The following is a 144,179-nucleotide window of genomic DNA, read 5'->3' on the forward strand; positions in this document are numbered from 1 at the left end:
ACTTTGCCTTTATTTTACTTTGCATCTTTATCACAAAAATACCAAAAATATTATCCTATCATATCTATCAGATCTCACTCTCGTAAGTGACCGTGTAGGGATTGACAACCCCTTATCGCGTTGGTTGCGAGGATTTATTTGTTTTGTGTAGGTACGAGGGACTCGCGCGTAGCCTCCTACTGGATTGATACCTTGGTTCTCAAAAACTGAGGGAAATACTTACGCTACTTTGCTGCATCACCCTTTCCTCTTCAAGGGAAAACCAACGCAGTGCTCAAGAGGTAGCAAGAAGGATTTCTGGCGCCGTTGCCGGGGAGGTTTACGCAAAAGTCAACATACCAAGTACCCATCACAAACCCTTATCTCCCGCATTACATTATTTGCCATTTGCCTCTCGTTTTCCTCTCCCTCACTTCACCCTTGCCGTTTTATTCGCCCTTTTTCCGTTCGTCTTTTCGTTTGCCTTGATGTCTTTCTTGGCTCGTTTGCTCGCTTGGTTGAAATAGTTGAGTATTTATTCCTAAACAGAGAAGCTAAGATCTATGGATCCTCATCCGCTTGCTAATCTTTTTAAGAGATCCAATTATGATGAACCAATTGCTAGTGAGTTTTGTGCACTAGATTATCTTTATGAAGTTTTGCTTGAAATTTGTGAATCTGAAAATTGTGATGAAGAAATTTATGAAGAGATTCACGATAGCTCCTTGAATAAAAAGCATGATTGCAATAATTTTATTATAAATTCTCTTGATGTCAATTGTGCTAATATTATGCAAAACCCTAAGCTTGGGGACGCTAGTTTTTCTATGTCTACTACTTGTTGCAATGATCATGATTGGGGTGATAGTTCTTCTTATAATCTTGAAAATTTATTTAAGCCCCATGATGAATATGAGATTGATAATAATGTTGCAATAATATTGAAAGTGGGTTTGGAAGAGTGTCGACTTTAGAGCCCACATATTTGGAAATTGCTCAATCTTATGATATTTTTGATAAAAGTGGGTTTGGAGAGGTCATGACTTTAGTTAATGTTAATCCCACTATTTTGGAAGAGTGTCAACTTTGCATGCATGTGGATCATGTTGAGAATATTGTATGTGATAGTTATATTATTGAATTTGATAATGATCCTACATGTAATTATTATGAGAGAGGAAAATATTCTTATAGAAATTTTCATGTTACTAAATTACCTCTCGTTATGTTGAGATTGCTATTGTTCCTTTCTGCTTCCTTGCATATGCTAGTTTTTGCTTGCTATGATAATTTGTTTTTCTATAAGATGCCTATGCATAGGAAGTATGTTAGACTTAGATGTGTTTGTCACGTATTTCATGATGCTCTCTTCGCGCTTCAATTCTTGTCTTTTATGCGAGCATCATTAAAATTATCAATGCCTAGCTAACAGGCTTTAAAGAAAAGCGCTTGTTGGGAGACAACCCAATATATTTCCTTTCTGTCGTTGAATAAATGTTTGATCTAGCCTCTGGTTAGATGTGTTTTTATGTTTTAATTAGTGTTTGTGCCAAGTTAAACCTATAGGATCTTCTTGGATGATAGTTATTTGATCTTGCTGTAATTTCCAGAAACTTTCTGTTCACGAAAATAATTGTTAAAAATCACCAGAACGTGATAAAATATTGATTCAAATTGCTGCTGATCAATAAACAAAATTTCTAGTTCGTCCTATTTTGGATGATTTTTTGGAGTTCCATAAGTTTGCGTTAGTTACAGATTACTACAGACTGTTCTGTTTTTGACAGATTCTGTTTTTGTGTGTTGTTTGCTTATTTTGATGAATCTATGGCTAGTAAAATAGTTTATAAACCATAGAGAAGTTGGAATACAGTAGGTTTAACACCAATATAAATAAGAATGAGTTCATTACAGTACCTTGAAGTGGTCTTTTGTTTTCTTTCGCTAACGGAGCTCACGAGATTTTCTGCTAAGTTTTGGGTGAAAGATTTGATGGATTATGGAACAAGGAGTGGCAAGAGCCTAAGCTTGGGGATGCCCATGGCACCCCCAAGATAATCTAAGGACACCAAAAAGCCAAAGCTTGGGGATGCCGCGGAAGGCATCCCCTCTTTCGTCTACTTCCATCGGTAACTTTACTTGGAGCTATATTTTTATTCACCACATGATATGTGTTTTGCTTGGAGCGTCTTGTATGATTTGAGTTTTTTCTTTTTAGTTTACCACAATCATCCTTGCTGTACACACCTTTTGAGAGAGACACACATGCGGAAATTATTAGAATACTCTATGTGCTTCACTTATATCTTTTGAGTTATATAGTTTTTGCTCTAGTACTTCACTTATATCTTTTAGAGCACGGTGTTGGATTTGTTTTATAGAAACTATTGATCTCTCATGTGTAACACCCACGATGCGGCTATATCTCCCACATGTCGAGGCACGACTTAGAGGCATAACCGCATTGTGGGTGTTACAAGTTGGTAATCAGAGCCATCCCCGACTTAGGAGCCCCCTGCTTGATCGAATCGCTGGCGTTGTTGAGTCTAGAACAAAAATGTTTTGAGTCTTAGGATTATATATATCGGAGAGTAGGATTCTTTTTACTCCTCAGTCCCTTCGTCGCTCTGGTGAGGTCTCCTGACGTAGAAGTTTTGACTCTTCTCTCCTCAAATTTCACTAAAAAAAATTTAGGATCACGCGGGTATCTTGGAATCGTTCCGATGGTTTTGTGACGAGAACATTGTTCTTGGTGCCTCCTGACATTTAGGGGTTGTGGCAGTGTCCCGGGGAGTTGAGCTCCGAGGTGTTGTCGTCACAATTTTAGCGTTGCAGTTCTGGAATACCTGAGTTTCGCCGACATCGAAATCTCTTTTATGCAGTTGTTGGTGAGATCACCTCGACGCCACCCAGTACTGGGGCGGGAGTTCGGGAGTATTGCCATAACTCGTATAACGGATGCTTTTCGAAGGTTGAGGTAAACTATTTCCGAAGGTTTCTTGGTTATGTGTTAACGGATGGATACAGCTGGATCTAGGGATTGCTAGTTTGGGTGATATATTTTGTGTCCCTTGTATCCCCAACACCTGATTGCATTACCAGAAAGTTTCGGGAGTTTATAAGTGGGAATTCAAGTAGCACCTAGGATATCTTTCCGACAGATGCATGATATGAGATTGGGGTTCGACGTCTAGTGGTCCGCCTTTCCACGGTTGGTTTTACAATGGTCTCGTAGTGTCTTAAAGAGTCCTTGGCTATGCCGACTCGGGGACGCTTCGTATGTCATGTGCACAGCCTTGTACATGATGGTGCTGTACGATCGAGCCCGTGTGGGCCCCACCACGAAAACTTCGGACGAAATCTCTATCATATGTTTGTTCCGGCTTATTCTGCAAGCCAAATCCTTTGTTTTGTTTTAAGTTGTGGTATTCGAGTTCTTCGAAGTCAAATGTTGAATCCATACCTTCCCTAAACGGTGTTCTCATATTTCTATGTGAATATTAATCCTTCTTGATCATCGAGATTGCCATCTTAATTCTATTTCCAACCGGTGTGTTTCTCTTCAAGATGATCCCATCATTCTCCCCATCCGAAAGATCAACTCTAAGTTTTCTCAACGGTGTTCGTTTCATCCGACCCAAGTTGCCTTTGTTTTTCCCGCCCTCCCACCCTTTTTCTTCAAGGAATCAGATGTCTTAACCAAGTATCCATTTTATTCATGTGAAGTCCCTTCATTCTTTTCAATCAATGTTTTTACCCGGTGGTTCTCATGAAGATGTCCTTCAAGTTTATCATTCTTTATTCTTTTCTTCTCCGGTGGACTCAAGTCAAGCTTTTAGTGTTGATCGTATTCTTTTCCTCGTTTCAAATGTTTTTCTCGTACCGGTGCACCTCTTAATCTTCCACTTCTCGCTATTCAATTGTTTCGGAGTGCTGAAGATATCTCTGAAGATTCATGTTTCCACTCTGCATCAATTCTAACTATTTTGAGGTTGTTATCTCATTCAAGCCATTTAATTCAACCGGCGCAATCTTTCTTTTAAATCGTTCAACCGGTGCTATCTCCTTTTCAAGTAATCATTCAACGGTGTATCTTTTGAGTGGGCCCTAACCCACAGGTCTTTTTCCAGGATTTTACCTGACTCTTCTAATTCTTTCCGGAGTTATTCTCAAATTCTTTGCAAGTTTGATGTAAGAATGAATTATCATCAGTCATATGTCTTTCTCCCAGATCTTTCAAATTCTTTTCATTGTTGATTCAACCTTTCTATTCTTCATGGTTCCGGAGTGCCTCATAAATTCATGGTGGTGTTTCTCGTCATCATTCTCAACATGTGAAGACCGAAGAAGAATTTCTCCTAAATCTTGGTCCGTTCTCTTGAAAATTCATAGTTCTAGCTTATGCCATCCTCTCATAATTGTTTTTGATTAAGAGAATTCTTTTCACCCATCCGGAGCATTTCATGAGTTGTTTTCACTTCTTGATCATCCAAAGGCCATCATTTCAGAAGATTTCTTCGTTCTCAGCTTTCAGCTCTCGTTCTCGAATTCTTCTGGTGCATCGTTCAAATATCCTCTAATCAGTTCACGATCTCTTCGTTCTCGTGTATCTAAATTCTGTGAAGTATCTTCATTCATTTTCTAATTCTTTCCGTTGAATTGTGCCTTTGCTACTTTCATTTCCAATTCTTACGGTGGTTCGTTCAAGATTTCTCTTCCCCCGTTACCATATCAATTCATTCGTTGTTTCCAAATCCTACCGGTGTTTCAATGAAGACCTTCACTAGTTTGCGCAATATCTATCTTAATCCTTTCTACGAGAATAAGTAGTATGCAAGATCCGTTGCTTGTCATCAATCTAAATTGGTGAAGGATACGCGTAATGTAATTCTTATTCTTGTTTTCCCCAAGTGATTAATTCCTTCTTCCGGAGTTCGTTCATGATATCAAATTTTCGGCTCCAAGTTGTTCATCTTTTCTTTCTGGAGCTCCAAGTTATTTCAATTATATCATTTCAAAGCTCCATCTAAATCATTGCAAGGCTTCTCCCGGAGTTCTTTTCAATTTTACCTTTCGTTTGATCATTCTTTTATTACCGGAGTTCTTCATGGAGGCTATACATGGTGGTTCATCAAGGATTTAATTCATTCTCGAAGTGTTCTTCAAGATTCTTGTTGGAGCTCAAGCATTCTTGCATTCCGAAGTGCAATTCTTTCTACCTTATCTTTTGAGGTGGTGTTATGTCATTCTTGATAATTTCCCTTCGCGTTTCATGATTCACAAGTTTTCAAGGGTGACATATTTAAATTCCATCATGTTCTGTTTCGTTCAAGAGATCTTTTCAACCAATCAATCTTTTTGTTGGAGTTATATTGGGTTATAATTCACCTAAAGCCTTCCCTAAGGAATGTAGCTATTTGTGGTGGTTATCAATGATCCAAATTTTCTCCTTCTCGTCTCGGTGTAGAAGTTTTCATCTCCTTGTTGATATCAATCCAATCATTTGTTTCCGTTAGTGGCGGGTTGTCACCTCATAATTTTGAGAAGTTTTCCATAAGCCCACTACAAGCTTGTTCTTTTCGTTGTTGGTTTTCCAACAACTCCGTTCTAACCATCTTGGAAGGATGCTTCCCAAATTCAATTGTGGTGGAAGTTATCATTTTATTCTCCGTTATCTTATTCCGACGATCTATCTTCTATTCGTTCGTCCCAAAGGCATTGTGATGTTGCTCTCTTCGACCAATCATCTTGTTTTGTCAAGATCATGTAATTTTTCCTTTCTTATCCGTTTAGCCGGAGTGTCGTGTTTTCATTCGAGTTTTCTCATCTTATCAAGTTTTGTCTCCTTCCTCAACCGGAGTGCTGTCTGAAATCTTTCTTACCCCTTGTGCCATTCTTTCATTAGTTCCGGAGAAAATGTGTTGTTAATTTCATCGAGTATCCTCTCATCTTGTCAAGATCATGTTCAATTCCTTCCATTTATAGTCGGAGTGTTGTCCAAATTATCTCACTCTTATTCCTTCTCTATCTTGTTTTAACCGGAGTGTTGTCGTAATTGATCTTTGTCGTTCCTTATACATCTCGTTTCAACCAGAGTGCTTGCATGTACTTTTTGTCCATCGTAACCATTTTTGTTTGCTTTTCAACCTACAAGGTTCTCGTAATGTTCCTTGTTCCTCTTTGCAAACAGAGTGTTTGCAATCTTGTTTGTCTCCGTTGTACTCTTTCTTTCAAGTTGTCCAACCTCTCAAGGTTCGTGGTTTCACTCATTTGTCAAAGAAGCAACTTGTTCTACCTCTTCTCTTCCTCTTCCGTTTTTCTCCGGTGCCATCCTAGATCTCGGGACGAGATCCTCTCGTAGTGGTGGAGTGTTGTAACGCCCCGAGACCGACGCTCCAGACGCCTTCCATATATTTCGTGTTCGGCGTGTGTTTTATTTGTGTCTTGCATTCATCATCGCATCTTTTGCATTGCATCGGCACTTTGTTACCGTCATGTTTTAAAACTTGCATTCGCTCATCGTTGACGTTTCTCCCTTTGCCTTCATCACCTTCCCTCGGATCACCTTGCCTGCGTTGACCGTTTCAGACCTATCGAATTTTTTGCTTTCCTCTTGCCCTTTCCATCTAAACCATCATCAGTGCAACACCCCTCTCTAGCTTCTTCCGTTCAATTCTCACCCATTTATTCAAGTGGCATTATTTCTGTCCCGTGTAATGTTCTTTATTTTACTATAAATTCTCAACCATGCCTTCAAGCTCTCTGCCGATTTTCAGCTCCTTTCAACTTGATTTGGTTGGGTTAAAAAATGGTTCAAGTTTGAATTTAATTCAAACTTGGATTATTTTTCTACCTCTAAAAATTGCCAAGTCAATTTATTCTAATCCTGCATAATTCCAGAAGTCCAAAAATATTGTTACTTCTTTCAAATTCATCCCCTAAACCCCTGGCCATTTTCCTCTTCTATTCTGTGGATTGCTTATTTGCAGAAAGAATTTAAAGCAGGAATAGGCTGTACCTGGGCGCTGCACTTGGGCCTCCTCCTTCCTAGAGCCCAGCCAGCGCCAGCGTGCCCCTTCTCTCCCTCTCGCTGGTAAATCCTACGTGGATCACCTAGGCGACCCCACCTGGCGGTCTCTCTCTTCCTCACCTTTCTCCTTCCTCTCGTTTCCTCCTCTCCTCACGGTAAAAAACCCCCAGGCCGAGGGCACATGGCCACGAGGGCAGCCCCGACCACGCACCTCCCCCTATAAAACCAGAGCCCCGTGCCCTAGGGTTTCCCTCTTCCCCTCTCGCCGCCGCCACCTCTTTCCCTTCCTCTGTTTCTCCTTCTTCCTCAAGAGACAGGGATCAGAGAGCACCACCGAGAGCTTTGCCTTTGCCTGCGTGGACGGAGGCCACCACGGTCGTCTCCGGCATGTCCATCTTCTTCCTCGACGTCGACTACATCCATTCAGACTTCTTCCCCGCCCTAGGTCGCCTCCACTACGTCGCCGTCGCCTTCGTCTTCCTCTGCGTTACGGACCCGAAGCCCCGCCAATCAACGCATCCTCGCCCTCGCTGCACCACATCTCCGGCATCCGCATCTTGTCCTACGGGACCTAGGTGAGCCGCCGTTCCCCCCAGCTCCTCTCCGGATCGATTCTGTCGTTGTGGTTGCCGATCCCGTCGCGTCAGAGGCCATGTCCGGCATGGACGATCATGGCAGCGAGCCCAAGCTCGTGTTCTAGCCCCTGCTCGCTTCACCTATTGCATGCATCCTCACACGCACTCCATCTTGCTGCACACGCTCACGCACTCAGCCGCAGCCCCTCTGTTTCGCCTCGCCGCACCCGGCTTCGCCCCTGCATCGCCGCGCTTCGCCGTGGCCTGAGACGAGCTTCTTCTCGAGGCTAACGCTGTGGACTCCTCCCACAGCCCTCCGCACGCACGCGCACCTCCTTAGCCTATTCCGCACGCCCGCCGCTGCCTCTCAAGCCCCACCGTCGCCACGGCTGCCCTCGCCGGCGCCGTCATCGCAGCCGTCGTCTTCTCTGTCTAAACAGAGAAGCTCGACCCTGGGTAATCTCTTAAGGGGCCGCGCCCTTTCCTATCAACTGTAGCTGCGGCAGCGCAGTGGTTCGCACCACGCTCCTGCATCCAGGAGGTCTGGGGTTCGAATCCCAGGATCCCCTATTTTCTGCACTGCTTCCTTTTATTTATTTTTTGCTCACACACACTCAGCCGCTTCGGGCCAGTTCTGCTGCTGGGCTTCCACAGTGCGTAGCATTCGGCCCGCATCCTTTTTTTTATGTTCACTGCGATTTGTCTAATTCCTCTGCATGCATATTTACAGAAAAATGCCATCATATTAAAGTGTTAATAAGTAATTATCCATGCATCCAAATTAAACATGTCATATATGTAAAATGTCTAGAATCGCATCTAGTTTCATAATATGCTGCTTGCATCCATGTTAAAAATGTTTAAAATGCTGTTTGTTTAAATTTGCATAAATGCCATGTTAAAATGATTTAATTCATAACTAAATAACCGTAGCTCGGATTGTAATAAACTTTATATGTAAATGGGGTAGAAAAATGCATAGATTAACATGGTGCACTCTATTTTGCTGTTTAACAATATTAAAATTGCGTTTATGGCAGAACAGTACCAAATCTAAAATATGGACATGAGGATTTTCCGGAATTATTGTTTGTTGTTCCGGCCTCATTTAAATTGCCTAAAATAGGTAGTTTCCTTATGCTTCACCTCTTGCCATGGTTAACAACATTTAACATTGTTGGGTTCATAAACGAGAGAGAACTAAATAATTGATGTGGTGTTTCGTCAATATGCAACTCGTTGCATATTGAGCCCCACTTAATTTGTAGTGGGGTTTGTTGCATTTTCCCATGCCATACCTCATTTAAACCGGACATGCATCATACTTGATTGTGCATCATGCCATGTTTATGATTGTGTGTTTACCGTGTTGTTTGCTTCTTTCCGGGTTGCTTCTCTCGTTAGCTTCGGTTTCTTTCCGGAGTTGTGAGGATTCGTTCGACTACGTCCGTTTGTCTTCTTCATGGACTCATTCTTCTTCCTTGCGGGATCTCAAGCAAGATGACCGTACCCTCGAAATCACTTCTATCTTTGCTTGCTAGTTGTTCGCTCTATTGCTATGCCGCGTTACCTACCACTTGCTATACCATGCCTCCCAAATTGCCATGAAACCACCTCTAACCTTTGTCACCCTTCCTAGCAAACCGTTGTTTTGCTATGTTACCGCTTTTGCTCAGCCCCTCTTATAGCGTTGCTAGTTGCAGGTGAAGATGAAGATTGCTCCATGTTGGATTATGTTTATGTTGGGATATCACAATATCTTTTATTTAATTAATGCATCTATATACTTGGTAAAGGGTGGAAGGCTCGGCCTTATGCCTGGTGTTTTGTTCCACTCTTGCCGCCCTAGTTTCCGTCATACCGGTGTTATGTTCCTTGATTTTGCGTTCCTTACGCGGTTGGGTGATTTATGGGACCCCCTTGACAGTTCGCTTTGAATAAAACTCCTCCAGCAAGGCCCAACCTTGGTTTTACCATTTGCCTACCTAAGCCTTTTTCCCTTGGGTTCTGCAGACTCAAGGGTCATCTTATTTTAACCCCCCCCCGGGCCAGTGCTCCTTCGAGTGTTGGTCCGAACTGAGTAGACTGCGGGGCCCCCTCGTGGAAACTCGAGGGCTGGTTTTACTCATAGGATGTCTCATCCGGTGTTGCCCTGAGAACGAGATATGTGCAGCTCCTATCGGGATTTGTCGGCACATCGGGCGGCTTTGCTGGTCTTGTTTTACCATTGTCGAAATGTCTTGTAACCGGGATTCCGAGACTGATCGGGTCTTCCCGGGAGAAGGAATATCCTTCGTTGACCGTGAGAGCTTATAATGGGCTAAGTTGGGACACCCCTGCAGGGTATAAACTTTCGAGAGCCGTGCCCGCAGTTATGTGGCAGATGGGAATTTGTTAATATCCGGTTGTAGAGAACTTGACACTTGACCTTAATTAAAACGCATCAACCGCGTGTGTAGCCGTGATGGTCTCTTCTCGGCGGAGTCCGGGAAGTGAACACGGTTTCTGGGTTATGTTTGACGTAAGTAGGAGTTCAGGATCACTTCTTGATCATTGCTAGCTTCACGACCGTTCCGTTGCTTCTCTTCTTGCTCTTATTTGCGTATGTTAGCCACCATATATGCTTAGTGCTTGCTGCAGCTCCACCTCATTACACCATCCTTTCCTATTAGCTTAAATAGTCTTGATCTCGCGGGTGTGAGATTGCTGAGTCCTCGTGACTCACAGATACTTCCAAAACAGTTGCAGGTGCCGATGAGACCAGTGCAGGTGACGCTACTGAGCTCAAGTGGGAGCTCGATGAAGATCTTGTTCGTTGTGTTGTTCTTTTCTGGTTGATCAGTAGTGGAGCCCAGTTGGGACGATTAGGGATCTAGCAGTTGGGTTGTCTTCTTTTCTTTTGGTTCCGTAGTCGGACCTATGTGTGTATCTTGAATGATGTATGAATTTATTTATGTATTGTGTGAAGTGGCGATTGTAAGCCAACTCTTTATCCCAGTCTTGTTCATTACATGGGATTGTGTGAAGATGACCCTTCTTGCGACAAAACCACAATGCGGTTATGCCTCTAAGTCGTGCCTCGACACGTGGGAGATATAGCCGCATCGTGGGTGTTACATCATGCTTCACTTAGATTATTTTGAGATTCTTAATTAGCATGGTAATTTGCTTAAATAATCCTAATATGCTAGGTATTCAAGATTAGTAAAAACTTTCTTATGAGTGTGTTGAATACTAAGAGAAGTTTGATGCTTGATGATTGTTTTGAGACATGAAGGTAGTGATATTAAAGTCGTGCTAGTTGAGTAGTTGTAAATTTGAGAAATACTTATGTTGAAGTTTGCAAGTCCCGTAGCATGCACGTATGGTAAACGTTATGTAACAAATTTGAAACATGAGGTGTTCTTTGATTGTCTTCCTTATGAGTGGCGGTCGGGGACTAGCGATGGTCTTTTCCTACCAATCTATCCCCCTAGGAGCATGCGCGTAGTGCTTGGTTTTTGATGACTTGTAGATTTTTGCAAAAAGTATGTGAGTTCTTTATGACTAATGTTGAGTCCATGGATTATACGCACTCTCACCTTTCCACCATTGCTAGCCTCTTCGGTACCGTGCATTGCCCTTTCTCACATTGAGAGTTGGTGCAAACTTCGCCGGTGCATCCAAACCCCGTGATATGATACACTCTTTCACACATAAACCTCCTTATATCTTCCTCAAAACAGCCACCATACCTACCTATTATGGCATTTCCATAGCCATTCCGAGATATATTGCCATGCAAATTTCCACCATCCAGTTTATCATGACACGTTCATCATTGTCATATTGCTTCGCATAATCATGTAGTTGACATAGTATTCGTGGCAAAGCCACCGTTCATAATTCTTTTATACATGTCACTCTTGGTTCATTGCATATCCCGGTACACCACCGGATGCATTCATATAGAGTCATACTTTGTTCTAGTATCGAGTTGTAATCATTGAGTTGTAAATAAATAGAAGTGTGATGATCATCATTTTCTAGAGCATTGTCCCAAGTGAGGAATAAAAAAAAGAGAGAAAGGCCAAAAAAAGGGAGAAGGCCCAAAAAATGAGATAAAAAGAGAGAAGGGACAATGTTACTATCCTTTACCACACTTGTGCTTCAAAGTAGCACCATAATCTTCATGATAGAGAGTCTCTTGTTTTGTCACATTGATATACTAGTGGGAATTTTTCATTATAGAACTTGGCTTGTATATTCCAACAAAGGGCCTCCTCAAGTGCCCTAGGTCTTCGTGAGAAAGCAAGTTGGATGCACACCCACTTAGTTTCTTTTGTTGAGCTTTTATATATTTATAGCTCTAGTGCATCCATTGCATGGCAATCCCTACTCCTTGCATTAACATCAATCGATGGGCATCTCCATAGCTCATTGATTAGCCTCGTTGATGTGAGACTTTCTCCTTTTTTGTCTTCTCCACATAACCCCCATCATCATATTCTATTCCACCCATAGTGCTATGTCCATGGCTCGCGCTCATGTATTGCGTGAGGGTTTATAAGTTTGAGATTACTAAAGTATGAAACAATTGCTTGGCTTGTCATCGGGGTTGTGGATGATGAGAGCATTCTTGTGTGACGAAGATGGAGCATGAATAAACTATATGATTTTGTAGGGATGAACTTTCTTTGGCCATGTTATTTTGAGAGGACATAATTGCTTAGTTAGTATGCTTGAAGTATTATTATTTTTATGTCAATATGAACTTTTATCTTGAATCTTTCAGATCTGAATATTCATACCACAATTAAGAAGAATTACATTGAAATTATGCCAAGTAGCACTCCGCATCAAAAATTCTGTTTTTATCATTTACCTACTCGAGGACGAGCAGGAATTAAGCTTGGGGATGCTTGATACGTCTCCAACGTATCTATAATTTTTGATTGCTCCATGCTATATTATCTTCTGTTTTGGACATTATTGGGCTTTATTATCCACTTTTATATTATTTTTGGGACTAACCTATTAACCGGAGGCCCAACCCAGAATTGCTGTTTTTTGCCTATTTCAGAGTTTCACAGAAAAAGAATATCAAACGGAATGAAACCTTCGGGAACGTGATTTTCGGAACGAACATGATCCAGGAGACTTGGACCCTACGTCAAGAAACAAAAGAGGAAGCCACGAGGTAGGGGGGCGCACCTACCCCCCCAGTGCACACCCTCCACCCTCGTGGGCCCCCTGTTGCTCCACCGACGTACTTCTTCCTCCTATATATACCTACGTACCCCCAAACGATCAGATACGGAGCCAAAAACCTAATTCCACCGCTGCAACCTTCTGTACCCACGAGATCCCATCTTGGGGCCTGTTCCGGACCTCCGCCGGAGGGGGCATCCATCACGGAGGGCTTCTACATCAACACCATAGCCTCTCCAATGAAGTGTGAGTAGTTTACTTCAGACCTTCGGGTCCATAGTTAGTAGCTAGATGGCTTTCTCTCTCTTTTTGGATCTCAATACAATGTTCTCCCCCTCTCTCCTGGAGATCTATTCGATGTAATCTTCTTTTGCGGTGTGTTTGTTGAGACCGATGAATTGTGGGTTTATGAAGTTTATCTATGAACAATATTTGAATCTTCTCTGAATTCTTTTATGTATGATTGGTTATCTTTGCAAGTTTCTTCGAATTATCAGTTTGGTTTGGCCTACTAGATTGATCTTTCTTGCAAAGGGAGAAGTGCTTAGCTTTGGGTTCAATCTTGCGGTGTCCTTTCCCAGTGACAGTAGGGGCAGCAAGGCACGTGTAGTATTGTTGCCATCGAGGATAACAAGATGGGGTTTTTATCATATTGCATGAATTTATCCCTCTACATCATGTCATCTTGCTTAAGGCGTTACTCTGTTCTTATGAACTTAATACTCTAGATGCATGCTGGATAGCGGTCGATGTGTGGAGTAATAGTAGTAGATGCAGGCAGGAGTCGGTCTACTTGTCTCGGACGTGATGCCTATATACATGATCATACCTAGATATTCTCATAACTATGCTCAATTCTATCAATTGCTCAATAGTAATTTGTTCACCCACCGTAAAATACTTATGCTCTTGAGAGAAGCCACTAGTGAAACCTATGGCCCCCGAGTCTATCTTCATCATATTAATCTTCCAACACTTAGTTATTTCCATTGCTTTTTTACTTTGCCTTTATTTTACTTTGCATCTTTATCACAAAAATACCAAAAATATTATCCTATCATATCTATCAGATCTCACTCTCGTAAGTGACCGTGTAGGGATTGACAACCCCTTATCGCATTGGTTGCGAGGATTATTTGTTTTGTGTAGGTACGAGGGACTCGCGCGTAGCCTCCTACTGGATTGATACCTTGGTTCTAAAAAACTAAGGGAAATACTTACACTACTTTGCTGCATCACCCTTTCCTCTTCAAGGGAAAACCAACGCAGTGCTCAAGAGGTAGCACTTGTGCATCGCGAGTTACTAGGAACATCTAGTATCAAGAAGAAGCGGTCAACTATGTCTTCTGTGGGATGAATACCGTGCAAGCAGACACGTAAGATTTGCACGAATAAGGGAAGATGAGTACCATTTCCGGTTGCCAGTGTTGTGTGCTCCATATGTCACGGCGATTTTCTTGTTTTTGTCGGGGAACCGATGTTTTGGAGGAGGGTGCAGCCTTGGACGAACCCATGGCCAAATTGTTTATTATTTTGCCGTGGCCGTATGTCGGTGGAGGGGAAGAAGATCTGAGGCGGCGAAGGACGGGGTAGTAGGAACAACTCCGATGCTGTGGACAGTGGCGAAGTTGGAGCGGCAGCGGTGAGGCACAGGACGGCGTGGTTGAACTGGCTCGGGTACATGTCGGCGTTCTGGGAACAGGGGTCCCCAGACTTGCCTGCGTGCGGCCCATGGTGTGGCTCTGCGCGTGGCCCCATACGACCCATCTTCATCAACAAGGCGTTCAAGACCCTCGCGAGGGGCCAAGCCTCGTGAGGCGGACGACACAAGACCTCCTCAGGAGCGGCCTCACCAGGTTGGCTCGCGAGGAGCGGAGAGATCAAGGCAGGGCAAACCTCGTGAGGTTCTCGTGACGTGAGCCATGACGATCAAGATCAGGTGGGCGCCAGGCGGGCGCCAGCGCGCAGTGTCCTTGTTTCCTCTTTGGTGCTAAGGAAGCAAGCGCAAGCGTGGAGTACCGAGGCATCAAGTAAAGGTTTCCATATCGGTGCAACGAGACCAAGACCAGCCGGACGGCAAGACGGGGGTCACCATGGAGCCCGAAGCGGCGTCACCACCAGAGCCTTTGGCAGGCGAAGACCGCTTTTGTCAGGATAGGCTGTACTAGTTGTCCCCTTTCAAAGTGGCCGTTGTTGGCTCCCTTCCTGCTCAATATTTGGGGAGAGGACCAGGGCCTATATAAGTAGGACTAGCCACCACCGTAGGGGGCAGCTGGACCTGATCCAGAGTAAACCTCACCCACACACAGAGCGCAAGAACACCTCAACCTCAGGAGGCTGTTCTTCCCCTTGTACTGTTCATCATCAACCCAAGAGGCAATCCACCACCACCACACTGGAGTAGGGTATTACACCACAACGGTGGCCCGAACCAGTATAAACCTTGTGTCTCTTGTGTTGTGAGTTCGTTGAGTTCGTCCGCGAGATCTTAGCAACCTAGGGCGTGGATCGGTAGGGAAGGAACTTCGCGCGCACCCCAGAGTTTGAACCTCAAGGGTTTTGCCGGAACCTGTGATCCGACATTTGGCGCGCCAGGTATAGGTGCGCGAACCTTCCCTTCCGACGCTCCGCGTCACGTCGCTTCATCGTCTCCATGGCGGACGCACGCCGCGCCCATGCCGAGCGCCGGGCTGTCCTGGCCACCCGCGTTGCTCAGACGACTCCTGTCGGCGGGCCACCCCGTCGCTCTCCGCCACCACCGCGCTCCACCCTCAGGGCGGGCGTCTCGCTCCCGGCTCCAGCGGCAGTCACTGATGATGTCAGGACCCCGATTCTAAGTCACACCGATCTAGCCTGTAACACCTCATATCACTTTGCGGCCTCACGCACGGTATTCCCACGGGTGTCGCCTTACCATGGCCCGGGACCGTTTGCGCCTTTTGGCCCACGTATATGATAGTGTCGCTAGCATCCATATGATAGAGAACCCGGGCCGACATGGCTAGTCGTGAACCCAAAGCGGCACTAACTTACGGGGACAGGCATACATGAATCAACATCGAGCATGTCGGTCAGCAACGTGTGAATCCGGGCTGTAGCACTGGGCTAACAGGACTCCGGGAACCCGGGCTATAGCAGGCTAGGCAGGACTCCGGATGTCACCGCGTGACATTTCCCCGAAGGGACAGAGACAGGAACGAAGTGAATCACATGCCGGCCAGTCAAGTGTTTCGGAGCAGTAGTGCTGGGCTAGCAGGACTCCGGTGAACCGGGCTGTAGCGGACTACTATGGCTCATGGAAGCACAAGACTACATTTCCCCATAAGAGAGGCTACCAAGGATAAACAACTAGATTGTCGGATCCCACACATACCAAGCATTTCAATCATACACACAATATGCTTGCTATGTGCAAATACAACATGGCATCACAACTAGACTCTACGACTCAGAGTATTTATTCATTAGGCTCCGAAGAGCCAAATATTACAAACATGGGTCTCTCGACCCAGCATTCAGAGCATACAAGTCAAACACATGCGGAAGCTTAACATGTCTGAGTACAGACAACTATAAATGAAAAAGGTTGAGAAGCCTGACTATCTACTAGATCCTGCCGAGGGCACAAGATCGTAGCTGAGGTAACAAGCTAAACGTCGAAGTCCACGCGGAACTACTAGCGAGACTGAAGTCTCTCTGCAAAAACATAAATTAAGCAAACGTGAGTACAAATCTACCCAGCAAGACTTACATCAGAACTAGCTACATATGCATCGGTATCAACAAAGGGGGTGGTGGAGTTTAACTGCAGCAAGCCAGCTTTGACTCGGTGGCTATCCTAGCTATGACTGCAAGTAACTCTTTTGAGGTGGCGCACACGAGTCCACATATTCACCATATCAATACTCCACTATGGATCCGCTCCCGTCTCCCTACGAGAACGCCATGCATAGCACTCATGCTTATCTTGCGCATTTTAGAGCATCCACTTTCACTTGTCTATGAACTGTTATAGGCAACCCAGAAGTCCTTTTCTGCGGACACGGCTATTCGAATAGATCATATTAACCCTGCAGGGTTTACTTCGTCACACACGCTCTCACCACTTACCGCCGTTTACACGATATGTACTCGGCAACCTTCAAGCGGAAGCCCAACGTGGGTGTCGGCCACAGCCTACCTAAACACTCAAGTCTCTAGTCCAGGTTTATCGCCTATTCAGGTTCCATCCGCAGGGAGTCCGGCCGAGGTTTCCACATACGGCCCCGAACGATGTGTACAGGGTTCCGCGACACCAAACGGGCGCCCGGCATACCCGGCCACGTGCCTACCGCATCACAGCCCACCCCTCGGTCAGCGCTGCGCACGGCCTCCAGCATACTACAAACACCAGAAACTACTTGCAACTCCTGGACAGAGGACAAGGGTGATTAAGAAGCCGAGAGGGTCCATTGGTTTCGGGCCCAATGCGTGGTAGTAACTGTTTAATGGATCATAAACACAGAACTCAGTTCCTGAGGACGGCTTCAATGAGACAACCCACCATGTACTCCTACATGGCCTCTCACCGCTACCTTTACCAAATCATGTTCACACACTTAGCTCACACACAGTAGGACATGTTCATCACTGCTCCAATTCATCCCCGATGAATCAGACCCGACTCGACTCTAAGCAGTAGCAGGCATGACAACAAGCATGAATGAGTAGGCACATCAGGGCTCAAACAACTCCTACTCATGCTAGTGGGTTTCATCTATTTACTGTGGCAATGACAGGTCATGCAGAGGATAAGGGGTTCAACTACCGCAGCAAGTAACAGATGAATCATTGTTGTCCTAATGCAGTAAAAGAGAGCAGGAGCGAGAGAGTGGGATTGTATCGGAATGAACAAGGGGGTTTGCTTGCCTGGCACTTCCGAAGATCATATAGCTCTTCATCAGTGTCATCGAACTCATCGTCGGAACCACGTCTATCGAGAGGGGACAACCACCGGCAAACAAGGAAGAACACAATCAATGCAATGCAACAATTATGATGCATGCTAAGACATGGCAATATGAATGTGTTTTGGCTAATGCAACTACAAACAGATGGGTTTGGGTCATTTTGAACCAAAGGTTCAATCCCAAACTCAAATTATGAATTTAAATAGTGCCTTATCATGTTTTGAACTAAACAGCAAGGTTAAGTTGTTTATACATGCATGAAACCAATACAGATGGATAGATTGGATTTTTCTGATCATTTTTCATATATAAATCTTTTCAATCTGAGTTATAGATGATTTTCTATGATTTTTAGAAGTTTGCTACATTTTCTGGAATTTCCTATATAAAAAATAAATCCAGAAATGAGTTATTGCGTCAGCACTGCGTCACTGTGACGTCAGCTGGTCAACAGCGGCTGGTCCGGGTCAAACCTGACCAGTGGGGTCCACTGGTCAATGAGACAGACACTAATCCCGCGTTGATTCCGGCTTTGACCCGCTGCGGGGCCCGCTGTCAGTGACTCTAGGGGGGTTAGTTAGGCGCTAATGACGGTGCCACATCACCAACCACCGGAGTTGGACGCCGGCGACCAAACCTGACGGCGGAGGATCGCCGGAGTTGCTCGGGACGGCGCTACAGGCGGTGATTTGCGGCGCGGTTTGGAGCTACGGCGAGCTGGCATTCGCGCGCATCTGCTAGGGCAGACGGGAGGGGCTGGGACGGACCGAGCTCGTCGGAAGCGAGCTCGCGGCGGCGGCCGGAGCTCGGGCACCGACGGGTTAGGCGCTACAGCGTGTTTCGAGGAGAACTGGTGGGGTCTGCGGCTTCCTGAGGAAGCGCTGAGCACGCCTACGTGCTCTGGTGCGACGTGCGGGTGTTGCAACCGCGGCGGCAACATGGCCTTCGGCGGGGAGCGCTCGGCTCTGGTGGTTGATGCGGCTAGGGGGAGAATCAAGCAACGAGGCAAGGGGGAAACGGTGCAACGGCTCACCGCGGTTCTTCTGGTGCTGCTGGCGAGGCAGGGGAGGCACGGGGTTCGGCGAAACGACGGTGGGGATCACCGGCGCCCGAGGTCGAGATCGGCGGCGTTGGAGATGCAGCAGAGCTTCTGGCGCCGCGTGACTCAATGGAGAGGACGACGACGTCGTGGCGGAGCTCGTGGTTACATCGGAGAGGCGCGGGGAAGGCTGTAGGTGCGGCAACGGCGAGCGGTGGCGATGAGCTCTGCTCGGTTGTTGCGGGAGAGAGACAGGGGAGGGGATGAGCATGGGGGGAGGAGTGAGAGGGGCCCGGGGTGGCGCGTGGCGTCGTCCAGAGGGGTCGGGGAGGCCAACCAAGCAGGAGGTGGCCAAGCGCGTGGGCGCGCGCGGCGGCCACACGCCCTCGTGCCCACTAGCACGAGGAGGAAGACGACAGGCGGGAAGTTGGGCTGGGCCGGCCAGGTGGGCTGCGATAGGTGAGGCCAGGTAGGTCTCCTTTCTCTCTCTTTTTTTTATTTGTTTCTGTTTTCTAATATTATGTAGTCTTTAGGGCTTTATTAAAAATACTTAGACACTTCCAAAAATCGTGAAACTACTCATGATCACTGTCGGGAATATATCCTACAGTAAACATTTTAGTTTATGATTATTTGAGCATTTAAAATATTTAATAGCATTTAAATGCCCAAATGCAAATAGAGTATGATTTAATCCAGAGCCCAAATATGTCATGGAAAAATGTGCATCACCTCTGGTTACTGTTTCCAGCATTTTCCAAGAATGATGAACATTTTTGAAAGCCATTTGGATTTACTGGAAATATTTTGGTTGAACCTAGTGAATTCCTTTAATGCTAGGGTTTAGGCAATCCCCATTTCAAGTTTCTTTCAAAGTTTAAACATGATGCACACATGAAGTTAGCCTAGTGCAATGTCAGAAGCTAGGGATGTGACAACTCACCCCCACTAAACAAGAATCTCGTCCCGAGATTCAAGTCGTGAGGTAAGAAGACAGAGGGACACAAGCTAACACAATCTTCACGATCCAGATGTCTTTCTTGAGGATGTTGATTCATTGCATCCCCTTGATCTCAACGTCTTGCTTTGAGAACTACATCCAACATGACAACGAGTAGAAAGGGAGAATTTTTAGAAGAATCAATCTTCCTGAGGTTCGAGCAACTTAGGATCATCTTAATGATCACAAGATCAACTCACGGAATGGGACATAGAAACATCTCTGGAGCTGAGAGGCAAAAGATGCATCAGGAGGGACGGAAGAAACAATTTGACGAGGGTTTCAAAGTAGCGAGGAAAATTGCCATGATTCGATAACGGGGCACCTTGGGGAAGGTGACTCGTAGAATTATTACCTTAAGTGGCAAAAAGAATTACTTTTGATATAGAGATCATTGAGACTCTTTATACCAGCCTAAGGCAATCACAAACGATCGTGTGAACGAATTCGAAAGAATAGCATACTCAGACTAGAATGGATGATATGAACTACCTTGTTGAAGACAACGCAAGGGATGATTTGCTTATCACCGGAAATGAATGGGACTCATGGTAAGTCCACCTTTGAAGATGGACCTGGACAGCAACTGCTGAGAAGGGCAGCCCATGGAAAATTGGCACGATGGGGTGCAAGCTGGGAACAAAATGCAACCGTTGGGAATGTTCCAACCATCATATCTGCCTGAGATTCAGATCCGATTGGTGATAGGATACTTCAGACCCAGCATGTCTGAAAAGAAAGTTTGCAACACAATTCGACGAGATGGCGTTGCGAGATTCTCGAGGAATGAACTAAGATAGCAAGCTCCAAAACATGAGCTGGTTCTGCTACAACATGTGAACACGCTGTCCCAGACAAGCATGACCACATAGTAGTCTTAGAATAAAACACTACCGAGTTCTGATTAGGAACCATCATTGCGGAGAGCGAAGTCATGCGCATGTACCTTTGGGTCCTTAAGGAATAGCACTTAAGAACTTCTTTTCCTTGAACAAATCAATCAGTGGCTTGGTGTGCTAGGGATTCATATAGAATGAAGGTTGCAAGTCTCCAGACCAAAGAATACTTCGCACGTATGCATGACTGACTTGGGATGATTCCAGAGGAAGAGAAACAAACTTTCTCAAGTTCACGGCGGCAACTTGCATCATATGCACGTGAACTAGAGGAAGTCACTTCTTCCATCAAAACATAAACTTCATGAGCTAACACGAGGAAGATGCTTTCAAAAGTTTCCAACGCTAACTTAGATGTTCAACCAAATCATGGAGGAGATAAGGATGTTGTCGATGGGCTCAACAACAAACCATCTAGGCTTCCATATAGATGGAATTCTACAATTAAGTGAACACGGTGATAGCATTGGTCAGACCAAAAGATGTAATGGTGTATGCTCGAGGAATCAACCACAAGTAAGACAACATTACGAACATCGTTGGTTCTGATTTGATTTGATGATAGCCCATACTCAAATCAAAGTTTGGTTAAGATGATAGGTCCATTAATTGATCACGAGGACCAATTGATGAAGAAATCATCTTTCTACAACACACAACACAAGATATCCCTTTGGAAATGAACTAAGTTAGACAAGTTTTTATCTTCCAACTCTCCAAGTTGTTGTTTAGCTTGACCAACTAGCTCAGGGGTATCCAACACAGATTCTTGGAGAATGGGTGGTTTGGAGGAAAACCAACATGATCACGAACTCAACATAGCGGTCAGGTGACAACCTGGTAATACATCTGAGAAGATATTCGGAACATCACGAACCACCGATATGTTACTAAGCTCGAGAACGATCTTGCTTTTCAGAGCAAGACGATATGACCAAATAAGCAAGGACTGACACTATCCTAACTCATTGATCGAAAAGTGCACCGGGAATAAGGACTAGGTAGCACGATCAACCTTAGGATGTGATTCAGTAACCAACACGCTAAGGATGAAATTATTGTCCTTTAACTACCAAGCAACAGAGTTGCTAGGAGTATAGATTTCACACATCATAGTTCACCTGTCGGCATTCCGGTTGTGACAACACGGAACCGAGGAATGAGCAATGATGGCGAGAAGTATCACTGCGTTAAGAATTCGTGAGAGATGGTGCAATTGTCATGACAATTCTGACATAAAGGGGGTAATACTCTGAGGTAGAACAGAACAAAAGCTGGATTGGCATTTTGATCTGCGGAATACAACTACTTTGACCAATCCAAGAAATGGATAAGGTACTGGAGTTTGTTTCTCCTAGTCATTCCGGAATAGAATGGCTTGACGGACCACAAGAATAATTGGCATTGATAACACGAATGCACAACTAGTCCTGACTATCAATTGATAGATGAAGGTCGGAATACGACTGAAGAGGGACAACTCAAAGGAACATATAACTTTCTGAGTTGTGGATGCATAGATTAGTATGTGGAACCAAGTTCAACAAGTTTCTTCTAGATAACCCATGCAGAAAGGTAGAACTGGCAGAGTCACAATATGAATGGAGTACTCCTCAAGAGCGCCCTGGTTGTGATCTTTTGGTTAAAAGAACTTCTGCCATAATGGTTCATGGTATTTGGAAGAACGATATACCACGGACCTCGAAGACTATCACAAAGGTTACTAATATCCTAAAGGAACGAGCAAACACTAACTACATGAATTAAGTAGAGTGAATCTTGGGTTCAAGAACCCAGAAATAGAATGCCTACTAACTAAATGGCATCACGGGATGCTTTCGAGAATAATGGCCAGAATCCGCACACTGGGAATGCAAAGCATTGCTAGATTACGAAGTGGTTCTCTAAGACGACTGGGGTCATAATAATAGCTCCAACATATATGACGAGGTAACGGAGTACCTCAACACACTGGTTAGTGTGATTAATCTGGCCCAAGGAACATCGGGAACGGAAAGAAGGGATTTGCAAATGCATCAGACTATTTAGAGACCCGGGATGACTCGGACAGCATAACGGCTGTAAATGCTCAAAAAGATTTAAGACATCCTGCAAAATGGTGGCGTAACCACTCGATCATCACAATATCAAGAATTTGAGGCCAGCTATGGATACACGGAAGTAGTAGGAACTGAAAGGAAGCTTAAATCCAACAGTCCTATGAGTCTACGGATTAGTAACACGTGATCCTGATAGATAGACGAGAAGCCTAGTTCTTAATTCCCGTAGAAGAGAAGAGGATGACTCAGATCAGAAGGGCATAAGGTAAAGAAGTAAAAAGAGGCTTACGTTCCCTCCCACAATCAATTCCCTTATATAACTAAAGCATTTCTAGACTCAACTTCGACCAGTTTGGCTTCGTAAACCTACAGGCAGTCAGGCTCTGATACCAACGCTGTCAGGACCCCGATTCTAAGTCACACCGATCTAGCCTGTAACACCTCATATCACTTTGCGGCCTCACGCACGGTATTCCCACGGGTGTCGCCTTACCATGGCCCGGGACCGTTTGCGCCTTTTGGCCCACGTATATGATAGTGTTGCTAGCATCCATATGATAGAGAACCCGGGCCGACATGGCTAGTCGTGAACCCAAAGCGGCACTAACTTACGGGGACAGGCATACATGAATCAACATCGAGCATGTCGGTCAGCAACGTGTGAATCCGGGCTGTAGCAGGCTAGGCAGGACTCCGGATGTCACCGCGTGACATTTCCCCGAAGGGACAGACACATGAACGAAGTGAATCACATGCCGGCCAGTCAAGTGTTTCGGAGCAGTAGTGCTGGGCTAGCAGGACTCCGGTGAACCGGGCTATAGCGGACTACTATGGCTCATGGAAGCACAAGACTACATTTCCCCATAAGAGAGGCTACCAAGGATAAACAACTAGATTGTCGGATCCGACACATACCAAGCATTTCAATCATACACACAATATGCTCGCTATGTGCAAATACAACATGGCATCACAACTAGACTCTATGACTCAGAGTATTTATTCATTAGGCTCCGAAGAGCCAGATATTACAAACATGGGTCTCTCGACCCAGCATTCAGAGCATACAAGTCAAACACATGCGGAAGCTTAACATGTCTGAGTACAGACAACTATAAATGAAAAAGGCTGAGAAGCCTGACTATCTACTAGATCCTGCCGAGGGCACAAGATCGTAGCTGAGGTAACAAGCTAAACGTCGAAGTCCATGCGGAACTACTAGCGAGACTGAAGTCTCTCTGCAAAAACATAAATTAAGCAAATGTGAGTACAAATGTACCCAGCAAGACTTACATGAGAACTAGCTACATATGCATCGGTATCAACAAAGGGGGTGGTGGAGTTTAACTGCAGCAAACCAGCTTTGACTCGGTGGCTATCCTAGCTACGACTGCAAGTAACTCTTTTGAGGTGGCGCACACGAGTCCACATATTCACCATATCAGTACTCCATTATGGATCCGCTCCCGTCTCCCTACGAGAACGCCATCCATGCACTCACGCTTATCTTGCGCATTTTAGAGTATCCACTTTCACTTGTCTATGAACTGTTATAGGCAACCCAGAAGTCCTTTTCCACGGACACGGCTATTCGAATAGATCATATTAACCCTGCAGGGGTGTACTTCGTCACACACGCTCTCACCACTTAACGCCGTTTACATGACATGTACTCGGCAACCTTCAAGCGGAAGCCCAACGTGGGTGTCGGCCACAGCCTACCTAAACACTCAAGTCTCTAGTCCAGGTTTATCGCCTATTCAGGTTCCATCCGCAGGGAGTCCGGCCGAGGTTTCCACATACGGCCCGAACGATGTGTACAGGGTTCCGCGACACCAAACGGGCGCCCGGCATACCCGGCCACGTGCCTACCGCATGACAGCCCACCCCTCGGGTCAGCACTGCGCACGGCCTCCAGCATACTACAAACACCAGAAACTACTTGCAACTCCTGGACAGAGGACAAGGGTGATTAAGAAGCCGAGAGGGTCCATTGGTTTCGGGCCCAATGCGTGGTAGTAACTGTTTCATGGATCACAAACACAGAACTCAGTTCCTGAGGACGGCTTCAATGAGACAACCCACCATGTACTCCTACATGGCCTCTCACCGCTACCTTTACCAAATCGTGTTCACACACTTAGCTCACACACAGTAGGACATGTTCATCACTGCTCCAATTCATCCCCGATGAATCAGACCCGACTCAACTCTAAGCAGTAGCAGGCATGACAACAAGCATGAATGAGTAGGCACATCAGGGCTCAAACAACTCCTACTCATGCTAGTGGGTTTCATCTATTTACTGTGGCAATGACAGGTCATGCAGAGGATAAGGGGTTCAACTACCGCAGCAAGTAACAGATGAATCGTTGTTGTCCTAATGCAGTAAAAGAGAGCAGGAGCGAGAGAGTGGGATTGTATCGGAATGAACAAGGGGGTTTGCTTGCCTGGCACTTCCGAAGATCATATAGCTCTTCATCAGTGTCATCGAACTCATCGTCGGAACCACGTCTATCGAGAGGGGACAACCACCGGCAAACAAGGAAGAACACAATCAATGCAATGCAACAATTATGATGCATGCTAAGACATGGCAATATGAATGTGTTTTGGCTAATGCAACTACAGACAGATGGGTTTGGGTCATTTTGAACCAAAGGTTCAATCCCAAACTCAAATTATGAATTTAAATAGTGCCTTATCATTTTTTGAACTAAACAGCAAGGTTAAGTTGTTTAGATATGCATCAAAACCAGTACAGATGGATAGATTGGGTTTTTCTGATCATTTTTCATATATAAATCTTTTCAATCTGAGTTATAGATGATTTTATATGATTTTTAGAAGTTTGCTACATTTTCTGGAATTTCCTATATAAAAAATAAATCCAGAAATGAGTTATTGCGTCAGCACTGCGTCACTGTGACGTCAGCTGGTCAACAGCGGCTGGTCCGGGTCAAACCTGACCAGTGGGGTCCACTGGTCAGTGAGACAGACACTAATCCCGCGTTGACTCCGGCTTTGACCCGCTGCGGGGCCCGCTGTCAGTGACTCTAGGGGGGTTAGTTAGGCGCTAATGACGGTGCCACGTCACCAGCCACCGGAGTTGGACGCCGGCGACCACACCTGACGGCGGAGGATCGCCGGAGTTGCTCGGGACGGCGCTACAGGCGGTGATTTGCGGCGCGGTTTGGAGCTACGGCGAGCTGGCATTCGCGCGCATCTGCTAGGGCAGACGGGAGGGGCTGGGACGGACCGAGCTCGTCGGAAGCGAGCTCGCGGCGGCGGCCGGAGCTCGGGCACCGACGGGTTAGGCGCTACAGCGTGTTTCGAGGCGAACTGGTGGGGTCTGCGGCTTCCTGAGGAAGCGCTGAGCACGCCTACGTGCTCTGGTGCGACGTGCGGGTGTTGCAACCGCGGCGGCGACGTGGCCGGCGGTGGGGAGCGCTCGGCTCTGGTGGTTGATGCGGCTAGTTGGCGAATCAAGCAACGAGGCAAGGGGAAACGGTGCAACGGCTCACCGCGGTTCTTCTGGTGCTGCTGGCGAGGCAGGGGAGGCACGGGGTCCGGCGAAACGATGGTGGGGATCACCGGCGCCCGAGGTCGAGATCGGCGGCGTTGGAGATGCAGCAGAGCTTCTGGCGCCACGTGACTCGATGGAGAGGACGACGACGTCGTGGCGGAGCTCGTGGTTACGTCGGAGAGGCGCGGGGAAGGCTGTGGGTGCGGCAACGGCGAGCGGTGGCGACGAGCTCTGCTCGGTTGTCGCGGGAGAGAGACAGGGGAGGGGATGAGCATGGGGGGAGGAGTGAGAGGGGCCCGGGGTGGCGCGTGGCGTCGTCCAGAGGGATCGGGGAGGCCAAGCGCGTGGGCGCGCGCGGCGGCCACACGCCCTCGTGCCCACTGGCACGAGGAGGAAGACGACATGCGGGAAGTTGGGCTGGGCCGGCCAGGTGGGCTGGCCAGCTGGGCTGCGACAGGTGAGGCCAGGTAGGTCTCCTTTCTCTCTCTTTTTTTTATTTGTTTATGTTTTCTAATATTCTGTAGTCTTTAGGGCTTTATTAAAAATACTTAGACACTTCCAAAAATCATGAAACTACTCATGATCACTGTTGGGAATATATCCTACAGTAAACATTTTAGTTTATGATTATTTGAGCATTTAAAATATTTAATAGCATTTAAATGCCCAAATGCAAATAGAGTATGATTTAATCCAGAGCCCAAATATGTCATGGAAAAATGTGCATCACCTCTGGTTACTGTTTCCAGCATTTTCCAAGAATGATGAACATTTTTGAAAGCCATTTGGATTTACTGGAAATATTTTGGTTGAACCTAGTGAATTCCTTTAATGCTAGGGTTTAGGCAATCCCCATTTCAAGTTTCTTCCAAAGTTTAAACATGATGCACACATGAAGTTAGCCTAGTGCAATGTCAGAAGCTAGGGATGTGACAGATGACGGGGCCAGGGGGCTCCGAGCCCTGGCCCCCGCCTTGCGGCGGGTACAGTGGCTGCCCAAGTTCAAGCCGGAGATGCCGCCGCGCTATGACGGCGCGGCGGACCCATCGGCTTTCCTAGGGGCGACGACAAGGTCATGGCCAACTGGCTTCCCATGGCCCTCACTGGCGCGCCGCACGCATGGCTGCTCAACCTCCCCGGATCCACAGTGGCATCTTCACTGCGTGCTACGCGGCACCGGTGCACCACGCGGTCGCGGCCCTACTAGGTGCTCTCAAGCACCGCCTTCAGATCGCCACATCAAGCCGTTCCTCCGCCAAATTGGTGCCGCTTCCAAGCGCTCGGGGGCTCCGCCGGGCTGGGCCGCGCCCGAGGCTGACCTCACCTTCGATTTGGAAGACCACTCCGTCACCACCGCCGGCTCGGGTATGCTCCCGATGCTATGCATGCCCACTATTTGCAACATGGCCATTACCAAGACCCTCATCGACGGCGGCGCCGGCCTCAACGTGCTCTCCCTGGAGGCCTTCAGCCTTCTTCACGTACCACTCGAGCGGCTCAGCCTCGGCAAGCCTTTCTCAGGAGTTGGCGGCGGTGTCGCCCACTCCCTAGGGAAGATTCACCTCCCTGTCACCTTCGGCACGCGCGACAACTACCGCACCGAGCTGGTCGACTTCGACATCGCCCGCATCGGCCTCCCGTACAACGCCATCCTTGGGTACCCAGCTCTGGCCCAGTTCATGGCTGCGACCCATCCGGCCTACAACCTCATGAAGATGCCTGGAAGCAAAGGCGTCCTCATCGTCAAGGGGGCACCAAGGAGGCCTTAACGGTGCTTAAGCTCGCCCTCAAGACCGCCGCGGCGGCGCAGCCCGCCAGTGCGGGCACCCCCGAGGCCAAGGGAGCCGCACCAACCAAGAAGAAGCAACTGTTCACCAAAGACAAGGCGGAAACCAAGCAAGTACCGGTCGGTGAGGACGGGTCCTCAGGAGCCACCTTTACCATAGGCGCCGGCCTCGACCCAAGCCAGGAGGAAGCATTGGTGAAGTTCTTGCGCGCAAACAAGGAGATATTCGCATGGGAACCCAAGCAGCTGGTGGGGGTCCTGAGAGAGGTGATTCAGCATCACTTAAGGGTGTGCCCCAACATGCGCCCCGTGAAGCTGCGGGCGATACGGCAGTCCACGGAGAAGCGGGCCTTCATCGTCCAAGAAACCCGCAAGTTAGAGGCGCTGGGTGCCATTCGCGAGGTTCGGTACCCTGAATGGCTGGCAAACCCCGTCGTTGTGCCGAAGAAGGGCAGGAAGGAGCGAATGTGCGTCGACTTCACCAACCTCAACAAGGCCTGCCCCCAAGATCCGTTCCCGCTTCCACGCATCGACCAGATCGTCGACTCCACCGCAGAGTGCGACCTACTGTGCTTCCTGGATGCGTTTTCAGGGTGTCACCAAATCAACATGGCGGTAGAAGATGTAGAGAAGACAGCCTTGCTGACCCCGTGTGGGGTGTACTGCTACACCTGCATGCCCTTCGGACTGCGCAACGCGGGCGTGACCTTTCAGCGGTTGATGCACATCGCCTTAGGGTGGCAGCTCGGGAGAAATACGGAGGCCTACGTCGACGACATTGTGGTGAAGTCTCGGGAGGCAAGAACCTTGATCCAAGATCTGGAGGAGACCTTCGCGAGCCTGCGCCAGGTGAACTTGCGACTTAACCCAGAGAAGTGTGTGTTTGGTGTCCCTTCCGACAAGCTGCTGGGATTCCTCGTGTCCCATAGAGCGATCAAGGCGAACCCGGAGAAGATCAAGGCCATTGAGGACATGAGCCTGTTGGGGAACATAGCAATAATTCAAAATTTTCCTACGTGTCACCAAGATCAATCTAGGAGATGCTAGCAACGAGAGAGAGGGAGTGCATCTTCATACCCTTGAAGATCGCTAAGCGGAAGCGTTACAAGAACACGGTTGATGGAGTCGTACTCGCGGCGATTCAAATCGCGGAAGATCCGATCTAGCGCCGAACGGACGTCGCCTCCGTGTTCAACACACGTACAGCCTGGGGACGTCTCCTCCTTCTTGATCCAGCAAGGGGAGAGGAGAAGTTGAGGGAGAACTCCAGCAGCACGACAACATGGTGGCAATGGAGCTCGTGGTTCTCCGGCAGAGCTTCGCTAAGCACTACGGAGGAGGAGGAGTTGGAGGAGGAGAGGGTTGCGCCAAGGGAAGCGTGTCGCTGCCCTCCCACCCCCTCACTATATATAGGGGGAAGGGGAGAGGGGGCCGGCCCCTCTAGATGGATCTAGAGGAGGAGGCGGCGGCCAGGGGAAACCCTAGATGGGTTTGGGCGCCCCACCCCCTAGGAAACTTGCCCCCCAAGCCGGGAGGGGCGGCTGCCCTAGGGGTGGCGCCCCCACCTCTCCTGGTTACGTGAGAGGGGTTGGGAGGGGCGCACAGCCCCTTAGTGGGTTGGTTTGCCCCGTCCCCTTGGCCCATAAGGCCCCCCAACACTTGACGGGGCCTCCGAAACCCCTTTCGGACATGCTGGCCATAGCCTGGTACCCCCGGAACAATTCCGGACTCCAATACCCTTAGTCCAATATACCGATCTTCACCTTCGGACCATTCCGGAGCTCCTCGTCATGTCCGAGATCTCATCCGGGACTCCAAACAACCTTCGGTAACCACATACTATTTCCCATAACAACTCTAGCGTCACCGAACCTTAAGTGTGTAGACCCTACGGGTTCGGGAACCATGCAGACATGACCGAGACACCTCTCCGGCCAATAACCAATAGCGGGATCTGGATACCCATATTGGCTCCCACATGTTCCACGATGATCTCATCGGATGAACCACGATGTCAGGGATTCAATCAATCCCGTATACAATTCCCGTTGTCTATCGGTATGTTACTTGCCCGAGATTCGATCATCGGTATCCCAATACCTCGTTCAATCTCGTTACCGGCAAGTCTCTTTACTCGTTCCGTAACGCATGATCCCGTGGCTAACTCATTAGTCACATTGAGCTCATTATGATGATGCATTATCGAGTGGGCCCAGAGATACCTCTCCGTCATACGGAGTGACAAATCCCAGTCTCGATTCGTGCCAACCCAACAGACACTTTCGGAGATACCTATAGTGCACCTTTATAGCCACCCAGTTACGTTGTGACATTTGGTACACCCAAAGCATTCCTACAGTATCTGGGAGTTGCACAATCTCATGGTCTAAGGAAACGATACTTGACATTAGAAAAGCTCTTAGCAAACGAACTACACGATCTTGTGCTATGCTTAGGATTGGGTCTTGTCCATCACATCATTCTCCTAATGATGTGATCCCGTTATCAATGACATCCAATGTCCATGGTCAGGAAACCATAACCATCTATTGATCAACGAGCTAGTCAACTAGAGGCTTACTAGGGACATGCATGTTGTGGTCTATGTATTCACACATGTATTACGGTTTCCAGTTAATACAATTATAGCATGAACAATAGACAATTATCATGAACAAGGAAATACAATAATAACCATTTTATTATTGCCTCTAGGGCATATTTCCAACAGTCTCCCACTTGCACTAGAGTCAATAATCTAGTTCACATCACTATGTGATTGTAATGAATCCAACACCCATGGGGTTTTTTCATATCTCGCTTGTGAGAGAGGTTTTTAGTCAACAGGTCTGAACCTTCCAGATCCGTGTGTGCTTTACAAATCTCTATGTTATCATGTAGATGCAGCTACCACGCGCTACTTGGAGCTATTCCAAATAACTACTCTACTATACGAATCCGGTTTACTACTCAGAGTCATCTGGATTAGTGTCAAAGTTTGCATCGACGCAACACTTTACAACGAACTCTTTTACCACCTCCATAATCGAGAAAATTCCTTAGTCCACTAGTTACTAAGGATAAGTTCGACCGCTGTCATGTGATCCATTCCTGGATCACTCTTGTACCCCTTGACTAACTCATGGCAAGGCACACTTTAGGTGCGGTACACAGCATAGCATACTGTAGAGCCTACGTCTAAAGCATAGGGGACGACCTTCGTCCTTTCTCTCTCTTCTGCCGTGGTCAGGTCTTGAGTCTTACTCAATACTCACACCTTGTAACACAGCCAAGAACTCCTTCTTTGCTGATCTATTTTGAACTCCTTCAAAATCTTGTCACGATATGTATTCATTTGGAAGTACTATTAAGCGTTTTTGATCTATCCTTATAGATCTTGATGCTCAATGTTCAAGTAGCTTAATACAGGTTTTCCATTGAAAACACTTTTCAAATAACCCTGTATGCTTTCCAGAAATTCTACATCATTTCTGATCAACAATATGTTAACAACATATACTCATCAAAAATTCTATAGTGCTCCCACTCACTTTGGAAATACAAGTTTCTCATAAACTTTGTCAAAACCCAAAATCTTTGATCATCTCATCAAAGCGTACATTCCAACTCCGAGATACTTACTCTAGTCCTTAGAAGGATTGCTGGAGCTTTGCATACTTGTTAGCATCTTTCAGGATTGACAAAACCTTCTGGTTGTATCACATACAACCTTTCCTCAAGAAAATCGTCGAGGAAACAATGGTTTTTGACATCCTATCTGCAAGATTTCATAAATAATGCAGTAACTGCTAATATAATTCCAACAGACTCTTATCATCGCTACGAGTGAGAAAGTCTCATCGCAATCAACTCCTTGAACTTGTCGGAAAACATCTTAACGACAAGTCGAGCTTTCTTAATGGTGACACTTACCATCATTGTCCGTCTTCCTTTTAAAATCCATCTGCACCCAACAGCCTTACGACCATCAAGTAGTTCCTCCAAAGTACATACTTTGTTTTTATACATGGATCCTCTCTCGGATTTTATGGCCTCGAGCCATTAGTCGGAATCCGGGCCCATCATCGCTTCTCCATAGCTCGTAGGTTCATTGTTGTCTAGCAACATGACTTCCAAGACATGATTACGTACCACTCTGAAGTAGTACGCATCCTTGTCGTCCTACGAGGTTTGGTAGTGACTTGATCCGAAGTTTCATGATCACTATCATAAGCTTCCACTTCAATTGGTGTAGGTGCCACAGGAACAACTTCTTGTGCCCTGCTACACACTAGTTGAAGTGACGGTTCAATAACCTCATCAAGTTCCACCATCCTCCCACTCAATTCTTTCGAGAGAAACTTTTCCTCGAGAAAGGACATGTTTCTAGAAACAATCACTTTGCTTCTGGATCTGAAATAGGAGGTATACCCAACTGTTTTGGGTATTCTATGAAGATGCATTTATCCGCTTTGGGTTCGAGCTTATCAGCCTGAAACTTTTTCACATAAGCGTCGCAGCCCCAAACTTTTAAGAAACGACAGCTTAGGTTTCTCTAAACCATAGTTCATACGGTGTCGTCTCAACGGAATTGCGTGGTGCCCTATTTAAAGTGAACGCGGTTGTCTCTAATGCCTAGCCCATAAACGATAGTGGTAATTCGATAAGAGACATCATGGTATGCACCATATCCAATAGGGTGCAGTTATGATGTTCGGACACACCATCACACTATGGTGTTCCAGGCGGTATTAGTTGTGAAACAATTTCCACAATGTCTTAATTGTGTGCCAAACTCGTAACTCAGATATTCATCTCTATGATCATATCACAGACATTTTATCCTCTTGTCACGACGATCTTCAACTTCACTCTGAAATTACTTGAACCTTTCAATAATTCAGACTTGTTTTTCATCAAGTAAATATACTCAGCATCTACTCAAAACATCTGTGAAGTAAGAACATAACGATATCCACTGCATGCCTCAGCACTCATTGGACTGCACACATCAAAATGTATTACTTCCAACAAGTTGCTTTCTTGTTCCATCTTACTGAAAACGAGGCCTTTCAGTCATCTTGCCCATGTGGTATGATTTGCATGTCTCAAGTGATTCAAAATCAAGTGAGTCCAAATGATCCATCTGTATGGACTTTCTTCATGCATATATACTAATAGACATGGTTCGCATGTCTCAATCTTTTCAAAAACGAGTGAGTCCAAAGATCCATCAACATGGAGCTTCTTCATGCGTTTTATACCAATATGACTCAAGTGGCAGTGCCACAAGTATGTGGTACTATCATTACTATCTTATATCTTTTGGCATGAACATGTGTATCACTACGATCGAGATTCAATAAGCCATTCATTTTAGGTGCAAGACCATTGAAGGTATTATTCAAATAGACAGAGTAACCATTATTCTCCTTAAATGAATAACTGTATTGTGATAAACATAATCCAATCATGTCTATGCTCAACGCAAACACCAAATAACAATTATTTAGGTTTAATACCAATCTCGATGGTAGAGGGAGCATGCGATGCTTGATCACATCAACCTTGGAAACACTTCCAACACATATCGTCATCTCACCTTTAGCTAGTCTCCGTTTATTCCGTAGCCTTTTATTTCGAGTTACCAACACTTAGCAACCGAACCGGTATCTAATACCCTGGTGCTACTAGGAGTACTAGTAAAGTACACATTAATATAATGTATATCCAAATATACTTCTATCGACCTTGCCTGCCTTCTCATCTACCAAGTACCTAGGGTAGTTCTGCTTCAGTGACAGTTCCCCTCATTACAGAAGCACTTAGTCTCGGGTTTGGGTTCAACCTTGGGTTTCTTCACTAGAGCAGCAACTGATTTGCCGTTTCATGAAGTATCCCTTCTTTCCCTTGCCCTTCTTGAAACTAGTGGTTTTACTAACCATCAACAATTGATGCTCCTACTTGATTTCTACTTTTGCGGTGTCAAACATCGCGAGTTGCTCAAGGATCGTCATGTCTATCCCTGATATGCTATAGTTCATCACGAAGCTCTAATAGCTTGGTGGCAGTGACTATGGAGAACCATCACTATCTCATCTGGAAGATTAACTCCCACTCGATTCAAGCGATTGTAGTACTCAGACAATCTGAGCACATGCTCAACGATTGAGCTTTTCTCCCTTAGTTTGCAGGCTTAAGAAACTTGTCAGAGGTCTCATACCTCCTGACGTGGGCACTAGTCTGAAATCCCAATTTTAGTCTTTGGAACATCTCATATGTTCTGCGACATTTCAAAAACGTCTTTGGCGCCTCAATTCTAAACCGTTAGCATTACGCACTGAACTATCACGCATCAAAACGTGTATGTCAGATGTTCGCAACATCCGCAGACGACGCTCGAGGTTCAGCACACCGAGCGGTGCATTAAGGACATAAGCCTTCTGTGCAGCAATGAGGACAATCCTCAGTATACGGACCCAGTCCGCATAATTGCTACTGTCAACTTTCAACTAAGTTTTCTCTAGGAACATATCTTAAACAGTAGAACTAAAGCGTAAGCTATGACATAATTTGCAAAGACCTTTTGACTATGTTCATGATAATTAAGTTCATATGATTATTTAATGAACTCCCACTTAGATAGACATCCCTCTAGTCATCTAAGTGATACATGATCCGAGTCAACTAGGCCGTGTCCGATCATCACGTGAGACGGACTAGTCATCATCGGTGAACATCTTCATGTTGATCGTATCTACTATACGACTCATGTTCGCCCTTTTAGTATCTTGTGTTCCGAGGCCATGTCTGTACATGCTAGGCTCGTCAAGTCAACCAAAGTGTTTCGCATGTGTAAATCTGGCTTACACCCGTTGTATGCGAACGTTAGAATCTATCACACCCGATCATCACGTGGTACTTCGAAACAACGAACCGTCGCAACGGTGCACAGTTAGGGGGAACACATCTCTTGAAATTTTAGTGAGGGATCATCTTATTTATGCTACGTCGTTCTAAGAAAATAAGATGTGAACATGACAAACATCACATGCAAATCATAAAGTGACATGATATGGCCATTATCATCTTGCGCCTTTTGATCTCCATCTTCAAGGCGCGGCATGATCACCTTCGTCACCGGCATGACACCACGATCTCCATCATCGTGTCTTCATGAAGTTGTCTCGCCAACTATTATTTCTACTACTATGGCTAACGGTTAGCAATAAAGTTAAGTAATTACATGGCGTTTTTATTGACACGCAGGTCATACAATAAATTAAGACAACTCCTATGGCTCCTGCCGGTTGTCATACTCATCGACATGCAAGTCGTGATTCCTATTACAAGAACATGGTCAATCTCATACATCACATATATATAATTCATCACATCCTTTTGGCCATATCACATCACATAGCATACCCTGCAAAAACAAGTTAGACGTCCTCTAATTGTTGTTGCATGTTTTACGTGGCTGCTATGGGTTTCTAGCAAGAACGTTACCTACGCAAAAGCCACAATGGTGATATGCCAATTGCTATTTACCCTTCATAAGGACCCTCTTCATCGAATCCGATCCGACTAAAGTGGGAGAGACAGACACCCGCTAGCCACCTTATGCATCAAGTGCATGTCAGTCGGTGGAACCTGTCTCACGTAAGAGTACGTGTAAGGTCGGTCCAGGCCGCTTCATCCCACAATGCCGCCGAATCAAGATAAGACTAGTAATGGTAAGCAAATTGAACAAATCATCACCCACAACTACTTTGTGTTCTACTCGTGCATAGAATCTATGCATAGACCTAGCTCATGATGCCACTGTTGGGAACGTAGAAATAATTCAAAATTTTCCTACGTGTCACCAAGATCAATCTAGGAGATGCTAGCAACAAGAGAGAGGGAGTGCATCTTCATACCCTTGAAGATCGCTAAGCGGAAGCGTTACAAGAACGCGGTTGATGGAGTCGTACTCGCGGCGATTCAAATCGCGGAAGATCCGATCTAGCGCCGAACAGACGGCGCCTCCGCGTTCAACACACATACAGCCCGGGGACGTCTCCTCCTTCTTGATCCAGCAAGGGGAGAGGAGAAGTTGAGGGAGAACTCCAGCAGCACGACGGCATAGTGGCAATGTAGCTCGTGGTTCTCCGGTAGAGCTTCGCTAAGCACTACGGAGGAGGAGGAGGAGTTGGAGGAGGAGAGGGCCGCACCAAGGGAAGCGTGTCGATGCCCTCCCACCCCCTCACTATATATAGGGGGAATGGGAGAGGGGGCCGGCCCCTCTAGATGGATCTAGAGGAGGAGGCGGCGGCCAGGGGAAACCCTAGATGGGTTTGGGCGCCCCCACCCCCTAGGAAACTTGCCCCCCCAAGCCGGGAGGGGCGGCTGCCCTAGGGGTGGCGCCCCCCCTCTCCTGGTTACGTGAGAGGGGTTGGGAGGGGCGCACAGCCCCTTAGTGGGCTGGTTTTCCCCTTCCCCTTGGCCCATAAGGCCCCCCAACGCTTGCCGGGGCCTCCGAAACCCCTTTCGGACATGCTGGCCATAGCCTGGTAGCCCTGGAACAATTCCGGACTCCAATACCCTTCGTCCAATATACCGATCTTCACCTCCGGACCATTCCGGAGCTCCTCGTCATGTCCGGGATCTCATCCGGGACTCCGAACAACCTTCGGTAACCATATACTATTTCCCATAACAACTCTAGCGTCACCGAACCTTAAGTGTGTAGACCCTACGGGTTCGGGAACCATGCAGACATGACCGAGACACCTCTTCGGCCAATAACCAATAGCGGGATCTGGATACCCATATTGGCTCCCACATGTTCCACGATGATCTCATCGGATGAACCATGATGTCGGGGATTCAATCAATCCCGTATACAATTCCCTTTGTCTATCGGTATGTTACTTGCCCGAGATTCGATCGTCGGTATCCCAATACCTCGTTCAATATCATTACCGGCAAGTCTCTTTACTCGTTCTGTAATGCATGATCCCGTGGCTAACTCATTAGTCACATTGAGCTCATTATGGTGATGCATTACCGAGTGGGCCCAGAGATACCTCTCCGTCATACGGAGTGACAAATCCCAGTCTCGATTCGTGCCAACCCAACAGACACTTTCGGAGATACCTGTAGTGCACCTTTATAGCCACCCAGTTACATTGTGACGTTTGGTACACCCAAAGCATTCCTACAGTATCCGGGAGTTGCACAATCTCATGGTCTAAGGAAACGATACTTGACATTAGAAAAGCTCTTAGCAAACTAACTACACGATCTTCTGTTATGCTTTGGATTGGGTCTTGTCCATCACATCATTCTCCTAATGATGTGATCCCGTTATCAATGACATCCAATGTCCATGGTCAGGAAACCATAACCATCTATTGAGCAACGAGCTAGTCAACTAGAGGCTTACTAGGGACATGTTGTGGTCTATGTATTCACACATGTATTACGGTTGCCAGTTAATACAATTATAGCATGAACAATAGACAATTATCATGAACAAGGAAATACAATAATAACCATTTTATTATTGCCTCTAGGGCATATTTCCAACAGAGCCCACCGTAGACCCTCAAGGAAATGTAGAAGCTGGCTGGTCGGGTAACTGTGTTGGGACGCTTCATCTCCAAGCTGGGAGAGCGCACCCTACCCTTCTTCAAGCTGATGAAGAAGAAGGGCCCATTCGAGTGGACCCCGGAGGCCGACCGAGCTTTTCAAGACCTCAAGAGATACCTGACCAGCCCTCTGGTGATGGTGGCACCACGACCTCTCGAGCCTCTAGTATTCTATCTTGCCGCCACCCCGTACTCCGCCAGCGCGGCGCTGGTGGCGGTTCGGGAAGAGCACCAAGCCAAGGGCGCGTCGCGCCAAGCTACGCTGCCAGCCGGGATGGCGCAAGATCAGGAAGGCGCAGCAAGAGCCGTAGCGGCATCAACAGAAGAGCAAGCTCGGTAGGACGATGTCGTCGAGATTCCCGCAAGCGATCAGGCGTCGGGAGTTCCACCACCTCAGGAGACGCCCCAACTTCCGCAAGACACGAGCCTCACCAACGCGCCAGCCCTCATTGAGCACCCGGTGTATTTCGTCAGCACGGTGTTGCGGGACGCGAGAGCATGATATCCCATGCCTCGAAAGCTCCTGCTCATGCTCTTGGTGGCCTCATGCAAGTTGCGGCACTACTTCCAGGGCCACCCCATCAAGGTCGTCTCAGCCTACCCATTGGAGCGCGTGCTCAGGAGCCCCAACTCTACTGGAAGGGTCGCTGAGTGGAACATCGAGCTGCAGGCATTCCAGTTGGAGTTCAGCACTACCAGGGTCATCAAGGGAGCCGCGCTCGCTGATTTTGTGGCGGAATGGATGGATGCCCCGACGCTTGAAGTAGGCGAGGACCGGTCCACCTCACCGGGAAGTGAGGCGCCAGGCGGCTGGGTCATGTATTTAGATGGCGCCTTCGCGCACCAGGGTGCAGGGGCTGGAGCAGTACTCATCTCCCCCGCTCAAGACAAACTCTACTATGCCGTGCAGCTCTGCTTTCAGCAAGGCGAGAAGGTCTCCAATAGCATCGCAGAATACGAAGGCCTCATAGCTGGCATGAAGGCCGCGACAGCTCTGGGGGTGAAGCGCCTCACCGTTAGGGGCGACTCGCAGCTCCTCGTCAACTTCTCCAACAAGGTATACGAGCTGAAGGACGAGCACATGGAGGCATACCTCGCGGAGGTGCGCAAGATGGAGAAGCAGTTCCTGGGCCTGGAGTTGCAGCACGTGCCCCGGGGCACCAACAAGGAAGCTGACGACATCGCCAAGAGGGAATCCAAGCGGCAGCCCCAAGAGCCCGACGTCTTTGAGGAACGGCTCTTCAAGCCATCAGCGACACCGCCACTTTCAAGAACAGCTCAGCCTCGGGAGGTGCTCCCGCAGCCGCCTGCCACAGGAGCCCCAGCCTGTGGCCCAACCTCAGGAGTGCGCCTACTCTTGGCGCTCAAACCCCAAGAGGGATGTTGGACCAAGGAATTCAAGGAATACCTGATGCAAGGGGTGCTACCGGAGAAGGAGGAGGATGCAGAGCGCGTGGCCTGGCAAGCCACGACATACTGCATCCGGGACGGTGAGTTGTACAGGAAGCGACCAAATGACATTTCACCGCGTTGCATCTCCAGAGACCAGGGGAAGGAGTTACTATCTGACATACACGGAGGGAACTGCGGGCACCACTCGTCATCACGGACCCTCGTCGGCAAGGCATTCCGCAGCGGATTCTACTGGCCCACGGCGCTCGACGATGCAGCCGAGTTGGTAAGGTCCTGTGAAGCCTGCCAGTTCCACGCCAAGCAGATCCATCAACCGGCTCAGGGCCTCCAGACTATCCCACTCACATGGCCATTCGCGGTCTGGGGGCTGGATATCTTGGGCCCGTTCCCTTGAGCGCCTGGGGGCTACTGCTACCTCTACGTTGCCATTGACAAGTTCACCAAGTGGGCGGAGGTGGAAGCCGTCCGCACCATCCCAGCTGGTTCCGCGGTCAAATTCATCAAGGGTCTCGTGAGCCGCTTCGGGGTCCCCAACCGCATCATCACTGATAACAGCTCGCAGTTCACTAGTAATCCCTTCAAAACATACTGTGCTAACCTTGGAACGTAGATCTGCTACACTTCGGTGGCGCACCCCAGGAGCAATGGTCAGGCTGAACGCGCCAACGCGGAGGTCCTGAGGGGCCTCAAGACCAGGACTTTCAAGAAGAAGCTAGAGGCCTGCGGCAGGGGCTGGTACGACGAGCTCCGGTCCGTGCTTTGGTCCATTCGCACCACCGCCACCAAGCCGACGGGCGAGACCCCATTCTTCCTCGTCTACGGAGCAGAAGCGGTCCTCCCTCATGAGGTCAAGCGTCGCTCCACAAGGGTCCTGGCGTTTGATGAAATGCAACAGGACGCCACGCGGGGGATGGACCTTGTGCTGGGGGAGGAACGCCGCCGCGAAGCCGCACTATGGGCGACAAGGTATCAGCAGGCGCTGCGGCGATACCACTGCCGCAACATCCGCTCCAGGACGCTCGAGGCGGGCGACCTCGTCCTAAGGCGGGTCCTCTCCAGGGAGGGGCTGCACAAGCTCTCACCCATGTGGGAGGGCCCGTTCAAGGTCGTCCATGTCTCCAGGCCTGGCGCCGCGCACCTGGAGACGCAGGACGGGGTGCCCATCCAGAACACCTGGAACATCTAGCACCTCCGGAAGTTCTACCCATGAAGCAAGGCCCAACGCCTGTGAAGAAAGGCCCAGTGCCTGTGAAGAAGGCCCAGTGCCTATGAAGATCGCCACCTGTGACACTCTCACGTAATAATGAGTGGGGCTATACACGCCCCGGAGTCTCAGGAGTGCCGCCCTCGGGCCCCGGGGGCTCCCTCCCACGTCTTAGTGGCAGCACTTAGCTCCGCGCTGGTGAGAAGACTTGAAGACTAGACTAGGTGCCGGACGCGGCTTTTCATTTGCTTTCCGTAGTTGGCTCACTTTCTTTTAGTTGAAGTTTGCTTCTGGTGTTCCTTGCTGATTTGGTTCCGTCGCCTTTCGCCACTATTTCTGACTCTAGTTAACTTGTTTTCTCTCTCTCGCTTACCTTGATAGGGGGCTAGGTAGGTGCCCTCGCGAGCGTTTTTCCTTCTCCCTACCTTCCGTCTGCTTTTTCGCGAGGCACCCTCGTTCGAGCCCACAAGCTGGTGCATCTTTCCTAATCCGTGCCCCTCGGGTACCGCGACATGAAGCGCTGGGTCAAGGTTTGGGTGAACGATAAGTCTCCTAGCGAGCTTCCTAACGAATTTTTTGCAGTTCCTAAGCGACCACTGAGTTAAGATGGGCACCAGGAAGCAAGTGCCTCGTGAAGAGGAGGCTACCCCGAACGCGCAAAGCTAAGTTATTTCCACACAAAACAACGACACAACACAACATAATATAGTGATTGAGGAATCACGGTTCGATACACGCCCCTCCGGGGCCCATACTGGTTCCTCTTTGATACATGAAGAAAAGGAAGAACAAAATAAAAACAGCGCTCGCCCCCACAGTGGTTCAAGAGGGCGGGCTCTTGGCGATGTTCCGAGCTCAGCTGGACCCCTCCTCGCGCTTCACGGAGGCGCGGTGACGAGACGACCCACCGCCACTTCCGAAGCGGGCACGGCGGCGTGGCGGCTGGTCATAGCCACTACTACTGGAGCTGTCGCCAGAAGAAGAGCCACCGTAGCTGGACAAGACGCGGTCGGTACCAAGGGCGGGTTCGCCCCCTCCTCGTCCCGACCATCGCCAAGGCCGGGCACCTCCTCGCCGTCGTTCACCTCGGGGCAGCACCCGGCGCGGCGACCATCTTCCCCAAACACCCTCACGTAGAGGGTCGCATCACCGTCGTACTTGAAATGGAGGGTGCACCGCCTGCCCAGGCCGTGTGCGCGGGCGAACGTCTGCCAACCGCGGGCCAGAGCTATGTTGCCCGCGACGGAGACCTCGACCACAACCCAAGAAGCCCTGCTGTAGCAACCGTCCGCCTGCAGCCAGAGCCCACCTGGACCGGAGGCTGGCAGCTCGTCGGCAAAGAAGCGTGGAAGCTGAAGCCAGTTGCCGGCCGGATCCTCCGACCAGACAACGAACTCCGGCAGCACCTCCGTTGAGTGGAAGCGCGGCCGGGGAGGCCGTCCAACCATGGCACGTCTCCTCTCATCAACAGGGCTGCCACGACCGGAATGACCCCTGCCACGCGCAGCAGCGCCACCGCGGGAGCAAGGGGCCGCGGTGGGGATCGCGGTGTGCTTGCAGGGATGGCCGCGTCCACGCTTGGGCACCGGAGAGCCGGGCCCCTCGCGAGGGGCCTTACCCTTCTCTGCGGCAGAGAACCTCTTCGACGGCGCCATTTCTACTAGCAGAGGAGCAAGGAGGAAGAAGCAAGCGGATTGGGAAGAGATGGGCGACGGGGGCTCTGCCCCCCTCCCCATTTATAGCGGGAGAAGGCCAACCAGCACCTCCCATGATCACAGGTAATGATGGTTTTCCCTTGCATGTCGCAGGGGCTTGTGAAGTCGGGCAGTTGCCGAGGCAGCGTGGGGAAGCGGAGATGCCCACGTCCAATCAACCGCCACGCGTCGACCAAGGCGTAGGCTTTTGGGGCCCGCGGCGCTCCGCACTTGACCCTTGGCTTCGCCTCGAAGCCAAGCCCGAGCGTGCCTTGGGCTCGGGGGCTACTGTCGGCATTCTGGGAACGGGGGTCCCCAAACTTGCCTGCCTGCGGCCCACGGTGTGGCTCTGTGCATGGGCCGGTACGACCCATCTTCATCAACAAGGCATTCAAGACCCTCGCGAGGGGCCAAGCCTCGCGAGGCGGACGACACAAGACTTCCTCAGGAGCGGCCTCACCAGGTTGGCTCGCGAGGAGCGGAGAGATCAAGGCAGGGAAAACCTCGCGAGGTTCTCGTGACGTGAGCCATGACGATCAAGATCAGGCGGGCGCCAGCGTGCGCAGTGTCCTTGTTTCCCCTTTGGTGCTAAGGAAGCAAGCGCAGGCCCGGAGTACCGAGGCGTCAAGTAAAGGTTTCCATATCGGTGCAACGAGACCAAGACCAGCCGGATGGCAAGACGGAGGTCACCATGGAGCCCGAAGCGGCGTCACCACCAGAGCCTTTGGCAGGCGAAGACCGCTTTTGTCAGGATAGGCTGTACTAGTTGTCCCCTTTCAAATTGGCCATTGTTGGCTCCCTTCCCCCTCAATATTTGGGGAGAGGACTAGGGCCTATATAAGTAGGACTAGCCACCACCGTAGGGGGCAGCTGGACCTGATCTAGAGTAAACCTCACCCACACACAGAGCGCAAGAACACCTCAACCTCAGGAGGCTGTTCTTCCCCTTGTACTGTTCATCATTAGCCCAAGAGGCAATCCACCACCACCACACTGGAGTAGGGTATTACACCACAACGGTGGCCCGAACCAGTATAAACCTTGTGTCTCTTGTGTTGTGAGTTCGTTGAGTTCGTCCGCGAGATCTTAGCAAGCTAGGGCATCGATCGGTAGGGAAGGAACTTCGTGCGCACCCCAGAGTTCGAACCTCAAGGGTTTTGCCGGAACCCGTGATCCAACAGCACGGATGGCTCGGCCTTGGCTTCAACTACTAGCCATGGAGGGCATTGTGGTTGAGGTTGCGGTGGACGACGACATCGGGGTATCGGCTCCGGCGTGATGGAGGAGGGCGGCGGTTGATGGGTGGGATGGGGTGGCGGACGGAGGACGCTGGGGTTTCGCGGCTGGTGGAGAGGTAGTTTTGGCGCCCATGGAGTGCGAGTGGGGAATCAGACAGGGGGGGAGGGGCGGGGGGCGGGGGGGGAGCTAAGGGAGAACCATGTTTCGGTCTGGGACGCGCTTGTTTTTGGCTTTTTTGAATAGATGGGACGTGCTTGTTTGAAATTTGGGGGAAGTACGAACTTTGCCCCCCTCTTAAATATCGGACCTACTGCGGGTCGGGGGTAGGATGGTAATCCAAGGTGTTCCAAATAGTAGGCGGGAGCGATTTCGGCTGCGCGCATGTGTGCTTAGGCGGCCATTGTGTATGAATGTTTTTTGGAGGCGGTTGCATGGCGTCTAGATGAAGCTACAAACCTACCCCGGTTTAGACCTTTGGATGTCGGGCCGGTAGGTTTCATGGGTCAGAGTTAGAAAAGTAATTTCCTTCTACTACCAAACATCGGTCTCACGCGGTTTCGGGCGAGTAGAGGCTCTGGCGCTTCGTTCGAAATTTTGAAACAGAAGCATTCACGTTTAGAGTACTCTTGAACTTTGAGGATTGACCTAAATAGACAACGTTAAATTTGGCCTTGTATGTTTGAAAACCTCATTAAATTATCTGCTTCTTTTTGAAATTTTGACACTTGAAAATCCTATAACTATGATTATTTTGGAATGGAGGAGCTAAATTTGAATCTATTTTGTACATGACTACATATGCTATTATGTACAAAATCAGAGCAAAGATTGGTGCCCCCATAATTTAGGTATGATTTACAAATGCCATGACATCGAATTCAAATAATTGAATGGACTTCATGTTGAATTCGATTTTTTAAACCACCTTAAGTTGAATTCAAATGTATGCTAGTTCATAGGTAGCTATTTATAATGTTCATTGTGTAACTTTCGTATGTATAATGTGCTTTACACACACAACATGAACTATACTCAGGTTTATATTCGATTGCTAAAGCGATGCATTGTCTGGAGTTCAAAATACTAACTATGTGGATCAATTATGTCGAATAATAACATAGACATGCTCAAATTTGATAGAATCTAGATGTCTAATGGATCAATGACCGTTCCTTACGCGAATTGCAAATATCATGATCCCATCCTAATATTTGGATACAATTTATATCTTTAATCAATGTGTACATCAGTCTTTTATGTGTAGTTTCACTCTCCATTGGTGGTCTCTCACACATGCTCACACACTCTCTCCTGAGGTCTCTCTCTCTCGCATACATGCTCTCGATATAACCCTCCCTCCCTCTCGTAACCATTTACGACTGTTTTCACTAACCTTTATCACAAGCACTCTTCCTCTCACAAGCATACACACGCACAATCCCCATCGACCCTTTATATATACATAGACCTGCCTACGTGTCTCCTGTACGCACATTATCTTTAGGCCTGTCTCTCACGCATTGTCTCACACCTCTCTTCCTAATCGACGAGTATGATTCTAGCAGAGCATTCTGTAGGATGCCCCTTAAAGTTAGGTTGGATGAATAGTAATATCAGAGATAAGGGGTTACCTTAGTCCGAGAACCTAGGGTTACAAATCCTAGCCGCCTTTGTCAGTGGACACAGGGTCCTTCACAATTCTGCTATCTTTGTCTTGTACGACTAGTCATCCATGGGTCTCCCTAAATGCGTCACAGGCCGACCAATGTGGCGCAGGACGGAACCGAACCAAGGGCCTCACCTCGACCCACCGGACCTCATGCGGTGACACACCCTCTGCCCCCAGGTCTCGTTATCTTCTCACACCCACACATACCAACACAGACACCACACAAAAAATTCTCCTGGTGCCTCTATCCCCTCCCCCCTTGCATATACACACTCAAGGGAATCTCTCACTGTGACATCATATTTGTCTCCCTCTCTCTAGACCACTCTCATTTCTCGTGCTATCTCTCCCACGCCCCTGCCCCCGCCGGCCCCTCTATCCATGCCTCTCTCAAATACGTAATACACACACATACCTCTCTAGGCCCTGCCAAATACATCAACTACACATTCACACATGTTACATCACGTACCCCATTCATCTAAAAAGCCCTCTCTTCACGTTTATTTCGCATACAACATTCCTTTTGAATAAAGTTTGGCCAAAAAATTATTTTAGAATTTCTACATATATACAACATTACAAAGTTATATGGAGGAGTATGAACGTTAATTTGCATTGCATGGTGCCCACAATGATATTTATTCCGCACTGTGAATTTGTATACTTTTATACTATATATAAAGTTAATCATAATAAAGAGAAATGAAGAGCATCTCTCTCTCCATCGCATACACCCCCTCTACGTCCCTTTCACGTACGCACACAAACTATCTCCAGGTCCTCTAAAAGTAAGCCCCCAGCACATTCACGCATGTTTCATCTTTCTCTCGCGATATAAACAGTGACGATCATTGTATTTGAAGCGAAAGCACGATACGTACATTGGACTTCAGAATCCACTCATTACGGTCACCATTTACATTTTGTGGTTATTATACAGTCACGGGCTCACCGTACAGCTCTGTATTTGCTCAAGACACGACTAGTTGACTAGTTAAACGCTCCACGTGGCACCTCTAGTGTTGCATCACATTATCTCACTACCATTGGGCCCACCTGTCGGCTTGTATCTACTCTACCCTCTTATAAAAAACAGAGTTGGTGATGATGGTGTGCCTGCCATCCCGCAATATAGGCCGTCTGATTTATATCTAACGGATAGGAAGGAAACTATGGCAATTTTGCAAAAAGATACCCACACACCTCTCCACATTTGCAAATAAGGCCTTCCCTCGTTCATCCTTTTCTCTCACAAGATAAACTAGTCATACAAATGCATCTTGATGTTACATGCAACACACGGGCATCTTGCTAGTAACATGAAAACAAACGACAAAAAAATATTGGACGGTGGTTCGAAGTCATGACCGCGGGCACAGCGGACAAGGTGGCGTTGTATTGGTATGCTGAGGCGTCTGTTTTAACACACAGGAGCTGGTGTGGTGATTATACACACACGCACACATGCAGCCACGCATGCACGCAACACTCACACGAACACATGCAGCCACACACGCACGCAACACTCACACGTACACACGCAGCCACGCACGCACGCAACACTCACACGCACACATGCACGCATGCATGCACACACCACACGACCAACACACACTCTCACGCTCAAGTGCTCAACCTACACGTGCATGCGCACACATCAGGCCCTGACAGACACATACACAACCAGGTGATTCCTGCGCACGGGTTGGAGTCTTGTCGCGCCTGCATCAATTTGTGTTTATCTGACCTTTTTTCTATGCGAATAGACAGGTGGGACCCACAAGGAACGTGGTCAATTTAACTAGTCAACATGGTGCCACGCAGACTATTTGGCCGGTCAACAGAGTGCAATCCGATGCTGAACGGTGAGCAAGTGACCGTATAATCACCGCAAAACGTATATAGTGACCGTAATCAGTGTATTCTGAAGTTTGGTGACCGTATTACGCTTTTCTCTCTGTAGGCCCTCCAAAACTACATCTCTACACGTTCTCGCATGTTACATCTAACAACTATGCAATACAGCACTACTACTACACTCTAACACAATAAATCATATGTGTTTTTAGTTTTACTAGATATCATATTGTTACTTAATTATTCAGTTTGCATACATTAAAATTGCCTTTGAAATGTATGGCCAGTATCATCTACCGCGCGGGAAAAATCTCGCCCTTTCCTCTTTAATCAGGTTTGTATCGATGGATCGTGCGAAACAGCAAAACTATAGTACTATACAGTACAAGTGACAGTTCACTGGGCCGCCGTGTCGTGTACTCCTCCATTGTAAGAGTGGAGCGCTCGCTTTCATAAATGTTCTAGTCCCTTTCGCCGACATGTGGGACATCAAGCTACCGGGTCCACGTGCCATACCGAAATACAGTGCAGAGCAGCTGGGGTGAAGCACCCCAGTCATGGCGCCGGGGTAGTAATGAGCAATGAGGCTTCAAATCACAAAGCTGCACCTTTCCCGCAGTTAAGTTGGAGGGACGAAGTAATAATGCTAAAAAAAGAAGTTGGAGGGACGAAGCAACCATCATTTCACTCGTTGCTGAATCCGCTTCTCCCTCATCTTCTTCAAGTTAACCATGTGGTTCTTCTGCCGTTGTTCTGCCTCATGTGGGACGCAGATCGGCTTGGTAAAGCACTGACACGTGGGACCGCATGTTAGCCAACCGCCAGGCCAACATCCTCTAAAAATAAGAAATCTCCCCCGCCATCCGCGCGGCAAAATCACCTCCTTTTTACTAATCTTGATTCTATAATTTTTTAGATCAATATAATTGAGATTTTTATAGATAGCACACAGGAGCAAAACCAAGTGGTACGGTTAAGGGCATCCACAATGTGTAGGAAAATGTGAAAATAGCTTTTGGCATCGATGTGAACCATTGTGGATGGTGCTGCCAAAGCCAAAAAGATGGAACCCAAGGTCCCTGATTGATTGATTGAAGGAATAGAAAAATGCAATGTCTCTCCTCTTTCTCCCATGCTTGGACGCATGTACAGTATAGAGCACAGAGTCTACTCCCCTGTCCCTTCTATCACAAATCACAAAGCAGTGAGGCGTCAAATCACAAAGCACGGACGAAGCAACCATCATTTCACTCTTCGCTGACTCCGCTTCTCCATCGTATTCTTCGAGAAACCACCTCACCGCACTAAGCTGGACGGACGAAGCTATTGTGTACTAGTAGTATTAGTACATTTACGCGTCCTTTGGTTCAACGGACTTCCTGGATGCAAATAAGGCGGTTGTCTCGGCTTGCAGGCGGCACTTGGGAACGACTTACCGTGGTCTCCCTCAATGGTGTTCTCCGTCGAATGCACTTCGCCAAACCACAATGTTCGAGATATCATCGATGTCACCGCAATGGGGAAGGAAGTCAAATAGTTACTACCTCCATTTTTTTGTACACAAGGCCAGTATATCAAAATTACAATTTGCAAAAGGCCACTAACACTAATCGAGGAAAAATTGATGGGGTTTGCCTCGTAGTAGCAACCAAGGACATTAATATACCCTTGCATGCATGCGCAAGTGAGAAGGTTGGTTTGCATGGCGCTGCATTAATCAAGCGATGAGGAGTGAGATGTTTAGCTCTTTGGGCTTTGGAGAAAAAATACGCATTAATTAACACGTCAAACGAGGATTTGTATCAATTAATCCCTCGAAGGAAAACCTCGCCTTTCTTTTTTAACACTAGTACTCCTAGTACGTACGTACTTATCCTGTTTGGGTCTAGGCCTTGCATTGCCATACTTCGCCACACATTTTTGGCAAGCTTGCCTAAAGTTTTCAAAATCAAAAGGAGGTACACTTGTGCACGGCTGTCGCGGTCGCACCGCACCCTCACACGGTCGCTCCTGCACGCCACGGTCGCACCGCACCCTCACACAGTCGCTCCTGCACGCCGCAAATCCAACCAAGGGAATGCACCCTCACTGACACGTGCTACCGCATGTGAACAAACCAAACTCAGCCATCCTACCGCTGACACATAGTTTTCGTTCATACAATATGTTTATCCAACCGCATGTTGGGGAGGATCCGTACGGCCCGTGCGGTGGTCTGTTGGGGAAGAAGAAGAGGTGAGGAAGAAGGGTTAGGAGATGTAGGATATTCATCTAACTGCCTGAAATGGTAGACTGACCCAAATGATGAAAGTCAGGTGACTTGCATAACAACATATGTTTTTACACAGCAAAAGATCCCTAAAAACAACAACATAAAGAAAAACTGCCACTGCTCGCGGAAAGGGACAGCCTCGTCGTCTTTGTCTGCCGGCGCGAACCAGCCGTAGCTGCCGACGCATGTCTCCGCACCATGGTTGTCCTTGGCCTCCTGCTGCTCGTTCACACGGAGCATGCGGGCGCTCTGCACGGACGAGAGCACCGCCCGGTTCAAGTCGAGGACGTCCGGTTCCGCCTGCAGGAGGGCCTCGATGGCAGCGCATCCGCGCGCTCCACGTCGAGTTGAGCCTCCGCCGCCCGGTTCAAGTCCAGGACGTCCGGTTCCACCTGCAGGAGGGCCTCGATGGCAGCGGCATATGCGCGCTCCACGTCGAGTTGAGCCTCTGCCGCCCGGTTCAAGTCCAGGACGTCCGGTTTCGCCTGCAGGAGGGCCTCGATGGCAGCGGCATCCGCGCGCTCTGCCTCAAGTTGAGTCTTCGCCGCCCGGTTCACATCCACGACATCCGGTTCCGCCTGCAGGAGAGCCTCGATGGCAGCGGCATGCGCGCGCTCTGCGTCGAGTTGAGCCTCTACCTCCCGGTCCTCCTTTAGTATTGCGAGGTTGAACCGCTGGTCCGCCTGCACCATGGGGGACCCGGACGCCGGCACGAAGTCGACGTCCATCGTCTCATAGCCATCGCGGGCCTTCTGCGCCGCGACCTCCGCCATGAACATTGGATCGGCTTCCTCCTCCTCGTAGCTTGCTTCCAGAGAACTCCGGGATTGGCCCGCCGCAAAGCGAGCTTGGGAATGGAGGTCTGTGGCACCGACCGCCGCCGCGATTTCTGCGCGGCATTCCGGTGTCAGCATCTTGTAGTACGTGATTTTGCGGCGCACCATGGCTTTCCGGCGAACTAGGGGACGCTTGATGCGGGCTAGGGGATCAAAAGGTGGGGGAATGGGCTGGAGAGGAGGTGTGGTTTTGGGGCAGTGGCCGACGTAGGCCGACCAGCGAAGGTTCTGGTGTGAATGGTGGTTCCGGTGACGACTAGTCAATCGGTATTGACCGTACATCGCTCTTGTCGCGTTCGCGTTGCACCCCAGCATGCTGGACCCTCCACGTCGCTCACCGAATGGAACACGCTTCGTCTTGCATTTTCGCTCGCTCGTGGGACCGCAGTTGGGAGAAAACCGACGTCCCTCCCCTCCCCCGCCCGCGTCATTTATACTACCACTCCCTCCGTTTTATGCGGAGTAAATAAAAACAGAGGGAGTATACTACGAATGAGGATCCCCTGACGTGGCCGAACCTATTGAGTAACTGACATGTGGGGCCTAGCAAGCATGGGGTCCGCTAGTAAGTGACCGAAAGGGAGGGTAAGGCAGGGATACCTACGTCAGAGGATCCACTTCCACTACTACTCCCTCCTTCCATCTACTACAGGGCCTAATGCATTTTCAAGGCTAACTTTGACCAAATGTTAGAGTAATAATATATGACATGCAACTTACACAAAGCATATGGTCAAATTCGTATGTGAAAGGAGCTTCCAATGATATAATTTTCACATTATACATCTCATGTACTATTAATCTTGTCAATAGTCAAAGGCGATTTTGAAAAACGCATTAGAGCATGGTTAATAATATAGCCAGCCGATGGCTATAAGGAACTGCCATGTCATCTATAGCCATCATCTATATGCACTCATACAGTAGTGTGGGCTATAAGGTTGGCTATTTCCCGCTAAAAATATAATGTTGGCTATTGTATTAGTACTTTTTTCCATCTCCTCTCTATCTCTTTCTTCATATTTATTGTATTTAACTAGGAATGCATATATAGCTAGGCTCTTGCATGAGAGCTCACTCCCCTTACTTTTTCACATCTCTCTCCTCCACATAGGCCCTATATAAATGGTAGGAGGGAGTACTATGAGCAATGCATACTCTACTACAGATGTTGTCAGTACTCCACTAGTACTATTGGACAGGGAGCTTTAAAAAAGTTACTATTGGACTGGCTATACGTGGCGAAATCCTAGTAGGAAGAGCATGCGCGAGAACAAGCACATTCATGTGGTTGAAAACAAATTGGAAACCATCTCTGTTTGAATACAAATCTAGGAGTACGTACGAATCTAACAATATTGATTGGGCGTTGTTGAATGTTGATACTTTTTCTGTAAGTTTGATCAAAGTAGAGATACTTTGACTACACATAAAACTTATATGTAAACTTGAAAGGATCGGAGGGAGTATACTGTACGTTCAAAAGTGAAACGAACATTGAATACCCTTTATATATGATTTGCGGATGCTATGATCACCGGTTCAAAATTTTGAATCCGCCTTAGGTATCACACATGCACCCACTCGTTCTCTCTCGATTTCATCTCGGGTTCCGGAGATCGATTGAAAGAGGACTAGGGTGGGTATAATACGTTCGTTTCGCTTATGAACGTACAATATAATCCCTCTGATCCCCACAGACCCCCACCCCCCGCGGGTCATTTCTATCATAGAAACAGACCAAACCTTTATCTCCTTGCACGACACGCAATTGATCTCTCAACATCAATCGATCTCGTCAACATGTGTCGGGGCATGAACCGAATGGGATGTCAAAACTAAGACGGGAAGCGACACGTAGTGGAGTCGAAGTGAAACTTTAACCGAACCGTTTGTTTGTATGCATGTCGGACAAATTACAACATTGGAAATACAAGCATGGTCTAGGCCCACATGCGAATGATACTCGGCGGAATGTTCAAATGAGGCATGCGGGAGGATGGACTCGACCGGAGGGCTGCATGATCGATGGAGAAGAGGGTTGGAGAGGAATGAGAAATAAGCAAACGCCACATGATTATACCTGAACGGCTCAAATAAACAATAAGTTGTCTCGTTTGGCCTACATAGTGAAAGGCCTAATGTGCAACGCGGAGCACTGACGCTCGAATATGGCCAGGAAAATAGGGAAACCGACATGTGGGGCACACCTGTCGGGACGACATAGCGCAGACTAGTCCAATGGAGGAGTTGGCCCATGACCTCCTCGCCACCGGCAACCGTTCATGTCGGTCGTTGGGGCCAGCAACGTGGCGCAGCTCCAGCACCGCCTCTGGACACAGCAACCGCGGTGAGCGACACGCTCATCGTCGCTGGACATGGTCGGTTTCAGTGTGCCGAGGATGGCGTTAGTGCTATGGCACGACCAGTAGATCAACACCCGGCTCGTCTAGGATGCAGGGGGCGCCGAAGTGTGCGTGCGCCGCGACCCGTCCGCGGAGTGGTGTAGCGCGGCCAACTGCATCCCCAGGATACCATGCCGGGTCGTCTTGCTTTTTCAATGACACGTGGGGATCGCATGTGAGCAAAGGGCATCTCCAACGTTGCCACGACCGCAGCTAACTACCCTGGCACCCCGAAAACCCTAGTCCCTCGCACCGTCGCGTGGTGCGTTCCCACCCGGCGCCAGCTGCCCGCATTCATGCCGTCCGTCCGTATGCCGTCGTTTAGAGGCTCGGTGCCCGAGGAACCAACTCCGACGACTTAATGACGCACTCGGACGCTTGGCCTCACCGGAATGCGCTACTTAAAGCGGCAACGCCCAGCTAACCTCCACACCATAGCGCATCGTCCTGCTACCTGGCACCACATCCGCCATGACTACGATCGCAAACGCTCTGTGGGAGAGCTTGTCTTCGGGGATGAAGCTCGAGGTCGCCGCCCTCGCTCAAGTCGTCGCTCGTGACGCAATAGTGGCGTAGCCGGACGCGGGCGCGACCGCACAAGCGGTGGCCACGCTGGCGGCCGACGATGGGAGCACCGTCAGCCACGCGTCCTACTTGTCTCCGTCCAACGTCCGGCACCACCGAGGTCGGGGACTCCTCCGAGGATGAGTAGGGCATGGGAGGGGGCAGGGCATGGTGTGCCAACTGGCCGGTCCGTATCCCGTGTTCTACTCTTCCTCACCGGAGACCGCACCTTCACTTCACGGTCTTGAACCCCGCCCCCATACATAGATATCGCAGATGGAGGACGTCGGTCACCGCCGTAGAATAGGTTTAGGGTCGGGTTTCTTTTATTTTTTTGTCCTATAAAAGTTCGAAATGAAATGAAAATCTGCCGTGTTTGCATTAATCTCGGCCGGTGTATATGAACTTTCACAATAATATAGTATATTGTAGGAGTACCAGCAAGATGCCCGAGCGTTGCACGGAACATCAAGATCTTGTGGGAGAAAAGGATGAACGAGGGAAGGCCTTATCTGCAAATGTGGAGAGGAGTGCGGGTAAATTGTCATAGTTTCCTTCCTATCCGTTAGATATAGATCGGATGACCTATATTGCAGGATGACAGGCACACCATCATCACCAACTCTGCTTTTTATTGAACCGAGACAAAGCTAACATGCGAAGTAAATAAACACATAGGGTCTACATACACAATTTATCTTAGGCACTCCAATAGTATGTCCACTACACATTCACGCATTTCATATCTTTCTACATCTACGGGAACCTACGAAAGGGTTAACGTAAATTGCCTCTCTCTCTCCTCCCTGATTTTCATGGTGGTGGGCCCCTCCCTCCCCCCAATCTACAATCAACAGCTCACACGTTTCACATTACGTTAATTACGTAAATGGGATTATGTAGGTGTAGCATTACTCGTCCTAAAAAAACCCAACTAAGCCAACCTCCCAGCATATCGCGCGGGAAAAGACCCGGCCGCGCCATTTTAGTCGGGATTACCGGATTACTAGTAGTAGTATCGATGGATCGCGCGAAGCACCAAGTTTTTTTTGAGGGGGCGAAGCACCTAGTTTAAAAGGGAAAAAGGCGGTACACTCACAGCACCCCTGTCGCGGTCGCATTGCACCCCACACATGTTCGGTCCTGCACACCACTCACATAAACGGAACGCACTTCGGCTTGCCTCTTCACTGACACGTGGGACTGCCCTTGGAGAAACCGACCATGCATCAAACTCCCCCCGCCCACCGCGCGAAAATCCTCCCCCCCCAAAATAATTCGCCCCAAATTCCAAATTCAACCGCCCTTCGGCCAACTAGCCCATAATATTCCCCAAACCCCCTCCCCCCATCCCCATCCACTCCATTCGCTCCGCCAAAGCCGCCCTCCCCACCGCGCCGATATGTTGGCGCCGTGGTTCGTCGAGGAGACGCACGTCGATCCTCTCGCTCCCATAGTACGCTCTCGTAGACTGCCGTCCTCTAGCCGTGCCGCCACCGCTGGCGACGTTCGTGTGGAGACGCACGGCGGTCAGCTTCTCCCACGGTACACGCATCCTAGACTGAGGCCCCGTGCATGTCGGTGTAGCGCTGAATGTTAGCTGATAGACGCTGTTAATCTCACTATTTGCCAAAGTAGTTTACAGTCAATATGCTCTACTTAAGAAGCTTCCTTGCCCTGTTCTGCACTCAATCTCCTTAGCTGAGACGGCATGCCAAGGCCGATTAGTTGCTAAAATATCCTGCCATATATTTATTGTGACGTAGATTGCCATGGTCTAGTAGCCAATCTGTTAGGTGAAATAGCTCTAAACCGTTTTATACTCGATCTTTGTTGCTGCGATAGCCTTCGATAGTTCGATGGCTGTGTGCTCGACCTCATTGACTGCTGAAACAGCCTGCCATAATTTAGCACTCAAATCTGTTTGCTGAATTAGCTTTAAATATATTTGGTTACTTAGATCTGCTCGTCTAAATATCTTGCCATAGCTTTAGACATCGACCTAGGTATTTTTTTTCTGGACTTGATAAAAAAGCATATATGTTTTTCCTGTAATATCTAGTAGAAGAAATAATTTGTATGTCTAACAGATGGACATGACTTGCATAACTTCTGCTCGAAGATTCTCCGTTGCATATGTCGAGGGGGTTGAAAACTTCATGGACTTTATCAGAGCTGAGTACGGTGGTCCGAAATCAGATGTGCTCTGCCCGTGTAGCAGTTGTATAAATTCAGTTACAAGACCCCAGTCAATTGTGCAAAATCATCTACACTTGTATGGGATGTCGGTCACATATACTAGGTGGGTTCATCATGGTGAAGCTGTGAACGTCAATGTTATTGACTACGTGGAAGCAGCTGATCACCATCCTGATCTGCCTGATGCTCAGGTGGAAGAGGAGGTGGTGGTGGTGGTGGCGGAGCCAATGAGTTTGACCAATATTGAAACAATGCTACGAAATTCTCGTGCATTTCATGAACTTTCACCTGTAGAAGAAAAACGATGGGCCCGCATGTTGGAACAATGCAACGTGGCTGTCACTCCAGGAAATAGGCTGTCAGTATTCTTAGCTATGGTCACCTTTCTTCAGGTGAAGACATCTGAGCGGATGACCAACAAATCATTCGATGAGATGTTGGCTGCTTTCCACAAAGCTTTCCCAGATGTGTCTGAGCTGCCACACACCTACAGTAAAATGAAGAATTTCCTTCGTGCAGTTGGAATTGGATATGATATGATCCATGTTTGTAAGAATAATTGTGTTCTATTCCAGAAGGATTATGCCAACTTAAGTGAATGCCCTAAATGAAAATCGTCAAGATGGAAAGATGGCGTTGCTGTGAAGAGGATTCCTCATACTGTTCTGAGACATTTTCCAATTATACCAAGATTGCAGAGGTTGTTTCATGATGCTGAAACAAGAGAGGATGTACTGTGGCATTCTAGGAACCAGGAGTACAAAGATCAGAATGTAATGAGCCATCCATCTCATGGTAGTGAGTGGAAAAGCTTCAATCAGAAATACAAAAAGTTTGTTGCTGACCCGAGAAACATTAGACTTGGCTTAGCTTCAGATGGATTTAACCCATTTGGCCACCAGAGTGCCACATATAGCATGTGGCCAGTGCTTGTTATCCCTTACAACATGCCTCCAAATGTCTGCACCAAAGAATCAAACTACATGATGGCCTTGCTCATCCCAGGTCCAAAAATTCCTGGAAAGGATTTTGATTTATTCATGGAGCCTCTTGTGGAGGAACTTCAACAGCTATTGTCGGGGATATACCCCGCGGTATGACCCGGCCGGACATGGCGGTTTACTTGAGACCCGCCCTGACTTGGCGGTTTACTTGAGACCCGACTGACACTTGGCGTTTCACTGGCGACCCGCCCTGACTTGGCGGTTTACAAGCAACCCGCCTGAACATTTTGACTCACTGGTGACCCGGCGGGCGGATCAGACGGATGACAAGGCCCAAGGCCCAGAAGGCCGGCTCATGTTAATGGTGGGCCGGTTTACGAGGAAAGGAATAAGGAATATTCCCTTACAAAGGAAGCAAGACCGGGACTCCACTTGTAATAGAGTAATCCTAATACTATTAGGACTAGTCATGTAACCCGCCCCTTCAACTTACAGAAGGAGGGGCAGGGCTCCCCAAAGAGGGAGGAGGAGAGAAAAATAATAGCTAAGGTTAGACACAACTAGGAGAGCCGGTTTACGACGACTCCCTCGTGATGATAATGAGACCTAGCCACAAACAGCATGTAGGGTTGTTACCGGATGATGTTGCCGGGGGGCCGAAGCTGTCTAAATCCTTGTCTTGTGTTGCGTTTCTCGATTCCGCTCAACTCCTCTCAAGCTACCACATAGATGCGTTGGCCTCACGACTAAGTCCTCACACTAGAACATCTGCCGTGACAAAACCACGACAGTTGGTGCCCACCGTGGGGCCTGCGCACGGTGGTGTTAAGTTCTTGGAGGGATCTTCCCTAAGGATCGAGGAGCTCGCAATTATCTGGACAAAGAAGAGCCGGTCTGAAAAGATCTGCATAAACATCAAGTCCATCGGACCAGATTACAAATTTCTGAGATTCAAAGTTTAAGAAAAATTAGGGTTCCATCTTTGCGCCGCCACATGTGCCATGGCGATCTGTTGATTTAGAGTCAGATTGATTTCGGGGGCGCTACTGATACTGCTAGAAGTCCGGACCGACAGGATTTTCCATCGTGTGCAAGTCACCAAGGCAGCAGTCGTTTGTCCATCAAAGTGGCCGCTGTCAAACCGCGAGCCGCTCCTATCCAATTGCGGTTGGAAAAAGCAAGTCCCAAGACGGACTCGAACATCAACCACCAAAAGCAAGTCAACTTGCCTGAGAAAGTTGAAACAAACAACGAGACCAGGAGATCAATGCTGGAGCACTTTACGGGAACAACCCCTAGCCCTCAAAATCTAAAAAAGCCCAAAGTATACAGCCTTTGCCGAGTCACCGGCCTGGCCAGTTCTGGCACGCCATGTAAACAACGACACAGGGGAATCTAGCAACACAACTCACGGGAAGACCATCAGTGCTGCATCTACATGCATCCAACAAATCCAAAAGTCTAGTTACCATACTAGCACATCTTACGGGAGGACCACCAGTGCTAGGTCTACGTACTACATCCACGGCCACCACAACTGGGTCAAACCCGCCTGACTCGCCCGTCCGCTGCTGCGGCTCTGCCATGGCCGACGCGTCGCTCCGTCACCTCGCCTCGAGCGCCTGCTGCCTTCTGCGGTTGAAACAAGCAACCGCACTACCAAGTCGCCCCTGTGCCATGACCCGCTACTGCTGCCTTCGTCAGTATGCGTCCCAGCGGACCTACGCACAAGTCATCTTTTGTCCAAGAAAAACAGGACAATGGCTTACTTTTATGGCGACATGAACAAATCATCTCTCGTTCAAACATCAGGTGATATTCGTCCAGTCTGTTTTAACAACACATGGTAATTTGTGTGAACAATTATTTTGTCGCGTAATATTTTTACGCAGGATAGTCATTCAGGACAATGGTGTTATACAGCAGATATGGAGCGCGCACCAGCATAATTCTGCACTGGCTTTCGTCCGTGTCATGTTGCTCGACGGATACGCGTGCAAGTCGTCGCCCCCGCTGTTCGGTTTACATATGTCCGCGCCTGCGGCCGAGTCACCCGTCCGCACCGGCTTACAATGTCACGGTCGACTCATCTGTTGTCCGGGCGAATCAGGCGTTATCCCTCCTATGTATTTTATCAACACATATTAAATTGTTTGAAAACAATTACTCTGGTCTATGATATTTTTTGCAGGACCATTATTCTTTATAAAGGTGTCGCATAAAGGGTGTGCGCCAGCATTATCCGTGCAAGTCGCCGCCCCCGCTACATCCGCACGCGTGACTGACTCATCGTCTGCGTCCGCGTTTGTCTCGCCCGAGTCCGTGCCGTTTCCAACGCTGTGACCGTCTCTTGTGACCGCACCTGTTTACAACGCCACGGACGACTCGCCCGTCCGCTCTCGCGGCCGGTTCACGCGTCCCCGCCGGCTTACAACGAGGAGGACAACTTGCTCGTCCGCGCCGGCTTATATGTCGCGACCGGAACATCTGTTGCTCCCACGGCCGACTCATTCGCGGTTGACTTTAGCTTCGCCGCCGTGATCATCAACATCACGGCGGATAATTTCCGGCTAAACATATTAGGTTAAATCTATCCAGTCAATTTTTTATTGATACATTTTTATGATTTCGAGAACAATTACTCTCGCCTGCAATACCTTTTATGCTGGATAATTAGTCATGACAAAAGTGGCTCATACCATGGGTACGGAGCACGCGCTGGCAACATCCTGCCCGGTGTTCGTCCATGCCATATTACACGGTGAATGGATGCGTGCAAGACGCCATCTTTACGGCCCGGTTTACATCAGCTTGCCGGGACTGCGCCTGCGATTAACTCGCTCGTCCGTGCCGGCTAACAATGCCGCGGCCAAATCATCTGTCCGAGCTGCCTCTGATGCTGCGGTCATCTTTGCTGTTCGTCTCTCGCGGCCTGGTCTACATCAACATACCGGGCCGCACCTGTCTGCATGAGCAGTTTATTGAGTATGAGCAAGTCACAGCTTGGGTAGCCTGGTTTTCTTTCAACAAAATGGAGGCAAATTATCATATACTATCAACCACCGTCTGCACTGGGTGGCTCAATGGGCAGGCGCACAAGTCGCCGCCACTACAATTTGGTTAACTTCAAATAGCCAGTTGGAAGGAACCATTGGTCGAGTTGCTGACACGGCTCATACGGGATCATTTATAGCCCGCCGCAGTCACCTCAACCTTCTGTGGATTCACATCGTGCTATCAACACCAATGATATACAACTTATACCGGTTTATATCACGGTCAAATATGGAGAATCTCAAGCCAACTCCTCGAGTCACCTTGAGACTCGGGGGCTACAATGATATGACTCAGCAAATGTCCACGGTTTTCAATGAAGTCAAGAACCCCAGGACGTTGGGGGGAAAGATAACCCGGTCCCGGAGGCTACTACCATATTGATGAAAATTTAAAGGCCGTCAGAAAATTTCCGGTTCAAAATGAAGAATGCCGGTTTAAAATCCGGTTCAAGGGAAATCTGTTCTCCCACAAGGCTCTGAAGCTCTCAAATCCGGTTTAAGAATTTCCGGTTCAAAAAGAATTAATCTCTCGCAAGTTCGAGTTTAAAGGCCGTTGCTACCTCTTGAGCACTGCGTTGGTTTTTGAGAACCGTAAGTATTTCCCTCAGTTTTTGAGAACCAAGGGTGATGGAGTAAAGTAGCGTAAGTATTTCCCTCAGTTTTTGAGAACCAAGGTATCAATCCAGTTGGAGATCACGCTCGAGTCCCACGCACCTACACAAACAAATAAGAACCTCACAACCAACGTGATAAAGGGGTTGTCAATCCCTTCACGGTCACTTACGAGAGTGAGATCTGATAGATATGATAAGATAATATTTTTGGTATTTTATGATAGATGCAAAGTAAAATAGACGGCAATAGAAATAACTAAGTGTTGGAAGATTAATATGATGGAAAATAGACCCGGGGGGCATAGGTTTCACTAGTGGCTTCTCTCAAGAGCATACATATTACGGTGGGTAAACGAATTACTGTCGAGCAATTGATAGAATTGAGCATAGTTATGAGAATATCTAGGTATGATCATGTATATAGGCATCACGTCCGCGACAAGTAGACCGAAACGATTCTGCATCTACTACTATTACTCCACACATCGACCACTATCCAGCATGCATCTAGAGTAAAGTTCATAAGAACAGAGTAATGCTTTAAGTAAGATGACATGATGTAGAGGGATAAACTCATGCAATATGATATAAACCCCATATTTTTATCCTCGATGGCAACAATACAATACGTGCCTTGCTGCCCCTGCTGTCACTGGGAAAGGACACCACAAGATTGAACCCAAAGCTAAGCACTTCTCCCATTGCAAGAAAGATCAATCTAGTAGGCCAAACCAAACTGATAATTCGAAGAGACTTGCAAAGATAACCAATCATACATAAAAGAATTCAGAGGAGATTCAAATATTGTTCATAGATAATCTTGATCATAAACCCACAATTCATCGGATCTCGACAAACACACCGCAAAAGAAGATTACATCGAATAGATCTCCAAGAAGATCGAGGAGAACTTTGTATTGAGATCCAAAGAGAGAGAGAAGAAGCCATCTAGCTAATAACTATGGACCCGAAGGTCTGAGGTAAACTACTCACACATCATCAGAGAGGCTATGGTGTTGATGTAGAAGTCCTCCGTGATCAATGCCCCCTCCGGCGGAGCGCCGGAAAAGGCCCCAAGATGGGATCTCACGGGTACAGAAGGTTGCGGCGGCGAAAATAGGGTTTTGGCTCCGTATATGATGTTTCCAGGGTATATGGGTATATATAGGAGGAAGAAGTACGTCGGTGGAGCAACGTGGGCCCCACGAGGGTGGAGGGCGTGCCTAGGGGGGTAGGCGCGCCCCCTGCCTCGTGCCTTCCTCGTTGATTACTTTACGTAGACTCTAAGTCATCTGGATCACGTTTGTTCCAAAAATCACGTTCCCGAAGGTTTCATTCCGTTTGGGCTCCGTTTGATATTCCTTTTCTGCGAAACACTGAAATAGGAAAAAACAACAATTTGGGCCGGGCCTCCGGTTAATAGGTTAGTCCAAAAAATAATATAAAAGTGTATAATAAAGCCCATTAAACATCCAAAACAGAATATAATATAGCATGGAACAATCAAAAATTATAGATACATTGGAGACGTATCAAGCATCCCCAAGCTTAATTCCTGCTCGTCCTCGAGTAGGTAAATGATAAAAATAGAATTTTTGATGTGGAATGCTACTTAGCATTATTTTCAATGTAACTCTCTTAATTGTGGTATGAATATTCAGATCCGAAAGATGCAAGACAAAAGTTTAATATTGACATAAAAATAATAATACTTCAAGCATACTAACTAAGCAATTATGTCTTCTCAAAATAACATGGCCAAAGAAAGTTATCCGTACAAAATCATATAGTCTGGCTATGCTCTATCTTCATCACACAAAATATTTAAATCATGCACAACCCCGATGACAAGCCAAGCAATTGTTTCATACTTTTGATGTTCTCAAACTTTTCAATCTTCACGCAATACATGAGCGTGAGCCATGGACATAGCACTATATGTGGAATAGAATGGTGGTTGTGGAGAAGACAAAAAAAGGAGAAGATATTCCCACTAGTATATGAAAGTGATATCACAGGAGACTCTCTATCATGAAGATCATGGTGCTACTTTGAAGCACAAGTGTGGTAAAAGGATAGTAGCATTGTCCCTTCTCTCTTTTTCTCTCATTTTTTTCTTTGGGCCTTTTCTCTTTTTTATGGCCTTCTTTTTTATTTAGTCCGGAGTCTCATCCCGACTTGTGGGGGAATCATAGTCTCCATCATCCTTACCTCACTTGGGACAATGCTGTAATAATGATGATCATAGTCTCCATCATCCTTACCTCAAGAATTACAACTCAATACTTAGAACAAAATATGACTCTATGTGAATGCCTCCGGCGGTGTACCGGGATATGCAATGAATCAAGAGCGACATGTATGAAAGAATTATGAACGGTGGCTTTGCCACAAATACAATGTCAACTACATGATCATGCGAGGCAATATGACAATGAGGGAGCGTGTCATAGTAAACGGAACGGTGGTAAGTTGCATGGCAATATATCTCGGAATGGCTATGGAAATGCCATGATAGGTAGGTATGGTGGCTGTTTTGAGGAAGGTATATGGTGGGTGTATGATACCGGCGAAAAGTGCGCGGTATTAGAGAGGCTAGCAATGGTGGAAGGATGAGAGTGCCTATAATCCATGGACTCAACATTAGTCATAAAGGAGTCATATACTTGTTGCAAAAATCTACAAGTTATCAAAGCAAAGTATTATGCGCATGCTCCTAGGGGGATAGATTGGTAGGAAAAGACCATCGCTCGTCCCCGACCGCCACTCATAAGGAAGACAATCAATAAATAAATCATGCTCTGACTTCATCACATAACGGTTCACCATACGTGCATGCTACGGGAATCACAAACTTTAACACAAGTATTTCTCAAATTCACAACTACTCAACTAGCATGACTCTAATATCACCATCTTCATATCTCAAAAAAATTATCAAGCATCAAACTTCTCATAGTATTCAACACACTCATAAGATTTTTTTTACTAATCTTGGATGCCTATCATAATTAAAGCAAATTACCATGCTGTTTTGTAGGACTCTCAAAATGATATAAGTGAAGCATGAGAGAACAATAGTTTCTATAAAACAAATCCACCCCCGTGCTCTAAAAAATATAAGTGAAGCACTAGAGCAAAAACTATATAGCTCAAAAGATATAAGTGAAGCACATAGAGTAAAAACTATAAAGCTCAAAAGATATAAGTGAAGCACATAGAGTATTCTAATAAATTCCGAATCATGTGTGTCTCTCTCAAAAGGTGTGTACAGCAAGGATGATTGTGGTAAACTAAAAAGCAAAGACTCAAATCATACAAGACGCTCCAAGCAAAACACATATCATGTGGTGAATAAAAATATAGCTCCAAGTAAAGTTACCGATGGATGAAGACGAAAGAGGGGATGCCCTCCGGGGCGTCCCCAAGCTTTGGATTTTTGGTGTCCTTGAATTATCTTGGGGTGCCATGGGAATCCCCAAGCTTAGGCTCTTGCCACTCCTTGTTCCATAATCCATCAAATCTTTTACCCAAAACTTGAAAACTTCACTACACAAAACTTAACAGAAAATCTCGTGAGCTCCGTTAGCGAAAGAAAACAAAACACCACTTGAAGGTAATGTATTGAACTCATTATTTATTTATATTGGTGTTAAACCTACTTTATTCCAACTTATCTATGGTTTATAAACTCTTTTACTAGCCATAGATTCATCAAAATAAGCAAACAACACACGAAAAACAGAATCTGTCAAAAACAGAACAGTCTGTAGTAATCTGTAACTAACGCAAATTTCTGGAACTCAAAAAAATCTACCAAAATAGGACGACCTAGCAAATTTGTTTATTGATCTACTGCAATTGGAATCAGTATTTAATCACGTTCTGGTGATTTTAAAAAATTGTTTTCGTGACTAGAAAGTGTCTGGAATTTTCAGCAAGATCAAATAACTATCGTCCAAGAAGATCCTAGAGGTTTAACTTGGCACAAACACTAATTAAAACATAAAAACAAATCTAACCAGAGGCTAGATCAAATATTTATTCCTAAACAGAAGCAAAAAGCAAAAAGCAAAAATCAAATTGGGTTGCCTCCCAACAAGCGCTATCGTTTAACGCCCCTAGCTAGGCATAAAAGCAAGGATAGATCTAGGTATTGCCATCTTTGGTAGGCAATCCATAAGTAGCTCTCATAATAGATTCATAAGGTACTTCTATTTTATTTCTAGGGAAGTGTTCCATGCCTTTCCTTAACGGAAATTGGAATCTAATATTCCCTTCCTTCATATCAATAATTGCACCAATCGTTCTAAGGAAAGGTCTACCAAGAATAATAGGACATGAAGGATTGCAATCTATATCAAGAACAATAAAATCTACAGGCACATAGTTCCTATTTGCAACAATAAGAACATCATTAATTCTTCCCATAGGTTTCTTAATAGTGGAATTCGCAAGGTGCAAGTTTAATGAACAATCATCAAATTCACGGAAACCTAGCAAATCACACAAAGTTTTTGGAATCGTGGAAACACTAGCACCCAAATCACACAAAGCATAGTATTCATGATATTTAATTTTAATTTTAATAGTAGGTTCCCACCCATCATAAAGTTTTCTAGGGATAGAAACTTCCAACTGAAGTTTTTCTTCATAAGATTGCATCAAAGCATCAACGATATGTTTAGTAAAAACTTTATTTTGACTATAAGCATGATGAGAATTTAGCACGGATTGCAGCAACGAAATACAATATCTCAAAGAGCAATTATCATAATTAAATTCCCTGAAATCCAAAATAGTGGGTTCATTAATATCTAAAGTTTTGATCTCTTCAATCCCACTTTTACCAATTTTTGCATCAAGATCTAAAAACTCCGAATTTTTAGGACGCCTTCTAGGTAAAGGTGACTCATCTCCAGTCCCATAATTATCAAGATTCATATTGCAAAACAAAGATTTAATAGGAGACACATCAATAACTTTTAGATCTTCATCTTTATTTTCACACAAAAATTCCGGCTTAGCGGCCATCTTATTAACTATGGTGGCCTGCTTATCCGAAACTTCAGCTATTAATTTTTCGAGATGAGCAATCTGAGATTTCAAACCATAAAATTCTTTAGACATATCATTGAGCTCTTTATTCATATATCCCATAAAGCTTTTTTGTTCCTTCAGCTCGTTCCTAAATAAATTATTATGCTCAAACTGTAAAGTCATAAAACTCCTGACGTTGCTTTCGATCTCTTCTAACCTTTTAAGGTGAAGATCACCAAATCTAGGTAGAGCCATCGTGACAGGCAAACAATCCAACACAGGAGCAAACAAGAAGCAAGAGAAAAAGAGGCGAGCGGAAAAGAGAGGGCGAATAAAACGGCAAGGGTGAAGTGGGGGAGAGGAAAACGAGAGGCAAATGGCAAATAATGTAATGCGAGGGATAAGAGTTTGTGATGGGTACTTGGTATGTCTTGACTTGACTTGGCACGAATCTCCCCGGCAACGGCGCCAGAAATCCTTCTTGCTACCTCTTGAGCACTGCGTTGGTTTTCCCTTGAAGAGGAAAGGGCGATGGAGTAAAGTAGCGTAAGTATTTCCCTCAGTTTTTGAGAACCAAGGTATCAATCCAGTAGGAGATCACGCTCGAGTCCCACACACCTACACAAACAAATAAGAACCTCGCAACCAACGCGATAAAGGGGTTGTCAATCCCTTCACGGTCACTTACGAGAGTGAGATTTGATAGATATGATAAGATAATATTTTTGGTATTTTTATGATAAAGATGCAAAGTAAAATAAACGGCAATAGAAATAACTAAGTGTTGGAAGATTAATATGATGGAAAATAGACCCGGGGGCCATAGGTTTGACTAGTGTCTTCTCTCAAGAGCATAAATATTACGGTGGGTAAATGAATTACTGTCGAGCAATTGATAGAATTCAGCATAGTTATGAGAATATCTAGGTATGATCATGTATATAGGCATCACGTCCGCGACAAGTAGACCGAAATGATTCTGCATCTACTACTATTACTCCACACATCGACCGCTATCCAGCATGCATCTTGAGTATTAAGTTCATAAGAACAGAGTAATGCTTTAAGTAAGATGACATGATGTAGAGGGATAAACTCATGCAATATGATATAAACCCCATCTTTTTATCCTCGATGGCAACAATACAATACGTGCCTTGCTGCCCCTGCTGTCACTGGGAAAGGACACCGCAAGATTGAACCCAAAGCTAAGCACTTCTCCCATTGCAAGAAAGATCAATCTAGTAGGCCAAACCAAACTGATAATTCGAAGAGACTTGCAAAGATAACCAATCATACATAAAAGAATTCAGAGGAGATTCAAATATTGTTCATAGATAATCTTGATCATAAACCCACAATTCATCGGATCTCGACAAACACACCACAAAATAAGATTACATCGAATAGATCTCCAAGAAGATCGAGGAGAACTTTGTATTGAGATCCAAAGAGAGGGAAGAAGCCATCTAGCTAATAACTGTGGACCCGAAGGTCTGAGGTAAACTACTCACACATCATCGGAGAGGCTATGGTGTTGATGTAGAAGCCCTCCGTGATCAATGCCCCCTCCGGCGGAGCGCCAGAAAAGGCCCCAAGATGGGATCTCACGGGTACAGAAGGTTGCGGTGGTGGAAATAGGGTTTTGGCTCCGTATATGATGTTTCCAGGGTATATGGGTATATATAGGAGGAAGAAGTACGTCGGTGGAGCAACGTGGGCCCCACGAGGGTGGAGGGCACGCCTAGGGGGTAGGCGCCCCCCTGCCTCGTGCCTTCCTTGTTGATTACTTTACGTAGACTCCAAGTCCTCTGGATCATGTTTGTTCCGAAAATCACGTTCCCGAAGGTTTCATTCCATTTGGACTCCGTTTGATATTCCTTTTCTGCGAAACACTGAAATAGGCAAAAAAACAACAATTTGGGCTGGGCCTCCGGTAAATAGGTTAGTCCCAAAAATAATATAAAAGTGTATAATAAAGCCCATTAAACATCCAAAACAGAATATAATATAGCATGGAACAACCAAAAATTATAGATACGTTGGAGACGTATCAGCCGTCAGAAAATTTCCGGCTGAAAATGAAGATTCCGGTTTAAAATCCGGTTCAACGGAAAGATGTCTCCCACAAAGCTTTGAAGCTCTCAATATCTGATTTAACATCCGGTTCAAGAAGAAATATCTCTCGCAAAGTTCGAGTTCTCAGAAAAGTTAAAGGGGCCAAAGAGAGTGTTGCAAAGTCACAACTCAAACATAGGTACCCACTGAGCACAACTCAAAATATTGCTCGGGGGCTCTTTGCTTCTACATGAACAAAGAGTCTATAACCTTGTAATAGGGTATAAAAGCCAGGCTTGGAAGCCAGGTGTATTCACCTAAAACCCTAGGTTATCATGCCTTTTTTAAGTAAGCCACTCCGCCCAGGTAATCCCGGTAAGACCCGTCGAACGTTTGACAAGTCAATCTTATAAAGACCTTGAACTTGTCATAGTTAAAATGATGATTGGTTAATGTGAGGTCCATCTTATAAGGCTTTGCAAAATGGTTTAACTCAGCGGCCTGGCAGCCAATGAAAAGCCTCACCTTTTTGCATGTTTTCTTCTGAATCTTTCTTTTGGCGGTTTATTTTGATGAGGTTTATATTAATCCAGTGTTTATTAACCCGGCGTGGCTTTTGGCTATAAGTCGCCAGTATGATATAAGATAATATCCGGTGTTTATTAGCCTGGTCTGGCTTTTGACTATAAGTCGCCAGTATGAGATAAGATAATATCCGGTGTTTATTAACCCGGCCTGGCTTTCGACTATAAGTCGCCAGTATATTTTGGATTGCGCCATTAGAATTCATGCACTTATAAATCATTGAATTATTACCCTCAGTGGGCATGGCAATATAAGCCAACATAAGAAATCAAGTCTACAGGTATGATTTTCCCGGTTATATGAATATCCGGGGTTTGATAACCCGCACTGGCTTTTGACGTTAAGTCGCCAGGGCATATGTTGTTTAAACTTTGTGTAGGATTTGCAGAACTATGACATATAAATTCAAGTTCATCATCAAAATTGATGTTTCAAAAGGATTATAAATTCTGGATTTTCTCAAAGGCTATAAGCCGTCGGGCTATAAAAATTCCGGCTTACAATGAATGCGCATTAAGTCGCCATCGGCCAAGAGCCGCTGAGTATTTAAACTCCGGATTTACTTATCAACTGATAAGGTATTCACATCCTTCATAGCCACAATTGGCTGGATTTCATTATGATATTGAATGACTGAGGTTTTCATACCGGATTATATTATTCAAATCTTGAATAGCCGACATGGCTGGATTTCTATTATCAATAATCAATATTATGATTGAGGTTTTCGAAGTCGCTTTAGCGCAATGAATATTAGTTTATCAATGGATATGATTTATTCTACAATGGAAGGAATAGTCCCGAGTCGCTGCAGGCTTACGACCCGGCACTTGGGGGCTACATTATTCAAGTTGAGATTACATCAAATATGCAAGTCCCATGTCACTGCCAGCATGCACCATGGCACTTGGGGTCATTTTTTCATCACCTTATTGAAGACCCGACTCATCACATTGTAATGAGCCGGCCCTTGGGGGCTACCAATTGCTCCTGTCAACAATTCAAGGTACACAAGTCTTAATCCATTATATTGAAGGGTCCACTCCTCAGTTGGTAAAGCACAAAGCTCTTAACCTTGTGGACGTGGGTTCAAGCCCCATGATGGGAGTTACATCATATGATGTTATTTTCAATGAAGTATATATAAAGTCCCTGCTCAGTATTATCTTACTGAGCCGGCCCTTGGGGGCTACACGTTGCTGAAGTCTACAGGATCATATTTACAAAGTCCCTGCTCATTATTGCATAATGACCCGGCCCTTGGGGGCTACATTGGTTGAAGTTTTTATGAGTATAAGGCAATTACAAGTCCCAAGTTGCTGCAAGCATAACAACCCGACACTTGGGGGCTACATATGTGGAATATTCAGTTGTGACTAGTGACTGAGATGAACAATTTGGAGTTCTTCAGGGTTGCAACACTTATATTGAAACAAGTCTTAAGCTATCACTATGTTCTCCTCTTAAGACTTGGGGGCTACAGGTAATATGCATATAAAGGAGGAACATCTTCAAATTCTCATTTTTGGATAAATCAGGAAGATTAATTGTGTGACCCCGCGTTGGCAACAATCATAACCCGACATCTATAAACTGTCACGACCCGGGATCATCAGTTTTCATAACCCGGCAATTTTGGCAATGATAAACCGGCAAGTTCTACATTTTCAAACCGGTTGAATATCAGTTGAATATTTGAAGACCAATATTTTTGTCAAATCAGAGCATTGAAGGCCAATTCAAATGGATTCTTTATTTGCAAAATATCCTCTGCAAGAAAATTGATTATGAAGCTGGTCTATTGACTCGGATTTTTTAGAAGGAAGAAATGACAAGGACTTAAGGATGATCAACTGCCGGTTTATAAGAATATTTAACCCGGAGCACAACCCGCCAAATTTGTTCTTGTGTTTATGTTGCAGATCAGTTTAACATGGATAAATTCAAATTAAACTGGGGGCTAATGTTGGCGATATACCCCGCGGTATGACCCGGCCGGACTTGGTGGTTTACTTCAGACCCACCCTGACTTGGCGGTTTACTTGAGACCCGGCTGACACTTGGCGTTTCACTGGCGACCCGCCCTGACTTGGCGGTTTACGAGTAACCCGCCTGAACATTTTGACTCACTGGTGACCCGGCGGGTGGATCAGACGGATGGCAAGGCCCAAGGCCCAGAAGGCCGGCTCATGTTAATGGTGGGCCAGTTTACGAGGAAAGGAATAAGGAATATTCCCTTACAAAGGAAGCAAGACTGGGACTCCACTTGTAATAGAGTAATCCTAATCCTATTAGGACTAGTCATGTAACCCGCCCCTTCAACTTATATAAGGAGGGGCAGGGCTCCCCAAGGAGGGAGGAGGAGAGAAAAATAATAGCTAAGGTTAGACACAACTAGGAGAGCCAGTTTACGACGACTCCCTCGTGATGATAATGAGACCTAGCCACAAACAGCATGTAGGGTTGTTACCAGATGATGTTGCCTGGGCCCAAAGCTGTCTAAATCCTTGTCTTGTGTTGCATTTCTCGATTCCGCTCAACCCCTCTCAAGCTACCACATAGATGCGTTGGCCTCATGACTAAGTCCTCACACTAGGACATCTGCCGTGAAAAAACCACGACAGCTATGGAGGGGTGTTCTCACTCGAGACCTATATAGCAGCCCACCAGCTGATTTCTTTCTGCATGCTGTTATAATTTGGTGCATCCATGATTATCCGGCTTTCGGCACTATGTCAGGGCGAACGACACATGGTTACAATGCATGTGTTCGCTGTGATAGGAATCCGCTGTCATATGCAATACTTAGCAAGATCTGTTACATTGGACACCGCTATTTTTTTGCCAAGGACAAGCCGCATCCTAGAAAATATCGAAGACATGTGTTCAATGCAAAGCATGAAAACTGTGACGCGCCAAAGAGGCTCACCGCCAATGAGTTGCAAGTGGAATTAGAGAAGGCCAGGCATATTACACCAGGAAACCATCCTAGTAATGGTAGCAGGAAAAGGAAGCGTGGCAGGGCAGAAGAGAGATTATTGTTTACCCGCAGGTCCACTTTGTGGGACTTGGAGTATTGGAAAGATTTGGATCTGCGGCATAATATTGATGTGATGCACATCGAGAAAAATATATGTGACATCATTATCGGCACACTTCTTAATACTGAAGGCAAGATGAAAGATACCTTCAAATCTAGGATTGATTTGACACACCTGGGTATCAGATAGGATTTGCAGGTGCAAGATGAAGGTAAACCACGGGATATGGCACCAGCTATGTACGTCTTGGACAAGGTAAAAAGAAAAGAATTCTGCGAGGTCCTGTCACGTGTGAGATTCCCACATGGATTTGCTTCCAACCCTGAAAGGAGAGTCAGTGCAGATGGAAACAAGGTATAAGGGTTGAAAACTCATGACTGCCACGTCCTATTTCAAAGGGTTTTACCTGATATCCTTAGAGGATTGGGTCGCCCTGACTTATACAGAGCAGTTGCAGAGTTGGGACAATTCTTCAGGGAACTCTACAGTAGAAATATCAGGGTAGATGCTTTGGAGCGTCTTAGAGACAAGATACCAACTATCCTATGCTACCTTGAGAAGATATATCCTCCAGCCTTCTTTGATGTGATGGTGCATTTAGCTGTTCATCTACCTGATGAGGCACTACTTAGAGGTCCAGTACAGTATGGCTGGATGTACCCTATTGAAAGGCGGCTAGGCACTTTCAAGGGCTATGTTAGGAACAGAGCTAGACCCGAGGGTTCATTGCAGAGGCCTACATTGTTACAGAAGCGTTGACATTCTGCTCAAAATACATTGAAACAGCTGATCAGCTTAGCAAAGAGGTGGGTGAAGACAATCCCGGGCTCAATGTTTTCGATTATTCTGTTCGAGTTACAGGGAAGAGTCGACAAGAGGACAAACCTAAAGATTTGGACAACATAGTTTGGTATGTGTTGAATAACTGTCCTGAGATACTACCTTATATCAAGTAAGTGCTAAGTACTGCATCTTATACATCGTAATCTACTAAACTTGCAGCACATTCTTATATATTTAGATGTTTGACGCGATCACTATGTTGTGTAGCATCTACAAAAAGGAGTTACTGCCGCAAAATCCAAGAAACATTGACAAACTGGTTATGGCAGGATTTGCGAAATGGTTCAAGAGCCATGTAAGCTTTTGAATTGCACTATCAGTTTTTTAATATATTGAGTACATAAGATGATCAACTTGTCTATTTTCTTACCATAGGTTAAGAAGATGCGGGAGGATGGGCAGACAGTTGATGATGCCCTTTACGCACTAGCAATGGGTCCTGATACTCGGGTAAGACATTATGAATCTGGCATTGTTGGAGATGTGCGCTACAACACCCTTGCACGCGACGAAGGCAGGAAGACACAAAACAGTGCCATCATGAGCACAGATACGTACGACAGAGAGACAACTGAAATGTATGCTAACATAACAGACATTGTTCGGTTGCAGTATATCTCCAGTTTCGAGGATCATCGGTGTGTGGTTCTGTTGTGCTGTCGTTGGTATAACCTGTTTTCCAGGAACGCAAAACCCAGAGCTGATGATTATTTCAAATCCATCAATGTCAAGGCCGCGTACCAGACCAACGAGCCTTTTATTTTGGCAAATCAAGCAACACAGATGTTTTTCTTGGAAGACACATTTGCACGTAGCGATGACTGGAGAGTATTGCAAAGGTTTGTGCAGAGGAATTCGTTTAATGAAGTTGCACAACAAGATGATGCTTACACTGCTCCTGATGTACAAGATTCCACAGATGTTCCAAATATCTTTGAGAACCATCACGTCAATAACGCTGGCAAAAAGATTGCCTATCGTGCTGCGGACATAGAAGAGTTGATCAAGAAGAAGCCAACGTTCGAGGACATTGAGAATGAAGAAGAAGATGACACTCTGCGAATTATGATTCAGACTGAGATACACATGGCGAAGATGTTGACGCTGCTGCTGCGGATGATGATTAGATTGCTTTTGTCGTATTTGCCTGTCAGAAGACGTTTTTTATCTACTATGTGAAATTGTGTTTGCTATGACAACTGAAACCTGATGAACATGTTGTTTAGTATTTTGCTGTGAGAACATCACTTGTTATGTATGTTCATTTGTGTTTGGTGATTGTATGACGACTAAAACATCATGACATTGTTGTTTAGTTGTACTCATATTTGGCTATGAAACTTGAATTTGATGACATAGTTTGCTGTTGGACTGCAATTTGCTCGACGTCTTTGAATGGGAACAAAGCTGACCCGACAGGGCCTCTGCTAATTTATTTATTTATTACCAAAAAGGCCTCTCCTATTTATTTATTTCTGAGCAAAAGGGGATACCCCTCAATTTCTGTTAATAGAAATCATTAGATGTTCACAACACCACGCCCAGCTTGCTAAACAGGTTTCATTCATTACTAGTTTCAGCAATGTGCTCATGTCATAGCCATTGAATACATCACGAGTGCTACATACACTGCAAATAAAGAGACAATCATCCTACAGAGCACATCAATTTTGCCCATTATCTTCACAAGCTCTTTCATCTCCTCATTGTTGTCAAGGCCGTTCAGCAGCTGTTGCTTGGCCATGGTCAGAGGAACTGTATCTTTAACCTTCTGCTCTGCATCTTCCTCTTCTGTCGTTCCTTCAGTTACTTGTCCAACACCCCAACTTGCTGGTATTGGGATTCCTCGGCTAACCAAATAATCAGCGTAGTTGCATTCCCCCACATCAGCAACTTCCCAGAAATACAAATCACACGAATCTTCCCTTTTCTGCACGAATCAAATTGGAAGATCATCAACCAAACTATTAAAAAAACTTAGCAACTGAAAGCAGTAGAACAACACATAAACATATTATTACCCCATGATTCGGGCATTTGTAGAAGACTCGACCAGGGTTGAGGATTGTGGTTGAGACGCGACGGATGACTTGGCGTGATTTGCAGCAGTGGCACCACACCAATGGCAGCGGGTTGCGATGAGCAACCGGGTGCGGTGCGTGTGCCGGCGGGGGTGTGATGAGACCCACATGCGATGGTACAGGTGGCGACTTGGCACACATCTGGTTGTTGCCTGCTGAAGAGCAGGTGGACGAGCAGCCAGCGGACATGGTTGCTGCGGCCAGAGCTTCTGATGCTAGGCAGAGTAAGTAGAGAAGAGGACAAGCGAAAGTTGGATATGTCAGTTTAATTACTTGCAGAGTAGCATAGCACCATATATAGTCATAGTCTAGGTTTGGATTCGAACCAGCTACAGGAGCACGTCTCTCTTTTTTCTAAAACTCAGCAATGTCTCTTTACTGGTACACTAGCTTGTTCTGTACGCCTTCTCAAGTCTTTAATTCCCTTTCTTTTTTTTGCGAGGAAGGAAGGAGGACAAAATTGAGAGTTCCTGGGACTCGAACCCAAGACCTCTCGGTTGAAAACCAAGGGTGCTAGTCACTTATGTGGCGAACGTTCCGTGGGAGGAGGACGGCAGACGAACAATTTTTCCTCACAGTTTTAGTTGGGACGCAAGATCGAACGGTCGTAGTTTCGGGAATGTTATCAGGCAAACGAGCCCAGTTTTTCTTTTCTTCCTATATATAAAAAAAGTATGCTACTTGGTGTCGGCTTAGTCAACAAACAATTGTGCTAACCTTGACCGTTGGATTGACATTCAACGTCCGTCGTGTTTCTTCAGTCTCTTCTTCCTCCAGCCGCCAAAGCCAAACCAGCGCCGGCGGGACCGCCTGCTCCCGCCTCCCACGGCTGGCTGTGCTGCCACGCACGCATCATGGCCACATCGCACCCTAAAACTCTGCGCATCTTCCCCGGCTCCTGTTCGTTCCCGTCCGAGGCCTCACCATCATCCTCCGCCTTGGTTCGCTCGCCGTGGCGCCGCCCTCCGGTGTTGTCAACATGGTCAACAACTGAGAGGAATTAGGAGATGACTGTACATGGTGAGGATGACAGTAGGGACCCAGCAGCGCGCGCAGTAATTTTATTTTTTCGGGACGAAGAAGGGTATCAACTGGGTTGTGCGGGAGCTGTGGCCCATCTAGCACAGGCTTTTATTTCATATGTTTAGCACATGACCAGCCCAGTTTGTTTTTTTCCTTTCTGAAAATGGCTAGCCAGTAATTTTGTTTTTTGCAGAATAACCAACGTATGCCTACTTGCTTTTCTACGCCCTGCTGGGCCGGAAATCTTTCAAGACGAGGAGGGATGCATTTTGCCCAGAAAATGGGCTATAATTAATAAGAAATGGGCTATAAGTAATAATAAATGGGCTGTAAAATGAAAAAATACAGCAAACAGGCAATTACTTCCAAAATACTTTTTTCTTTCGGATTTTGATATTTTAAATTTCATTGTTTTTGTGCGGGTAAAATTTCATTGGATTTAAATTAAGGTATATTTAGTTTTTAAATTAATTTGAATCTGGCTAGAAATTTCGGGCTGTATGCTGTTTGGGACAGATTTGGAGGCTGACTTGTGGGTCTACTAGGTTGACGTGTACGAAAGGCTTTGTCAACTTAGTCCACAAACGATTCTAGCAGCAGTGACCGTTGGATGTTAATCCAACGGCCGTGCTGCTTCTTCAACATCTGATCTTCTTGCTCCAGCCGCCCAAACCAGCGCCGGTGGGACTGCCTGCTCCCGCCTCCCGTGGCCGCCTGTGCTGCCGCACAGGCCGCACCGCCCCACCCTACTCCATTGCTGGCCAGGCCATTCCTCTACTCACCCACACCTCCTGTTATTTTTCGGCGACGGCAGCTGGACCAGTAAACCCTCGTACTCCCCACTGCGTGGGCAACCACTGCCGAGTCTTCCCCGGCTCCGTGTCGTTCCCTTCCTAGGCCTCGCCGTCGTCCACCGCCCTGGTGCTCTCGGCGCGGCTTGGTCAACATGGTCAACGAACAACATCCATCGGACGTGGACTGTACGTGGAGAGGCTGACAGCTGGGTCCACCGCCGCACACAAGGAAATGCCTCCTTATTACGCGCAAAATAATGATTCCTCCACCTGACATCTGGGACCCACCGGAAGGGCCTCTATATTTCGCGAAAAAAACGTTCCTCCCGCTGACAGGTCGGACCCACCAGCTATATCTTCGCACGCAAGAAAGTGCCTCCTTATTACGCACAAAAAATGAATACTCCCCCTGCTAGCTGGGACCCAGCATAGTGGGAGGCTGACTTGTGGTCCTACTAAGTTGACGGGGATGGAGGGCTTTGTCAACTTAGTTAATATGAACGATTTTAGCTCCAGTGACCGTACGATGTCCATCCAATGGCCGTAGTGCTTCTTCAACCTCTCGTCTTCTTGCTCCAGCCACCCAAACCAGCGCCGGTCGTGCCGCATGCTCCTGCCTCCCGTGGCCGGCTGTGATGCCGCGGAGGCCTCACCGCCCCCTACTACTCCCAACGCTGGCCAGGCCATCCCTCTACTCACCCACACCCCCTGTTATTCTGCGGCGACGGCAGCCCCACACCGCAGCCGAACCAGTGAACCCTCGTACTCCTCTCCGCGTGGGCATCCACTGCCGCGTATTCTCTGGCTCCGTGTCGTCCCCTTCCTAGGCCTCGCCGTCGTCCACCGCCCTGGTGCTCTCGGTGCGGCGTGGTCAACGTGGTCAAGGAACGACTTCCATCGGAAGAGTACGGTACATGGAGAGGCTGACAGCTGGGTCCACAGCAGCCGCAAGGAAGTGCCTCCTTATTACGCGCAAAATAATTATTCCTCCACCTGACAGCAGGGACCCACCGAACGGGCCACCATATTTCATGAAAAAACGTTTCCCCCCTGACTGCTGGGACCCACCAGCTACATCTTCGCACGCAAGGAAGTGCGTCCATATTACGGGCAAAAAAATGATTCGCCCCCTGACTGCTGGGACCCACCAGCTACATCTTCGCACGCAAGGAAGTGCCTGACAGTCGGGACCCACCTGGTCGAAGCATACGTAGCGTTGTCATTCTGGTCGCGAATGTGTACGTACATACGATCGGTCTGTCTGCAGGCTGCAGCGATGAACCGTGGCCGTGTAAGGAAGGGCATGTGTCGTAGTAGAGGTGCGCACATAGCATGTACACGTACGTACAGCGGACAGGGTGCAAGAAAGTAAATACGACCACGTACGTACATACGGGCGGGGGTCTCGAACGCCTACTCGCGCATACGTACGGCCAGGGATCGTGTACATGGCTGGGTCGGAACGGAGAAAATGCGTCGTCGTCGTGTTCATGGGGAGGCAACGGAATGCGTCGTGTTCATCGGGAGGTAACGGAACGCGTGCTGTTCATCGGGAGCCAACCGGCTTGGACGGAATAGCCGATGGAAACGAGGCCTTGTGTACCGCAGAACGGAGGAAACGGCCTTGTGTTCGACCGGCCACGGTCGAAACGGGATCCTGTTCGTCGGGAGGGGTTTGGCATACCGCAAAACGGAGGAAACAGACCTCCTACGGTCGAGACGGGGTCTTGTTGATCGGGAGGGGTGTGGCGTACCGCAAAACAGAGGAGACGAACTTGTGTTGGAGCGCTACGGTCGAAACGGGGCTCCTGTTCGTCGGGAGGGGTGTGGCGTACCGCAAAACGGGGCTCCACGGGATACTGTTCATCTCCACCGTTGATGTCCTCCAGCCTCCGCGGCCTACTGTTCATCCACCGTCGACCTCCTCCAGCCTCGACCTGCGACTGTTCATCCACGGGCTCCTATTCATCCAGCCTCCACCGCGCGCTCCTCCACCGGTTACTGTTCAACCAGCCCTCTCCACGGGGTCCTGTTCAACCACCCCTCCACGGGCTACTGTTCATCCAGCCCTCCACCGGCTACTGTTCAACCAGCCCTCCACGGGGTCCTGTTCATCCAGCCCTCCACCGGCTCGATCGATTGGGGTACTATTCATCCAGCGGCAATGGCCTCTACTACCACGAGGTCATGTTCATCCAACCCCCCACCGGGATCTGTTCATCCAAATCCCCCAACAACGCTCACTGTTCATCAAGGGAAGGAGGCAGCAGTGTTCGATCGGCTTCAGTTAGCAGCAGTAGCTAAGGAATCGCTCGATCGGGTTCAGTTAACACCCATCGATCTATCGCTCAGGTTCAGTAACGCGTAGCCTGCAGTGCAATCACTCGGGTTCAGTTAGAGCCCAACGCCTCGCGCGGGTTCAGTTAGAGCACAACGCCTTGCACACACGCGCGTACGTATGAGAGAAAACATGCATCGCTCGGCCCCCGACCACCCACCGTAATCGGGAACTCCCCCGATATTTTCCTCGCCCTCGCTTCTACCATGGTTTTTTCCATCTTGGACGGCCCAAAGAATGTCATGCACCTGCGTCTCCGGCCCGCCCAGGACGAAAAGCCCATTTTCTGTCATGATTTTTTGTCATAGAAGTAGGATCCCACCACATCTATGATGATGCCTGGTTTTGTCACAATTATCGTCATAGAAGTGTCATAAGCATGACAAAAAAAAATTTCGTTCGGCCCAAAATGTCACGGATGTGTCTTTGTTTTGTAGTGTAGGAAATTTTTTGAAATACTGCGTTCCCCAACAATGACATCCGAGCCAGGTCTATGCGTAGATGTTATATGCACGAGTAGAACACAATGAGTTGTGGGCGATAATAGTCATACTGCTTACCACTTACTTTGATTCGGCGGTATTGTTGGATGAAGCGGCCCGGACCGACATTATATGACCGCGTTCATGAGACTGGTTCTACCGACATGCTTCACACACATGTGGCTAGTTTCTCCAACTTTAGTTGAATCGAGTTTGACTACGGCCGGTCCTTGTTGAAGGTTAAAACAGCACACTTGACGAAAAATCATTGTGATTTTGATGCGTAGGTAAGAAAGGTTCTTGCTAGAAGCCCGTAGCAGCCACGTAAAACTTGCAACAACAAAGTAGAGGACGTGTAACTTGTTTTTGCAGGGCATGTTGTGATGTGATATGGTTAAGACATGATGAGATATAAATTGTTGTATGAGATGATCATGTTTTGTAACCGTTATCGGCAACTGGCAGGAGCCTTATGGTTGTCGCTTTATTGTATGAAATGCAATCGCCATGTAATTGCTTTACTTTATCACTAAGCGGTAGTGATAGTCGTAGAAGCAATAGTTGGCGAGACGACAACCATGCTACGATGGAGATCAAGGTGTCAAGCCGGTGACGATGGAAATCATGACGGTGCTTTAGAGATGGAGATCAAAGGCACAAGATGATGATGGCCATATCATGTCACATATTTTGATTGCATGTGGTGTTTATCTTTTATGCATCTTATTTTGCTTAGTACGGCGGTAGCATTATAAGATGATCCCTGACTAAATTTCAAGGTATAAGTGTTCTCCCTGAGTATGCACCATTGCTACAGTTCGTCGTGCCGAGACACCACGTGATGATTGGGTGTGATAAGCTCTACGTTCACATACAATGGGTGCAAGCCAGTTTTGCACGCGCAGAATACTCGGGTCAAACTTGACGAGCCTAGCATATGCAGATATGGCCTCGGAACACAGAGAACGAAAGGTCGAACGTGAATCATATAGTAGATATGATCAACATAGTGATGTTCACCATTGAAAGCTACTCCATCTCACATGATGATCAGACATGGTTTAGTTGATATGGATCACGTGATCATTTAGATGACTAGAGGGATGTCTATCTAAGTGGGAGTTCTTAAGTAATATGATTAATTGAACTTTAATTTATCATGAACTTAGTACCTGATAGTATTTTGCATGTCTATGTTGTTGTAGATCAATGGCCCGTGCTACCGTTCCTTTGAATTTTAATGCGTTCCTAGAGAAAGCTAAGTTGAAAGATGATGGTAGCAACTACACGGACTAGGTCTGTAACTTGAGGATTATCCTCATTCCTGCACAGAAGAATTACGTCCTGGAAGCACCGCTAGGTGTACCACCCGCGCCAGCAACTGCAGACACCGTGAATGCCTTACAGTTGCGTGTTGATGACTACTCGATAGTTCAGTGTGCCATGCTTTACGGCTTAGAATTGGGACTTCAACGACGTTTTGAACGTCATGGAGCATATGAGATGTTCCAGGAGTTGAAGTTAACATTTCAAGCAAATGCCCGAGTTGAGAGATATGAAGTATCCAACAAGTTCTATAGCTGCAAAATGGAGGAGAATAATTCTGTCACTGAACACATACTTAGAATGTCTGGGTACCACAACCACTTGACTCAACTGGGAGTTAATCTTCCTGATGATAGTGTCATTGATAGAGTTCTTCAGTCACTGCCATGAAGCTACAAAAGCTTCATGATGAACTATAATATGCAAGGGATGGATAAGACAATTCCCGAGCTCTTCGCGATGCTAAAGGTTGCGGAGATAGAAATCAAGAAGGAGCATCAAGTGTTGATGGTTAACAAGACCACTAGTTTCAAGAAAAAGGGCAAAGGGAAGAAGGGGGACTTCAAGAAGAACGGCAAGCAAGTTGCTGCTCAAGTGAAGAAGCCCAAGTCTGGACCTAAGCCTGAGACTGAGTGCTTCTACTGCAGAGGGACTGGTCACTTGAAGCGGGATTGCCCCAAGTATTTTGCGGATAAGAAGGATGTCAAAGTGAAAGGTATATTTGATATACATGTTATTGATGTGTACCTTACTAATGCTCGTAGTAGCGCCTGGGTATTTGATACTGGTTCTGTTGCTCATATTTGCAACTCGGAACAGGGCCTACAGATTAAACAAAGATTGGCTAAGGACGAGGTGACAATGCGGGTGGGAAATGGTTCCAAAGTCGATGTGATCGCTGTCGGCACGCTACCTCTACATCTACCTTCGGGATTAGTTTTAGACCTGAATAATTGTTATTTGGTGCCAGCGTTAAGCATGAACATTATAACTGGATCTTGTTTGATGTGAGACGGTTATTCATTTAAATCAGAGAATAATGGTTGTTCTATTCATATGAGTAATATCTTTTATGGTCATGCACCCTTGATGAGTGGTCTATTTTTGTTGAATCTCGATTGTAGTGATACACATATTCATAATATTGAAGCCAAAAGATGCAAGTTTAATAATGATAGTGCAACTTATTTATGGCACTGCTGTTTAGGTCATATTGGTGTAAAGCGCATGAAGAAACTCCATGCTGATGAGCTTTTGGAATCACTTGATTATGAATCACTTGATGCTTGCGAACCATGCCTCATGGGCAAGATGACTAAGACTCCGTTCTCCGGAACAATGGAGCGAGCAACTAATTTATTGGAAATAATACATACTGATGTATGCGGTCCAATGAGTGTTGAGGCTCGCGGCGGGTATCGCTATTTTCTGACCTTCACAGATGATTTGAGCAGATATGGGTATATCTACTTGATGAAACATAATTCTGAAACATTTGAAAAGTTTGAAGAATTTCAGAGTGAAGTGGAAAATCATCGTAACAAGAAAATAAAGTTTCTATGATCTGATTGTGGAGGTGATGTAAGTGCATCTAGTGCCCCTTAGTGATTTTGGTGTATTGAAGACTTATAGGTTAAGGGACTAATGTGTTTATGAGTGTACACAGGTCAATAAGTCTATGAGGAGTTTGATATTTATAGAGAAAGTCGACCCCTAAAAATGATTGTCTTCAACTCAAAACTTTGGATTTCTGAAGACTTTCTCAATACTTTGAAAGTGAAGAAATTGGTGTGACCATGAAGACTTGGATTTCATGCGAGGAACATGAAGCATTAAGACTTTTGTTTTCGTAGTTTCATTTTATCTTTTTGAGTCATAGGAAACACCGTACTGTTAAAGGGGGTCGAGGAAATACTAAGGAAAAATTTTCAAGTGATGCTCAACTCAAAATCCTACACCTACCAATCCCTTCGAGTGAAGCCATTGGAAATCTCATACAGTTCAGTCAATTTCTTCAGTGACAGAGACGAAGTTCTTCTGGTCACTGAGGAATTTGTTCTGACCGAGGAGTTAGGAATTCGCCAGTGCGGATTGCCTACAAGTGAGGAACATGATAGCCGTGAGGAATTTGATAGTCAAATTTCCGACCGTTGCTGTGCTACGCGCCAGCTGTCCCAAAATATCTACCCACCTAACGGTCATATCATTGAAGGGCATTTATGTCTTATCATGTCGGGCTGCTCCCTAGGCTATAAATAGCCGCCCCCTACAACCACTAGCTAGTTGGCTGCTCCGAGAGAAACTGACACTTGTCATTGAGAGCATCCCATCCTCCAAGGACTTTGAGTGAAAATCTTCGAGTGAGGAAAACCCAAACCCAAACACCTACAACCCAAAGTGATTGAGCATCACTGAAGAGATTGATCCTGCGTGGATCTGACGCTTGTTACCTTTGAAGACTGTGCATCTTCCAGACGGTTAGGCGTCATGGTCTAGAGCATCCAAGAGGAAATTGTGGATCGCCAAGTGACCGAGTTTGTGAAGGTTTGGAAGTCACCTGAAGACTTACCACGAGTGATTGGGCGAGGTCTGTGTGACCTTAGCTCAAGGAGAATACGGTGAGGACTGTGTGTCCGGGACTGTATGTCCGGGACTGTGTGTCCTCAGGTTTGAATACATAGCCGCTCCAACCAGACGTACAACTGTCACAGCAGTTGGAACTGGTCTACCAAATCATTGTCTTCACCAAGCCTACTGGTTCTATTTCCTCAAATCTTTCATTTCCTCATTACTGTGGTGTGTACTTGTTCATATCTGTTTGAAGACTTCGACAGAAGACTTTCTCAATTTCCTTAGTTCAATTTCCTCAGTCTGTTCGTCTTCATCTTGTTTATCCTGTGTTTACGCTTTCTGTACTCTGTGCTTGTTTTCATTTCATCATGATGACCATGCTTATGTTCTGTTATGTTTGCATCTGAGTACTTATTCCGCTGCAAGTAGTTCTTCATTTAGGAATTTCCTCACCCTGAAATTCCTCAATGAAGAATTCATAAAAATCGCCTATTCACCCCCTCTAGTCGATATAACGCACTTTCAATTGCTATCAGAGCAAGGTACTCCATTGTTTTGTGTGATTTTGGTTTAACCGCCTGGAGTTTTAGTTATGTCGACCGCAAGAATGAAGACAGTGTCATGCCCCATCTTTGACCGTCACGATTATCCCAAGTGGAAGGCCATGGTGAAGAAGCACCTCATGGCGATGAACAGCGAGCTATGGACCGTCACTGAGATTGGTCTTACCGATCTGTGCAAGATGGCGGAAGCTGATGACATTCACAAGCACACTCTTCTCAACCTCACGGCGAAGGACGTCATTTGCTCCTGTCTGTCTCAAAATCAGTTCAGGAATATCATGCATCTCAACCATGCGAAGCTTATCTGGGACCGACTCTCTGAGGTCTATGAAGGTCATCGAACTCGTCATGATCCTTGGTTTGAGGATTTCAAGGAATCACTCAAAGCTATGACATTCGAACCAGAATCATCATCCTCTACACCATGCCTTATGGCAAAAGGTGCTAACGTAACTGAATGCTTGTTGGAAATATGCCCTAGAGGCAATAATAAAATGGTTATTATTATATTTCCTTGTTCATGATAATTGTCTACTGTTCATGCTATAATTGTATTAACCGGAAACCGTAATACATGTGTGAATACATAGATCGTAATATGTCCCTTGTAAGCCTCTAGTTGACTAGCTCGTTGATCAATGGATGGTCGTGGTTTCCTGACCATGTACGTTGGATGTCGTTGATGACGGGATCACATCATTGGGAGAATGATGTGATGGACAAGACCCAATCTTAAGCATAGCACAAGATCGTGTAGTTCGTTTGCTAAAGCTTTTCTAATGTCAAGTATCATTTCCTTAGACCATGAGATTGTGCAACTCCCGGATACCGTAGGAATGCTTTGGGTGTACCAAACGTCACAACATAACTGGGTGGCTATAAAGGTGCACTACAGGTATCTCCGAAAGTGTCTGTTGGGTTGGTACGAATAGAGACTAGGATTTGTCACTCTGTATGACGGAGAGGTATCTCTGGGCCCACTCAGTAATGCATCATCATAATGAGCTCAATGTGACTAAGGAGTTAGCCATGGGATCATGTGTTATGGAACGAGTAAAGAGACTTGCCGGTAACGAGATTGAACGAGGTATGGGGATACCGACGATCGAATCTCGGGCAAGTAACATACCGATAGACAAAGGGAATTGTATACGGGATTGATTGAATCTCCAACATCGTGGTTCATCCGATGAGATCATCGTGGAACATGTGGGAGCCAATATGGGTATCCAGATCCCGCTATTGGTTATTGACCGGAGAGGTGTCTCAGTCATGTCTGCATGGTTCCCGAACCCGTAGGGTCTACACACTTAAGGTTCGGTGACGCTAGAGTTGTTATGGGAAATTGTATGTGGTTACCGAAGGTTGTTCGGAGTCCCAGATGAGATCCCGGACATGACGAGGAACTCCAGAATGGTCCGGAGGTGAAGATCGATATATTGGACGAAGGGTATTGGAGTCCGGAATTGTTCCGGGGGTACCGGGTGACGACCAGCGTGTCCGAAAGGGGTTTCTGAGGCCACGACAAGCGTTGGGGGGCCTTATGGGCCAAGGGGAGGGGGGCACATCAGCCCACTAAGGGGCTATGCGCCCCTCCCACCCCATCTCACATAACCTGGAGAGGTGGGGGCGCCTCCCCAAGGGCAGCCACCCCTCCCGGCTTGGGGGGGGCAAGTTTCCTAGGGGTGGGGGTGCCCAAACCCATCAAGGGTTCCCCTGTGGCCGCCGCCCCTCCCCTAGGGAAACCCTAGGGCGCCTCCTCCTCCCCCCTTCCCCTATATATAGTGAGGGAGAGAGAGGGCAGCCGCACCCCTTCCCTGTCGCAGCCCTCTCCTCCTCCAACTCCTCCTCCTCCTCCATAGTGCTTAGCGAAGCTCTGCCGGAGAACCACGAGCTCCTTCGCCGCCATGCCATCGTGCTGCTGGAGTTCTCCCTCAACTTCTCCTCTCCCCTTGCTGGATCGAGAAGGAGGAGACGTCCCCGGGCTGTACGTGTGTTGAACGCGGAGGTGCTGTCCGTTCGGCACTTGGATCGGATCTTCCGCGATTTGAATCGCCGCGAGTATGACTCCATCAACCGCGTTCTTGTAACGTTTCCGCTTAGCGGTCTTCAAAGGTATGAAGATGCACTCCCTCTCTCTCGTTGCTAGCATCTCCTAGATTGATCTTGGTGACGCATAGGAAAATTTTGAATTATTACTACGTTCCACAATAGTGGCATCATGAGCTAGGTCTATGCGTAGATTCTATGCACAAGTAGAACACAAAGTAGTTGTGGGCGATGATTTGGTCAATTTGCTTGCCGTTACTAGTCTTATCTTGATTCAGCGGCATTGTGGGATGAAGCGGCCCGGACCGACCATACACGTTCGCTTACGTGAGACAGGTTCCACCGACTGACATGCACTTGATGCATAAGGTGGCTAACGGGTGTCTGTCTCTCCCACTTTAGTCGGATCAGATTGGATGAAAAGGGTCCTTATGAAGGGTAAATAGAAATTGGCATATCACCGTTGTGGTTTTGCGTAGGTAAGAAACGTTCTTGCTAGAAACCCATAGCAGCCACGTAAAACATGCAACAACAATTAGAGGACGTCTAACTTGTTTTTGCAGGGTATGTTATGTGATGTGATATGGACAAAAGGATGTGATGAATGATATATGTGATGTATGAGATTGATCATGTTCTGTTAATAGGAATCACGACTTGCATGTCGATGAGTATGACAACCGGCAGGAGCCATAGGAGTTGTCTTAATTTATTGTATGACCTTCGTGTCATTGAAAGCGCCATGTAATTACTTTACTTTATTGCTAACCGTTAGCCATAGTAGTAGAAGTAATAGTTGGCGAGACAACTTCATGAAGACACGATGATGGAGATCATGGTGTCATGCCGGTGACGAAGGTGATCATGCCACGCCTCGAAGATGGAGATCAAAGGCGCAAGATGATATGGGCCATATCATGTCACTTTATGATTTGCATGTGATGTTTGTCATGTTTACATCTTATTTTCTTAGAATGATGGTAGCATAAATAAGATGATCCCTCACTAAAATTTCAAGAAATGTGTTCCCCCTAACTGTGCACCATTGCTAAGGTTCATTGTTTCAAAGCACCACGTGATGATCGGGTGTGAAAGATTCTAACGTTCGCATACAACGGGTGTAAGCCAGATTTACACATGCAAAACACTTAGGTTGACTTGACGAGCCTAGCATGTGCAGACATGGCCTCGGAACACAAGAGACTGAAAGGTCGAACATGAGTCGTATAGTAGATGCGATCAACATGGAGATGTTCACCGTTGATGACTAGTCCTTCTCACGTGATGATTGGACACGGCCTAGTCGATTCGGATCATGTATCACTTAGATGACTAGAGGGATGTCTATCTAAGTGGGAGTTCATTAATAATTTGATGAACTTAATTATCATCAACATAGTCTAAAATTGTCTTTGCAAATATGTTGTAGATTAATAGCTCATGCTTTAGCTCCCTGTTTTAATACGTTCCTAGAGAAAGACTAAATTGAAAGATATTGTAAGCAATTGTGCGGACTAGGGCCGTAGTCTGAGGATTGTCCTCACTGTACACAGAAGGCTTCTGTCCTTGATGCACCGATCGGTGTGCCAACCCCTCTGGCGTCGTCTGTGGATGTTGTGAACATCTGGCAGACACGTTCTGATGACTACCTGATAGTTTAGTGCGCCATGCTTTGCGGCCTGGAGTCGGGGCTCCAAAAGCGTTTTGAACGCCATGGAACATATGAGATGTTCCAAGAGCTGAAATTGGTATTGAGAGGTTTGAGACCTCTGACAAGATCTTTGCCTACAAGATGGAGGAGAATAGCTCAGCCAGTGAGCATGTGCTCAGAATGTCTGGGTACTTCAATCACTTGAATCAAGTGGGAGTTAATCTTCCAGATAAGAGAAGTGATTGACAAAAGTTCTCCAGTCACTATCACCAAGCTGCTAGAGTTTCGTGATGAACTATAACATGCAAGGGAAGTTGATCCCGGAGCTGTTCGTCGTGCTTAAGGCCGTAAAGGTAGAAGTTAAAAAGGAGTGTCAAGTGTTGATGGTTAACAAGACCACTCGTTACAAAGAAGGGCAAGGGCAAGAAGGGAAACTTCATGAATGGCAAGCCAGTTGCCGCTCCAGTGAAGAAACCCAAGAACACAAACCCGAGACGAAGTGCTTCTATTAGGGGAACGGTCACTAGTAGTGGAACTGCCTCAAATACTTGGTAGATAAGAAGGCTGGCCACTTTAACAAAAGTATATTTGATATATGTGTTATTGATGTGTACCTTACTAGTACTCCTAGTAGCACATGGGTATTAGATACCGGTTCAGTTGCTAATATTGGTAACTCGAAACAAAAGCTACGGAATAAACGAAGACTAGCTAAGGGCTAGGTGACGATATGTGTTGGAAGTGTTTCCAAGGATGATATGATCACCATCGCACGCTCCCTCTACCTTCGGGATTAGTGTTGAACCCAGCTAAATGTTGTTTGCATTGGTGTGTGCGTTGAGCACGAACATGATTAGATCATGTTTATTGCAATACGATTATTCATTTAAGTCAGAGAATAATGGTTATTCTGTTTACATGAATAATACCGTCTATGGTCATGCACCCAATGTGAAGGGTTTATTGAATCTCGGTCGTAGTGATACACATGTTCATAACATTGATGCCAAAAGATGTAGATTTGATAATGATAGTACCACTTTCTTGTGACACTGCCGCTTAGGTCATATTGGTGTAAAGTGCATGAAGAACCTCCATGCCGATGGACTTTTGAAGTCACTTGATTTTGAATCACTTGACACATGCGAACCATGCCTCATTGGCAAGATGACTAAAACCCCGTTTTCTGGAACAATGGAATGGGCAAGTGACTTGTTGGAAATCACACATGCTGATGTGTGCGGTCCGATGAGTGTTGACGCGTGCAGTGGATATCGTTATTTTCTCACCTTCACCGATGAATTGAGTAGATATGGGTATATTTACTTAATGAAGCATAAGTATGAAATGTTTGAAACGTTCAAGCAATTTCAGAGTGAAGTTGAGAATCATCATAACAAGAAGATCAAGTTCCTACGATCTGATCAAGGGGAGAGTATCTAAGTTATGAGTTTGGCAATCACTGAAGACAAGATGGAATCGTTTCACAGTTGACGCCACCTGAAACACCATAGCGTAATGGTGAGTCCGAACGTCGTAATCGCACCCTATTGGATATGGTGCGATCTGTGATGTCTCTTACCAATCTACCGCTATCATTTTGGGGTTATGCATTAGATACAATTACATTCACTTTAAATAGGGCACCATCTAAGTCCGTGGAGACGACACCGTATGAACTATGGTTTGGCAAGAAACTTGAGTTGTTGTTTCTTAAGGTTTGGGACTATGATGCTTATGTCGAAAGAATTCGGCCAGAAAAGCTCGAACCCAAAGCGGAAAATTGTGTCTTCATAGAATACCCAAACAAGACGATTGGGTATACCTTCTATCTCAGATCTTAGGGAAAAGTGTTTGTCGCTTTGAACAGGTCCTTTCTCGAGAAAGAGTTTCTCCCGAAAGAATTGAGTGGGAGGAAGATAGAACTTGATGAGGTTGTTGAACCTTTACTTCAACCAGAGAGTAGCGCAGCACAGAAAGATGTTTCTGTGGCACCTACCTCAGTTGAAGAGAAAGCTAATGATGATGATCATGGAGCTTCAGATCAAGTTACTATTGAACCTTGTAGGTCGACAAGGGTGTGTACAACTTCTGAGTGGTAACCCTGTCTTAAAGGTCATGTTGTTGGACAACGACGAACCTATGAGCTATGGAGAAGCGATGGTGGGCCTAGATTCGAACAAATGGCTGGAAGCCATGAAATCCGAGATAGGATCCATGTATGAGAACAAAGTATGGACTTCGGTGGACTTGCCCGATGATCGGCAAGCCATTGAGAATAAATGGATCTTTAAGAAGAAGACAGACGCTGATGGTAATGTCACCATTTATGAAGCTCGACTTGTCTCAAAGAAGTTTCCGACAAGTTCAAGGAGTTGACTATGATGAGACTTTCTCAATCATGGCGATGCTAAAGTCTGTTAGAATTATGTTAGCAGTTGCTGCATTTTCATTTACGAAATCTGGCAGATGGATGTCAAAACAAAGTTTCCTTGACGGTTTCCGTGAGGAAAAGCTGTATATGATACAACCTGAAGGTTTTGTCAATCCTAAGGATTCTAAAAGGTATGCAAACTCCAGCGATCCTTCTATGGACTGGAGAAGGCATCTCGGAGTTGGAACATACGCTTTGATGAGGTGATCAAAGCTATTGGGTTTATACAAAGTTTGCAAGAAACTTGTATTTACAAGAAAGTGAGTGGGAGCACTACAACATTTTTGATAAGTATATGTGGATGACATATTGTTGATCGGAAATGATGTAGAATGTTTGGAAAGCATAAAGGGTTGTTTGAATGAAGTTTGTCAAAGGAAGACCTGGGTAAGACTGCTTACATATTGGGTATCAAGATCTATAGAGATAGATCAAGACGCCTGATAAGACTTTCACAGAGCGCATGCCTTGACGTGATTTTGAAGGAGTTCAAAATGGATCAGTCAAAGAAGGAGTTCTTGCCTGAGTTGTAAGGTGTGAATTTAAGACTTAAAGCTCGACCACGACAGAAGAAAGAGAAGGGACGAAGGTCGTCCCCTATGCCTTAGCCATAGGCTCTATTCGATATGCCATGCTGTGTACTGCACCTGATGTGTGCCTTGCCACGAGTTTGGCAAGGGGGTACAAAAGTAAACCAGGAATGGATCATTAGACAACGGTCAAAATTGTCCTTAGAGGAATAAGGAAATGTTTCTCGGTTTTGGAGGTGATAAAGAGTTCAGCGTAAAGGGTTACGTCGATGCAAGCTTTAACACCTATCCAGATGACTCTGAGTAGCAAACTGGATACGTATAGTGGAGCAACCATTTGGGATAGCTCCAAGTGGAGCGTGGAAGCAGCATCTACGATATAACATAGAGATTTGCGAAGTACATACGGATCTGAATGTTGCAGACCCGTTGACTAAAACCTCTCTCACAAGCATAACATGATCAAACCCCAGAACTCATTGAGCCTTAATCACATGGTGATGTGAACTAGATTATTGACTCTAGTAAAGTCTTTGGGTGTTAGTCACATGGCGATGTGAACTATGGGTGTTCGATTCATCACGATGTAACTAGATTATTGACTCTAGTGCGAGTGGGAGACTGTTGGAAATATGCCCTAGAGGCAATAATAAAATGGTTATTATTATATTTCCTTGTTCATGATAATTGTCTATTGTTCATGCTATAATTGTATTAACCGGAAACCGTAATACATGTGTGAATACATAGATTGTAATATGTCCCTAGTAAGCCTCTAGTTGACAAGCTCGTTGATCAATGGATGGTCGTGGTTTCCTGACCATGGACATTCGATGCCGTCGATGACGGGATCACATCATTGGGAGAATGATGTGATGGACAAGACCCAATCTTAAGCATAGCACAAGATCGTGTAGTTCGTTTGCTAAAGCTTTTCTAATGTCAAGTATCATTTCCTTAGACCATGAGATTGTGCAACTCCCAGATACCGTAGGAATGCATTGGGTGTACCAAACGTCACAACGTAACTGGGTGGCTATAAAGGTGCACTACAGGTATCGCCGAAAGTGTCTGTTGGGTTGGTACGAATCGAGACTGGGATTTATCACTCCGTATGACAGAGAGGTATCTCTGGGCCCACTCAGTAATGCATCATCATAATGAGCTCAATGTGACTAAGGAGTTAGCCACGGGATCATGCGTTACGGAACGAGTAAAGAGACTTGCCGATACGAGATTGAACGAGGTATGGGGATACCGACGATCGAATCTCAGGCAAGTAACATACCGATAGACAAAGGGAATTGTATACGGGATTGATTGAATCTCCGACATCGTGGTTCATCCGATGAGATCATCGTGGAACATGTGGGAGCCAATATGGGTATCCAGATCCCGCTATTGGTTATTGACCGGAGAGGTGTCTCGGTCATGTCTGCATGGTTCCCGAACCCGTAGGGTCTACACACTTAAGGTTCGGTGACGCTAGAGTTGTTATGGGAAATAGTATGTGGTTACCGAAGGTTGTTCGGAGTCCCAGATGAGATCCCGGACGTGACGAGGAACTCCAGAATGGTCCGGAGGTGAAGATCGATATATTGGACGAAGGGTATTGGAGTCCGGAATTGTTCCGGGGGTACCGGGTGACGACCAGTGTGTCCGAAAGGGGTTACGGAGGCCCCGGCAAGCGTTGGGGGGCCTTATGGGCCAAGGGGAGGGGGCACATCAGCCCACTAAGGGGCTGTGCGCCCCTCCCACCTCATCTCATGTAACCTGGAGAGGTGGGGGTGCCTCCCCTAGGGCAGCCACCCCTCCCGGCTTGGGGGGGCATGTTGCGCCCAAAGCCATCTAGGGTCCCCTGTGGCCGCCGCCCCTCCCCTAGGGAAACCGTAGGGTGCCTCCTCCTCCCCCCTTCCCCCTATATATAGTGAGGGAGAGAGAGGGCAGCCGCACCCCTTCCCTGGCGCAGCCCTCTCCTCCTCCAACACCTCCTCCTCCGTAGTGCTTAGCGAAGCTCTGCCGGAGAACCACGAGCTCCATCGCCGCCATGCCGTCGTGCTGCTGGAGTTCTCCCTCAACTTCTCCTCTCCCCTTGCTGGATCAAGAAGGAGGAGACGTCCCCGGGCTGTACGTGTGTTGAACACGGAGGTGCTGTCCGTTCGGCACTTGGATCGGATCTTCCGTGATTTGAATCGCCGCGAGTACGACTCCATCAACCACGTTCTTGTAACGCTTCCGCTTAGCGATCTTCAAGGGTATGAAGATGCTCTCCCTCTCTCTCGTTGCTAGCATCTCCTAGATTCATCTTGGTTACACGTAGGAAAATTTTGAATTATTACTACGTTCCCCAAGAATGCTACCTATCCGAGTCCAGTGATGATGAATCTGGTGATGAATTTGGACCCAGTTATGTCAAACTTGCTTCCCTTGCCACTAAAAAACAAAGAGCTTTGGAAAAAGTTCAATACATGCTTGATAAGAGCGATGATATCTTGGGTGAAGAAATGGATCAGTCAAAAGCTTTGGTTGAAAGTCTTCAGAGACTTCAATCCAAGTTTGACAATCTTCAAAGTCATCAACACCCAATTATCTGATCATGAGAAGCTTTCTTATGAATTTCTTCAAGAAAGCAAGATCTTGAAAAGCTAAGGGTGAGTTATGAAGATCTTCAGAAGGTGCGTGATTCATTACTTGCTCAACAAATCAGCGCTGCTCAGAAAGAATTCATTCCTGCATGTTTTAAGTGCATTGAACGTGAATCTGCTAATTCTTCACCTGAATGTTCAAATGCTTCTTCTGCTACAAATTCTTCACCTGTCTCTGCTACCACTAATTCCTCATCTGAGGATATTACTAGTATCACTGACAATGCAGGGCTGAAGGAATTGTATATGACAGGCGTGTACAAAAGCCTCAAAGGGCATCAGGCTCTTTGTGATGTGCTTAAAAAACAGATCCTCAACAGGAACCCTAGGAAAGAGGGTATTGCCTTTGAGAGGAAACTCAATGCTGATGGGACATACTGGAAGCCTGAGCAGTATCCCAAAACCTCATGGGTTGCTGCAAAGGGACCACCAGTAGATCCATCTACTTTATCTGGCTTTACATGTGAATCTCCTCATTCTTCTGATGAGTCATTTGACTCAAACTATAAACTGTTCAAAAATCAGAATGGTGAAGTATTTGCTAGATATGTTGGCACTAACTACAGGAACGGTCCCCCTATGAAGAAAATATGGGTTCCCAAAAGGTGCCTTGAAAGTCTTCAGGTGAATGTCATCATGACACCACCTGTGAAGAATAGGAACCCGAGATCAAACTCTTCATATGGACCAAAATTTTCATATGGATACAAGTCCCCATATGGACCAAATTCCTCACATGGATCAAATTCCTCAAATGGATCAAAGTCCTCATATGAACATCATCGTGCTAACACTTCTGTTTCGCAGGGAAGATCTAAGGGCTATGAATGTGTGCATTATTCTTCAAACCATTATGTTCATAAGTCCTCGAAGAATTTCTCTGCTTATTCATATGCTTATCATAACTCCTCTTATGTGAAACGAAGTGGACTGGCTTCTATGCCACCTTTCTCTTATGGAGCTCGCAGAATGATGAACTCTTTGCCACCCCTTCAGATGTGGGTGGTGAAGAAAAAGAACTAATCTCTTATGCAGGGTCAGGTCTCCACACGTACTTAAACGTCTGAAGAATTTGCTGGAGACCTGAATACGCCTGAAAGGACGCAGGCTAATCATGAAGAAATGAATCCTCATTTCTCACGTCCTCATACTGCTTTATCTGTTCTATTGCTTGATGAAATTGATCTGATGAAATTGATGTCATATTCTTCACTGATGAAGTATATGAGTTCGTAAGTTGCACTAATTCATCTGCAGGATGATCTACCCAAAGCCACTGAGTGGGTCCTCGATAGTGGATGTACGAATCACATGACTGGTGACAATAATATATTGATGGATGCTCCCTTATCTCCATCGCATCTGAAGCATATCACCTACGCTGACAAAGGCAAAAGCAAGGTATTGGGTCTAGGTAAGGTTGCGATCTCAAAGGATCGATACATGGACAAAGTCATGCTTGTCGAGTCCTTAGGATTCAACCTCATGTCAGTCTCAATGCTTTATGATCTTGATATGGTTGTTATCTTTGGCAAATATCATTGTGTTGTGATCATGGAAGCTGACAATTCCAAAGTCTTCGAAGGCTTTAGGAGAGGAGATCTGTATATTGTTGATTTCTCTACAGGACCACAACCAGCTATATGTCTACTTGCAAAAGCTTCAGAAGGCTGGCTATGGCATCGACGACTAGGTCATGCTGGCATGAGGAACTTGCACACGCTCGTGAAGAAGAAGCACGTCATTGGCATTGAGAATGTCAAATTCCTCAAGGATCACTTGTGTGGAGCCTGTGAAGCTGGAAAGATGACCAAGGCCAAGCATCCAGCGAAGACTATCATGACTACCTCACTACCATTTGAATTGCTTCACATGGAACTCTTTGGTCCTAACCATTACTCTGCATTCACTAATGAAGCATCTCTATATGGCTTTGTTATTGTTGATGATTACTCTCGTTACACATGGGTGCATATTGTCACTTACAAACGTGAAGTGCAGGAAGTCTTCAAACGATTTTCCTCGAGGGCTTCAACCAACTTTGGGGTGAAGATCAAGCATATCAGAAGTGGCAATGGAACTGAGTTCAAGAATACTGGTCTTGATGACTATCTTGATGAACTTGGTATTACTCATGAGTTATCTGCTCCTTATACTCCTCAGCAGAATGGCGTCATGGAGCACAAGAACAGGACTCTTGTTGAGATGGCTCGCACTATGCTTGATGAATACAAGACGCCTCGTCATTTCTGGATTGAGGCAATTGATACTGCGTGCCACATCATCAATAGGCACTACAAAAAAAAGACACATCCGTGACATTTTGGGCCGACCGAATTTTTTTTCTGTCATACATATGACACTTCTATGACGATAATTGTGACCAAAACCCGGTATCATCATAGATGTGGCGGGCTCCTACTTCTATGACAAAAAATCATGACAGAAAATGGGCTTTTCGTCCTGGGCGGGCCGGAGACGCAGTTGCATGACATTCTTTGGGCCGTCCATGACGGAAAAAACCGTGGTAGAAGCGAGGGGGAGGAAAATTTCGGGGAGTTCCCGGTTACGGTGGGAGGTCGGGGGCCGAGCAATGCGCGTTTCTCTCGTACACGTACGCGCGTGTGTGCGAGGCATTGGCTCTAACTGAACCCGAGCGAGGCGTTGGGCTCTAACTGAACCCAAGCGATTGCACTGTAGGCTACGCGTTAGTGAACCCGAGCGATCGATCGATGGCTGTTAACTGAACCCGATCGAGTGATTCCTTCGCTACTGCTGCTAACTGAAGCCGATCGATTGGATGAACAGTGAGCGTTGCGGGGGGGGGGGGGGGGGGGGGTTGGATGAACAGTGAGCGGTGGCGTTGCCTCTGGATGAACAGGACCCCGTGGTGTGGTGGAGGGATGGATGAACAGTAGACGGTGGAGGGGTGCCCGTGGAGGGGTGGTTGAACAGGACCCCGTGGTGTGGAGGGCTGGATGAACAGTAGACGGTGGAGGGGTGCCCGTGGAGGGGTGGTTGAACAGTAGCCGGTGGAGTAGCGCACGGTGGAGGCTGGATGAACAGGAGCCCGTGGAGGCTGGAGGAGGTCGACGGTAGCCCGTGGAGGCTGGAGGAGGTCGACGATGGAGATGAACAGTATCCCGTAGAGTCCCGTTTTGCGGTACGCCACACCCCTCCCGATGAACAGGACCCCCGTTTCGACCGTAGGAGGTCCGTTTCGTCCGTTTTGCGGTACGCCACACCCCTCCCGATCAACAGGACCCCCGTTTCGACCGTAGGAGGTCCGTTTCATCCGTTTTGCGGGACGCCACACCCCTCCCGATCAACAGGACCCCCGTTTCGACCGTAGGAGGTCCGTTTCGTCCGTTTTGCGGTACGCTACACCCCTCCCGATCAACAGAACCCCCATTTCGACCGTAGGAGGTCCGTTTCCTCCGTTTTGCGGTACGCCACACCCCGCCCGATCAACAGGACCCCGTTCCGAACGTAGGAGGTCCGTTTCCTCCGTTCTGCAGTACGCCAGGCCTCGTTTCCATCGCCTGTTCCGTCCAAGCCCTCCCGATGAACACGACCACGCATTCCGTTCTGACCCAGCCGGTTGGCTCCCACGCGTTCCATTGCCTCCCGATGAACCCGACGCATTCCGTTGCCTCCCGATGAACACGACGCATTCCGTTGCCTCCCCATGAACACGACGCATTCCGTTGCCTCCCCATGAACACGACGCATTCCATTGCCTCCCCATGAACACGATGACGACGTTATTTCTCCGTTCCGACCCAGCCATGTACACGAGCCCTGGCCGTACGTATGCGCGAGTAGCCGTTCGAGACCCTGCCCGTATGTACACATGCGTGGCCGTATTTTCTTTCTTGCACCCTGGCCGCTGTACGTACGTGTACATGCTACGTGCGCGCCTCTACTACGACACATGCGCGCCTCTACATCGACCAGTATGTACGTACACGTTCGCGACCAGAATGACAACGCTACGTACGCTTCGACCAGGTGGGTCCCGACTGTCAGGCACTTCCTTGCCTGCGAAGATGTAGCTGGTGGGTCCCAGCAGTCAAGGAGGCGAATCATTTTTTTTGCCCGGACGCACTTCCTTGCGTGCGAAGGTGTAGCTACTGGGTCCCAGCAGTCAGGGGGCGAATCATTTTTTTGCCCGGACGCACTTCCTTGCGTGCGAAGGTGTAGCTGGTGGGTCCCAGCAGTCGGGGGCGAATAGTTTTTTTTGGACGCACTTCCTTGCGTGCGAAGATGTAGCTCGTGGGTCCCAGCAGTCAGGGGGCGAATCATTTTTTTCGCGAAATACGGTGGCCCGTCCAGTGGGTCCCCGCTGTCAGGTGGAGGAATAATTATTTTGCGCATAATAAGGAGGCACTTCCTTGCGGCTGCCGTGGACCTAGCTGTCAGCCTCTCCACGTATAGTCCACGTCCGATGGAAGTCATTCCTTGACCATGTTGACCACACCGTGCCGAGAGCACCAGGGCGGTGGACGACGGCGAGGCCTATGAAGGGGACGACGCAGAGCCGGGGAAGACGCGGCAGTGGATGCACATGCGGAGAGGAGTACGAGGGTTCACTGGTTCGGCTGCGCTGCCATCGCCGCAGAATAACAGGGGGTGTGGGTGAGTGGAGGGATGGCCTGGCCAGCGGTGGGAGTAGTAGGGGGCGGTGAGGCCTCCGCGGCAGCACAGCCGGCCACGGGAGGCAGGAGCAGGCGGCACGACCGGCGCTGCTTTGGGCGGCTGGAGCAAGAAGACCAGAGGTTGAAGAAGCACGATGGCCGTTGGATGGACATCGTACGGTCACTGCAGCTAGAATCGTTTATATTGACTAAGTTTACAAAGCCCTTGGTACGTCAACTTAGTAGGCCCACATGTCAGCTTCGGAAACGGTGCGCCCCAGATGTCAGGGGGAGGAATCATTTTTTGGGCGGGTGAAGCTAGAATATCCGAGATTGAAGAAGAAGCACGGCATCCGTTGGATGGACATCCAACGGCCACTGCTGCTAGAACCGTGTGTTGACTATAAGTTGACAAAGCCTTGCATACGCGTCAACTCTATTTTTTTAGGGGACGCGTCAACTTAGTAAGGCCAGAAGTGTGTGGCAGAGAACTTATAGCCCATTTGAGATTTGTAAGAATGTGTAGCCCATTTTTGAATTCTAATGGAATTTACTACAGCCCATTTACAGTTTGTTAAAAGTACAACCCATTTCAACCAACCGTTAAAAACAGAATTCAATAAAATTTCCCACATTTTGATGGGATCCGAAATATTTTTATCCCGAAATTTCTAGTCAGATTAAATAAGATTTCAATATAAATTTATATTACGTAAAAATCCAACGAAACATTGCGCTCGCAACAATTAATGAAATTAAAATTTTCAATATCCAAAAATAATATTTTATAAAGTAATCATGTGTTTGGTGCATTTTTTTATAGTTACTGCCCAGTTTTTATAATTACATCCCATTTATTATTTCTTAAAGCCCATTTTCTTGTTAAGCCTAATGCATCCCTCCTAGGAAAGATTTGCAGCCCAGCGGGGCGGAGAATAACAACTTGACCTTGCCTGGGTATTCCTAAAAGAAGTATAGCTGGGCTAGCCATTTTCAGCTTGAAAAAAATTAATATCTGGGCTGGATATCTGGCCTGGGCTAGACGGGCCACAGCCCGCCAGTTAATACCTGCAGCGATGTTTTCGTTGTTGTTCAGAGGAGAAAAATTAATATCTGGGCTAAACATCGAAAAACTCTGCAGTGCTCACACCTCAAAAACACAAATTCTGCTTGAGCAGCTTGGTCCCAGCTGTCGGCCGCTTCTTGTGGAATTCTCTCATTTATTGACTACTACATAGGTAGACAATGGTGTGGGACCGTGATGTCAGGAAACCAGGAGGAAGCAAAATAAATTATAGTTATATATATATAATTAGGAGGCACTTGCATACGTGAGGCTATGGACCTGGCGGGTCCCCATTATCATCCTCTCCAAGTAAAGTCATCTCCTCGCCCACGCGCGCTTTCCGCCCGAAACAGTCAGCGCCTCCTTCCCCGCTTCCCGGTGCAGGCGATTGCTCCGCCTTCAAACGACACAAGTGCCATCCGTCCGTCCATCTGCCGCCCACATTAATGAGACGCGGTTGCCGAGGCGGCTACTCCGGCACCAAACGTCCGTCCCTCCGCCCGCCCACCATTGCTATATAAACTGTTGCGCCGGCCATAGCCGCAGTCATCCGCATCCGTTCCCTTTCTCCTGTCCACACCACTACTGCCCACCATGGCTTCCTCGCGCTCCAGCGCTCTTCGGGACGGGCGGACGACGGACCACAAGGAGATGGCAGCCATTGCTGCCGACCGGCTGGCCGGCAGGCAGCCGGAGGACGACGACGTCCCAATGGAGAACATGGTAGTCGATGATCCGGTGCCAACCCCCTCCTCCGCGCCATCCTCGCCGGTGCATTGCACCATGACCATCGGCGAGGCCCGTGCCCAATATATGGACAGGGTGAGGCAGATGCGTGAGGAGCAGTTCCGGGAGGCGGAGGCCGACGCCGCCTACAACCACCATCTCCTCCAGGAGCACCTGCAGGCGGAGGAGCAGATCGCCGCAAAGCGGGCGGAGCAGGAGGCGCTGCTCGACTCATACCGCTCCGCCCGCAAGGGCCGCCTCGAGCGCTGGCGGTACCGCATGCGGGTGGCGGAGGCTACGGCCGCCTACAAAGAGGCTAGCGAAGAGGGCGATGAAGTGGGCGAGGCGCTGTTTGGCGAGACCGAGGATGAGGCAGAGGACAATGCCGGCTCCGACGAGTCCTCGCTCCGCTGGCGTCGACGAGGCCCTGCTCCGCCGAGGCCCCCGGCGCCAACAACGAGGCAGAGGACACCGCCGGCTCCGCCGAGGCCCCGCCCTGCCAACAACGAGGCAGAGGACATCGCCGGCTCAGCCGAGGCCCCACCCTGCCGGCAAAGTGGGGGAGGATTTCCACTCCTCCACTGAGGCGCCGCCCGCCGGCAACGAGACAGAGGACATCGCCGGCTCCGTCGAGGCCCCGCCCCGCTGCCAACGAGGCCGCGCCACGCAGAAAACAAGGAAGAGTAGAACACGGTAGGTCGCCGCCGATCGGGTCCAAGTACGGGCACCGCTGCTACCGTTCGGTTGAAGCCAAGCTAGGCGGGTTGACCATTGACGGCCGGTTAGCTTCTTGGCGGCGACGTGGAGTCGGAGAGCTGCGCTGGACAAGAACACTGCTTCTACTTAACTGCTGGTGCAGATGGCTGACTGACACATGGGCCCAACAGGCCACATGTCAGTTATGCAACTGCACCTACAGTTAAGTCACTGAAGCTTCTGTTCGGCTCAGCGGGACACAGGTGGGTAGCTTCGGTTAATTAATTATACCTCCAGCTCACCCCTTTTTAGTTGAAGAATGTATGAAATGTAATGAAATCCGGCATGTTTATATGAAATCCGACCGTGTATGAATGAATTTATTTCGATTAGTTCGAATTCCTGTATCACTGGCATTGGATGAACATGCAAAACAATACGTACTAGCATTATTCCCAGGGTGATCACCTCGTTTGCAGCAGTTTCACATGTACTCCCTCCGGTCCTTTCTAGTCGTGCATACAAGTTTTGTCTGCAGTCAAAGTATCTCTACTTTGACCAATCTTATACAAAAAAGTATGCACTTTCACAATGTGCGAAGTAAAAATGAATAGAAGGAGTACAAAGAGTTTGAGCAGCTTTTTAGCGTTTCTGCACATTGCAATCAAACACACAGGCCTGGCAATTCATAGAGAACATTCAAAACAATCGATGATTATGCATCTCAGCGACTCATATGTCAGAGGCAATATTTACTTCACAACTAAAGAATAAAGAAAAAATTGATCGACGCTGCTGACAGCAAAGGGCGTCCCATTCAAAAATATCAAACGCATGTCTTGCTAAAATCAATGAGCAAAATTTGACAAGGTTGTCCCATTCCTAAATATCAGATGCCTACGATTGTGGAATGCGCAGGGTTTGCCATCAGTTCGGACATTGACATGGCACCTCGTGCTAAATAAACCAGCTGTTCTTTTTGTGCAGTTCCACCAAAATCAACCAAATTCGCGCGTAGCTTGTATGATTTCGCCCTTATATGTTGCAACGCCTTGAACTTATCGGCACCTCCTTTCTTGTGGTGGAAATGAATGATTCGTTGTATTCATGAACATTTTGTGCAGTTCCCATTGAAATCAAGCTGAGCACCCCTGTTTGCACAAATACAAAAAAGTGATTAGTATAAAGCAAACTGTACTATGAATTGATAGTTTCAACAGGTACATACATGGTCCATGTAGAGCACACTTTTAGAAAAATGGAACTCACCAGAAATAATCCTAGAACAACATTGTACTCGCGCATCACAGCAAAAAAATGGAGATTTGTCAGTCCTTCTGAGCTGAAGTTAGTTTGGTCTTGTGAGGAGTAATGTAACCATCCTTCAACTGCTCCTTTTGATGAGAAGATAGACAGGGCTTCTTCATCCTGGCATAATCAGAACTAGTCACTTCACGTACTCCATATTCTTCTTCAGAGGAAGATGATCCTGTTGTGCAAAGACAAGAGGACTACTAAATGCTAGCATCCCTGTTTGCTCGAAAAAAGGAAAGGAAATATTTAAAACAGCATAGATGAAGCACTTCTCAAGGACAATACCACTTTTTCATGACAGTATCTAAACAGTAGCACAACACCAATAGAGATGACAAAGCTCAATCATATGGATGAAATCAGTGGGCGAGTACCAACCTTTGTCAGGAGGCTTATTGTGTAGAGCATACAGATGAAGCACTTCTCCGAAACCATCTGTTGCTATCTACGGTGGTGGCCATGCTTACTATATACTCCTCGATTAGGTTAATGTTTCCAACATCTTCTTGTGCATTTCCACTAAAATATATGGTATCTTCAAAGAAGATCCCTGTTTGCACAAGTAGAGATAATTACATATTACATTAAGAGTGGCATCAAATCAGTGGCAAAACAATTGCTCGTTCCAGCCATAGCAATAAATTAAGATGCAAAACTATATCATTACTTGTGTCATCACAGTTCCAGTGCTTCATTATAGCACCGGGAGTTGATTTTTGTTTTTCTTCCGCTTGTTCTAGTCCTTCATCACTTGGTTCAATAACAGACAAGCTTCGCCTTCAATGTAAGATTTGGCATGTCAATTAAGGAGCACAAGTATGGTACTAAACTTAATTTTCTGATGAAAGTGGCAAAATACAGGCCAGCAGTTGTGAAATATCCTTATCTTACCTCAATGGGATATTACGGTGCACATACAGATTGGAAGTCTTGTCTCCATTTGTGCAGTTCACTAAAATCAAGCAACATTATCGTACAAGTAGCACAACATATGAAAGCACACTGCAGAATCATGTGAAAGAAGGCTAGTCCTGACCTCTCATGATGCGGAATTCAAACAACTCACAAGAAGAAGATCTGAACCAAATTCGCCTTAACGGATAGGAAGTAAGATCTCCTCTTGTGCAGTTCCACTAAGATCAAGCAATCAAGCAACGTTGTCGGTGTGACATTTTGGTTGAACTGCACAAAACACTCTTAAAACAAAAGTGTTTTGTGCAGTGCAACAAAAGGTCACAATGGCAACGAGGTGAAGTAGATAACCCTGTTTACACAGAGGTGCAAAGGAAACAATTAGTGGTCAATAACGGTGGATGACACAGAAGCCAACAAAAAGAAGCATCTACCTTATCTAAATGGGAAAGAAAGCAAGACAGTAGCATTTCTCAAGCGGTGGCATTGATTAATATTAACATAGAGATTATATTAACAATAAAATTCGTTAAACATGTAATTTTCTTTTAACTGTGGCATTGCATCAATTTTCCAGCAGCATTATTAGAGGGTGTTTGTTTACAGAGACATTTTGGTGTAGGGACTAAAAAAACTCCGTGTCAGTCCCATCTAAACCAAACAGGAGGGACTTTTAGGGACTAAAAGTGGGCATTTGGGAGTAAAGAAAGAAGACCCCGAGGGAGTCTTTTTGGGACTTTTTCCAACAGTTGCCCCTGCCACGCATCGCACCTTGTGTCTATTAGTTCATTACTAGGGGTAACATGGTCTTTTAGCATGTCATTTAATAACCTCTAGTCCATGTTTAGTCCCTGGAACCAAGCAGGTAGGGACTAGGGAGTTTTTAACCAAGCAAGGCCTTAGATTAACAACAGCTAATGAGTTGCACGGGACAGTGGACGCACCAGCACCATGTGCATCTACCGATGTACTATGGTCATGCACAGTCTGTTGCAACAAAGAACAAACAACCAAGGAGCATATTTGTGTTGGTCCCAGTTTTGTTATCTTTAGACACCTTTCCCTATGTGAGCGCAGCAAATCTAGTCCTGCTCAAACTCTACAGCCTTGTCCCTTCCTTTCCTTTTTGAACTAGTACTTTCGCCCTTTCCTTTCCTCTTTGAAACACGTCCTAGATTTATGCGATACAACTTTCCCCACTACTTTCCCCCATTCCTTTCCTCTTTGAACCACATCCTAGATTCATGCTATACAACTTTTCCCCTTCATTTCCCCTTTGAACCACGTCCTAGATTCATGCTATATACAACTTTTCCCACTACTTTCCCCCACTCCTTTCCTCTTTGAACCACGTCCTAGATTCATGGTATACATGCAGCTAGAGCAATGCATGTGGAGTAAGTAAATTATACCTTAAGGTTCTTGGGGCGTGGTTCGGTGGGAGACGGGACATCGGCAAAGAAGAAGGGGTCGGAGGCCCTCCCATGCCGCCGCTGGGTGGAAAGTGAACAGCTGCGCCGGTAGTCCCTCGCCGACGGCGACAGCGTTAAGCCTCCTTCCCTTCCCGACGGACGGATCCCGCCGGCTCTTTGAGCAGCAGTGAGGGGAGAGAGAGGCCAATGAAGTCTTGTTTAGATCTGGAGAGGGCGAGAGAGTGTGAAGAGAGCAACTACAAGCGCTGAGGCTCCAGCGGGAGAGGGCGAGAGAGTGTGAAGAGAGCAACTACAAGCGCTGAGGCTCCAGCGTGTATATATATACTGGAGAGAGAGTGTGAAGCGTGCAAACCCTAGAAAACATTTTGACCAGTCAAAGAATCCTCCTGGCACAAATTATGCTCAAGTGTAGTTATCGAACCCGAGACCTCAAGTTTCATGAGCGAACAGGCTAACCAGCTACACAACTGTCCCGTTATGTTCAACGAGAGGGAAATAACCTTTTATACATTCCTGCATTAGTGTGACAAGCATGCCGTGTTTTTTTGTGTGTGTGGGAGTCATTGGGATTTCAATCATAATCGTGTCATGTGGCTTTGGTGGTAAGACTATCCAAAGTGGTGCAGAAATAATGCAGCCTTAGTCACCTTACCTCTCTCCACGTAGTATGTTGGGTCCCACCAGTCAGAGGGTGAAACAAACAAATTAATAAGAAAAAATAAAAGCGCCAGCGGTGTATCTTACCTCACACATCTCGCTACTGCTCGGGAACACTGTCCAATTGATCCCTCTGTTCGCTCACGTACTATTTTAAGTGAATCCTTATTATAACATGCACACAAATTTTGGGCACTTGTATTCGACGTAAGTCAGTGTGCCACCGTATCTCGTATACTTACTACTCCCTCCGTCTAGGTGTAATAAGTCACGTTAGAAGGTGCAACGGGACCAAGGTGCGTGCGTGTGCGTGTGTGTGTGTGTGTGTGTGTTTAACAGCATGTGTGTGTTAGAGAGAGCGACATATCGACCTACTCCTACAGAGAGATGTTGTGTAGTGTACGATTTTAGCCGCGAGAGTCTGTGCATCCTCTCAATTCCGGGCGTGTCCGGTAGGGACATGCGGACAGCTGCCATGCCCGCTCCTGACCAGCCTGGCCCACCCAAAGCCCCTCCATCGCCCGCGCGCGCTTCCCGCCCGAAACGGTCAGCGCCGCTCCAAAGAATCGGTGCCGCATTCATGCCCGGGCAGAGCGGACGCGACCTCTCACTGGCGCAAGAGTGATGGTTGCTTCGTCCGTCCAACTTACTGCTGGGTCTATGTGATTTGACGGCTCATTGGTCTTTATTACTGAGGTGGTAGGACTGCTGGATGTCCCACGCTTTCGGCGAAAGGAGGTACTACTACTAGATTACAAGTTTCTCCATTGCGTGCAAGAGTAGTGAAAACACGCAGGCTCAGTGATTACATGGCCCACCTAACACTATCACCGTGCGACACCTAACTCTTTACATAGTACTCCCTCCATTCCTAAATATTACTAGATGAGTCCCCGCGCGTTGCCGTGGAACAGCGGTATATCTCTCTGCGCAAAATTATCGATTTCATAGAACTAAAAAAAACTCTATAACCGCATGACAAATGTGTTAGCCAAACTAAATAAACTCCCATCATCATTTTTAGATCATCCCACGTAAGGAAAAAATATCAGCCAACTCCTACTGCATAATGGGATTATATTTTTCTTTTTGACGTGTTAATGGGACTTAAAAGCTCACTTACATGCATGCTACCGGTGCATGCTTGCATGCAGACATGTTGATGTGATTTAAAACCCACTCACATGCATGTGCCACGGTATTTCTGCATGCTTGCATGTGGCTTAGTGCGGAGCCTCTCAACGTCTAGATCAGACGGCTATTATGGATTGATTTACTTCATCTAACGGCTACATCAATTTTGATGATGTGGCTCAAGGAGAGGATAGAGAATTCCTAGTAGTGGGGGCTAGCTATTACTAGTAGATAAGTCTTTGTAGAGATTCCACTACATACGGAACAAAATGAATGAATCTACACTTAAAATGCATCTATATACATCCGCATGTGGTTCATGGTGAAATCTCTACAAAGACTTATATTTAGGAACGGAGGAAGTACTAGTATAGTACGTACTGTAATTTATCAGCGAGATAAAATTGTACAATGCTATGAAACTTCCAGCTTCTGTTACATGTATCTTGCGTCCAAGGTTGCCCGTTGCAACATTTCATCAAATACAAAGGAGGCTAACATGCATGCTATTGCATCTCAATGATTAATAGATCATAGCAAATATGTACTCCCTCCGTTCCAAAATAAGTGTCTCAACTTTGTGCAAACTTTAGTACAAAGTTGTACTACTACTAAAGTTGACACTTATTTTGGAACAGAGGCAGCTAAAGAAAAAAACGATCCATGCAGTCCCTAGCCCTTGAACCGTGAACCCTGACCAGGCTTCAATTTGCTGGCAACGTTCGAGCTTCCTAATAAATGAAGTTTGCAACCTTTTGACCATTGGATCATTTTGTGCAGTTTCAGCAAAATCGAGATGAGCATCCCTGTGGCAAAGAAATTGAAGAAGCGTGATTAGAATAAGATTACTGGGACTAGTTGATGAGACATAAACTCATCACAAATACAGTACGTAGAAGCCAGTAGAGGTATGTGCGGGGCAAAGAAGTAGAGAAATATTCACAAGGAGTGATGTGGGCAGCTGGAGCAATGGTGCAAGCCGGCTGTAAAGGGAGTTGTACCTGAGGGACGTAGCTCAACCTTGAGGAGGGCGGAGGGAGGCGGTAACTGCCCACGTCGCGGCAGTGAGCAAGGGACGAAGGCAACCTCACCGGATTTGTGAGAGAGAACGGCGGGGACCCCTGATCGGGATGTGCCGACAGTGGGTTTTCGCCGTCGGCGACGGCCACCGCATCTACACTAAGCATCCACCCCTTCCCCAAGCGGACGTGATCCGCCGGGATGTTAGAGATGTGACCACAGTCATTTTGTGCGAGAGAGTGTGAAGAGAGCAACCCCAGCAAGCAACCGTGTAGGCTGGCCCGTCCTGACTATGTATATAGTGGAGCGGTTTCCTTTTCTCTCCATATGAACCTATCATATTGCGTACGTGCCACTTAAGAAAAAAAACTTTATTTATAAATGACGCGGCACCTACTACTCGTTCTCCTATAACCTTGCGCTTGGCATCTCCAAAATATTAACCTCGCGATTGGCTCTTCGCCTCTTCGGGAAGTCGAGCAATAATGGTAGTGCAGTATATATCGTTCTGGCTATATGAGACCGAATGAATTGCTGCACGTCCACCACGTGGGCGAGGGTCGAGGGGTGAGGGAGAGTGCTACATACGGAGCAAAATGAGTGAATCTACACTCTAAAATACGTCTATATACATCAGTGTTTGGAGTATGTACTAGTAGTTCATATTGAAATCTACTAAAGGACATATATATTCCAAACAATATGATATAATCTCTATAACCAAGGTAGTAGGGACGAGGAGTAAACGGAGGGAGTAGTAAATTTTTCTCCTCGTCCTGCGAGCCACCGCGCGCATGGGCGAGGGAGCGGGCATAAGGCGGAGCAAGCTTCACCTCATCCTGCGAGCCACCGCGCCCGTGGGCGGGGGAGACGGCGTACTAAGCAAGCTTCTACTCGTTCTGCGAGTTGACGGGACACATCAAAAGTACTCCAGTGTATAGAGCCTTGCCTCTAAGGTAGGCCCCACATGGTTTGCCTCTTTTTTTAACATAACACGTCAAGTCGCAATTTGTTTGTTCACCCGTGGTAGACGATCCTCCCTCCACCAAGTGGACAACCAGTACACGTGCCAAATTACCATGTGGGCTGCCTTTTTCGAACAGAAATGAGCTCCACCGTGTACCCGCGCAGGTGTGGTTGGGAAGGAGACGGGAGTACGTGCGCCGTGCATGCACCTCTTCTCTTCGTGCATGTCCCCCACCTACGTGGGTGTGTGTGAGAGATACAAACCGCGTTCGTGAGTGTTTTTTGTTTTGGGGTGGGGGTGGGGTGGGGGTTGATTTCGTGAATTATTTGTGGGAATATGTGTCGATGACATCTCAAACAAAATTTTGCATGCAATGTGTGTGAAATGGAGGCCTATCCATATCATACATAGAGGGTCGGGCAATCCACGAGAAGAGAGGGAGCGGTCATAGCTATCGATAGAGTCGAAGAGAGGATCAAGTGGGTGGGTGCGAGATCGATGAAGAGAGCCATCGAAATTGTGTGTGTGTGCAAGTCAAAGATATAGGGCGACTGGCCTACCGGAACGTTAGAGGGCACATGTCAAGTTTGTGTGTGGCAGGGAGACATGACTAGAGCGCTCGATGTATCAGTGTGTGTGGGGGGAGGGGTAGGCAGAGGCCAACTATAGAGGTAGAACGACTCGTATATGTGTTGAGAAGGAGAGACCCAGCTATGTCTTGAGGGAGATCGGTCGACATCCATACATAACTGAAGGACAGGAAATATGATGGGACAGAGAGAGAGAGGAGAGAGAGAGGGAGGGAGAGGGAGGGAGAGGGGTAGAGTGCTGGATGGGTGATGGAGTTGCTTCTCGAAGATGGTGGGAGAGGCCTACTAGACAAACTGAGGGTGGAACTGCAATGTTATCAATAAGAGTGGGGATGTGTTTCTGTGTGTGCCTGTGCGTGATAGATCTGTCGGGACGCATCCATGGATGATGAAGGGGAACCATGTGTTTGGTAAGCAAACCTAACTAGATCGGTAGATCAATTGTTGTTTGTCGGAGGAAGGGACAGACACAACTAATGAGGTAGATCGATTGACGTGTGGGTAAAAACGAGTTATAAGGACCTAGCTAGCTATATGTATAGCGAGAGATCGGTCGGTGTACGTCCATTTGTTAGAGGCAAATAAGGCCCAGCGAGACGGATAGACAGAGAGAATGGAGCTAGGAGGTGGTGCGAGAGGCCCAACTACTAGCTAGATAGGGGAGGAGTGTGCGGTTGTGAGATCGATGAAAAGAGGGGCGAGAGTTTACACGTGTGTCTGACCGTATGAGAGACACGAGGCAAGGACACATAAAGGAGGAGATTGAAGGTGTGTGTGTGTATGTTGTAGGCAGGCATTGCTGGAGAGGTTTATCGATCAGTGTGTGTCGGAAAGGAGTTGTGGAGACTCTGGGAGAACGACCTAAAGAAAAAAATGAATGTGCCCGGTGGATAGAATGCCGAGGGAGGGGGAGGGCGAGGAAGGCATGTGCATGCACGAGAGAAAGTTAGTGGTAGCTACAAAGGTTAGAGGATTGTGTGGGTGTAAGAGACTAACAAAGATCATAATTTGATATGAAAGCGGATTCATATATTTGAATAGGAGATCATAGTGTTTAAACATTGCATGCATGAATATAGCGGTGATACACGTGTTGTGCACATGTTATACCATAATGTGATAATGCATGGCGTTTGCAACTCACAGCTAAATGCCGAACAATCTAAACCATACAATACATCAAACAATCTCACATTTTATTTGAATTTGTGATAATGTGTGGCGTTTGCAGCTTACAACTAAATATCGAACAATCTAAACAATACTATACATCGAACATTCTCACATTTTATTTGAATTTGTGGTAATGTGTGGTGTTTGCAACTCACATCTAAATACTTGTAGGCGTAGGGGGCGAGGCACCATACATAATGTGATAAACACATTATACATATGAGACATGGTTTAGATTATGAAGATCTAGCTAGAGCTAGAAATGTAATGTGATTTGAAATCAAAATAAAGTGGATTCAAAAAATCTAGTTCGAGTTCATATAGTACACATAGTTCTTATGTAACTCGAGACTAATCATGTGGTGTGCTGTGAAGATAATACACAAACAATGGTTTAACTTGACAATAATGATGATTGTAGATCTTATTAAAACAGAGAAACGAATTCAAATGCTTTGACTTCACAACAATCATACTATAGATCTTATTCAAATAGAGAAACGAATTCAAATTTAGTTCATATTGAAGCGATAGTATATACGTTTGGAATGCACTAAAACGTTCATTTGAGTAGTAGGTTGCATGCATTATACACGTAGCGAAATATTTTAATTGAACATAACATGAATTCAAAGTTTTGAATGACATTTGTAGTGCGCATTGATTTGGTACAGTACACGTTAGGCTTGTCCGGAAATTTCAACCCGCGCCTTGTTAGCCCGAAATATTTAAGATATATCTTTGTCTCGTTGTGCTCCGACAACTCCCTCCATCTCAACCCGCGCCTTGCTATTCTGAAATTACAACGCGCGCGAAAACTCCCACCTCCTGTGAAATCCTGACACGCAAAATGCCCGTGGTACCCCTGAACCGAAAGAACCGCCTCAAATCGGTGGGGGTACTTTCGTAACTTACCCCACATTTCGGACAAGCGCGTCTCTAAGCCATTGTTCCCCACCGCCATCCCATCCGCCCACCCATTCGTACACCGAGGCCGCAAAAACCCGCGACGAAACCCCACAGCCTGCTCCGTCCGCCACCCAGCCAGAGCCTCTTCCCCGACGACGTCGGCCACAGCAACACCTCGACGTCCCTCATCCACCGTACTGGATGAGGATCCGTCGTCGATCTCATCGTCCCGCCGGTTCAGCCACCCCGTCCTCCACCTCCAAGGAGCTGCCCCGACGTTCCCCTCGTCTTTCGCGCCACCTCCATTCCCACACCGCCGTCTTCACCTGCACCACCGGAAGAGCATCATCATCACCGTTTCCTCGGATGAAGTTGCGGCCTAATCAGCGCCACCAAAGAGGTTGTACACTAATCGCCGCATTTTCTTCTTGATTCGATCTCACGGTGTTGCCGGCGCTCGGTCCCGAGCCGACACGGCGCGGCTCCATCCACGGCGGCGTCGCCGGCCACTTCCTCCACGGCGTCGCTCCCTCGGTGGCGACGTCCACACCAGTAGGAGCTGCTGCTGCTTTAGCTCTCGCTCGCGCTGCTGCTCTGCTCTTGCTCTCGGTCCCCTGCCTGGTATGCTCTTGCTATTGCTCTTGCTTGCGCTGCTGCTCTTGTTCTTGCTCTTGCTTGCGATGCTGCTCCGATTTAGCTACACTTCAGTCGACTGAATCGAATTTTGGGTCAGTCGATTTTCAGGGGGTGGGGGGCTCGCCGGGGTGAAGGAAGAACCAGCCGCAGCGGGGAGGCGGGCTCACCGGAGAGGTACCCCACTATCTATCTTAGGGTTCAGGATGGGGGCGGTGGTCGCCGGCGGTGGCGGGGCATTGGCGGGGCGGTGGCGTGGGGATCGCCGGAGAAAAAGCTCGGCACGGGGGGGCCTAGAGGGATGGCCGGGGCGGCGGCGGACCGGCGGTGGGGAGTGTTTTCGGGGCGGGCGGGGCGGCGCACCGTCGGCCGCGGGCGGCGGGGGGCTGCTGTTTGGCCGGTGGTGGTTGGCGGCTCAGGGGGGTGGAGGTTGAAGATGAACCGCACGCCCTTGATTTCGTATCCAACGGCTGCAAAATCGACTGACCAGAGATGAAAAAGTCAGTCGACCGACGTGTAGCCTCACCTTGCTAGTGCGTTCAGTTTCGACAGCAAAATTCCGTTTCGACAGTTAAGTTCAGTTTCGACAGTTAAGTTCAGTTTCGACAGTTAAGTTCAGAGATGAGCGGCTGATGTATTTTACATCTAGCACTTTGTGGTTATGTATTTTACGTCATGTATTGGAGATGCTATTAGAATTCCACTCAGGTTAACGTTGTTCGTTGTCTCTCTTGTCCTGCTTCAGCCTCGGCGTCGTACAACTCACCGGAGCTGCTCCAACGACGAAACCCTCCATCATAGTGGAGCAGTACCTCGGGCTCCATCTCCAGACGCATAAGATCTTCTTCCCCTCCTCCGACAACAAAGTCAGCCGGAGCATCCTCACCGGCCAACCCAATCACGCTGAGATCGACATGGCTTCGCCAAAGAGGTTGTACACTTGTTGCATCTCTTTTTTACTCTACATGTTATATATATTGTCCACTGAGCACACGGATTTGTTCCTTTAGTGTCTACTTGAAAGAAAAAATGTAGGAATTTTAATTTTCACTTGTCTTTCTTTTCAAATTCCTATTCATGAAGCACAAGACTAAGAGATAGTAGCATAATAGCATTATAACCGTACATTTTCTTGTGGTTTGACTTAATCTCACCATGCTTCTTTGCATCCTGTGATCTTCCAATTGTTGTGAATCAAACACCCAGATTGGCAGAAATCCTGTGTTTTTAAATTCTCTATTTTGCACGTGCATTCCTATCCTATTCCTGTCTATTTCCTATCCCTGCATTGTTGGAATCCTCCAATTCAAACGAGCCCTTACAGAATTACTTCTCTTATAGATAGTTGTCAAAGAAAACCTTGCGTGGTTTGTCCCGCTCCTGCTGCGCCGTCGTCCACCCCAGCTCAGCTGCTCCAACGACAGAAGGGTCCAGCACAGCAGGGATCCGGCCTCCAGACTGTCTTTCGCCGCCTCAGATCTTCTTCCCCGCCGCTGGCAGCCATGAAAACTGCATTACCATCATCAACCGAGCAGATGACCTCGAGGACTACACCGGTCCGCAAGAGAGGTCGCACTCTTTCGTGTCTGCTTACGTTATGCATCGCTTAATATTACATGCTACTTTATCGTCCTGTTCACCGATTAGACTCTGAGTCAGCTCCAAACTAATGGTCAAACTTGAGTTTTTAAATGGTTGTGGGGTACATATCAGGGCCGCTATCAATAGTATCTATCTACTATCTGATTAATCTCCGGTGTCTACTATGAGTTTCATGTTGGGTGGGAAACAAACAGTAAAGAAGCCATTATCTGTATTTTTAACTGAAGCCATTATCTGCCTGCTATTATTGGTTTTGGGTTTATCCACAGGTTGCTACCATCACTCTGGATTTCTGCATGCACTCCTTACATCATCTCACTATGTTTTATTCCTATGCATGACAGTTATTGTAAACAATGGAACTGAACATGTAGAGCAAACGAGACGAGACTTGCGTGGCAATAAAATTTCATGCAGACGTCGCTCCATGGTAGGCGCAAAGGCACCCCCCCCCTCCATGCATTTCGGATTGTAAACAAGAGGAAGATATCTGTTCTGAGGGGGATTCAGAAGGAGAAGACAACTCCTATTTACCCCCTGAGGTCTTCGCTCTAACTTGGCATGTTGATGTTGGTTATATCATGCATATGGTGTCTTGCATTGCTTACTTTATAGATCAAATATGTCATCTTCTTAGTTTAGACATCCTTTGTGCGAATGCCATCTCTTTAGTTTATTCACCGTTTATGTGAATTATGCAACGCCATCTTGTTTAGCCAGGCATCATATATGTGAATTTTGCAATGCCATCCTGCTTAGCCAGTCAGCTTATATGTAAATTATATCAGGCCATCCTTTTTTTTCGTTACATATTACATTTGTCAACAATGTTAGTACATTCAACTGCTCTTCGTGTGCATCAGCCATTTGACATGGTGATGGCAAATTCTGGAGTGAAAACAAGGTCTTCAGAGCAGACTATGCTATCTGACGAAGCGCATATCTCGCTGGTTACGGATAGCTCCTCAGAGGAGGATTCAGAGACAGATGACCAGTCCTATTCCCTTCCCCCCCGAGGTGTATGCTCTAACTTGGCAGGGTTATGTTGCTCATACCGTGTGTATGGTGTCTCGCATTGCTATGTCATTTGATTAGTTTAGACATGCTTTGTGTGAATGCCACATGTTCAGTGTCTAATTACCATATATGTGAATTATGCATTGCCATCTTGTTGCAAGACATTATATATGTGAATTATACAATGCTATCTTGTTGCAAAAGCATTATATATGTGAATTATGCAATGCCATGCTGTTTAGCCAATCATCATGTATGTGAATTATATCATGCTATCATTTTTTTGTATTACGTGTTCCATTTGTCGACAACGTTTGTATATTCAACTACTCTTCCTGTGCATCAGCCATTTGAAGCGGTGATGGAAGTATCTGGAGTGAAAACAAGGTATTCAGAGCAGACAATGCTACCTGCTGAAGCAGACATCTTGCTGGTTACAGAGAGCTCCTCAGAGGAGGATTCAGAGACTGATGACCAGTCCTATTTCCCCCCTGAGGTCTGTGCTCAAACTTGGCAGGGTTATATTACCCATGTCATGCATGTTGTCTTGCATTGCTTAGTTTTTACATCATATATGGATTGCCATCTGCTTACTTGCTTACTATATAAATCATATATTTGAATTATATCATGCCATCATGTTTACATAGTACATACACATGATCTATCTGAATTATGGCATGGCAACCCATTTAATAAAGACATCGTATAGTTATATCATCTCATCCTGTTTAGTGTTTACAGTCATCATATTTTGAATTATGGCATTCTATCCGTGAATGTATGTGAATTATGGCATGCCAACCTATTTAATAAACACATTATATAGTTATGTCATGTCATCCTGTTTACATAGTCTCATATTTTGAACTATGTCTTTCCATCTTTTTTAGTTAGCCATCATAATGTGAAATTGTGTCATGCTATCCTGTTTAGTTAGCCATCATATATGTGAAATTGTGTCATGCTATCCTGTTTGGTTAGACAACATAAATATGAATTATTTCATGCCCTCTTTTATTCCCCACTATCCATTGCACCTGTCTATCATACAATGTCTATACTTTCAATTACTTTTCTTGTTTATCAGCCATTTGAATTGGAGAGCGTGATGGCAATATCTAAGGGAGTAACAACACGGTCTTCAAAAATGATAGTGCTACCAGTTGATGCAGATAGAACCACGGTTGTACTTGCCCAAGGACCAGATCCACCACACATAACCCAGACTCTCGCAGATTGTACCCCTACCCAGTTGGACAGAGAGCTACACCCCTTCTAACCCCAACCCCAGCAGATAGTAACCCAGTTCCAGTTGACACAGCACCGTCTCCACCACAGAGCACCCAAACACGAGCAGTTAGTAAGGGAACTGCAGTGCCCAAAGCACGAGGACCACCACTCCGAATCCCAACTCAACGCTTAAAGGAGAAGAAGATTTGTTCTCAGGTCAGGTTCTGTAGCTATAGTTCATACTCCTTTGCTCTTGCATTACTGTATTTACTCATACCAACTATTTTCAAATTTGAAGGATGGAATTGAAACTCCAATGGCGCAACAGGTATGTTTTAAACCTGTTTCTTTAACTGGTTTGCTGTTGTAACCTGCTCTATGTTGATTTCAGTTTCAATTGAATAAACAGTTATGTTCTCATGTCATGCACATTACAAGTGTTGTTATTGCTCTATAGTTACCCACACTTATATTCTGTCTATTCTGCTTTGTCTTGAACAAATATTATTTGAACTGTGTCTCTATCTTGATTTGGCAACAAAAACTAGAATGATATAGACCATAAAGTGACCATGGTACATAGATATATGTTTGTTTCATGCTGTTAGCCTGTCCACTTTACTACTGAACTCATTTACCAAAATGAGTTTCATATACAACATGGTAAACATGTGATGTGTCTGCTTGTTTCTCTTTTAGAATGCGGACAAAATATTGGAGAACAGTACCGCGTTATCCAATGGTAAAGGAAGTAATGCAGATAAGGTTCAAGATAGTGAGACATCCCTGTTGGTCTCCAAGAAAGCTGATAAAAACTATCTTGACAACAGTGAGGGAACCCAAAAGTCCTGTCTTGATGTAGTGTTCGAGTTACTGGCCACTACTGCTGGCACAAGCTCTTCGAACTCGCTGCCTGAATCAGTTCGTCTTCTTGAGTCTCAACTTCAAGTTGAAAGACATCGATCAGATGTGCTGCGACAGGAAGCTGAAGGACTGAGGAAGTCCCTGCAGAATTCAGATGCATATTTTCTGGTGCAACAGCAAGCGCTGGAGGATTTAAGCGCCAAACAAGAGAAAGTTAATAAGCTTGCTAAGCATCTTGCCAACATTATGGGTACCCAGGATATTGTTTCTTGAGATCTTCTGAAGTGGTTTCAGTTCTGGATTTGTTTTGCTGCGGCGTTTATTTGCGCTGGTCGCCAACTTTGACAACCAGTGTATATGATATGCTGCTTTGTTCCCTATATTTGCACTGGTGGCGAACTTTGATGCCCAGTGGATGTAATATGTGTAATAGCCGTGATAGCCTAGCGTTAGTTGCTTGCTTATTTATTTCCTTGTTGTCTTGTTTATTTGTTTGCTTGTAGTCATTGCAGTTCTTTTTCCGCGGTTAGCTAGTGGCTGCAATAGCCTATTTTTTAAAACTAGGCCACAATAACCATGGGCTAATATTTACTGTAGTGACACTGGGCCTCCTACTCGCCGTAGAAACAGTGGGCCTTCTACGGGCCATAGAAACAATGGGCCTTCTACGGGCCGTAGAAACAATGGGCCTTCTGCGGGCCGTATCATCAATGGGCCTTATACGGGCCGTATGATCGATTGGCCAAACATGGGCCAAACAGACCGCATTATGGCCGTAAATGGGCTAGAGTTGGAATCGTCCGTTCATGGGCCGACCATAACGGGCCATCGTTAATAGGCCGTATTTGGTGATGCTATGAAAATGTCCCAACAGACTAACGGTCGACAAACGGGCCGACTGTAACGACGGGCTGAATTTGGCCCACAAGCAGAAAATGACAGTAACGGGTCGTAAGTAACCGAATGCTGCAAATGAGCCCAAGAATAAATGGGCCCTCAGAAGGCCGAAAGTTAACTTGGGCTGGAAACGGCCCAACGGAATAACAGGCCGTTAATGGGTATAAAGTGATACACTGTTCATTACAGGCCAGTTTCACCACGGGCCGTTAATGGGTGTAAAGTAATACATTGTTCATTACGGGCCAGTTTCAGCACGGGCCGCTAATGGGCCAAGAGTTACGAAGGGCCTCATATGGGCCAAAAGACGTCATGGGCTATACATGGGCTAGAAGTGAAAACGGGCTGGAATCATATTGGATGGCCTAGATGACGCTACTGGGCCTAATTCGGATAGGGCGTAACGGGCCTTGGGTTAGCGGGCTGTAAATGGGCTATATGCGAACAGGCCGTTAACAGGCTTTCCATGGGCTGGCCCGCCAGCTTTTGACCAAGTCAAACGGGCCAGCCTTTTCACAGGAATGGGCCACTGTTGGGCCGTGCCACGTGTCGACGTATCATAGGCGCCTTCTGTCCAGTGAGTGGATGACATCTGTCCCAACGATGAGCCGACACGTGTTTCCTCTAGCCAATGATGATTTTACACGTGGAAAATTCCCATTGGTTGGGGTTGTTAACGGGTTATCGGATCCAAAACCCAACCCGATAGCTTAACGGCGTTCCGTTACGGTGGATGCCACGTGTCGGTCACCCTTGACGAAAGCACTTCTGTGATGCGCGATTTATCGTCATGGAAGTGGACACTTCCGTGATGATAATTTTGGTAATGTCATGGAACACTTCTACGACAGCACATGTATGACTATCTTGATTCTGTCATAAATTTGTCATGGATGTACATGCATGACAAAAAACGCGACCTACTGTGACAAACACGTATCATCACAGAAGTGTATTTTTTTGTAGTGAGGATATATCTTCACAAATTCTTTAAGAAGACTGCATATGAACTCCTCACTGACAAGAAACCAAATGTAAGTTATTTCAAAGTCTTCGGTGCTAAAGGTTGGATTAGACATCCTCATCACAATTCTAAATTTGCACCGAAAGCACATGAAGGTTTTATGCTTGGTTACCTACAGAGTCTTCAACAACGTTCACCACAAAGTTGTTGAAACTGTAGATGTGCGGTTCGATGAAATTAATGGCTCGCAAAGAGAGAACCTACCTCCTGTGCTAGATGAATAGTCTCCTGAGGAAACCATCAAGTTCAAGGCTACTGAGGATGTTATTCCTACCGAAGAATCTGCTGAAGAAGTCATTCCAAAACATGAAGAACATCATGCTGATGCACCTGAAGAAAATGGTGCTGAAGAAAATGCTGATCAAATTCCTCGACGACAACCCACACATCCTCGCGTTGCAAATGAAGTGCAGATTCAGAAAATCATTAGCGACATCAACATACCAGGTCCTCTCACACGCTCAAAAGCTTCACATTTGTCTAACTTTTGTGGGCACTTTGCTTTCGTCTCTTATCACAGAGCCCACTAAGGAGATGAAGCATTTCTGGAGCCTGAGTGGATTCAAGCTATGCAAGAGGAATTACATCAGTTCAAGCTCAACAACGTCTGGGAACTGGTCAAACGTCCAGACCCTCGCAAGCACAATATCATTGGCACAAAGTGGATCTACCGCAACAAGCAAGATGAAAATGACCTTGTGGTGAGGAATAAGGCACGGCTTGTAGCTCAAGGCTACATACAGGTTGAAGGAATTGATTTTGATGAAACTTTTGCACCTGTTGCTAGACTTGAAGCTATTCGCATATTACTTGCTTATGGTAACCATCATGACATCATCTTATATCAAATGGATGTGAAAAGTGCATTCCGCACTGGTAAGCTTGAGGAAGAAGTATATGTTGCTCAACCCCCAGATTTTGAAGATCCAAAGCATCCTGATCAAGTCTACAGACTCAATAAGGCCCTCTATGGCCTCAAGCAGGCCCCTCAGGCATGGTATGATACTTTGAAGGAATTCCTCATGAAGAAAGGCTTCAAACTCGGTTCACTTGATCCAACTCTTTTCAATAAATCTTATGATGGTGAATTGTTTGTGTGCCAAATATATGTTGATGATATCATCTTTGGCTGTACTGACCAACGTTACAGTGATGAATTTGCCTATATGATGAGTAAAGAATATCAAATGTCTATGATGGGAGAATTGAAATTCTTCTTAGGTCTTCAAATTCGTCAACAGCGCAATGGCATATTCATATCTCAGAAGAAATACCTCATGGATGTATTGAAGAAATTCGGCATGCAAGATTGCAAAGGCGTCAAAATCCCTATGCCCACAAATGGCCACCTATGCACTGATGAAAATGGTATTGACTTCGATCAAAAGGTATACCGCTCCATGATTGGCTCTTTATTGTATTTATGTGCATCTAGGCCAGATATTATGCTTAGCGTTTGCATGTGTGCCCGATTTCAAGCTACACCGAAGGAATCACACCATAAGGCTGTGAAGCATATTCTTCGATATCTAGCTCACACACCAACACTTGGATTATGGTATCCCAAGGGCTCGCCTTTTGATCTCATTGGATATTCAGAATCTGACTATGCTGGTGATCGTTTGGACCACAAGTCAACATCAGGCACATGCCATTTCCTCGGACGATCTTTGGTCTATTGGTCCTCGAAGAAACAGAACTGCGTATCACTGTCTATTGTTGTGCTCAATTGCTATGGATGAAGCAAACCCTGAAGGACTATGGCGTCAACATGAAGAATGTGCCTCTCTACAATGACAATGAGAGTGCTATCAAGATTGCTCATAACCCAGTTCAGCACACGAAGACAAAGCACATTCAGATTCCTCATCATTTTCTTCGTGATCATGTTGAAGGGCGACATCTGTATTGAGCATGTGAAGACTGAAGAACAGCTAGCCAATATCTTCACAAAGCCCTTGGATGAGAAGAGATTTAGCAAGTTGCGGTGTGAGCTAAATATCCTAGAATCTTCGAATGTCCTTTGAGAAGGACACACATCCTAACACTTATGCAAAATTGATGACTTAGATGTGCAACACACGAAGAAACGTTTTTCTTCAATCAATGAAGACTAACACTCTAAGTGTGAAGAAATTAACGAAGAATTTGATTCTCAGAGCCCTACGACAATTGTACGTGGTGTCTGAAATCATCATTCTTATACGGTGGGTCACACCACCAACAAAAGTTGAAAATCTTCAATTTGAGTTTTCCTTCATTTTTGAATTTTCTCAGTTGTTCATTTTCTTCAACTTTTAGAGGTCTTCAGTCTTTCCGTTGTTGTTCTTCATTGGCTATATATATGTGTGTGTGTGTGTGTGTGTGTGTGAGTTGCTAATTCTTCAAGTTGCTTTTTCTGCTTATTGCTAATTCTTCAAGTTGCTTTTTCTGCTAAGTGAATGTGCTCGGGCCCTTCCCCCTCTATGCTAGACTCAACCCAATCTATTCACAAATTCTTCATGTGCGTTCTATTTGAAACCTGTTCAAAATCTTCACTGTGTCCTTGTCACCTGAAGAAATTGCGAACGAAAACTTTAAAATTTCTCTTATCTGAATTTTTGGCTTTTGCCGCTCAAACCGTTACACATTCCACGATGGATTTGTCTATTCACCCACGATCTCGCATGATCGCCACCTCTCAGTACATGGGTGACACATGTCACGCAGATGAGAAGGGTCAGGGGCATGTTCGTCCAATTTACTCGGGCGAGCAGTTTTCACCACGGCTATAAATACCCCCCTCCCTTCCTCACTTCATTTTTACTCCGCTCGACCTCGCTCCCTCGCTCGAGCTCTCAAAACCTAGCAACACCGCTACTTCCATCGTCGCCGGTGAGGAAGAGCTTCACTGCCTCGACCTCGTCGCCGTTGTACTTGTCGGTGTCAAAATCGGCGGATCTCGGGTAGGGGGTCCCGAACTGTGCGTCTAAGGCAGATGGTAATAGGAGGCGGGGGACACGATGTTTACCCAGGTTCGGGCCCTCTCGATGGAGGTAATACCCTACTTCCTGCTTGATTGATCTTGATGATATGAGTATTACAAGAGTTGATCTACCACGAGATCGTAGAGGCTAAACCCTAGAAGCTAGCCTATCGTTATGATTGTTGTTGTCCTATGGACCAAACCCTCCGGTTTATATAGACACCGGAGGGGGCTAGGGTTACACAAAGTCGGTTACAAGGGAGGAGATCTACATATCCGTATTGCCAAGCTTGCCTTCCACGCAATGGAGAGTCCCATCCGGACACGGGGCGAAGTCTTCAATCTTGTATCTTCATAGTCCAACAATCCGGCCAAAGTATATAGTCCGGCAGTCCGAGGACCCCCTAATCCAGGACTCCCTCAGTAGCCCCTGAACCAGGCTTCAATGACGATGAGTCCGGCGCACAGATCGTCTTCGGCATTGCAAGGCGGGTTCCTCCTCCGAATACTCCATAGTAGATTTTGGACACAAGGATCATGTCCGGCTCTGCAAAATAAATTCCACATACCACCGCAGAGAGTATAATATTCCACAAATCTAATCTGCTGACAAGCTTCATAGCATGACATCACGCCACGGCCCGGTCATTATTCGAACCGTTTTTCCCAACCAGCTACTGCACATATTGCGAGACGGTTTTATTGGCACGTCTTGTCGAAGCAGAGATCGTGTCCCCCTATCACGGGATTCTCGTCAATACGGGTGTGGGTAACCCAACCACGCCATCAATTACAGCGCTTGGGGAATAAGCGAGTTTGCCAGGCAGGTGGGGAGGCGCATAGTTTCTTCCGCCCTTATAAAGGGACAAGGATTCATCTTTTTCACCCACGCCTTCTTCTTCCTTGCTCATCCATTCTTGCGCACTCGAGCTCCAGCGCCCAAGTTCGCATTTTCTCCTCAAAACCACTCCAAGCATGTCTGGAGCAGGAGGCAAGTGGATGGTCTCCTCCGTTACGGACGAGGACATTACAAAGCTCCGGGGAGCCGGATACCTGGCCGCAGATATCGCGCACCGGCTACCAGATGCGGGGCAGACCGTCCCTACTCCAGAACCCCATGGGAGGGTGGTATTTCTTACCCACTTCGTCCGCGGACTGGGATTTCCCCTCCACCCGTTTGTCCGTGGGCTCATGTTTTACTACGGGCTGGATTTTCATGATCTGGCCCCCAATTTCATCATCAACATCTCAGCGTTTATCGTCGTGTGCGAGGCCTTCCTCCGCGTCAAGCCCCACTTTGGCCTGTGGCTGAAGACCTTCAATGTAAAACCGAAGGTGGTGGTTGGCCAGCAAGCGGAGTGCGGAGGCGCCATGGTGGGCAAAATGCCCAATGTCACCTGGCTCGAGGGCTCCTACGTGGAGACCATGAAGGGGTGGCAATCGGGGTCGTTCTACATCACCGAGCCGCGCGACACCAACTGGGTGGCGGCCCCCGAATTTCGATCCGGCATCCCCATGCGGCTCACCTCCTGGAAAGAGAAGGGCCTATCCTGGGGTTTGTTGGTGGAGCTGACCGGACTACAGAAATGTGTCCGGAACATGATGAGCAAGAAAATCAAGCTTGTCAACGTGGTCCAGGTCATGCTCTTCCGCCGGATCCTCCCGTGTCAAAGACGGGCATTCAATATGTGGGAGTTCGACCCGGCCGAGCACCAGACGCTGCGAGAGCTTTTCGACACGACGCACAAAGACGTCTGGAAGGTGCTGTTCAAGGGTGTCGAGGTACCTCCTCCCCTTACCGAAGATCGTGGACTCAGCGCCAAGCGCCCTGCCGATCCGGTAAGTTTTTCACATCTCACAAGATGTTTCTTTCCCCAGTATAGCTATGTGAAGGAACTGAGCCTCCACGCCATTTTAACAGGACTGGGTAGCGACAGCGGAGCAGATTGACTGTCCAGCCCCTCTGCCTGAAGATCCATAAAATGCTCTCTTAACGGAGATGCTGGTTCCAGCGCCTTATAAGGTGCCAGAGAAGAAGGCCAGGAAGAAGGCCACGGGGACCAGGAAAGGTCTTCGGCGCAAGGTTGTATCGAACTCATCGTCCGATAACACCAAAGCGCCCTCCTCCCATGAAGACGAGGAGGAGGAAGAGGAAAGTTCTCCCCCCCAGCCGGGGGAGACAAGAAAAGGAAGGCCGCCCCATCTGGGGAGGCTGAAGGGTCCAAGAAGGGAAGGACCCTCCTTCCGGACAACTCCACAACCGCCGCCTACAGTGACGACGAGTGGCTGCCCAGGGATAAGCCCCTGGCGAAGTCGTAAGTATCCGGATACCATAATAATTCTTGGTATGTTTCGTTCTGTTGTTTCTTATCATGCCGAACATGATCATGCAGTCCATCCCGAGCCCATATCGACGTATCTTCGTCAGATGATTCTTTGGGCCCGTCGGATATGAACAGCGATTCACTCCCGACCGCCTCCTCCCCCCGCCCTACGGACGACGCTGAGGTGTTGTCTCAAAGGGCACTGAACCAAGGGGAGATAGTTCCGGAGGTGCCCCAAGGCGACATTCCAGGTGCTGGGCGCATGAGGGGCAAGACTCCCCTGGGCCCTAACGCCGGGGGCAGCAAGTCTAGCCCCCAGCCGAATACGGCGCTGGAACCTCCAGTGGTTCCGGATTCTGTCAGGCAACCCCTCGCTAAGGGGGGCAAGGCGTCTGTGCCGATGACCTCTATCCATCCAGAGGCATCGGACAACTTGCTGGAAGCGCTTCGCGGCGCTTCCATTGACGAAGAGCACCGCACTATTATGAGTGCGGTGGTCAAGAAGGTTCAGTCCGCCAAGAGCAGACTGACTAAAGCCTGTGCCAGCCTCCTAACAGGCTTTGAGGTAAGTAATCAAATTATAAGAAAATGTTACAGCATAGACAGTAGCCCCTGATGCTATGTTTGGCGTTCGCGAAGAAAGGCCGAATAGAGGATCAAATAATAATCGCAGGAGTCTAATCAGAATATGTCTATGTGCATACGCAAGCTTCACTGCTGGCCGCTGCCGCACGTACTGCGGAGGTCTCCGTACTGAAGCGGGACCTTGAGCGGTCCAAGGAAGAGCTCGGCCTTACCAAGAGGCAGCTCGAAGAGAACAAAGGTAAGTGACACCCCGTCTGAATATTGATAAAGAAAAATTTGGTTTTGGAATAATAGGATCGTCATGAATTTTGCTAGGGGCCACGACCGAAGTGGCGGCCCTGAAGGAGGCGCTGTCCGAGGCCGAAGACAAAGCGGCCAAGGAGCGCATCGAGCGAGAGAAGCAAGAGGCTCGAGTAGGCGAGGTGCAGCAAGAGCTCCAGGCTCTCGTCAATAAACACGAGTCCTTGGAGCTTGACTTTAAGACGCAAGCGTCCGAGCTTGCGAAGGCCCTCGAAAATGCACAACATGCCAAGGCCGAAGCTCAAAAGGCCCTCCAGGAAATTGAGGCGATTAAGAAGATAGCGGCGGGTAAGGCATTCATTATGCAAAGCAAGCATGTGAAGGAAACTTTCTTTTTACTTACCCGAGTTCGGAGCTCTCCAGGAGCGTTCGCAGATCTACCCCACAGTGTGTCGGATGCCGCGGAGTTCTACCGGGCCGAGGAGGGGAGCTCGACGGAGAGGTTGTTCTGGTCTCAGTATACTGGGACCGAACATCCGATGCCCTTGAGCGACCAGTTGAAGCAACTGGTCGATCTTCACAAGGCGGTCGAACAGGCCATGAGGGGTCTTATAGTCCGGATGTGGCCTGGCGAGCCCCTGCCTAGTAGCTACTTTGGTCCAGTAAGGCGGCTTGTGAATGCCTGCCCATGGTTTGAAGTCATAAAGCGGTCTGTCTGCATTGAGGGTGCGCGCAGGGCCTTTGCCCGGGCGAAAGTGCACTAGGCGAAGTTGGACGCCAAAAAGCTGGTGAAGGAAGGGCCGCCGGAGGGCAAGGAGCATCGCCACCCCGAAAAGTATTATGACAGTGTCTTGAAGGGTGCTCGCCTTGTGGCGGAGGAGTGTGCTAAGGATGTAATATTTGAATGAATGTACGCATGTGATCCTGTAATATGAAACGAGTTCATCTGCGCTATGCAATGCTTGTTAATTTAAAATATTACCTTCTGTGCGGCCGTTTATAAAATCTGAGAGTTGGCCAGTCGTCGGCTTCTGCCCCCATGTAGCTAGTACTGAGGTGTTCGGGATAAACCTGAGCACTCTTTAAACCAATTTTGGGTCCTTCGAAGGAGGTGTTCAGCACAATGAACCAGGCAATCGGACTATAAAGCTTTATCACTCGCACTTAGCCATAGAAGTCTACAATTTTAAATTTTGGCGAAGCCCCTAGTATTGGAAGGCCGAATTTGGGGCGCTATATATGCCTAAGTCGGGCAAGGCCGACTCCTCGCCCGAAGCGGAAGAAGTCTTTAAGGACTTGAGACCTCTCGAACAGCGACCAGCTCTCGCCTCATCATGACAGTCAGTTTTCGGCTTTCTCTACTGAGGTGCTCGTCCGGAAGAACCGGGACACAATCGCAGTACTTCTCCCAGTGCTACCTTAGCTGATATAGCGGAACGTAAGGTACCAAAACATGGGAGCCGGGCAAACCCAACTATTGACCCAAGACATGATTCGGAGCTGATGCATATAATGCTATAAGTTCGGGGTGCCGCACTGTCGAAAGTGTTCAGACTTTTCACGCCGTGTTATGGGGTATACTGAAGCCCCTGGCGCACTGGTCGTACCAGAATGTACGGGTGCAATTTGTCGTAAATAAGCAGACAAGGAAAAAAATGAAATGCAATAATAGGCTAACGCTATGCATTGTTATTTAAATAATATGTCAAAGCGTACGGATACAAGTAGTGCAATAAGCAAAAAATAGGACTATTTGACATGTCCTATCCAAGGGCAAGCTGCGTATGGGTATGTAAAACAGGTATTCGATCGTTATCAGAGACCACCTGGGGATTCCCTTGTACGTCAGAGCGTCTTGCTTCCTTGGTTTTCCTTCCCACAATGAGTCAGCAATCAGACTGCCGGAGAGGTCTTCCCGAGAGTAAGGTCCTGAAAGAGAAAAATGATAAAGGTATACGTGCCCTGGGGCGGTTGATCCGCATTGTGGGCCGTGCCATAGCCGTGCCCCCGCCTATGCCCATGGTATCTTGAGTGCGTAGTTATGTACGCGCGGCACAAATTTCGCCGCTTGACTAGGACTAAGACGGAGGCCAAATTGCTATCCGAGCTCTGAACGTGCCTGGAGATCCTGTTGCAGGTTACTCCGGACTCGCTTGAAGGTGTCCGGGGGCCTTTTCGCCGAATTGGAGGTTGGCCTCAGAAGGCTGCTTTGTGCTTCCGCTGCGAGGGCTGCAGTGTGCTCCTCCGTGCGGAGCGAGCGTTCAGTGTTTCCATTAACTGTTATAACTCCGCGAGGTCCTGGCATTTTCAGCTTGAGGTACGCATAATGTGGTACCGCATTGAATCTAGCAAATGCGGTTCGTCCGAGTAGTGCGTGATAGCCACTACGGAAGGGGACGATATCAAAGATTAATTCCTCGCTTTGGAAGTTGTCCGGAGATCCGAAGACCACTTCCAGTGTGATTGAGCCCGTGCAACAGGCCTCTACACCTGGTATGACACCCTTGAAGGTGGTTTTTGTGGGTTTGATCCTTGAGGGGTCTATACCCATTTTGCACACTGTATCCTGATAGAGCAGGTTCAGGCTGCTGCCACCGTCCATAAGTAGTCGAGTGAGGTGAAATCCGTCAATGATGGGATCAAGAACCAATGCGGCAGAACCGCCATGACGGATACTAGTGGGGTGGTCCCTACGACCGAAAGTGATCGGACCAGAAGACCATGGGTTGAACTTTGGGGCGACTGGCTCCATCGCATAGACGTCCCTTAGTGCACGCTTCCGTTCCCTTTTGGGAATATGGGTTGCGTATATCATGTTCACCGTTTTCACTTGGGGAGGAAATTTCTTCTGTCCTCCTGTGTTCGGCGGCCGGGGCTCCTCCTCATCGTCACTATGCAGCCCCTTTTCCTTGTTTTCGGTATTCAACTTGCCGGCCTATTTGAACACCCAGCATTCTCTGTTGGTGTGGTTGGCTGGCTTATCGGGGGTGCCGTGAATTTGACACGAGCGATCGAGTATGCGGTCAAAACTGGACGGGCCCGGATTGCTTCTTTTGAACGGCTTCTTCTGCTGACCAGATTTAGAGCCACTGAATCCGGCATTGACTGCCTTGTCTTCGGCATTGTCGCCGTTGTTGCGGCGCTTGTGTCTGTTGTGACGTGGTCTGCCGTTACTATCTTTGGCATCTGAATTGCCATGATTTCTTGATGTGTTGTTGCTGCGAGCCAGCCAGCTGTCCTCGCCCGCGCAAAAGCGGGTCATGAGTGTCGTGAGGGATGCCATAGACTTCGGCTTCTCTTGGCTGAGGTGCCGAGCGAGCCACTCGCCATGGATGTTATGCTTAAATGCCGCTAAGGCCTCTGCATCCGGATAGTCCACAATTTGGTTCTTTTTAGTTAGGAACCGGGTCCAGAATTTCCTGGCCGATTCCCCTGGCTGCTGGGTTATATGGCTCAAGTCATCAGCATCTGGTGGTCGCACATAAGTGCCCTGGAAGTTGTCAAGGAATGCATCTTCCAAATCCTCCCAACCGCCAATGGAGTTTGCTGGCAAGCTATTCAGCCAATGCCGAGCTAGTCCTTTGAGTTTTAGTGGGAGGTACTTGATGGCATGTAGATCGTCACCACGGGCCATGTGGATGTGGAGGAGGAAATCCTCGATCCATACCGCGGGGTCTGTTGTACCATCATATGACTCAATGTTCATGGGTTTAAATCCTTCTGGGAATTCGTGATCCATTACTTCATCAGTGTAGCATAGGGGGTGTGCGGCGCCTCTCTGCCGGGCTATGTCACGACGTAGTTCATACGAGTCTTGTCTGCTGTATTCGGCCCGGCCGGATTTGCTTTTAGCGTATCCGGCGTGACGATCATCGTCACGCGTTGGGGCGCGCCCGCGTGATCCGTAGATCGATCTTGTGTGTCCTGCTTTGTTTTCCAATACGTCTCGCAGGTCCTGCATGTTGCCCCGGGCCTTGGTGTTTTTGTTTGTCTGACGACGGGGTGCGGGCTGGACTTCGGGCTGATATGCCCCTCTGTCTCGGCCACGAGGTGGCCGATCAGCCGCATCATACGCTGGTAATGCAGGTTTTAATGCTTCCTCCTCGAGTTGGGGTAGCAACCTGCACTTTGGGTAACTCTTGGTTGGGCGCTCAAGTTCGTATTCCTCGGCCGCCAGGACCTCAGTCCATCTATCCGCTAGCAGATCTTGATCAGCTCGAAGCTGTTGTTGCTTTTCTTCAGGCTATTTGCCGTGGCTATAAGCCGGCGCTTGAAGAGCTCCTGCTCGACGGGATCCTCAGGCACGATAAATTCTTCGTCGCCGAGGCTCGCCTCGTCTTCGGAGAGAGGCATGTAATTGTCATCCTCTGATTCTCCGTCTGCTGCCTGTTCCTGAGGGCTAGCTTGTCCATCCTCCCGCTCGAGGCCTGGCTGGAGGGGATTGTCTTCGGCTTCGGCACTATCCGGAGCGTTATGGTCTCTTGTGCCGATATCACTGCTTTTGCTATGGCGGGACTTAGAGCGGCGCCGCTGACGCCGGTGCTTGGATTACTTCTTGGAGGGGTTATCCTCTGTTGCCTTATCGCCATCGCCTTCTTTGGGGGTGTCCACCATGTATATATCATATGATGAGGTGGCAGTCCAGTGCCCTGTGGGCGGTGGTTCCTGTTCGTCTCCTGCATCGTCGTCCATACCGTCGATGTCTTCGGAGCCGAAATCGAGCATGTCGGTTAAGTCTTCGACAGTGGCTATTAAGTGGGTGGTGGGTGGGGAACGAATTTCTTCGTCGTCCGCTTCCCACTCAAGCCGTACATAGTTCGGCCAAGGGTCTCCAGACAAGGAGAGAGACCATAATGAATTTAGCACGACGCCCAGTGGCGAGTGCTGAAAGATATCCGCGGAGGAAAACTCCATGATCGGTGCCCAATCAGATTCGACAGGCACGGACGCAGGCAGTTCAGAGCCCGTGGCCGGGGACGAATCCAGGTGTCCGGCAGCACAGGTCTCATAGGGGGTGAAGTCAGCAGTCGGCTCTATCGCCGCTGAGTGTGCGGCCTCCGTGGCGGGGTCTATCCACCCTTCCTCGGACGGCACGATCTGCTCCGAATTGAGAGCCGGAGTAGCCGCAGGTGTGATCGCCCGAACACCGTCCGATGGCAGAGCTAAGTCGTGCTCGTCTAGACTGTGCGGCGCACCTGACATGGGCTCGAATCCGTCGAAGATCAAGTTTCCGCGGATGTCGGCGATATAGTTCAAGCTTCCAAACCTGACCTGATGGCCAGGGGCGTAGCTTTCGATCTGCTCTAGATGGCCAAGGGAGTTGGCCCGCAGTACGAAGCCGCCGAATACGAAGATCTGTGCGGGGAGAAAAATCTCACCCTGGATCGCATCGTTGTTGATGATCGAAGGAGCCATCAAGCCTTTACTGCGATAGCACAGTGGAACTCTTAATGAAAGCACCAATGTTGGTGTCAAAACCGGCGGATCTCGGGTAGGGGGTCCCGAACTGTGCGTCCAAGGCGGATGGTAACAGGAGGCGGGGGACACGATGTTTACCCAGGTTCGGGCCCTCTCGATGGAGGTAATACCCTACTTCCTGCTTGATTGATCTTGATGATATGAGTATTACAAGAGTTGATCTACCACGAGATCGTAGACGCTAAACCCTAGAAGCTAGCCTATCGTTATGATTGTTGTTGTCCTACGGACCAAACCCTCCGGTTTATATAGACACCGGAGGGGGCTAGGGTTACACAAAGTCGGTTACAAGGGAGGAGATCTACATATCCGTATTGCCAAGCTTGCCTTCCACGCAAAGGAGAGTCCCATCCGGACACGGGACTAAGTCTTCAATCTTGTATCTTCATAGTCCAACAGTCCGGCCAAAGTATATAGTCCGGCAGTCCGAGGACCCCCTAATCCAGGACTCCCTCAGTACTCGCGCCGGCCGTGGATTTCTTCACTCCACCGCCGCTGTAGCTGTCTTCCTCTGCCAAGTTAGGGCGTGGAAGATCTGAACCGACGAGCTTCAAATCTACACTTCCCAGTTCGTCGTGTTCTTCGTCAAGGGTAATTAAAAGTTGCTTTTACTGCCCTTGTTGATTATGATGTTTTCTTCAAAATCTTCAAAAGGTGTTTATTCTTCAAATCTTCACACACTAAACACCTCACATAACATCTGTTCTTGATCTGTTTCCCTAAGCAACATTTTTCTTCAAGATTCCTCAATTGTGTGGATTTTCAATCTATACAACTCTAGAACCTAAGTCAATGAACACTTAGTGAAATTCCTCAAGACTCATCTGGTCAAATTCCTCAAATTTGTTCTTTTTGCAAAAAACTTCTGAGAACGCATATGACCTCTCCAAATTCTTCGCAGCTATATTCTGTTCACAGGTACACATGTCCGCTGCTGAATCTCTAACTTCTCATCAACTTAACTCATTTGCAGCGTTCCTCGAAGAAAAGTTGCACACCTCTTTAGAGAATTCTATCGTTCAGATTCCTCAGCTGAAGAAAATGGCTGCCGGCAAGAAACCTCAGAAGGGAGGAAAGAAATTGGAAGTCAACACAGCGTTTGAAATCCCTAAGGATATCTATGATGAATATTGCACTCCTGATGAGGCCAAACATGGCAAGGAGACCAAGAATGAGCGCAAGGTGCGCATTCAAAGGATAGAGAGGAGATGGGCCAGAGAATGGAGGGAATATCTCTACATAACTCCCAAGTACATGAAGAAATTCGTTGTACACCCTCCATACCCAAGACCTCCTTTGGCACCTGGCCAAGAAGCTGATCCCTCTAGCATCAGAAGAGGTGAAGAATTTCCAAAGGAATGGGCTAAGCATCAAGCCAAGCTGGCCAAAGTGGCAAAAGAAGCGGTGAAGAAATTCAATGAAGATTCTGCTGCTGCTGCTGTTGAGGCCTCTGCAAGCAAGCCTAAGAAGGCCATGCCAAAGAAGCCCGCACACAAGCCCATGGTTTCTGCATCAAAGTCCTCATAGCCAAGCTCATCTGCAGTGCCCTCACGGCCCAGCTCCTCGGCAAAGCCCTCACGGCAAATTCCTCAAGCTGCACCAGCTCCTCCTTCCAAATCCTCAGCACCTATGCATCTCGCCTCGTGCCAAAGGACAACCGGCATCTCTATTGCCTCAGGAGCCTCTACAAGTTCTTCTTATCCTCCGCATTCTTCTACTGGCCCCACTCTGCTGAAGACTAAGGCCACTGCTGGACGAGGTTCTCGACCAAGTCCTCACAAGAACCAGGTCGCCTTCCAAGTGCCGTCTGATGACGATGAATCTGATGATGAGGAACTCGCTGAAATCATCAGAGACAAAGGCAGTAATGTGCCATTGATGCTGGATCCAAAGTTGATCATCGACTTCATCGACTTATGGCATAAGGACCCCAACACACCTCTGCGTGAGATGAACCTCACTCCTGGTCAAAGTCATGTGTTGACTACCTTCATTGATGAAGAGAAATGGAAATTTGAACAAGGGAGGAAGGTGAAGAAAGCACAGTATAAGAAAGAGCGCTTTCTGAAGCAAAATGTTTTGAAGCTTTCACCTGAAGAACTTATAGCTCTGCAATCAGAGATCAAGAGTCTAAGTGATGAATTTGATCGTTACTATGCTGGCTGGCTTGGAGCCAAAGTCAGATATGTGAAGTTATCTGAGAAATTCACCAACAATGTTGCTGCCCCAACGCAACAAGAAATTCCTCAGGCTGAGGCATCTGCTCAGCCTACAGAAGAACATGCCAGCACCGCTGATGAAAATCAGGCTGCTGATGAAACTGCTAGTACCAGGGCTGATGACTGCATTCCAGCCGCTGATGACTCTCCCAGGGCAACCACTAGTGTTGCGCCTGAAGAAATTGTCAGGCCAGCTAAAGCTTCAACCGCTGTGCCTGAAAAAAATGAACCAATTTCCTCTGCTCCTCCTACTCCTACACCAAGTCCAATTCTTCCTTCTGCATCAGATGCGAAGAAGACCAAGGCTGCGGAGCGTGCACCTTTGAAGAAAAGGAAAGCATCAACTTCATCAGAATCTTCAGCTCCGAAGAAGATGAAGAAATTGACAAGCTCTCTTAAGAATCCAATTGATGTTGTTCCAGTCTCATGCATGCCATCAATGGAACTCATTCCCTTTGGTGAAGAATATGTGATCCCAAACGGATCCGATGAAGATACTCCTTCTGTTGCTTCCTCAGAGCAGTTGGATGAAGAAATTTAAGTGGATACAATCCCTTCAACCCCAGTCGTCTCATCGCCCATGCCTCAGTTCACTGCTAAAGAGGCAGGTGTTGAAGAATTGAGTGAAGAAGATGAGGACGTGGACATCGGGTGCACCACACCTGTGATGAATGATGACTTTTGGGAAAGTCAGCACCCCAACTCTCCTCTGTTCACGCCACTGCAACAAACTCCTCAGTCCCCAGAGCATACTGAAGTTCAAATGGGCTTTGAAGAACCTCGCACCACTCCGTCCATTCATGAAGAAATTCCAGCCACTAGTACTGATGAACAAGCTGCTGAAGAATTGAAGACCCATCCTGCAACTGAAGAAGAAACTGAAATTCCTCAGCCTGTGGATCCTAAGATTGTGATTCCTGAGGTTGTGATGCAATTGACTGACACTCCTCAGCCCAAGCCAAAGTATCCCTTCTCCAAGAAGCAAAAATTCAAGGCTGATGACTTCTTCCACGAGCATGTGTTCTTCACGGATTTCAACCCATATGACTTTGCTTGTCTTAGAAGGAAGCGTTTCTGGACTGCCAGCCAAGCCAACTTCTATTCTTCACTGCTTTTTGACAAAGACAAAGTCTTCGACCATGAGCATATTCCTCATGTGGACATGGAATCACTGCCTTGCTTCACACCAGTCCTAAGTGTTCTTCATGACGCTGGACTGCTCAACTTCTGCACTGATATTGTTGATTAGAATGAAGAGCTAATTCTTCAGTTCTATGCAATGCTGCACATATCAAAGGAAATTCTGAAGATGTGAACTCTTGGGTATTGGACTGGATGACAGAAAACACTCACTTCAAAGCACCGGCCTCTGAATTGCTGCATGCCCTGCCTGTCAGTCCTCCCCTTGAAGGTGCTCATTGTATATATCATGAACCTGAGCTTACAGATCACTACATGCAATTATTGATGAAGCCATTGAAGCCCGGTCAAGCCCCAAGGACCAAATTCCTTGTGAAGGAATTGCAGTATGTGCCTCAGACTGTCTATCGCATTCTGACGAAGACTTTGAGTCCAATCAAAGGCCACGACTCGAATGATGAAGAAGTCGTTGGCATCATGAAGAATCTGCTTTTCAACATCATTCACGGCGTTCCTGTCAACTACCATGATTTCTTCATGAGGACTCTGGCCAATGTTGCATTATCACCATTTGAATTGAAGCCTTACGCTCCCTGGATTATGAGATTCCTCAGAACAAGGTCTTCAATCAACTGCAAGGCTGAAGTTCAAAATCATCTCAGCTACTTGCCCCCCATTGAAGTCTTCAAACGGACATTTCCCTCAGCTGATGAAAAGGGCAAGGCCACTGCTATTATTGATGAAGGCATTCGTCCAATGGATGGTCAGTTCCGCAAAGCTGCATCTTACTCCACCAATGATGACTCTGCCACTCATGACTCTGCCACAAAGCAAAATCCTCAAGCCACAGCTCCAAGGGTGATGACTGATCGTGAGCTTCTCCTCAGTCTTCACCAGAAGGTCGATCGCAACCACCAATGGGTTAAGCGTCAGTTTGGTTCTATTCTTCACAACATGACTGCTACACACAATGCAGTGAAGAAAAACCATTACTACCTCCATGAAGTCTTCGGTCGCACCTGGGCTGTTCTGTCACATCTTTATGGTGAAGAAGATCTGAAGCAAATGGGTCTCAAGCAGGACTTTGACTGGTCTAAACCTCCAGTGAAGAAATTCAAGAAGGTCAAAGTTCCTTCCTTGGTGGCCAGCTCATAGTCTTCATCGCGCGACACGGATGAGCATGAAGATTTGGACGACACTGCGGCAGGCCCTACTACAACAACCGACCCCAACAACGCTGGCGCTCCTCCATCAACATGATATTCTTCAGGGGCGTTAGTCCTCATTCTTCGATCCTTTTGGTCATTCGATGACAAAGGGGGAGAAATTTGAGTTAGTCTTCAAGCGGGTCTCTATATATGGGCGTTTTTTTGCTAAGTTACAACTCTCGTTCTTTTGAAGACTTTGTTGGATCGAGTTGTAAACTTAAACCCGATGGTGGTCTGATACTTTTGCTGTGTTCTTCTGCATGCTTATTCCTCATATATGTTAATGCACGCATGCTGAATTATATCAGTCACCATATTTCATCATGCATTTCAAATTCTTCATTTCATATGTTAAATGCGTGTATGAATTACAAGATATAGGGGGAGATCTCCATGATTCTACTCTTGAAATGTGCATTGCTTCAAAAGCAAATTCCTCACTATGCACATCTCCAGGGGGAGTTCTTCTATATCTTGCAATCAAATTCCTCAATATCAGTATTTACACTCATATGTTTTATCCCCGTTGAAAACTTAACCTATATTGTCATCAATCACCAAAAAGGGGGAGATTGTAAGTGCATCTAGTGCCCCTTAGTGATTTTGGTGTATTGAAGACTTATAGGTTAAGGGACTAATGTGTTTATGAGTGTACACAGGTCTATAAGTCTATGAGGAGTTTGATATTTACAGAGAAAGTTAACCCCTAAAAATGATTATCTTCAACTGAAAACTTTGGATTTCTGAAGACTTTCTGAAGACTTTGAAAGTGAAGAAATTGGTGTGACCGTGAAGACTCGGATTTCATGCGAGGAACATGAAGCATCAAGACTTTTGTTTTCGTAGTTTCATTTTCTCTTTTTGAGTCATAGGAAACACCGTACTGTTAGAGGGGGTCGAGGAAATACTAAGGAAAAATTTCCAAGAGATGCTCAACTCAAAATCCTACACCTACCAATCCCTTCGAGTGAAGCCATTGGAAATCTCATACAGTTCAGTCAATTTCTTCAGTGACAGAGACGAAGTTCTTCTGGTCACTGAGGAATTTGTTCTGACTGAGGAGTTAGGAATTCGCCAGTGCGGATTGCCTACAAGTGAGGAACATGATAGCCCTGAGAAATTTGATAGTCAAATTTCCGACCGTTGCTGTGCTACGCGCCAGCTGTCCCAAAATATCTACCCACCTAACGGTCATATCATTGAAGGGCATTTATGTCTTATCATGTCGGGCTGCTCCCTAGGCTATAAATAGCCGCCCCCTACAACCACTAGCTGGTTGGCTGCTCCGAGAGAAACTGACACTTGTCATTGAGAGCATCCCATCCTCCGAGGACTTTGAGCGAAAATCATCAAGTGAGGAAAACCCAAACCCAAACACCTACAACCCAAAGTTATTGAGCATCACTGGAGAGATTGATCCTGCGTGGATCCGACGCTTGTTACCTTTGAAGACTGTGCATCTTCCAGACGGTTAGGCGTCCTGGTCTAGAGCATCCAAGAGGAAATTGTGGATCGCCGAGTGACCGAGTTTGTGAAGGTTTGGAAGTCACCTGAAGACTTACCACGAGTGATTGGGCGAGGTCTGTGTGACCTTAGCTCAAGGAGAATACGGTGAGGACTGTGTGTCCGGGACTGTGTGTCCTCAGGTTTGAATACCTAGCCGCTCCAACTAGACGTACAACTATCACAGCAGTTGGAACTAGTCTACCAAATCATTGTCTTCACCAAGCCTACAGGTTCTATTTCCTCACCTCTTTCATTTCCTCATTACTGTGGTGTGTACTTGTTCATATCTGTTTGAAGACTTTGACTGAAGACTTTCTCAATTTCCTCAGTCTCTTTGTCTTCATCCTGTTTATCCTGTGTTTACGCTTTCTATACTCTGTGCTTGTTTTCATTTCATCATGATGACCATGCTTATGTTCTGTTATGTTTGCATCTGAGTACTTATTCCGCTGCAAGTAGTTCTTCATTTAGGAATTTCATCACCCTGAAATTCCTCAGTGAAGAATTCATAAAAATCGCCTATTCACCCCCCTCTAGTCGATATAACGCACTTTCAGGTGAATATTTGAGTTATGAGTTTGGTCTTCATTTGAAACAATGTGGAATAGTTTTGCAACTCACGACACCTAGAACACCCCAGCGTAATGGTGTGTCCGAACATCGTAACCGCACTTTATTAGATATGGTGCGATCTATGATGTCTCTTACTAATTTACCACTATCGTTTTGGGGTTATGCTTTAGAGACGACTGCATTCACATTAAATAGGGCACCATCTAAATCCGTTGAGACGACACCATATGAACTGTGGTTTGGCAAGAAACCCAAGTTGTCGTTTCTTAAAGTTTGGGCTGCGATGCTTATGTGAAAAAGCTTCAACCTGATAAGCTCAAACCCAAATCGGAGAAATGTGTCTTCATAGGATACCCAAAGGAGACTGTTGGATACACCTTCTATCACAGATCCGAAGGCAAGATATTCGTTGCTAAGAATGGATCATTTCTAGAGAAGGAGTTTCTCTCGAAAGAAGTGAGTGGGAGGAAAGTAGAACTTGATGAGGTAATTGTACCTTCTCCCGAATTGGAAAGTAGTTCATCACAGAAATCAGTTCCAGTGATTCCTACACCAATTAGTGAGGAAGTTAATGATGATGGTCATGAAACTTCAGATCAAGTTACTACCGAACCTTGTAGGTCAACCAAAGTACGTTCCGCACTAGAGTGGTACTGTAATCCTGTTTTGGACGTCATGTTACTAGTCCATGACAAACCTACGAACTATGAGGAAGCGATGATGAGCCCAGATTCCGCGAAATGGCTTGAGGCCATGAAATCTGAGATGGGATCCATGTATGAGAACATAGTGTGGACTTTGGTTGACTTGCCCGATGATCGGCAAGCCATAGAGAATAAATGTATCTTCAAGAAGAAGACTGACGCTGACGGTAATGTTACTGTCTACCAAGCTCAACTTGTTGCGGAAGGTTTTCGACAAGTTCAAGGAGTTGACTACGATGAGACCTTCTCACCCGTAGCGATGCTTAAGTCTGTCTGAATCATGTTAGCAATTTCCGCATTTTATGATTATGAAATCTAGCAAATGGATGTCAAAACTGTAGTCCTTAATGGATATCTTAAAGAAGAGTTGTATATGATGCAACTAGAAGGTTTTGTCGATCCTAAAGGTGATAACAAAGTGTTCAAGCTCCAGCAATCCATTTATGGACTGGTGCAAGCCTCTCGGAGTTGGAATATATGCTTTGATAGTGTGATCAAAGCATATGGTTTTATACAGACTTTTGGTGAAGCATGTATTTACAAGAAAGTGAGTGGAAGCTCTGTAGCATTTCTAATATTATATGTGGATGACATATTGTTAATTGGAAATGATACAGAATTTCTGGATAGCAAAAAAGGATAATTGAATAAGAATTTTTCAATGAAAGACCTCGGTGAAGCTGCTTATATATTGGGCATCAAGATCTATAGAGATAGATCAAGACGCTTAATTGGACTTTCACAAAGCACATACCTTGATAAAATTTTGAAGAAGTTCAAAATGGATCATTCAAAGAAAGGGTTCTTGCCTGTGTTACAAGGTGTGAAGTTGAGTGACACTCATTGCCCGACCACTGCAGAAGATAGAGAGAAAATCAAAGTCATTCCCTATGCTTCAGCCACAGGTTCTATCATGTATGCAATGCTGTGTACCAGACCTGATGTGTGCCTTGCCATAAGTTTAGTAGGGAGGTACCAAAGTAATCCAGGAGTGGATCACTGGACATCGGTCAAGAACATCCTGAAATACCTGAAAAGGACTAAGGATATGTTTCTTGTTTATGGAGGTGACAAAGAGCTCGTCGTAAATGGTTACGTCGATGCAAGCTTTGACTCTGATCCGGATGACTCTAAGTCGTAAACCGGATACGTATTTATATTGAATGGTGGAGCTGTCAGTTGGTGCAGTTCCAAGCAGAGCGTCGTGGAGGGATCTACGTGTGAAGCGGAGTACATAGCTGCTTTAGAAGCAGCAAATGAAGGAGTCTAGATGAAGGAGTTCATATCCGATCTAGGTGTTATACCTAGTGCATCGGGTCCAATGAAAATCTTTTGTGACAATACTGGAGCAATTGCCTTGGCGAAGGAATCCAGATTTCACAAGAGAACCAAGCACATCAAGAGACGCTTCAATTCCATCCGCGATCTAGTCAAGGAGGGAGACATAGAAGTTTGCGAAATACATACGGATCTGAATGTTGCAGACCCGTTGACTAAGCCTCTTCCACGAGCAAAACATGATCAGCACCAAGACTCCATGGGTGTTAGAATCATTACTATGTAATCTAGATTATTGAGTCTAGTGCAAGCGGGAGACTGAAGGAAATATGCCCTAGAGGCAATAATAAAGTTGTTATTTATATTTCCTTATATCATGATAAATGTTTATTATTCATGCTAGAATTGTATTAACCAGAAACTTAGTACATGTGTGAATACATAGACAAACAGAGTGTCCCTAGTATGCCTCTACTTGACTACCTCATTAATCAAAGATGGTTAAGTTTCCTAGCCATAGACATGTGTTGTCATTTGATGAACGAGATCACATCATTAGAGAATGATGTGATGGACAAGAGCCATCCGTTAGCTTAGCATTATGATCGTTTAGTTTTATTGCTATTGCTTTCTTCATGACTTATACATGTTCCTCTGACTATGAGATTATGCAACTCCCGAATACCGGAGGAACACCTTGTGTGCTATCAAATGTCACAACGTAACTGGGTGATTATAAAGATGCTCTACAGGTGTCTCTGAAGGTGTTTGTTGAGTTGGCATAGATCGAGATTAGGATTTGTCACTCCGTGTATCGGAGAGGTATCTCTGGGCCCTCTCGGTAATGCACATCACTATGAGCCTTGCAAGCAATGTGACTAATGAGTTAGTTGCGGGATGATGCATTACTGAACGAGTAAAGAGACTTGCCGGTAACGAGATTGAACTAGGTATGATGATACCGACGATCGAATCTCGAGCAAGTAACATATCGATGACAAAGGGAACAACGTATGTTGTTATGCGGTTTGACCGATAAAGATCTTCGTAGAATATGTAGGAGCCAATATGAGTATCCAGGTTCCGCTATTGGTTATTGACCAGAGATGTGTCTCGGTCATCTCTACATAGTTCTCGAACCCGTAGGGTCCGCACGCTTAACGTTCGATGACGATTTGTATTTGAGTTATGTGATTTGATGACTGAAGTTTGTTCGGAGTCTCGGATGAGATCACAGACATGACAAGGAGTCTCGAAATGTTCGAGAGGTAAAGATTCATATATTGGAAGGTTACATTCGGACACCAGAATGGTTCGGGATGTTTCAGATGAGTTTTGGAGTACCGGGGTTACCGGAACCCCCCACCCCCTCCGGGAAGTTAATGGGCCATCATGGGCCTTAGAGGAGAAGAGAGAGGGTCGGCCCGGAGGTGGCGTGTGCCCCCATTGCCAGTCCGAATTGGACAAGGGGTGGGGGCGGCGCCCCCCTTTCCCTCTCCTACTCATCCTCTCTTTCCCCCTTTGCTACTCTGGAAAAGGAAAAATGAGAGGGGAATCCTACTAGGACTAGGGAGTCCTAGTAGGACACCCCACACCTGGCGCGCCCCCTTGGTCCGGCCTCCTCCTCCGCACCCCTTTATATACGTGGGAGGGGGGCACCCTAAAGGCACAACAAGTCTTCTCTTAGCCGTGTGTGGTGCCCCCCTCCATAGTTGCATTATCTGTTGTTGTTCTAAAGATGATCATGACGCCCTCATGTCTGTATTTTATTTTATCGACACCTCTATCTCTAAACATGTGGACATATTTATCGATATCGGCTTTCGCTTGAGGACAAGCGAGGTCTAAGCTTGGGGAGTTCATATGTCCATTTTGCACCATGCTTTTATATTGATATTTATTGCATTATGGGTTGTTATTACACATTATATCACAATACTTATGCCTTTTCTCTCTTATTTTATAAGGTTTACATGAAGAGGGAGAATGCCGGCAGCTGGAATTCTGGGCTGTGAAAGGAGCAAATATTATAGACCTATTATGCACAACTCCAAAAGTCCTGAAACTTCACGGAGCATTTTTTTGGAATATATAAAAAATATTGGGTGAAGAAAGGACCAGAGGGGGGTCACCAGCCAGCCAGAAGGGTGGAGGGCGCGCCCTACCCCCTGGGCACCCCCAACCTTGTGGGCCCCCTGGCAGGCCTCCGGTGCCCATCTTTGGCTATATGGTGTCTTTCACCCTAGAAAAAATCAGAGGAAGCTTTCGGGACGAAGCGCCGCCGTCTCGAGGCGGAACCTGGGCAGAACCAATCTAGGGCTCTGGCGGAGCTGTTCTGCGGGGGAAACATCCCTCCGGGAGGGGGAAATCATCGCCATCGTCATCACCATCGATCCTCTCATCGAGAGGGGGTCAATCTCCATCAACATCTTCTCCAGCACCATCTCCTCTCAAACCCTAGTTCATCTCTTGTATTTGATCCTGGTCCCAAAACCTCAAATTGGTACCTGTGGGTTGCTAGTAGTGTTGATTACTCCTTGTAGTTAATGCTAGTTGGTTTATCCGGTGGAAGATTATATTTTCAGATCCTTAATGATAATTAATACTCCTCTGATCTTGATTATGAATATGCTTTGTGAGTAGTTACGTTTGTTCCTGAGGACATGGGAGAAGTCTTGTTATAAGTAATCATGTGAATTTGGTATTCGTTTGATATTTTGATGAGGTGTATGTTGTCTATCCTCTAGTGGTGTTACGTGAACGTCAACTACATGACACTTCACCATTATTTGGGCCTAGGGGAAGGCATTGGGAAGTAATAAGAAGATGATGGGGGTTGCTAGAGTGACAGAAGCTTAAACCCTAGTTTATGTGTTGCTTCGTAAGGGGCTGATTTGGATCCATATGTTTCATGTTATGGTTAGGTTTACCTTAATTCTTCTTTCGTAGTTGCGGATGCTTGTGAGAGGGGTTAATTTCCGGATTTCATCTTCTTCGGTCGCCGTGACTGGGCGTGGGCTGCATGCGCCGATCGGCCACGTGGGCGGTAAATATCTCCTCCCCCGCCCGTGCCACCGCCTGTTAACTCGTCGCCCCATGGAGGGTAATTTCGGGATTTCATCTTCTGTGGCGCTGCATGGCGCCCGTGGATTGGTCCCGCGGTGGATGGCCTGGCTGCCTCCTCCTCCCAATCGCCTCGTTCGCTTCCCCTCTGCCGCACTGCTCCTCCCATTCGCCCTGTTCGCTTCGCCTCTGCCGCTCCCCCTTCATCGCTCCCCCTGCGCTCGTGCTCTGGATCTCGTCCTCCTCCTCTAGCTGTCGTTCGCCCTCCTCGGTGCGCCATTCTCAGTTGGTCTTCCCCCTTCTCTCTTCGCATGTTCTCTTCGCCTCTTCTCTTACGTTTCTGCCTGTCTTGCAGCTGGGTCGGTGGTGCGGGGGAGGACCTGTCTTCGGAGTCGCCGGAGAGGCCTTCAAGATGGCCCAGGTAGTTATTTGATCCGTCGTTTGCCTGTTCATTTGTGTTGTGCTGTATGGGTGCTGGACTGAGTTTTTTCCATGGATCTCCTTAGGTTTTGCTGGTTGATCCGTCCTGATTATGACCTGTCCGTGGTTCTGGTTATCTAGCTGGTGGGTCGTGATGCTGCTGGTGTGCGGGGTGTCTCGCTGGTTTCCTTGCAGGTGATTCTTCTCTCTCGCCTAGCCTTCACCGCTCCGTATATACTATAAAGGTATATGTGTTGTAGTCTGGTAGTTCTTGGTATCTTTTCCAAGGGATATTGTTGATAGTTGCAGTCTGGTGATAGTTGCAGTCTGGTGATTGTTTTTATCTTTTAGAAGGGATATTACTTCTACAGAAAATGGCCAAGAGAAGTTCAGTTCAAGCTAAGCATACAATTTCTGAATTAGATAAAGCTGCAGATAGTAAAAATACCACTTCTCATGCACCCAGTGATCCCCAGAAGGTAGGTTATAGTGTTCTACTGCATGACAGGTTGTGTATTTCCCTTTATAAGGAGTAAAGTTTTCCTAACATGCTTTGTCAGATTAATATAATTCATGCACGTGGCTCTGTGATTTTGGAGTATCCTCTGTTCTGTTTCTTGTAGAGCTGGTTACATACCACCTAAGGTCTATTCAGCAAACATGTTTGGGTTTGTAATGTCTGATTTAATTCTATAGGATAGTTTCATGGAAGTTGATTCGCCTGTGACAGATTACGCTCTGTACCAGTTCGGCACCAGCGGCACCGTTGTCGCCATCGCCACCACCGTTACGCATCCGCTCGGTCAGTCAATTGCACGTTTTTTTAAAAGGTTGTCCATCTTGAACCGTAATATGTTTGACAATGTTTTTCTAATTCCCTAGGAAATTATTAGTCATTTTTGTGTTTGGAGATACACTGTTAAGGTGACTAATAAACTTTTCTCCTTTTACAATGTACAGTTCATATATAAGTTCATACATTGTTTTGTTTACATGTATATGAGATACGGTTATGCCTAATACCTGAAATATATGAACTGAGAGTCGTTCTTTTCTTCCTGGACATGTTGCTATCTATATCCTTTGGTATGGCATCTCCTTTTATATTTTTTAACAAAGTTCTTTGCTACCAGTGAAATATCCTAAACAATCTGGAAAATGTATAGCTCAAATGGATATATATATATATATATATTATTGTGCTACTGATCTATTTACTTAATTGGCTCTTTGACGGACGTCTCCTTCACACGTGTCTTTCTTCTACCTTTTTTGCTAACCGGTTGTTCTCGCTACTCCTTTTCAGTTCTTCATGTGTACAGGAAGAATAGGAAGCAAAAAAGGGAGGTGGGGAGGACTTGTGTACACAGGATTAGGTGGGTCATGAATTTGTGTAGCTAGCTAGCTAGCATGGCTAATCTTATGTGGCTGATGCACAAATAGATTGAGTGGCACTTTAAATTTTCTCCACCTAATGATTTTCTTGTTATTTCCTTCTGAATACTTAGCCAAGCACTGTTTCATTCATGTGAAACTCAAGATTTCATAGTGGCAACCTCAAAGAGATAGTGGTGCATGTACATATCTCACAATTTGACAAATAGTTAAATTCCCTATATTTTAGTATTTCTTTCTCATTCCTATTTCTGGTGACTAAACTGAACTTCTATCCTTTTGCTCCCTGAGTTCTTAATGGAATCAGCACTCAGTTACACGAATCTGTTTTAATTTGTACAGATTTGAAGGGGCTTTTACCATTTCCATCTATTTTAACTGCAAGTATATTCAGTTGTATTTTTTATTTCGGTTTGCAAAAACTGGCGTCAGTCATGCTCTCGAAATCATTACCACGAGTTATATTTGTAGATTTCTCATAGTTTATGTATTTCTCAGAGCTTGTTACCTATTTATCTTAACCGTGACCTTGCTTTGGCATTTCAGAAACATTGTAGTTGCTTATTTGTATTCTATACTTTTGGGTGATTTTACCAGTACCTTGCTTATGTTTGTATAGTACTATTGGATATCTAATGGAGCTTTCATTGTTGTACTACTTATTCCACCCCTTGCTTTGCTTTCCCCTTTTTTGGCTGGTCTCGATGCACTTTTCAGCCGAGGACCCAAAAGATATCACGTGCACCATATTTCTACACTTGTAATACTACTTCTGTCCCTGTCGAGTTCGATATGGATATGCCCCAAAATGTATTTTTCTTTTGCTAAACAGTTTAACGCAACTTAGTGATAAAATATTTCTTCTATTTATGTACTCTTCCTCTCAATCACCAATATGGTCCCAGTTATGCATGTTTATGTATGTGTTGTCTACAGGTGGTTATGCTGGTTTTATCTTTCGGTTGGTTGTTAGCCCCCTACAAGAGTTGTCACCATATGAAAAGGCTCCAAAAGGTGTCACGGTCAGGAATCTTTTTTCCAGGCATCCAGTGATGATCAGGTAACCAAACCATATCACAGGATGTGTGTTTGTGTGGTCTGGCAAAGTAATGCTCTTCTTTTGTGGTATGTGGAAAGTAATGCTCTCTTTGTTATTCATTTTTGGAGCCGTTAAATATTTTTGCCCTCATAATAGTTTTAGATGTTATACCTTAGCATATTATATCAACGAGAAGTGAATGTGTTTTAGCTCGTATCTTCTAAATTAGTGTCTTCCACCGCATATCAGGAATTAATGGTTCATATCATGTTTTGTATTTCTGTTATATCGTGTACTTCTTCAAAATTTGTATCTCAACCTAGCCTTCTTAGTGATAATTTTAGTGGAAGACATTAGATTTCTTTTCGAGTATGAGGGTTGTTATTTATTAACAACAAGTATTTATCACCTTTAACAAAAATTAGTCTCCTTATTAACAGAAATACACTGATCCTATTCTACCACTATAATTTAGTTCATGTGCTGTAGGCATCACTGTCATTGCAATTCCTAAAGATATGGAATTCTCATACTAATGCCACTAATATATTTGCTAAAGAGGTCTCAAATTGAAAGCTGGCATACTCTTCTTCATAAATCGTGTTTTATAACAAGATCAACAAAGTTTTTGTATTTCATGATTAATAGATGAAGTCATGTTTGCCAATGTCACCCAAAAATACACTAATTATTTTCCATCCTGAGCTCATTCCCATGCCTGCTCTGGAATATTTTCCTACGGAGAAGAGGGCCACAGTACCAATTGGGCAGACTTTGTCAAGGCGGCAGGAATAGAAGAATAGCATATACTCAGATAAGGATCTTCGTCTTCAACATTATAAGGGGAAATTATTGCTCACTGTCCTGTCCATACGCTTTAGAAGGAAATCACAAGTGTATTTTCTATACAAAACCATCATGTGGTCATCTATATTACGAACTATTCACACCAAATTCATATGGAATGGCACTCATGGCGGTAGTTGAACCAAAGCTATCTATCAATACGCCTAACTATGGCTTCGTAGTTTTAGCGCATCCACTGCCACTGTGTTGGCATTTGCTCTCTAATGTGCCTGCTTTTACTACTGAACTGAATGTCAACTAATTAGCTTTTGCAATCTCATGGCTGCATTGAACTTGATGTTGCCTTACTTCTGGGGCCGGTTAGTTTTTATAATCTCATGACTTTGTTGAACTCGATGATGTTACACTTCTGAAATGTTTGTTCTTTTCCATGAACCAGAAAATTGGTTGTTCTGTTACATGTGCTAAACTTGCCTTCCTACTAATGCATCATGTGATTTGATCTTCCGCTGTTTGGCCATGTTGGTTGGACCGGCACCCTCGTGCCAAGGCGCGTTGCCGAGCTAGTATCAAATTATCAAAGTAACGAACGCGAATCATATGAGCATGATGAAAACTAACTTAACAACAATTCCCATGTGTCCTATGGAGCGCTTTGCTTCATATAAGAGTTCGTCCAGGCTTGTCCTTTGCTATAAAAAGGATCGGGCCACCTTGCTGCACCTTGTTTACTTCTATTACTTGTTACCCGTTATGATTTGTCTTATCACAAAACTATCTGTTACCGATAATTTTAGTGTTTGCTGAAAACCACTTGTCATTTCCTTCTGCTCCTCATTGGGTTCGACACTCTAACTTATCGAAAGGACTACGATAGATCCCCTATACTTGTGGGTGATGAAGACTCTTTCTGGCGCCGTTGCCGGCGAGTGAAGTGCCTTTGGTAAGTGGAAATTTGGTAAGGAAATATTTATATAGTGTGCTGAAATTTACTGTCACTTGTTACTATGGAAAATAATCCTTTGAGGGGCTTGTTCGGGGTA

This window comes from Aegilops tauschii, chromosome 3, assembly GCF_002575655.3.
Source record: "Aegilops tauschii subsp. strangulata cultivar AL8/78 chromosome 3, Aet v6.0, whole genome shotgun sequence".
NCBI lineage: Eukaryota > Viridiplantae > Streptophyta > Magnoliopsida > Poales > Poaceae > Aegilops > Aegilops tauschii.